The sequence below is a fragment of the Adiantum capillus-veneris genome, chromosome 1, assembly GCF_014529385.1.
Source record: "Adiantum capillus-veneris isolate H3 chromosome 1, ASM1452938v2, whole genome shotgun sequence".
NCBI lineage: Eukaryota > Viridiplantae > Streptophyta > Polypodiopsida > Polypodiales > Pteridaceae > Adiantum > Adiantum capillus-veneris.
This window is the reverse complement of record NC_140931.1, coordinates 150,571,707-150,715,885: the sequence shown is the minus strand read 5'-3', so window position 1 is coordinate 150,715,885 and position 144,179 is coordinate 150,571,707. Positions and strand designations below refer to the sequence as shown.

At 42.6% G+C, this 144,179-nt stretch overlaps 1 protein-coding gene across 5 annotated transcripts; it reads right to left on the bottom strand.

The window, feature by feature from the left end:
* Positions 1–57,345: 57,345 nt before the first annotated feature.
* Positions 57,346–140,112, bottom strand: LOC147465797 (protein ENHANCED DISEASE RESISTANCE 2-like). 5 transcript variants are annotated; one of them, XM_086521999.1, is made up of 22 exons: positions 139,346–140,112; positions 139,134–139,208; positions 127,998–128,051; positions 127,831–127,896; positions 127,631–127,737; positions 86,066–86,124; positions 85,826–85,942; positions 85,715–85,752; positions 67,377–67,471; positions 67,198–67,293; positions 67,064–67,128; positions 66,911–66,982; positions 65,889–66,044; positions 65,267–65,463; positions 65,144–65,183; positions 64,790–64,953; positions 64,607–64,708; positions 58,872–58,916; positions 58,643–58,786; positions 58,466–58,561; positions 58,270–58,371; positions 57,346–58,056 (listed from the first exon to the last, which is right to left on the bottom strand). In XM_086521999.1, the coding sequence occupies exons 1-22, from the start codon at positions 139,589–139,591 to the stop codon at positions 57,946–57,948; spliced, it is 2,247 nt and encodes a 748-aa protein (XP_086378125.1). In that variant the 5' UTR covers positions 139,592–140,112; the 3' UTR covers positions 57,346–57,945. The 5 variants fall into 5 exon arrangements, with proteins under 5 accessions (XP_086378125.1, XP_086378111.1, XP_086378104.1 ...); XM_086521985.1 differs by lacking the exons at positions 57,346–58,056; positions 58,270–58,371; positions 58,466–58,561 and having other exon boundaries at positions 58,780–58,916; positions 139,134–139,211; positions 139,346–139,697; positions 139,769–140,109; XM_086521978.1 differs by lacking the exons at positions 57,346–58,056; positions 58,270–58,371; positions 58,466–58,561 and having other exon boundaries at positions 58,780–58,916; positions 139,134–139,211; positions 139,346–139,694; positions 139,769–140,109.
* Positions 140,113–144,179: the final 4,067 nt, after the last annotated feature.

Here is a 144,179-nt window from a genome sequence, read left to right as displayed (position 1 = left end):
TTAATCTAATAGAGATGCTAATGAATAGCACACAAATGCATAACAAAAAACCTAGGTATCACACCATAGCTCTGAGACCACTTGATGGGAATAGGATCGTGCTAGCTAGGGTGGATGAAAGATAAACATCGTGCACAAAAGTGAGTATTTGTTGGCTAGATTATCACTCAAGCAAATTAGGTTCCATCAATTAACTTGGACACATACACACGATCTTGAGTATTTGCTAATCCATCACAAGCTCACCATAAACAAGGGAGATGTAAGGCAAAATAGACTTGGTTTGCTCATTCATGAAATGAGCTTTAAGCAGATCTACATCCTTGCACCACTGCATGTGAGATAATTCCACCTTCCCCTCCTTGATTCATACTCTAGGACACTAGGACAAAGCTCACACTTTACATTGCCAAAATATGAATCTTCTAATGCTCTTGAATGAGATGCCTTGTGTCATGATTTTCTTAGGAGGCTGCTTTCATATCACAATCCCTAGCACCACGGCTCAACATAGTAGAACTCTATGGGATTCACACCATGGCTAGTTGCAAATTGACTACGTAGGTTTCAATTGTTTTACATCAAATTTGCGGGTTTATCAACCGAGAAAAGTTGTATGGGATGGCTATGATGCGGTATGGCAGGTTTGCGATATTCCACCTACAAAAAAAAGACAGTGATGAAAAGTGAGAAGAGCTGATTAGCGCCATGATTTTTACTCATCTGCAATGTTGATGACGATGGCACCAGCCTCATTCATAGGCAAACCAAGAATCAACGCAGTGCTGGTGCATGCAACTTCAGAGGAATTTATATCTTCAATTGACGATGTTGCAGCTAGCATGAGCTTCATAACATGCAAGTCAAGCTTGGGGATGGAGACGGAGTGCGATAGATGGAACTAGACGAGACTTGAGAAAACCAAGCATCAGTGCAGTCTGCATGAATTGTGTGCATGCAGGCTAAGAGGTGGCAGACACATTCAGTTAAAGCTTCTAGTGTGTTCTTTCCAACAGGGTTGGAACTTTCAACAAGGAAGATAGAAAAGGGTACTACAGCCTTGATGTCTACCTCAAACAAGAGTTCAAGGTGGACATACCAATGTTTGTGAAGGAAGGCTACACGGTGGCACGCCTCCTTGAAAAAATCTATATGTAGCTCTTGTTCATCGATGGTACCCTCTATGGAAGACAATGCGACTTCCTTTGCTACAGGAGCGGCCAATAGTGGTGCACACCACTATATCCAAGGCGGAGATCACTAAAAAAGAAGCACACCATAGCCAAGGCGATGAATTGCCTCTTGATTACACCATAGCCAAGGTGGTGACTATCTCTTGATCGCTCCTTTATTACTTGTTAGTTCGATGAGCGTAGCTTTTAAATTTTGCACTAGCCATGCAATAATGGTAGTAATCAAACATCAGGCAGGCTCTACGTGGATGAGTGTACTGCCTTATTTCAAAGAGAGGACCTTTGGCTCACCATGTAAAAACTGAATCAAACTTCATAAAACTTGACAAGTGACCTTTTTATAGTCTGAACATCCAAAGAAAGTCAAAAAATTAGGAAAATCCCTTCATCTTGACCTGAGAGAAATAAGAGCGCTTACTATCTCCTAGCCTGATAATTCAACTTTTTGAAGATTTCTCAAAGAGTATTAGATCTAGGGCAGTAATAGAGTGCATGTGTGAAATTTCAAGTGATTTGTAAGGAGTCCATCTTGTTTTTAGATGGACTCATGGTCTAAACAAGACAAGGAGAGAGAAGACTTAGTATACATGTATACCAAAATTGAGTCTATGCTCTTTATTCATCAAAATTTGATTTTTATGATTTCTAACAACATTATTGATGCTTTGGAGCTAACTCTCTAAATACTCTTTTAACTCTCATGATTCAATTTTCCCTTGGACCTCCCACATGACAACGTGGTCTATAGTTATCTTCTATCTTTTCTTTTCCTATGATAGATGCAAGCAGTGCTTCAAACTTTTTGGCAACCTCAACAATCTTGATCATTTGTGAATGCATTGCCAAGAAGCTGTACATATCCTCTAGGTCTAGCCACATCCAAAGTTGAAGTAGTATGAGATTGGAAAATCAATCCCTCATACTATCATCAATATAGATAAATAATTGGCAAAAAGGCTCTTGATGACAAGTGCGGTAATTATGGTTAACACTCTTCCAACAATTCGTGGTTCTTGGTATTGCAAATACTTTGGTCCCAATCTCTAGATAAAAGAGTTCCCTTGCATCCGTCGATAACCGTGTCACCATATTGTTGAATACTATGGCCAAAACCTTGTTCCCCTTGCTAAAGCATTCAGATGTCACCTTAGGAGCCATTCGTTACTACAAAACAAACTTTCAAAGAAATTGTTAATACAGTTCTAGAACACTTCAATCACCTCATCATAACTCAATACCACATAATCCCATACAAGAAGATAAGTCAAGCAGGTATCATCAATCAATGTCACTCATAGTAGATGCATTGTGAATACAGTATTCTTTCTCAAGCATGCATGAATGCGTGTATGATACATAACTAACCCGACTAGTATCAGGCTTCAGTCTATCCCCATAACCTTAGGCTCTGATACCAGATGAGAGATACCCCTCCCCAGGGGTCTATGCACAAAATACACAATTTACACTTTTATACAATTTCAATATACATCAAATTTGCGGAAGCATTTGCATAGGGGAGGATTTCTCAGCACTCAACCTAGCATGGAGTTTAGGCCATGAGCCAACTACATCCACAGGCACCTAGTGACGACTAGTGCTACCTCTAAATGGATGATTTGAATGAAAGACACACAAGAAAAATAACACTGTGGAGGATGAACATATGTGTACATTGCATTGCGGAAAGAAAGAAAGAGAGAGAGAGAGAGTAGTGGAGGGTGAGATAAAATGTGTGGAGACACAGGAGAATGAAAAAAGAGAATCTTTTAATATCCCATCTAAATGAAACGGGCAACCTATACTAATGCAAATAACAAAATCTGGGTGTACCATAATTTTAAAAATCTAAAATGACTAGCAAAGAACCGGACCCTGTGTAGAGATCTACCAGTCCACCCATCCACTTTTACTCTACTACAGAAAGAGAAAATTTCACTTCGTTGGGAGCGAGCCTAAACACCTCCAACCTACCTGAGCCTCCCTCTATGAACTTGAGCTCTAAAAGGATCTCAAATACCATCAGATAGTAGGGTATCAAAAGAAACCATACCAGTTTAGGTGCCATGCCTCTTCAGTGCCCAACATCAAGTGTTTAGGCAAGCCAAGGCAAGATCCATAAACTGTTAGCCATGTAGGTCATTCAACCCTCGACGCACTAACCATGTAGATGAGCCTAGCACAAAAGAAGACATAGGAAACACCCTCGATCCACCAAATCCCTAGGTCATTGACCATTTTGTCTAAGGCCAAGCAATGTAGGTGATCCTAGTCTTGTAGGGACACTGCCCTAAGAAACATAACACATGAGTCCAATCACAATAGCATCTCACATGAGTCAAATCTTTTCTAAGCAGTCAGACTGTACAGGGTCTCTACCTTTACACATCCACTATAAACCATCAAAACCACTTCGTGTTCCATTCCAAACCATAAACCATCATCCAATCATATCACATGGTGATCACTCGACCCAACTCAGGGTGATGCACATCTAATCCTGCAAAGCCACTTTAGCACATAACATGGCTGCAAAAATTTCGGCAGCATTGTGGCAGCACAACCATATCCCAAAAAAGGATCCAAGAGCCACACTGGCTTCTACAAACAAAATTACAACCATAATCCATGAGAAGCCCTTGACCATAAACCAGATTCCATATTGAATTGACTCCAACACTTGGATTTTGACATATCCATTGTAATCAAACTGAGCCCATTTATATGGTCCTTAAGACATGAACTTTTTATGCATAAAATAAGTCCAACCAACAATTAATAATGATGCCAACTCCAATTTTGACAATATCCAATCATGCATAAATGATGCACTAAGACCACACTTCACCCCCTTAGTACATAGAGGTAGTTTTGACCTAGAAGGGTGGAAAGCAACATACACATGTACATGATGTATCCACATCCATCCGTGAGGTTCCATACATCATATGACATCATTACATCAACATAAACATGGTGCAAAACAACTCCATCACTTTGATCAATCATAAACCATAACATCACAGACATGTGAAAAACAACTTTTTTCCATTTTTGGGTGCATGCATAACACGCAAATGAAAGTATTTGACTCCAAACCAATACATAAATCTCAGCCCCATAATATATACTAACACCTTATCACATCACTTTGCCCATATGAGACTCATGCAACAAACAATAACACGAAAGAAAGCCGTTTTAGTCATATCTTCCCGTACGGTTCGGATTGGCTAACCATATACCTCCATATCATTTTTTGGACATCAAACACTTGAAATCAACTGTTAGCAGCAAGCTAACACGGATACCATGAATAGCATTTTTTGGAGCTCTCATTGTAAAACACTTATTATTTTTTATAAATCGAGAATATTGTAACTCCTATTTTTTGAATAAACCTTGTAATTGATGAGCCGGGGCGACACGCTTCTAGATTGTATCAACCTGTCATTTCCTATCTTTAGTATTAATTTTGACCACCAAAAACCTTGGCTAAGATATAAAAGCCAATTTTTGTAAGTTATTTGTAAGTTTTGGATAATGAAATACACAGCGTGAGATAACGGTGCTTACTTCTCTCCTTCTTGCGCTTTCTACTTTCTCCCCGGTTGTCACATTGCATTGCAACCGCAGGTAAGAGCTCTATGCATTGACGTAAACACATCACAGTATTTCGTAGCTTTTTGCGTCGCCGACTCGCGGCCTAATTTCATCATAAGTAAGAATTTACACTTCAAAATTAGAAACTAAGCATAGACGGGTATTGGGGCATCATTGCTAAGCATTTAGGTGCATTTTGGGTCAAAAACGACTAAGTCAAAAATCCACTGCTGTTAATAATCGTGATTTTGGCACTTGACCTAAAGTGCAGTTTGAGACTATAAGAATGTGTGCTTAGGTCTTATAAACTTGACCTAGAAGTTTCATTACGTTTGGATGTCATGTGATGCTGTAACGGATGTGATTTGTTTGTCGATGAGCAATTGGCTTTTGGTGATTTCAGCCACTTGAGTGTAGCTTGAGTTAGATGAGAGTTGTTCATTATTTTCCAAGAGATTGACAACCTCTTGTAGCCTCTATGCACTAGTCAAGTCATCTTCATCCCATGGATTGACAATTTAATCGTGATTCTCGCTAATTCCTTTAGGATCTCTTAGAGTAAAAACTTTCTTTTAGAAAACGCATAGCTTAAGATTGTCACCTTTTGCTGTGTAGAGGTAGCTTGGAAGTAATCGTACTTATCGAGTGCCTTTAGGATTGTAGGATTGTAGAATTAGATTAGGATTTTGAGAATGATTGATAGACGAGACAAGTCTTAAGATCAATGCTTAGGAAACTATAAAAAACAAAAAAACTAGTGTTTATGGACACTTTCCACAACCCTATTGCATGAGAACCTAGGAGTAGGGTAAGTAGGATCCGAGGTGGATTTCAAGACATTGCTCTCTCCAAAAGAATCATTGTGAGTTGTATTTGAAGTTACAGAATTTCAGGTCTATGGCTAGAAATAGCACGAAAAGACTCAAACCACTCAATCCAATTGGAGAGTATGCTCTACAGTTGTATGCAGCAGTGGGTAAGTTTAAGGACACTTTGAGGTAAAAATTTTAAGAGTTTGCAAAAACTCGGATTATTTACTTTTTCTTGATATTTTAGGCCAAATTAAGTTTTGACTTGATTCATAGGCATAAAACAACTCATGAAAAAACTGTCCATGAAGAAAGTGCAAAAAATTGTTCATTTTGGGCATAAAGTAAATAATCGTGATTATTCACTTTCAGCTCAAATTTGACTAAGGTTGATACCAGTGACTCATTGCATGTGTATAAAGAGCTTTCGTAAAGGCACAAAAGATTTGGATCACCAAAATGGAAAAAAACTGGATAAAAACTAAAGTTTTGTCTGACTTTCTAAAACTTGAGTGTAAATTGGAAAAAAATAGTCCAAACTTGATGAAATTTGAGTCATAGGCTTGTATTGATGTGATAGACATGTGTACATGCTCAGTTGACCAAAAAGATGTAAAAATTTGGTAATTTTAAATAATCAAAATTATTTACATCTGCCCTATTTTTCAACTTTTTTGACCAAATTAGTATACCACTGGTTTTACCATGTTTTAATAAGCCCACAAACCAAATTTGGTAAGATTTGGATCATCGGATTGAAAATTGTGACAAAATTTGCAAAGTCAGTTGGCGGACAGAAAACTGATGACCATTTGACCAAAAATAGTCCAAACTTGATGAAACTTGGCTAGAGACGTTAAGTTGAAGTGCTTAACAGATTTCTCGATATTGGGACAAAAACTTGCAAAAAAATAGCAAGAGTAAATAATCGTGATTATTTACATCTGCTTCAGAAATTGGTATTCTTACACATTTGTGCATACCACAAGGTCAAACATATCAAGTAGACCACACAAATCAATTTTGGTGAAATTTGGATCACAAAAGTGAGACTTAAGCCAGATTCTTGAAATCAGAGTCTGCGGACACGAAACAGTTTGATAAACTTGAACAGGTTTTGTTCAAACTTGTTGGAACTTGTCCAAGGACCTAAACAGGTTGTACACTTGGCAAATCAAGCCAAAAAGAGAAAAAAACAGACAAAAGTAAATAATCACAATTATTTACTACTACTAAACAGAACCACCACTTTTGACTTTTGAACTTATACAGTGTTAGACCAGCATAATACAAGGCCACCAGAAAAGTTTGGGTTCAATCAGATCCAAATTGGTACATGTTCACTCAGTTTTCGAGTTGCAGATTAGTCCTTTGATTTTTGGCAAAGTCGAGTTTGAAAATTACAACGGTTAACTCAACTAGCTCGATTTGCAGTGATACACATAGACCAATCACAACAGCTAGCAAAAACTATATTGTCTTTATAGAAGAATAGCTAACTTGATCAAATTTGTATAGGAATCAGGTTGCAGACAAGGAATCAGTAGCTTGACAGAAAGTGCAATCTAGTCAAGTGGAAGAAATTGACAACAAGTTAATCCAAAGATAAGTACTCTATCCAGGGCTTCACAAGTCTATATGAACCTTAGATTTAGTCATGTACTAGGAAATAAGGGCATACTTGGAGAAACCTCCAATAGAGTATCCACTGAAGAAAGCATGAATCAAGGCAATTCCTTGCACACTATCCCTGAAGAAGTCTCAGACACTTTTTCTGATTCAACGTTTGAAATGTCTTCCTATTCAACTCACTTGGAAACCGGAACGACAATGCGCTATAAGCATATACTCTCTTTTTCTAAGACTAATCGCCATGGAGCTCAGGTTTACCTGGATCCTAACAAAGAGTATGCAATTACAATTGATGACCATGGTATTGAGTTCAGAGATTAGGGCAAACAAACAAGGAAAAATGTACATGGATCAAAACGAAACAAAAGTATTTACAAGTCGAAGACCCTGACATGATAGAAAAATGGGGTTTAGAAGTACATACCGTAATTCCAAATATGGTTGCAAAAGAAGGACCACCAACTTTAGAATTTGAGGGATATGATCAAGTTGATTTGAAGCCCTTGAAACGGCTTAGTACTGATAAGCCTAGGATCGGAGTCTATTATTGGGAGGATAGAAATGTCAAAGATCTCTTGTGGACTTCGCATGCCAAATCAAGACAACTAATGGCCATGAAGATCATCTATATCTTCAAGATCAAACATAAGGGATCAACAGACCTACCAACCTACCTGTTTAGGGATTGTTATAACAACAACTTTGTTATGATGACTCCTAAGGAGGTAGAACAAACCAAATACCAAGGGTATTCAATAAGGGATTGGATATTGGGACAAGGACTAGAAATAATTCCAAGAGATGAACACCGTGAGAGATCATCTGAGAGTAACGTTAAGAAACGAGAAACCATCTCATCTAAGAGTAACGTGAACTCAAAGAAACAACCATAAAATGTGGAGGATCAATTTTGGTTGATAAATTTTTTGAGCCTATTAATGCAGCCTTGAAAGCCTACCAAGCGGTATTTTTAAAGCAGGCCAAAACATAGAAAACAAATGGAAAAACTATCCTTCTCAGACATGGAAGAAGCTAAGCTTGGAGCTTATCAAAATTTGGTAAGAATCACACAGGAGTTGCTGAAAAAATAGAAATCCAAGCTTGAAAGTATGGCAAAACCTAAGGAGTTTGTGGTAAGAGACAATCAAGAAAAATCCAAAATGGTGGTAGAACCCCACTTGAAACCAAAAGAGATAGAACTTATAGTGCCGGACAGCCAAGATGCCTTAGACGGGATTCCATTCGTAGAGGAAGACTAGCCAGGACACTTATGGGAAAAAGTTTGAGAGATCAATGATGGGCGCCTAACTCTAAAGTCAGCTCCTATAGAGGAAGTTTGGTTAGACAACCTACCTTCTGATATGGACATGGATGTACAATCCCTGTGCGGGGATTGCGGATCTGAAGCTTCAGAAATGTCTAAACCATTGACCTTGAAAACATTACCCTCTTACTTGGGAGATAACAAAGATGAATACATAGTGTGTAAAACCACTCCAGTAAAAAGAGCGGAACGGACCCTAGAAGTAGATAATATTCATTTAATCATGTCTATACCCATCCAATACACTCTTACTTTGGGAAAATTGTTAAAAATTAGACCATATTTATGGAATGATCTACAGAAAACCCTAGAGCAAGTGGGGATAACGGGGCTAATCTCAAAAAAATTGGGAAAATTGAAACACAAAATGGACAACAGAGAGATTCGATCTGTTCCAATGAACAAAGTTGGAGAACATTACAAAGAGGAAGAAGGAAACACCACCCTTCCAGTGAAATATAATGACATTGAAACCATGGCAATATTGGATAGTGGAGCGAGCATAGCCATAGCCACAAAAACAATATGGGAATCCTGGGGACAACCAGCCATTAGACAAACTCAAATGAAATTGCAATTGGCTGACGGACACATTGAAAGACCATTAGGGCTGTTTGAAAAAGTGATAGTCAATTCCTGTGGGATTGAATATCAACACACTTTTGTCATAGTAGACTTTGGGAAAAAAACTCAATTACGAAATCATATTGGGAAGACCTTTCATGCGACAAGTACAGCTTATCCAAGATTGGGGAAACAACTATCTGTACTTGAAGCAAGTGGGATCTATAACAAGGGTTTATGTAAAACATCACACTTATAGAGATGTCATGAAAACGCCCATACAAGAGTTTGATTCAGTCTCTTTGGCTAAAACTAAGCTTCCATCTTGGTTAAACAAAGACACTCCTATTTGGATGTGCGGAGCTTTAGAAAATGGAAGTTTAAAAAGAGAAGAATGTATTTTAGAAAGGGATTGCACAGACGAAGCCTATGTACCTAAACCCTTTCCAGAGCATTCGTTTGAGCCATTTGAGTGGACTCAAATTTTAGCGACAATGGATGTATGTGTGAATACCTCTATGAATAATCAATTTTGCAATGAGGATGGCTATGACATAATTTCCATCCAAATGATTTCAACCCTCCACATTCAAGATGAAATTGAAGAACCCAAGGACTTGATGAAAGCTCAACAAGTCTTTTCAGACCTCTACTACGATGCAATAGATAAGTTAGAAGAACACTCAGCTACCTCAAAGGATTCGGGGTCAGAAAAAGAACATGTAAGAGCTAAGCTACTCCTGAAAGGAGAGGAGAAAAAGAATTTTGACTTTCCTAACCAGAAATTGAGAAGACAAAAATGGTATAGACAAAAAAGAGACACCAGAAACGTGAAAACAAGACCTATGCCATCAGTCTCCAATAGAACACAGTTCCTTATGCACATGATTGTGTCAAGGACAAAATCATTGGCAGATATCCTTCAATCAAAAACCCAGAAATGTCAAAAACATCGAGAAAAACGAGGAAGGATAATCAAGCAAAACCAAAAAAACAGGAAAAGGAGTCAATCATGACATGAGTTGAGCGGAAAAAGAAGTATCAAGAGTTGAAAAAAGCTCTAAAGGAGATATATACAACCAAAATGGAAACCACAGAAGAGGAAGGTAGAGATGTAATGAATGTTCCATCCCATTACAAAAAGTAAACTCTCCAAGATCAAAAAATTATTGTTGAACAACTTGTTAGAGAACTACGAAAACAAGGCGAGTCCTACGAAGGACCTAAAAACGCAAAAAAGATAGATTTGGATGAACCAGGAGAAGAGCCTTGGCTTGCCTACATTGCAAATGACCTAACAGAAGAAGAAGAAGAGCTTTTACTAAGCTTGCTAAAATAATATCGAGATATCTTTGCTTGGTCTAGGATCACAAGGGTGTTCATCCAGGAATCTGTCAACATACCATACCCATGAGAGATTATGTGAAACCAAGTAGACAAAGGCCATACACATATAATGAGATATTTTCCAGGAAGAGATTGAGAAACTAAAGGAATCCAAATTCATTTATGAAATTAAACACGTTGATTGGGTGTCTCCAATTGTGGTAGTACCCAAGAAGAATGGAAAATTACAAGTGTGTGTCAACCTCAAAAAAGTGAATGCAACTACCATTAGAGACAACTTTCCTCTTCCAATCACTGAGCATGTGTTAGAACGAGTTGCAGGAAAAGAATCTTAGAGCTTCTTAGATGGATTTTTGGGATACAATCAACTTTTGGTTGACCCAAAAGATCAGCAAAAACTGCTTTTGCAACGGAATGGGGTATTTTTGCCTATCGGGTTATGCTCCTGCCACCTTTCAAAGGTTGATGAGTCATGCTTTTAAAGAATATCTTAGGAAATTCTTGGAAGTATATATGGATGATCTATGCCTACGTTCATCAATTCGAGCTGATCATTTTGAACATCTCAAAAAGGTGTTCGAAAAATGTAGACTTTATAGGATTTTCCTAAATCTTGAAAAGTGCACATTCATGGGTAGACAAGGAAAAAGTCTTGGACATATAGTGTCTAAAAATGGCATAGCTACTGATATGGATAAAATTCATGTTATTGCTGATCTGCCTAAACCAACAACAGTCAAGGGAGTTCAAGCCTTCATGGGGCATTGTGGATATTACAAATGGTTCATTTACATGTACGCTATAATTGTGAAACCCATGTATAGATTGATTACACACTTTGAGTGGACTGAGGCATGTGAAGAATCCTTCATGAAGCTTAAGCAAGCTCTCACCTCAGCTCCAATATTGAAAGCACCATATTGGAATAAGATATTCCATATACATGTAGATGCTTCCAATTTTGCCATAAAGTGTATACTAGCTCAACCAGGAGACGGAAAAATTGATTTTCCTATTTCTTATGGTAGCCGATGGTTGAACATGGCAGGAAGAATTATACCACCACTGAAAGGGAAGTATTAGGAATGATCTATGCCATAAAAAATTATAGACATTACCTATTAGCCAACAAATTTGTGTTCTTCGTGGACCACCAAGCTTTATTGTACCTGGTCAACAAGCCATGCAGCACAGGAATAATAGTGAGATGGTTCATCATTCTTCTGGAATTTTATTTCACTGTGGTTGTAAAAAAGGGCACTACTCATTAAAGAGGATATCATTTATCAAGGATTGTTTCAGGAGAATCACCTAAAGGGGTAGATGATGATCTACTAGATGCCTATTTGTTCTCCATGGAAAATTGCCAAAAAAACGCAAAGAAGTTTTTGCAAGCCAAATTTCGAGTTATGAGCCATATTTTTTTATCCAAATCACCTCATATCACATATACAGGGTCTATACAATGCCTAGAACCAATTTGTACCAAAAAAATGTTCATTTTGATTAAAAAAAAAGTTAATAACCGTGATTATTTACTTTTTGGTCAAAATGTGAGAAATTTGCTATTTTGCCATCATACATCCAAGGTTCATGATGCCCTAAGGCCACTAGCCAAGTTTGAACAAATTTGGAGCTCAGAATCTCAAAATTTGTTTACATCTATTGTTTTAGAGACCTAAAGCCTAAATCTAGCACCATTTTCACCCTATGCATCCAATTGAGCCCATGTTTCATTCAGAGTATCTATTTGGTATATGCTTCAAGCATGTAATGCCAAGTTTGCAAAAAGTTGAAGAAATTACTCAGCTATAAATAATTGTGATTATTTACTTTTGTTACAAATTTTTTTATTGACTTTATGAATTTGATCTTTACATGTTTTTATGCATCTATGCATGTTCAAAAATTGATTTGAAGCAAATTGGACCAAATTGTAAGCATTTCATCCTGAAGGACTTTTCAAAGAAAGTCTGCCAAATTTACTAACTTTGACACTCTATTCACTCAACAGGAGCCATTCAAGCAGCAGAGAAGGCCAAAAAGAAGCTCAACCAAAAAGAAAAGCTACAAGAGCTACCGCGATACCAACTAGACCCCGATTCAGTCAAGAATGCCAAAGCGAACTATCTCTCAAAGGAACAGCTAAAGAGCACAACACCACAGTCATCGGCAGATTCAAGAGCGAGGAAGGACATCAAGTAGAACTGCAACTTCTACCCAAAGAAGTATATGATGTCGCTGCAAAGCCCCAGACCAAAGAAGCAAACAAGAGGCTTGGTCTCAGAGAATTTTATGAACAAGAGCCGTAGCTTATGAGCTTTTGTCCACAATCAAAGAAGAGAACCGCTTAGATCTCTGACTCACAAGGGAATAAAGTTGAAGTGGTGATTACCAAGGATATAGTGGCAGAGCCACTCAAACTGCCAACAGAAGGAATGACAATGAGGGCAAGAGATACAAAGACGGCCGGAACTTTCACAAAGGAAACCACCACGGCCACATTTGCAGACCTCATTCACAAACAGGTGGAAGAGCCTGCAAGGTTGTACCATCAGCATTTCCATTTCCTTGCCAAAAGACCGCCAAGGTATACAACACCAAATCATGCAATTGCCACAACCTTTACACAAGTCCTCAAATCAACCACTAGGCAACCAATTGACCATGCACAGTATGTTTTTTTCGCATTGAAAGGGACAAAGAAAGAAGGGAAAATCACATATTTGGGTGCAACAGAGGTTCTGACCAGGATTGCGTACCATGCTATCAGCATGGCCGACAACTTGCTGCCTGTCCCAGATCAAAACAATTGGATAGTGTCAGCACAACCTTCTCCTCGAGCTACAAGATCTGCCAAGAGATCATATAAGTCTGATGAAGAGTCGGCTGAGAGCTCGCCAGAACGGCACAACAATGAAAGCTCAGATAACGAGGAAAAAAGAGCACAAAGGAAAGAAATGAAGAGAAAATCCGTGGTAGCACACCACGAGGAACCTGTACAAAAGCAATCCAGATTTGAAAGAGAGAAGAAATCTTACGAACGCAGCCGCCAAGCACAAGGCAAGGACCCGGCAAAGTGGGTACCCATTGAGCTAAAAGGACTAAGAACCAAGCATCATACCAGGAAGCAGGTTAAAGATCACACGGAATCCTTGGAAAAGATGTATCAAGAAGTAGAAGCCTGAAGCTGAAGGAAGCCCAAGAAGTGGCAAGAAAAGTGAAAGAGGCGGCAGAACAGAAAAAGCAAGCAGAGGAAGCAACTGAACAAGGAGCAGCACAACATGATCAGGGTGAGGTGTCTCCCTACCCTTCTTCACCCATTTTTGAACAGCATGATCACCCCATGCCGAGTCCACCACCTTCATCAACAAGCAAAGCCACAAAAGTTGAACACACAAAAGAGGCATGGCTTGAACAAAGAGAAGTAGCTAAACTGGCACAACAGGCAGTTGAATCTACACAAGAGCAACACAAAGAGCAAGAGCCAAAGCCCAAAAGGACAGCAAGTCCTGAACCAGAGGACAACAAAAAGTTTGAGGAACCAAGAAAACAGAAGATTAAAGAAACACCCTCCACCTCAACACAGCAAGAGAAGGCCGAGGCATCCACAAAGCCTCAGGATGACAAAATGACAGAAGATCAGCCACAGCCACAAGGGAAACAGCAACCAGCAACCATGACGCCGCCAAAGGACACACAAGAATCTGTAGAAACATCAAGTCAGCTAGCACAAAATGAGGATTGGCAATCAAACGATGAAGTGATCTTGCAAGTTAATGAGTATGCTAAGCAAATGCAGGACATGACTAAACGACTTTGCTCACAGCACTTAGCCATAGCACAAGGGCAAAAGAATTAGAATCGGTGATTGACGCATTCCAAGGGGAGTTAGATGGCTGACTAAACTTCATCATCGATCTACAAAGGCAAGTGCACGAGTTGAAAGTGTTAGAAAATAAGACGTAGCTAAATAGATTTTTGAGTAGATTACTTAATGGAGAGAGATAGATTTCACACACAAGAGATTATAGAGTAGAGAGAGAGAGAGAGTACACACGATATACGTGGTTCACCCAATGTGGGCTACGTCCACGGGAAAGCAACCACTCAATGGCTTTAGCACTTCAAAAGAAGAAGTAGTTTACAAAGGGATTAAACCCTTGATAGATCTCCCGCCTTGCTTCACTCTCACCACCTCACACTCACCTTGTTGCATCAACTTTACACTATGAAATGTGTGTAGAAATGGCCTCCTTTTATAGGCCAAAAGGGCTGCCCTCTCTTATGAGAGACAGCCATGTGTAGCCGCCCTTGTGCGAATAAGTCCAAATCGGACCCTCCAATCCGCCCATGTGTGGCCACCCTTGAGAAGACAAGTCCGCTTTTGAATTCGGCCACTGGCCACCGGCCATTGACTTCCGACCACCGGCCATCGACCATTGACTACCGGCCAACCGACCGGGTGTTTTTCAACCACTTTTCGGCCGCCGGCCGGCCATAATATTCCGGCGAAAAGGATTACTCTGGCGAAAAAAAAAATTCTCGTGGGCCTCTGTCCCCGAGACCTCTAAAGTTGCCCCTGATTCTTGTCCGTGAAAATTTTGGTTTCCGGTGAGTGATTTTCCTTCACGCACGATAGCTTCTCCTCATAGTGGGGGCCTTACAAATGTGCGCTTTTACCATAGAAAATTACAAGGGTAAATCAGGCTCCATACTTAACAATCTCCCACTTGGAGACTGATCTCCAAACCAAACCTCTGATTGTTTCCATTCTGGCTTCTTATCCTTGAATGTCGATTGAAGATGAGCAAAAGCTCAACTTCTCCTTGTTGACCACCTTTGTAAACATGTCTGCACGATTTTCACTTGTATGCACCTTTCCTAGCTTTAGCTGACCCTCTTCCAAAAGAGTGCGTATGAAGTGATATCTCACCTCAATGTGCTTTATCCTTGAATGAAAGGTTGAGTTCTTCGCAAGATGGATAGCGCTTTGGCTATCAATGTACAAGACACAATTGTCTTGTTTGAATCCAAGCTCTTCTAAGAATCTGTGAAGCCACAGAATTTCTTTGCTTTCCTCCGTCATTGCTACATACTCTGCTTCCGTGGTAGAAAGTGAAACCACTTTCTGCAGCTTTGAAGCCCAGCTTACTGTTGTGCCTCCAACCGTGAACACATAGCCAGTAGTGCTCCTTCGAGTATCTTTGTCACCTGCCATATCTGCATCAGCATACCCTTCTAGAAAAATATCAGTTCCTCCAAAATACAAAGCATTTGTTGTTGTCCCTTTTAGATACCTAAGTATCCACTTCACAGCTTTCCAATGCTCTTTACCTGGGTTGTCCATGAACCTACTCACAACTCCCACTGCATGTGCAATGTCTGGCCTTGTCCAGACCATAGCATACATTAGAGAACCTACTGATGTAGTATATGGAACTTTAGACATATAGGCTATCTCCTCTTGTGTCTTTGGACACATATCCTTCGTTAGTTTAAAATGACCAGCCAAAGGTGTAGAAGCTGGTTTTGCATTTTGCATTGCAAACCTTTCTAGTACCTTCTTGATGTAATCTTCTTGAGATAGGTTTATTGTCTTCTTCATCCTGTCCCTTGATATTTTCATACCAAGTATCCTCTTTGGAGCACCTAAATCTTTCATTGAAAAATATTTGGACAGCTCCTCTTTTAGGTCTTTGATGTCCTGCATGTTAGCACTTGCAATCAACATGTCATCAACACACAACATTAGGATGATGAATTTCCCATCTCCCAAATTCTTTGTGTAGACGCACTGATCCGAGTTGCATCTTGTGAATCCATGATCCAACATCCATCGATCAAACTTCAAGTACCATTGTCTTGATGCTTGCTTTAAACCATACAAGCTCTTCTTTAATCTGCAAACCATTTTCTCCTTACCTTTTACTTCATACCCCTTTGGTTGAAGCATGTAGATTTCCTCCTCTAAGTCACCGTGAGGGAATGCCATATTTACATCCATTTGCTCGAGATTTAGATCATGAGCAGCCACAAGGCTTAAGACAAGCCTAATTGAGTTCATTTTTACAACAGGAGAAAATATTTCATTGAAGTCAATACCTTTCTTTTGAGAAAAACCTTTTACCACAAGCCTAGACTTGTACCTTTTTATCCCACCTTCTTCTTCCTTCAGCTTGTACACCCATTTGTTTTGAAGTGCCCGCTTACCTTTAGGCAACTCAACCAACTCCCATGTTTGGTTGCGATGTAGTGAGTCCATCTCCACTTGCATGCTCTTCGTCCATTCTTCTTTGGATTCATGTTGCATAGCTTCTTCGTATGATTCCGGCTCTCCAGAATCTGATATCAAGAGATGGTTGAAGGAAGGAACAAACCTTTTTGGAGGTCTACTTGCTCTTGTAGATCTTCGGGGAATAGGTTGAGGCTCCTCATTTGGTTGATGTTGTTGCACATTGTCACCGTTTGCAGTCCTTGAGTCTTCACCGTCCTCAAGCTCCATGTACTCATCACCTGTTTCTTTTGTTTGTTTTCTTTCCAAGTAATCTTTGTACATATTTTTTTCGTTAAAAATTACATCCCTACTCCTTAAGATTTTACCATCTTCACGATTCCATAGGCGATACCCAAAGTCTCCTTCTCTATAGCCAATGAAGAAACACTTTTTGGACTTTGCATCTAGCTTTGATCTTAGGCTTCTATCTATGTGCATGAAAGTCTCACACCCAAACACTTTGAGAAATGCATATTTCACCGGTTTAGCTGTCCATGCCTCTTCTAGAACTCCCCCATCCAATGCCGTTGAGGGTGACCGATTGATTAAGTACACAGACATACTTACAGCTTCCGCCCAAAGCTCAAGCAATAGGCCTGCATGTAGCCGCATGCTTCGTGCTCGTTCCATGATTGTCCTGTTCATCCTTTCCAAAATCCCATTTTGTTGAGGTGTCCTTGGGGTTGTCCTTTGCCTCCGAATGCCATTGCTAGCACAAAAGCTTTCAAAAGCTTGGCTGCAATATTCGCCTCCATTGTCGGATCTGAGGCATTTAACCTTGGTACCTGTTTCATTTTCCACAAAGGCTTTCCACCTTTGAAATATGGAAAATACATCGGATTTATTCTTCATGACATAAACCCATGTTTTTCTAGTCACATCGTCTATGAATGTTACATAGTACAATGAGCCACCAAGTGATGGTGTACTTGCAGGACCCCAAACATCAGAATGAACCAACTCAAGTTTTTTATTTTTTCTTTCATTTTCTGATTTTTGATATTTTACCTTCTTTTGTTTACCATAAACACAATCTTCACAGAACTCTAAGTCCACTTCTTTCAAACCTGGTAGAAGCTTCTTTGTTTGAAGGATTTGCATTCCTTTGGCACTCATATGCCCAAGTCGGTAGTGCCACACCGCACTGTCAACTTTTGTAGTTGCTGCACAAGCTGAAGGTTGTGTGCTAACAGTACACAAGTAAAGTGTACCGACTTTTTCTCCCTTGGCAACCACCAAAGATCCCTTTGAGATCTTCCACCGTTTGTTTCCGAATGCAATGTTGTGACCTTCATCATCCAATTGTCCTGTAGAGATCAAATTTTTGCGAAGAGAAGGAACATGCCTAACATCTTTAAGCTTCCATTCATTTCCATTAGCAGTTTTGACAGAAACTGTACCTTTGTCGACAATCTCACAAGCTTCATCATCTCCCAAGTATACATACCCAAAATTACCTTTGGTGTAGTCTTGGAAATGTTGCTTGTGTGGTGTCGCATGGAATGAAGCCCGGGAATCTACTATCCAGGAATTAGACACATTGTCTATTGAGAGAATTAGAGCATCTTGCTCTACTTTACCTGCCACATTGGCCTCCACTGTTGTCTTGTTGTCTTGAGACTCTGTCTCCTTCTTCTTCTTGGACCAGTAATCCTTCTTGACGTGGCCCTTCTTGCCGCAGTTCCAACATTCAAGAACTGACTTTGTGCGTGACTTGATCCGCCTTGAGCCATCACGACCCTTTTGGTTTTTGAACCTCTCCTTAGGCCTTCTTCTTGTTTCCACTGATAGTGCAGCACTTGATGATTCTCCTGTGCTTCTCCTTCGCATTTCCTCGCTTAGGAGAACACCCACAACATCATCAAACTTAAGAGTATTTGTGCCAGAGATAGAATTACTTACAGCCATCACAAGGCTGTCCCAACTATCTATCTGGTAGAGATGATAGTATAAGGAGAGCTCGCACTTCGTCATCGAAAGTGATTTTCACTTATCGAAGTTTACTTATGTTTGTGTTAAAGTAATTTAGGTGTTCTGCAACTGAACCATTCTCTGCCATCTTTAGATTGAACAAGCGCTTCATAAGAAATACCTTATTGGATGCCAATGGTTTCTCGTAGAAGTCGTCAAGTGACTTCATCAAGTCCTCCGTGGTCTTCGTCTCCAAAACATTGAAGGCCACCGCTGACGCCAAGCTTAACCAGATTGTTCCCAGTGCCTTTCGATCAAGTACAATCCATGCTTCATCTGCCATTGTTGCGGGCTTCTTCGCAAGACCGCCTAGTGGCAAATAGAGGTCCTTCTGGTAGAGATAGTCTTCAATCTGCATCTTCCAATGTTGGTAGTTTTTTCCGTTGAACTTCTCAATCTTGAGGTTCCCTTCCTCCGCCATAACTCCCACTCAATTCAAGGAATCCTTTCCTTGAGATAATTTAGCTACGAGCAAACCTTGCTCTGATACCAGTTTTTAGAAAATAAGACGTAGCTAAATAGATTTTTGAGCAGATCACTTAATGGAGAGAGATAGATTTCACACACAAGAGATTATAGAGTAGAGAGAGAGAGAGAGAGTACACACGATATACGTGGTTCACCCAATGTGGGCTACGTCCATGGGAAAGCAGCCACTCAATGGCTTTAGCACTTCAAAAGAAGAAGTAGTTTACAAAGGGATTAATCCCTTGATAGAGCTCCCGCCTTGCTTCACTCTCACCACCTCACACTCACCTTGTTGCATCAACTTCACACTATAAAATGTGTGTAGAAATGGCCTCCTTTTATAGGCCAAAAGGGCTGCCCTCTCTTATGAGAGACAGCCATGTGTAGCCGCCCTTGTGCGAATAAGTCCAAATCGGACCCTCCAATCCGCCCATGTGTGGCCGCCCTTGAGAAGACAAGTCCGCTTTTGAATTCGGCCACCGGACACCGGCCATTGACTTCCGACCACCAGCCAACCGACTGGTTGTTTCCCGACCACTTTCCGGCCGCCGTCCGGCCATAATTTTCCGGCGAAAAAAAAAGTCTCGGGGGCCTCCGCCCTCGAGGCCTCTATAGTTGCCCCTGATTCTTGTCCATGAAAATTTTGGTTTCCGGTGAGTGATTTTCCTTTATGCACGTTGGTATTTCTCATAATGGGGGCCTTACAAATGTGCACTTTTACCACAGAAAATTACAAGGGTAAATCAGGCTCCATACTTAACAGAAAGTGAAAGCTAAACAACCTCAGCTCGCAAGGGATAAGCAACACAAAGAAATGGAAGAGCTTGGTGGTTTTCTTACAAAATTGTCAGATGCATGCAAAGCAAAAGATGAATAGCTGTTAGAAGTCACAAACGAACTTCTAACTACAACCCTGTCAGTTTAGAAGATTCAGGTTCAATTAGATGTAGCAAATGCTTCCCTATAGTACTCAGAACATAGAATAAATGATCAGGCAATTTTCTTGCAGCAAATATACGTGAGAATCCAGTCGTAGTGTCGATCAAAGGCACGGATGAGGTCTACAAGGCATTAGAGAAGAAGAATAAAGACCTCAAGCTGGAGCTTAAATTAGATCAGTCTCAGTGCAGAGACCTGGCTTTGATGTGGGTTCAAAGAGAAGACGAGCTGCTGAAAGAAATAGCAGAACTTTAAAGAGTCAACCAGCTATTGAGAGAGGGACAGCCAGAAACCCAAGAGGTGGTAGGCACTTCCGAGCAACCACAGATAGAGATACCCTCAGTTACTTTCACTGAGATGAAGACATAGCCAGCTGTAGAGCCAAGTGGCAAGGAGGAGTTTCAAGTACACATTACCAAAACAGACATAGTGCCAATGGTCAAGCTCTCAAAGGCTGAGGAAGATGCACTGAAGGACAAAATTACACAAGAGGTAGATGAGCAGTGGAAGGCAGCAATGGATTGGGAGTTGAGAGTTCTTCACTTCGTCAACATTACAAAACTCACTCCCAATCAAATCAATGTGTAATGGCACCAACAATCCTTACCCTATCCTCTGATTAAAGTGGAGCTACTACAAGTTAAAGAAAGGCTTTACACTGACATGCAAGTTGAGGGTACAGATCAAGACCACCCGAGGTGGAGGCTGAGAGCTGGTTGAATAAGAATCCAAGGTACTTGATTCTGTTCACAAGAGCACCTGCAGCCCTGCAGCAGTAGGATCCTATTTTTGATTCTGTACAAAGAGTAAGGACTTGGCAAGCACACAAGGCACTAGTAAAGAAGCAGTCAACTTGGCTAAATTACCCCAAATCACCTGCTCCAACAAATGGACCGCCAACGGAAGAGTACATGGTGAAAACCCTAACGTGTGCCATGTCCTCTTGAGAAGTCTGCCAAATTTATCATGTGCAATGTTATACAAAATCTGTTGAATGCTGCTCACCTGCATCGAAGTATTCCATGAGCCAGAGCAAGTAGGCACCCCGTGGATGTCATTCCTTGAGGGTAACAAAGGATTATGCTACGACCTTAGTGGTCAACCTTTCGAAGAATTCCTCTATGGCTTCTACGCCAGATGCATGTTTTTACCTTCTCACAATATGCTGGCGTTCGAGGAAGCCTTCTTGACATGGTTCTTCACTTGGCGAACAAAAATATTTGGGCCAGTTTGATCAGCAACGTGGCATCACGCTTTGTAGGCTACTTAGCAGTGGAGCTGAAAAACAAAGTCACCATGTAGTTCTTGCAAGTGCCAAATAAAGAGAGGAAGATCAGATACCAAAAGGCACTAAATGTGCTTAAAGACCGCCTCTCGTCGTCAACCTAAAAGACTACTTCAGCCCATAAAGCTGTTTCAAGGAACGACACAGACAACGAGGGGGAAAATGTTAGCAGGAAGCGTAGACAAATACCACGAATACCAATTTTTGGAGCTATCATTGTAAAACACTTATTATTTTTATAACTCGATAATATTGTAACTCCTATTTTTCGGATAAACCTTGTAATTGATGAGACGGGCTATAAGCTTTCAGATTGTATCAACCTAGCATTGCCTATCTCTAGTTAGAGCTCTTAGATTATTAGTTTTGACCACCAAAAACCTTGGCTAAGGTATAAAAGCTAATTTTTGTAACAATGAAATACACAGCGTGAGCGAACCCGCTCACTTCTCTCCTTCTTGCACTTCCTACTCCCTCCCCGGTTATCACATTGCAGTCGCGTTTGTTGCATTGCAGCCGCAGGTAAGAGCTCTACGCATTGACATAAACACATCACAGTATTTTGTAGCTTTTGGCGTCGCCGACCCGTGGCCTAATTTCATCATAAGTAGGAACTTACACTCCAAAATAAAAAACAAAGCATAGGTGGGGTATTGGGGAATCTTTGATAAGCATTTAGATGCATTCTGGGTCGAAAACAACTAGGTCAAAAATCCACTACTATTAATAATCATGATTTTGGCACTTGACCTACAGTGGGGTTTGAGACCATAAGCATGTGTGCTTAGGTCTGATAAACTTGACCTAGAAGTTTTGTTACGTTTGGATGTCATTTGATGTTGTAACGGATGTGATTTGTTTGCCGATGAGCGATTGGTTTTTGGTGATTTCAGTCACTTGAGTGTAGCTTGAGTTCGATGCAAGTTGTTGGTTGTTTTCCGAGAGATTGACAAACTTGATTTGTTTGCCGATGAGCGATTGGCTTTTGGTGATTTCAATCACTTGAGTGTAGCTTGAGTTAGATGCGAGTTGTTAGTTGTTTTCCGAGAGATTGACAACCTCTTGTAGCCTCTACGCACTAGTCGAGTCAGCTTCGTCCCATGGATTGACAATTTGATCAAAGTTCTCGCTAAAACTGCAATAAGATAGGATAGTGAGGTTCGACACATGTCCCACATCAACTCACCAAAAACACCATAATTCATATATGAACAGCTCCTCCAACTCATTACGTCGTATGGTACTCCCCCTTGGTAGCACCCCTACACGTGTAGGTAAACCCGTACATGGAACTGTTAATAACTCACACTCACAAAGTGATGTCAGAGACCTAAATACATTTATCAGCACTCTTAATCAAGTTTTTGATTTGGCAAAGTGGGCTCGCTCATCCGATGAGTCTATATAGTGGTTCTCCAAGGAGCCTAGGGTCCAAAATTTTGATTGTGTAGTGTACACCAAGCTATTTTTTGACCATAACTCTTAGGTCGTGCATAATTTTCACATGACACCCATGAGAGAAATGTTCTTAATGATGTGTTTAATCTCTGGTTTAAAGGGTTCGACGTGATTCATAGCAGTTTGTGACATATGACCAAAACAGTGTTCCTACCGCCTACATGACGTGAAACGAAAAGTGCTTTTTATGTACACTTGTGACCATAAACACATGGTGTGCATAAATCAATGTTCTTAACACGATAAAACAATCATGGAGCAATGTCATACACACCCCGCAAGTCCATACATGCCCTCGTATACGAAAAAGAAACCACTGAGAGGGTAGCTACTCAAAACATGAAGTAGAGAGAAAGAGATGATGGTTATGGAGTTTAGAGCTTTTTACATGCTTTAGAATTGCTAATGGGCTACTGAGAGGATTCTTGATTTGCCGCAAGAGAGTGGTGATGAGAGCTATATATAGAGGTTTTCACCACAAAGCCATTGAAGAGCGCGCACACCATGAAAAGAGAAGATAAGATAGTAAGCAAGTAGAGAGAGAATGTTCTTTTTATTCTTCTTTTAGAGAATGAGAGAGAAGATCTTACAAAGACGGTGATGGAGAGCTTGCACCACTCCGGATAATAGATATGTATTGTCGTGCGGTAGTAGACGCAATTGTCGGCACTCAAAATTGAGCACTCTAGGAAAATTTATAGGCACTCTGTCAGGCTAGAGTGTGTCCCACGCTGAGACAGGGCGCCCCCTCTTCTGTCAAGATTAGCTGCAAGCTTTTGGAAAAAGACTCTAGTCTTTTCTAAAACCATGGCTTTGCTTTTGGTGGTCAACTCCTATTCCTTTCCCTTCAATTTTTGCATTAAAATTGATTAATAGGAACGGTATCCCACAAACTAATGAGACTATGACTAAACTATGATGCAATGTGATGTCCTACCATAATTATGACTTTCCCGTGCTACCCCGGCGTATTTACGGTATTACTTTTTATAAAAATAATTCTCATAAAAATCTTGTTTAATCCCGTTATTTCTTTGAGTGGTCGTTTTTAAACCCGACGTGACCAAAAATAATATTTTTATATTTAGGTCATCCTAAAAAGCACGTTGCTTTTCAAAAACGTTGAAAAGCGCAAAAAAAGGTAAAGATAGCATAAAAACAAAAATAATTTAAAATTGAACCACGGGTTCTTATTGTTTGTCGACTGGAATAAGAAAGTAGGCTCGCTTTTCACTAAAAAGCACTAAAAATCACAAAAAGCTAAAAATAGCATGAAAAGGTTTGAAAAGCAAATCTTTAAAAACTTCAACCATAGCTTCCTCGAGACTCATAGATTAAGGATCCGACCCGGCTTTTTGTAAAAAAAATACTGAAAAGCACAAAAAACATGAAAAGCTATTAAAAAAAATGATTTTTTCAAAACTGAATCAAACGTCCGTCTAACCTACCAAAACATGAAAATGACCTTATTTTTCACCAAACAAGCATTCTAGACCAAAATTTCACAAAGCAAATATTAGAATCTATTTTTCTTATTTTTAGAAGAGACCCAAAAATCAAGGATCTTACAAATAGCATACATTTCTAGCTTTGAACCAAAATAAGAAGAGCCTGTAAGGGAATATGTAAGTAGAATGAGAAATTACATTGATAGATGTCCAGAGTTGGAAATTCCAACCAAGGAGAGGCTTGTCTCATTGTTCCTTGAAGGCTTACTCAACAAGGATTTATGTGCTATACTGTATAGAAAGAATCATACTACCCCAGAAGCATGCATATTGGATGTTATCGAATTGTGCAAATTTCTTGGTCAGTAAGTGGTGATTTTCTTGTTGAGTTGTTATGTTGGCTTGTTGGGTTCACTTCTTGAAGACATACAATCTGAAAGAGTCTTCGTACCCCATCTGAGTCACTTTCCCGAGTATTAACATTATGTTAGTATCAGATAGCTATGCTACAGACGTCCAATCGTGATGACCTGCTAACATTCACACCTTGCAGAGAAACGATCCTTAGATGGTGAGTGACGTAGTGTGTATTTAGAACATTCTTTTTCTAGAGATTTGTCTTTCCATTACATTTACACTAGCAGTAAAGCGGCTAGACACGACGTTTAGTGCTTGGTATCGAGGCTAGAAGTCGAGGACTTTCTAGATCTATTATCGAGGGGTAAAGAGAGTCATGAGTGAGATAGCCAAAAGCATTTCATTCTTCAAAATTTTTATTACTTTTAGAGTGTTATACCATTTTTCATTACGAATTTTATTTTCATTGTTTTGTTCATTTTTGTTCCTAGTTTCTTTTTAGTACAAACCAACACCATTAAATTGGGCTACAAAGATCAGGGCAAAAAGGATTGAAACCCATATTTTGGCCAAAACGACCATAAGTCTGAAATTCTAAAAATTTAATGGTAGAGACCTGAAAGCTAATCCAAAACCAAAAATTTAGTGATCAAGGGTTTTAGAATACTCATCAGATTCACACTAATAAGTTTAAGCAGATTTTGTGGAAAAACAGGGATCGCAATCCATATACCTCAAAGGCCTTTTTTGCAAGAAAAATGTTAGTGGAAAATGTGCATCAAAGGAACATTGCTCTAAGAATGTCGGTAAGAAAAATTCAAAAATCACATCAAAATTGGCTAATAGGGCAAAACAAGCAGAAACAGGGGTTTCAAACACAAAATAGGGGAAATCTTGAGATTTTTTTATCCAAATCCAAAAAAGTTTGGGGATATAGCTTCAAAATAGCAAGGACTACAAGCTGACCAAGTTTCATGTCAAAAAAGGAGGTCAAACATGGATTACGATCCATGTACCTCATCATGATTTTTGGTTGAGATTCGAGTAGCAGGTAGATGAGACTTAGACAAAAAAATTTCCAAAAGACACATTGGCAAAAGGTTGAAAAGGGAAAACGAATGATGAAATACGAGAGTTAGATACTCTTAAACAAAAGCCAAGGAAACTGAAAATGTGAGATATGGGACCGTTTGTGATTCATTTTATATCACTAACTTGCTACATTGGATGGAGACTAGATGCCCAATTGGATTAGTGTTTATAGACTAAAAAAGTATCACTTGACATTAACTCAAAAATTTCTTGAAACGGCACATATAGCTAAGAACAAGAGCGACAAGCATGACAAAGTTATTCAACAAGCACAGCAACAAGCCAAAGAATGAGAAACTAAGAGGAAGCAAATGTTGGAGGACTTGAAAAAGAAAAAGTCTATTTGGATTTACCAACTAACGAGCATCAAGGAGGAAAAAGATGGTCTAGATCCTTACATCTCAACAAAGGAGGAAATTCACACACCGAGCAAAAAAAATCGAGCCTGTCATTTTTTTCGAGCGAAAGTAAAGAAAATTGTAACACAAATGGCTTTTTTTTATTAACCCTCACCATAATGTCACGTGCAAGCAGTCCAACAAAATGGTCATAGAGGATTGAAAACTCCAGCGCATGAAATGTTGGAATTAGGGTTTCAGAGAAACACACACAGCTTGGAGAAGACGAAGGAAGCTCAAGGCACACAATAGCGAGTGTGTTACTTAGTGTGCAATGAAAAGATAGATAGCCCTAGAGTGATAAGAGGGAAAAAATGCCCCAATGGTCCTAGTGTGTTCACACACTAGGATGTGTTCACACACATCACTACCACATGTATATGGTAAGAAATCCCCCCTGGAGTGCTGTGGTGAACAAGAGCTGGCACATGAGTAAAGGGAAGAGCCATGCCCTGAGGACATGATCATTCCACAAAGGGGAGTAAGCACAAAGCTTTTCGGAAAGCTTCAAGCTTCTCACAAGACAATGCCTTTGTGAAAAGATCTGCAAGGTTGTCCTGTGTTGGCATATAAGCCAAGCTGATCTCTCCTGCTGAGAGCCTCTCCCTGACATAGTGGTAATGCACCTAAATGTGCTTTGTGCGAGCATGAAAAACTGGGTTCCTCGCAACTGCCAATGTGCACTGACTGTCAGTGTAGATAGTGTTGGCACTGTCCTTTCCAACACCCAAATCAACCATAAGGCGTATGAGCCATACACACTCAACCGTAGCTATGAAGGTTGCCCTGTACTCAGCCTCACAACTTGAAGTGGCCACAGTAGGTTGCTTCTTGCTCAACCATGATATACATGAACTGCCAAGCATGAAACAAAAACCACTTGTGAACACTCGCATGTCAAAACAACCAGCCCAATCTGAGTCCGAAAAATCATGTAAGTCTGGCAGCAATGATCCCCCCTTGGGATAAAACAAGCCAACATGTAAACTACCACTAAGGTAGCGGAAAATCCTCTTGATAGCCCGCCAATGCTTAGACCCTGGGCTATGCATAAATCTGCTGACTTGTGAGACTGCAAACTAAATATCTAGCCTCATGTTGCATACATAAATGAGGGAGCCAACAACAGTTTGATAAAGAGTGACATCAGCAGGATCGCCAGCATCATGTAGACTCAACTTCAAGCCTGTTTCCATGGGAGTGGCAATAGGTTTGCAATCCTCAAGTCCAAACTTACATAGCAATGTCTCTATGTAGCTTTTGTGACACAAGGCAATACCACCATCACACTGCTTAAACTGTATACCCAAGTAATGATGCAACAGCCCAAATCTTTCATCTTGAAAGTAGCATTCAAATCAGCCTTAAATTCAGCAATATGTCTCTCATTTGGTCCAGTGATCAACAAATCATCGACATAAAGAACCACAATGAGAAGTACATCAACCTCATGCTTTATATACAATGTGCTTTCTGTTGGACTGTTATGAAAGCCTCGTTTGACCAAATGAGTGTCATCTTTCTCATACCAAGCACGAGGAGATTGCTTCAGCCCATACGAAGCCTTTTTACATCTGCACACTTTGTCCTCTTGTCCTTTTATGACAAAATCGCGAGGCTACGTTACATAAACTTCCTCAAATATGTCACCATTCAAGAAACCAGTAACAATGTCTGATTGATGTACATCCCAACCAAAATGAGCTACCAATGCACATAGGAAATTCACAATAGTCATACGACAAGTGGGAGCAAAGGTCTCTTCATAATCTATGCCTTTCTGTTGTGCATAACCCTTTGCAACAAGTCGAGCCTTATGGCGATCGATCTCACCATCCGGCTTGCGTTTCAACTTGTAAACCCACTTTGTACCAATGGCCTTGTTTCCAGGAGGCAAATCACATGAAGTCCATGTGTCATTTTCTATAAGTGCATCATATTCTGATTGCATGGTAGCCATCCAATTTTCTGAACTCTGTGCTTCATCAAAAGACAGAGGCTCCTTAACATCATGTAAGCTAGACACATCCAAAGCATAACAATTTGATGCATAAGATGCATGACGAGACCCTGAACAAGTATGACTAGACAAAGGTGCATCCAATTTACTATCACGCAAAGTGTGCACCAGCCATTTTGGCATACCTCTAGGCTACTCATTTTCAGTCCTTTCCTCATCAAGTACATCATGTACATCTGCATCAGTAATAGGCTGATCTGTAACATTTTCAAAAACCCCCATAGGCTGTACATTTGCCTCATTGGAACTTACATTTGTATTTCCACCACCAAAAAGAGGCAACAAAGTGTCATAAATGTCCTGTGAGCTTACATTACTGTCTCTAGTACATGACAGCAAGGGCTGAACAAAATCTTCCACAAACACTACATCCCTTGAAACCAGAATATGTTCTATGTGCGGATGATACAACCTGTAACCTTTTCTTTCAGCACTGTAACCAACAAAAATACATCTGACAGCCTTATCATCCAATTTTCTGTGCTGTGTTTGTGGCATGAAAGCATATGCCAAACAGCCAAAAACACGCATGTGCTCAATAGAAGTCTTTATATCATGCCATGCTTCATATGGAGTAATAGACTGCAAAGCGTTTGTAGGTCACCTGTTTAGTACATAAGTGGCACACATGATGGCCTCAAGCCAAAAAGACTGTGGCAAAGCTTGACTTTTGACCATACATCATGCCATTTCTGTAAGTGACCTGTTTTTCCTCTCAGCAACACCATTTTGCTAAGGTGTATAAGACATTGTACATTGGTGTTTTATCCCACGACTAGCCAGAAATGCATTGAATTCATGAGACATATACTCCCCCCCTCGATCGCAACGGAGGGTGCCCATAGTACATTTCGAGAAATTTTCAGCCATTGCCAAAATTATTTGAATCACATAAAAACTTCGGACTTCGCTTTAACCGGAAATACCCATGCATGCCTGGAGTAATCATCAATGAAAGCTACGAAGTAAAGGTAATTGCCCAAGGACAGAGTTTGCATGGGCCCACAAACATCACTATGCACAAGCTACAATCTGCATGTGGCCCAAATTGAACCATCCTTTGGAAACTTAGAACACATCTTACCAAAAATACCGCCTTCACAAACATGTTTGACAGGTGCTCCAAGAGGTGGCAAAGAAGAAACCATATTAGATTTTTGTAAACGCAGCAAACTCGCAAAATTCAAATGATTAAAATGGGCATGCCAAAGTTTTGCATCTGAAATAGCCCTTGAATCTGCAACAGCATTTCCAAAAAAATTTCCACACTTGTCATACAAAGTGAGCTTATACAGCCGACGGCACAAAAAGCCAGATGCAACAATTTCATCACCAAAACTGAGATCATGAACTGTACATCTGTCATCCACAAATATGACTACAAGTCCAAGTCTAGCAAGTGCAGACACAGACAAAAGATTATTTTTTATCCCAGGTACATAAAGTGCATCAACAAGTGTGAAAGAACTACCATTAGCAGCAGTAAGCACAATCTTTCCAACTCCCTGAACTGGATAAGAGGCATTGTTGGCACAAGTGACAGAATTCCCATGAGGGACAGACTCGAGAGACTCGTGAACAATTCACGATGTGAGGTAATGTGCTTTGTAGCACCACTATCGAAATACCACACATGTGAATATGCAGCAACTGACAAGCATGCATCATGGACAGCAGGATTTTAAGTGCACTCTGCGCTAAAAGCCCATTCTACATCGACATCAGCATCACAGTCTCCTTTCACAAAAGACTCAACAATGGCTGCTTTTGTAGTGGAACCATCATTTGCAGTGGAACCACCCTCTTTCTTCTTAGCCTCTTTGGTCTTCAACTTAGGACACTACTTGATCAAGTGATCATTAGCTTTACAATAATGGCAACGCATCTTCTTTTTTCTCTTATCAAAAATTTCCAGACGAAGTGCTGCCAGCATAAGCATTTGGAACAGAAGTTTTCCCACTCGCAGCAGAACCATAAAAAGTGGTTGCATTGTTGTTACCACCCTTTCTTTGAGAAGCAATAAAAACATGTTCAATTGCACGCTGCCTAGTCTTGTTTTTTCTAGAAAGTGACTCTCTTGCAATAGCAATGTGCATAATGCATCAAACTTGACAACTTCAGGATTTCCTTGGGTCATAAGTCTCCAAGTACTAGCAAAATTTTGGTAAGAATCTGGTAAGGCATCAAGAACAGTCTGCACAAGGGAACTGTCTGAAATGACTTCACCTACAAAAATAAGTTGCTCATTGATATCCTTGACACTAGCAAGGAAAGTGTCCATATCATCTTGCTCATGCATAATCTTCGACTCCAGCTCTTTACGCAGCAAAGCAATTTTAGCCTTATTGCAACTTGCATAAAGACCATCCAAAATATCCCAAGCCTATTTTGCTGATTTTGCTGAACGGATGTGAGGAACAATGGTGCACTTCACAGACAACGCAATCAATGCATGAGCCTGCGCACCCTTCACATCCCAATGAGATTGTTCTGCCGTAGACAAAACAACTCTAATAGCAGCAATCCTTGCAGCAAGACCTGCAACATCCTTAACATTGCCTACATCATCAGAACCAGGACGTACATCAATGCCCTACACAATATTCCAGATGCCCTTTGACACAATAACGTGTTGCATCATATAAGCCCACATAGGATAATTGTCCCCATCCAACCTGTCCTCAGCAGCAAACATCTTGAAGACATCTGTGTTGTTGTCAGCCATGGTAAATGTTACACTTGATGTGGAAACTGCCCGAAAATAGCAAAAATGGAGCGAGAACAACACGTGCTATATAGCACAATTCGTAGAAGACTATAAGGCACCTGTTATGCAAAAATCGGCATTGACAAAAATTCTGCACAAAATGACAAAATTGCCTGTGCAGACCTGCCTGTAGTGGAAACGGAGGCCGAAATGAGCCCGAATCAAAAATATTTGTCGACCTGCAAACGCTCACCAAACCTCACTATAATCGGAGAAAGTGAGCATACGTGTGCTGGAGCAGCTGACGACTAAGCCCGGGAGGACATAACCTGCTCTGATACCAATTGTTGGAATTAGGGTTGCAGAGAAACGCACACAACTTGGAGAAGAAAAAGGAAGCTCAAGGCACACAATAGAGAGTGTGTGACTTAGTGTGCAATGGAAAGATAGATAGCCCTAGAGTGATGGGCGTATATACAATGCTCAGGGAAAAAAACCTCCTAAAGAGGGAAAAAATGCCCCGGCAGTCCTAGTGTGTTCACACACATCACTACCACATGTATATGGTAACATGAAGGTGATCACTGCTACAATATAAATTTGTATTTGATTAAGTAACATCATTTATCAAAATTCTAGGCACCTCTCTTGCAATGGCAATTGTATGGAATCCAAGAAAGATGGCCAATCCAAAGAGGACTGTAAACCTTAGCTCGTAAAGCCAATTCTATGTTGAAACTCTCACCTCACCCGGTCCCTGGAATAGCTCAATTTTGTTAGATAGCCTAATGCACACTATCATGAGCTATAGAGTCCAACCCAAGGAAACAAAAACACAGAAGCTCATACGTTTGCAAGGCATGCTCCTGAGGTGCTGGTTGTCTCTTTTTTGGAAATCCTCACAAGTACATCATGGGAATTTTGCAATGGTCACAGCATATGTCACCCCTTTTGAAGTCCTAACATGAAAAAAATGCAACACATTAGGCACCCATATAACCTCTCTCACTAGTTGTGCCTGCATGCTTCAACCCAATGCTATCCTCCCATTCAAGTCTTTGGTTAATTTTGAACTCCATCTGACATGCTTTACATCTTTAAATTTAGCACAAAAAGAACTAGGTTGCCCTCCATTTCCTAGTCATTGTTGAGCTATGTTGTTGATTTATCGCCTTGTAGCACAAATCCATTTTTTTGTAGCATCTCAGCCTCCCATGAAAGCACGTAGGCAGCTAGGTTCCCTCTTCCACAACCCATATCCTCGGGGCTAGCCAAGGAATTCAATAATCATATCATCAATATTTGAAGCATGAGTGTTACTATCATTGCAAAACCATAAGAACCCCTCCACAATTCCTCATGGCTTGGCAACCACAGCTGGATATTTTCTCCTTTCCCAAAAGCATGGTGTAGGAACACATTTTGCACACTATCTCAATTGTTGTTTATGAACCTACCACAATGTACTTTCTCTCTAGTAAGAACAATAAAACATGTCATTTTTTTCCCAAGCTTTGTGTGTCTAATTGCCCAAACTATTCAAGGCACCTTCTTCTCCGTCCAGAGACTCAGAGAGGTGAAAGCATTGTGCTTGCTATGTGGTGCAGTGTAAACAAGTGTAGTGATAGTAACAAACTCTGGTCTGTGACAACAAAACCTTTGGCAATCGACACTTTTATTTAATGGGCCCATATTTCTTGTCGATATTAGAGAATTGAATTTGTGGCTTACAACTTCCAAGATAAGCAGTTCTTTGTGTCATGCCAACTACAGAGGCAATTCTTGTACTTACAAGAGTAATGATAGAGAACCTTGGTTGCCCCTAGCTATAACGCCAGTACCTGCCCCTAACTAGTATCGCATCAGCGCGGAAGGTAGGGTAGAAAACTAAATCTCTTATGTTTATCAAATTAATAGTGTGTAATAAACAATTTACTAATAGCATTGAAGGCTTGGGAAAATGTAACCTTCATGCCACTCCTGGTTCTTTAATAGTAAACATCCACACAACACCGATCCAACATTCAAATTTAAAACAGAAGTGTACAGTTTAATGAAAGTGAATTTCACTCATGAAGTCATCAATTAAACAAACAAAATTCGCAGTGCATTCAGAGCAGAGAAGCAAATTAAGCATCAAGTGTGACTTGGGTATATTCAGTACTGTGTCGATGCGAGAGGGGTAAGGGTGAAAAATATGCAATTTGTTGAGCTTGCAAAGCAAACTTAGCATCACATGGGACATGCCTCAATCAGCACCGCGTCCACACAAGAGAGTGAAGTGCAAAAAACTGTCTATCTACAAAATTTTAAATCAAACAAAAGATATACGTAATTGTTTTGGGACATGGCTCTAGTCCATACCGCATCGGCACGGGTTAGGTAAGTTCAATATCCCAATATGTTAATGACCTCTTGAATTTCTTGACCTTTACTACATTTTGTGGTCTTGTTTACATTTCAAGAGCCATAAAGTTTTGAGAGTAAGGATCCATTTTTGGGATGGGACATTTCCGTAAATGCTTCCGTGCTCATGTAGTATGTTAAAGGGGGATGTCTTGGTGCAGCTCGATGTAATGTACATCGCATGCTTAAGAGTTTTTCTCAATGGACATCCTCATCAGCCAAATCAAAATGTGCCACTCCTCATAATTATGTGGACATGAAAATGGGAGAATAATTCGTTAAGGAAGGGGCATCGGGAAGGTTAATAGGCAGATATGTGAAAATGAAGAGCTTGTGTCTTAGCCTAAGATATACAAATCATGTTATGGCTATGCATTCATTAATTATATAACCATCATAGGACTATCCTTTCTATCATTGGATTGATATGCATTAATTAATTATATAACCATCATAGGCGTATCCTTCCTATCATCACCTTATTCCAAGGCCTTCCGAGACACTACCCTAAAGTGTCCCGCGTCGATGCGGAACTGTTTAGGGAAATGTCAAGGTGGGTAGCAAGATTGAACCACAATGTTGGAATGATTGGATATAAAGGAGATATTGACATTGCCATTTTTAAAGATGAATAAAATTCCATGCATCAATGTTTTATTCCAATAAACAAAAGTAGAGAACATTATTAGGTGAATTGTATATATTTAGTTTAAAGTTTTTTGATTATTGCTCTTTAAATTTTTTATTTGATGTTATATATTGATTCATTTTTCTTGATGTTTGAATGTAGTCCATCTTCTTCTAGTGCAGGTCCTAGAAGACGCGACATGAGTGGATCCACTCCAAAACCTATTTGTAGTGATCAGGTAAGCTCAGTTGTTGAAACAGAGTTGTCAAACTATAGTGATAGTCATGACATTGCTTTAGGCTCTTTGCATGATGTAGATCAAGAGATAGCTACAGTTGAAGCTGCTATGCAGACAGTACCATTTAGAATGAGACATGATGTACCAATTTGCAGGCTTATACCACATGATAGAGTACATGGTTTGAGGTCAAATGTTAGTGGCTTAAATCTTGCATTTTCTAGAAAAGGATATATCAAGGAGAAAGGTGCATTTATAGTGTCATTTTACTCTACATCTCAAAGGGAATAGCATGTATCCATCCACTATGCATCATCAATTACAATGGGAGCTAGATCATTGTCCTTGGTGGATAGACATGTATCATAACTATATGCTTGTTTGTGAGAGAGAGATCAAAAGCGCAAAGAGGACATAAGATCCCTCCATTGCTCCTGCCACCTCAAGTGGGGAGGTACAAAGGGAGATTGATGTGATAGAAAATCCGATCATATGTGTGAGTGTCATTTCAGTGATTTTTCTTATGAATATAGATACAGCACAAAAAAATTTGAATTCTGTACATTGCTCTACTGAACATTCAATTGTAATTTTTAAGCATCTTTGCTCCCCATTTTGGGTCACTTTCCATGCAATTCTGCAATGATGTCTGTTATTTGCTATTTTTGGTAGTTCTCATCCACATTGATCTTTGTAGGAAAAATGAGTGTGCCACCATGAAACACTTGGAATATGTACATCATAAAACCAAAATAGGCATCTTATCAAGTGTTAAAACACACAACGATGCCACATGTAGGGCCATGACTCCTCGAATACGTATGTACATGACATATACATACTATAGTAGACGCTTCAGCATATATCACAATATGTACATTATTGTTTTTATTCCCATGCATTGAGGAGTGTCAAAATTGAGGTAAATGTTTTTGTCACGATAGCTTCACTGCCCAAATATTTAGGGGAAGCAACATGAGATACACGAGGAGCCTGGCATGATAGGTGTGTCCATAGAAAATATGGTTTACTAAACTCAAATAGGTCTACTAACCTCACTGTGCTTTTTATATAGACTATGATAGGAATCTATAATACTAATTTCCATGTTGTTTCTAGCGGATATACGCTATTGGCACATGGAGCTTACTTCGTTCAGTACGATTTGTTTTCCCTAGAGAGCAGTCTATTCTGTAGGCACCAAGAAATAAGAGATGCTTAGCTATCTCAAGGGATTACATTGCCACTGCATGTTATTTTTTTATTGAGTATGCAGTCACTAATATGGATGCCTCTACAAGAGCATATGGTCAGAATTTGGACTACATCCCCATTATATGTGAGTTTTGATCGACTATGCAATCACCAATATAGATGCCTCTACACAAACATATGGTCAGAGTTTGGACAATGGTAGATACAAGAGGGATGGTAGGCTCATTTTATCCGCTATCAATTTGGTTTTTGTGGATTTTCCTTTTGGAGGTTCCTCTTCTTCATCCCTAGTCTAGAGGGCAAGATAGGTAGGAGGCCTTGACTTTTGCAGATGTGGTGCATGAAGAGAATAAACCTCCCGTTGGGAATTGTTCGATTACTTGAGCATTCCATTTCTTTTGGTCATGGACATGCTACTTTTTGAGTGTCTTCCCCTACTTACATTTTTTTTTCAAGCTATGTATGTTAATTGCAGTATTGAAAACCCTAAAGTCGCCAACTCATGTGATTTTCACTGATTTTGGAAAACCTTTGTTTGCATTGTTAAGGTCTATTGATTTACTTTGATGTGTTTATCTTTTCTTCATTGAAGTGCATTGCCAATGTACATTGAGGTGGAGGAAAAAAGCATGGCTCATGATCCATGATACAATGTTTAGACAAACAACAATCCACATCATGCATTCATACACCCAACAAGTGTGATTCATGATAAAGTATCATGTTTTGTACTTGATAAACCAAATGTGAGAATTACTTTGTTGTTAAGAAATCATGATATTTAGTGTTCACTAAAGTGTTGCTCTTGACTTGGATATGGCAACAAATAATTTCTTCTCCTATATTCTCTCTCTCTCTCTCTCTCTCTCTCTCTCTCTCTCTCTCTCTCTCTCTCTCTCTCAAGTAAAAGACAAGCTTTCATCAGTGTGACAAGTGTGATTCGTGGTAAAGTATCATGTATTGTACTTGATGAAATGAAATGTAAACTTTGTTGCTAATAAATGATGCTAGTTAGTGTTCACAAAAGTGTTCAAGAAAACATAAAAAACAAAACTTGGATATGGCAACAAATAATTCCTTCTTCTATGCTCTCTCTCTCTCTCTCTCTCTCTCTCTCTCTCTCTCTCTCTCTCCCCTCCCCCTTTTTTTCAAGTAAAAGACAAGCTTTCATCAGTGTGACAAGTGTGATTCGTGGTAAAGTATCATGTATTGTACTTGATGAAATGAATTGTAAACTTTGTTGCTAAGAAATGATGCTAGTTTGTGTTCACAAAAGTGTTCAAGAAAACATCAAAAACAAAACTTGGATATGGCAACAAATAATTCCTTCTTCTATGCTCTCTCTCTCTCTCTCTCTCTCTCTCTCTCTCTCTCTCTCTCTCTCTCTCTCTCTCTCTCTCTCTCTCTCTCTCTCTCTCTCTCGCTCGTTCTCTCTCGTTTTGCCTAGATTTTTCTCAGTTTTAGTATTTGCTCGGTGTTTGGTAAGACTCTCAACAAAGCTAGGAGACAACATGTTACCTATTCATGCCTAGTCGATTCTGGTGCACATTTGGATACAATTAGTTGGGATATGTATCAAAAAATACCACATTTGGTCCTACATTCATTGGAATGGAAGTTCAAGGATTGAATGGGACTGTTAGTACTACCCCAGGATATGTGGAGCTCATGCTACACATCAAAGGATTACCATGTCCTCATAAATTTTTATTCCAGACTCACCTAATAATAAGCTCATTTTGGGTACACCATGGCAACGCAAATACAAAGCGTATATACATTGGTCAAAAAACCAAGTGTATTTTACAGCAGCACATCAAGTACGACAAATCACATTTTCTTCTAGGAAAGATGCCATGTATCTCTTCAAAGATGGTGACAAAGAAAAGAAGGAGTTAGATTATTTCTTCAACGCAACAAAAGCACAACAAAACATTACAATTGTCATGCTATAAACGACACCTACAAAATCTACATAGATTCATAATGATGCATTTGTAGTTGATTCACTTCCTTCAGTACAAGTCTTTGAGACAAAGCTACATGTTCCACATTCCATGTCAGTAATTGAAGACTCAAGAACATTGAAACATACCACTCAAGTCAATCATCCTAAAAGAAATTGGGTACCAAAGAAGATACTCGCCAAGATCACACCAACACAGCACCAAACACCCTTGAGCCTCGACAAATATGGATACCAAAGGATGCACCAACAATTATTGCAAGCTACATTTGGGTGCCAAAAGCCGAATTGCCAAGGTTTTTTGAGCAAGCACAAAGTCAACCACAGTATTCATCCAAGATACAAGGGAAAGACAAGAAATTAAGTGTGATCCACCACCAGTCATCCATACTCCAAAGTTCAAGAGAACACAAGTAGTCAAATACAAACAGGTATGGGTACCTATGAAGCTGGTTACCGCTAAGAAATCAATACATAGGTTGTGATTTCAGAACAACAAATTCATATTTATCCCATGGCAACCACACTTCCTAGAACTGCTTCAAAGACACCACAATGCTTGTCAAAGTCAAAACCCACTATAATGGTGTGGCGTCCTAAACTTTCCACACAAATTTAAGCCACGAAGTAGTTTCAATATAGGCTTATATTGACAACAATACGAAAAAGGTGTCACCCACTCATTGAATGATTCAACGATCCTTGAAAATGGTCACCTTTTCATTAAATGTGACTGTCTTTTTCATGAGGTAGGCATCGCTCATTCAATAAGGATTTTTTCATCATTGAAATGAAAAAAATGTCATAAAATCTAATATCTAACTAACCCAAATGATTTTTTGATATGAAATTGATCATTTAATGTAGGAGAATAAACAAGAACAAGAGTTAGAATATAGACATGTGCACGGGACCAAAGTCAATGGGTCCAAATGAGAGATGGTTTGTCGAAGAGCAATGCTAGCTAATGGAGCTTGAAAGACCTTAGGGTTACCTTCATCAAAGACCTCCAAGGTTAGTGTTAGAAGTCCTTAGACCAAGGACCTTAAGCAAGCTAGGGCTTAGCTTGACGTGGGAACACGGACGAAGCTTGAGGTGCTTGTTGTGATTTTTGACTAAGGTGCTTGTCGTGGTTGTCATGCTTGATGGTTAAGGTGCTTGAGGTGCTTGTCATGTTTTATGACTAAGGTGTGAGGGGCTTCATTACTAAGGTGATCAAGGGGGTGAGGTGTTCCAAAGTCAACATGATCCTTACAAGAAGGGGGGCAAGCCCTAAATCTAGGGGCATGAGAGAGACAACACACACACTCACTTAAGGCAAGGCCAAGACCTAAGAGGCAACAAGGACACATATCAAGCACCTACACATGCTACCCTCATGTAGTGCCTAAAGCGTATTGGTTGACCTCTAAAGGGGTCCAATGAGAATTTACTTTGTTTAATCAATTGTTTAAGCATTTTTCAAGCCCTCTCTCTTAAAGGGGAAAGGAGGACACTTGTACAAATGCTACCATGGTTGCTTGAAATGTCTAATGCATGTTATTGGCTAGTCTAGAGAAGGTACAATCAACTTCAAGCTTGAGCTAGGAAGAGGGGTCGATCCAAGCAAGGAGGGAAGTAGCTTGACCATATACTCTCTCTCACTCACTCACTCACACACACTCATTTTCTCATGGTGTGTTGATCAAGAACTCCATCTCCCTTCTCCAAGCTTGAAAATTTGAGAGCCTACACCAGCAACTCTTGGCTATGGAATGCAAATCCAACCAAGAGCCATGCTCCAAAGTGCAAGCTTTCCATCTTCTTCATCTCCATTACTAAGCTACTATGCTATGCTAAGCTACAAGAGTAATACAAGTGAGGAGAGTATTTCTTTCTCGTAAGTTACTTCTTCTTCCTCTTCCCTACCCTCATTCCCTTCTAGCTCTCTCCACCTTTGAAGGTGTTTGAGGTCTTGGGACTGAGGTTGGAGACAAGTTAACACTAGTTCTGTAATCGGACACTCAAATCTCCTGAGACACTAAAGTGTCCTGTTTTTCTAGCAACTTTTCATAATTATTTGGTGAATCTAGAAAAAAAATTCATAGGTCACATTCAGATAGGTCAGCTATGAGATGAAGAACATAGACAAATTTTACTTTTGCCAAAATTAATACCAAATTAAGATTATAATGATAAGTTTTAAGATGAAAAATCATAGTAATTTAGTGCAGTTTTAACAAAATTTCATAAATTGAATGTAACTTCTCATCAAAATAATATTTTGCATAGATTTCAAGGTGTATGGATAGGAAAAAAACTTATTATAGCAAGAAATTGAGCTTCATAACCTAGTTATGGAGCTAGATTTTTGTTATAATCAAAAGAACAAAATCTTGAAAATGCTGACAAAGAGGAAAATTTTGGTCTTTCAAGGCCTCTTTCGTTAACATGATGAGTTTATGGGATAGAACCTAAGGTCTATAATGTATCTATAGGTCAATACCATCAACTAAGCATTTTTCAAGGGTTCAAACTCATAGGCATCTTGTAATTTAAACTCATTTTAAAAAATTTGTAGTGCATAATTTTTTGCAAAAAAAACATTGTTATGAAAAACTAATGAAAGTGTGTATATAAATCTCCCAATTGTGTCCATATGAGGTATTTGTATACAAATAAGTGAGATAAATGCAAAATCCAAAAGTGGACTTTATTTTAAGACTTATGTTTGATAAATAAAAAATCATAATTACAACATGCGCAATTTTTTGGATATGCCATAAATCACCAAATGTTGCTTGCATAATCATTAAAAATTATCACCTTATGTCATGGAGTCATAGATCTAGTATATATGCATCATAAGACATTGTATATTTAGATGAACTAAATGTTTTTTGTGATCGTTAATTGAATTTGTGAACGTTGCATATTTGACCCACAAGACTTTCTATATTTAATTCTAGTCACAAAGGATTTTTTTCTCACATGACAATTGCAAAAATATCAAACACATATATAAGTAGTTACCACAGATTATTGCATGCAACCTGATCATTTTTTTCTTAGGCTAGAGTATGAGTTTTAATGAAACATTGAATGTTGTTTTGCGTAGGTTCTTTTCATGAATCTAGTTACTATTGAAGTTATGATCAAAAGTGAGAGATTATAATTTCTATGAGTACTTTGGATAACATTTTATAAGTTTGCAAAAGCATTTCTTGAGATGTGTTCTAGATTTCATGTACCATTTTACTTAGATTCGCAAAAAAAGGACACTAAAGTGTCCTTTTTGGTACCATACTAGTGTTAATGCTTTCATTTAGCTAAGTTACGAGCATAATTGTGGTGCATGAAGCTCTCTATCTTCATTGCATCATCAAGGTCTCAAGGAACACAAAGCTTGTATTGTACCAAGTCTCTCTTTATGGGGGAAGCTATAATACAAAAGCCTTTTGGAGGGGGGACCGGCTCCATATAAATCCGGTCCTCAAATGTTGTCAAGTCTATAATTATCTCCCTTGCAAAGTATTGTTCATGCCAAGTTAATTAAGTATAATGGTTATTTTGATACCTCTAATCAAGTTCACCCTCTATTATCTCCAAGTATTCTCATAAAAATGCTCAGTAAAGTTTTCTTAATTCCGCTATTCTCAATGTTCATAGTCCATTTTCATTACAAAAAAAAATCACAAAACTATTAGATAGTATAAGAATTTGAAGTTTTTGACACCACCAATACATCCAAGTGCCCAAAAACTTAATAAACAAATATCTGCTTGCCCTGTTCTCACACTCTGATTTTGTCGAATGGCGTGCCATGGGACAATTTTTGCATCACGGCTTGCAGAGGCCATTTCAATTATTTTTGGAATATCCCCCCGTGCATCGTTCAGCAAAAAATCCTATAAGGGTTTTTTTTTTCCTTTTCTCCCTCTCCAGGTGTTAGAATAGGGGGTAAGTAGACATTTGTTGTTTAGGTTTTTGGGCATTTCAAATGCGTTGACGGTGTCAAAAACTTTAAATTCTAACACTAGTTAATATTTTTGTGATTTTTTTTCATTTCAGTGATGACAAAAACCCTATTGAATGAGCGGCGCCTACCTCATGAAAAAGATACTCACATTTAATGAAAAGCTGACCATTTTCAAATATTGTTGAAAAGTTAGGTTCACTTTTTAGAGTATACAGTTGTCCTCTTAAATGTACTCAATAAGGCAAGTGCATTTTCAGAAAATTTTCTAAAGAGAGGAATAGAATTTCTTAGAAGGCCCTCCAAATGATCAACCCAGGGATACTATGACAAAAATGATCAAATATGGGTACCTAAATGTAAATCCCCACAAATGTACAAAAGAATCCATACCTCCCATTGAAATTTATTATTTGATGAAACACTTCAAATTCATTCATGGGAGCCCGCCCTTGCAACTCGATGAGGCACCTGAGGTGGTGAAAAACTATTGGATAAAGTCCTCACCTACTAACAATTGGAATAACTGGTTTCAAAGGGTGATGATATCCTTTTAAAAGGTATGATTTACCCAAGGAAGTGTGGAATGCAACTTAGCATCATGTATCTTCCTATGAATTCCCTCTCGATCTTCCTTCACTGACCTTTTAACCTCAAAATCTTAGGATATTTTATATATATATATATATATATATATATATATATATATATATATAGAGAGAGAGAGAGAGAGAGAGAGAGAGTAACAAAAAATAAAAAATGACAATAATCAAATAGAATTAAAAAAGAACTTAAAGAGCGAGATCCATTCCAGCAATGAGAGTGAGACGTACTATCACGAGAGTGCAACAAAAGGAGTTTTTAAATTTAACTTTTTCTAACATTTTCACATACAAAAGGGTACCGTAAAATGGAATTGGGAAAAAAATTTACAAATTGAATAGGAAAAGGTTACATTTTATTTCTCAAAAATTCACAGATAATGAGTTTTAAAAATAGTCCTTCAACGCACGTGATATACATAATTATACATAGTGACACCCCCCCCCCCCCTCCCCGAGGAAACGTCACAAATCCACAAAACTCACAAAGTCACATCATACACATTGAACGACCCTAGAATTATAAGAAACTTAATCAAAATCTATTTGTATTCATAGATATGGCTAGTTCACCAGAGTCATCCAATTCTACACTTGGTGAGAGATATCCTCTTGACTTTCTCAAGTATGTCAAATGTGTTTTCCTCTTCTATTCATTGAGTGGGATATTGCTAACAACCTAGAGTGAGAGAAGAATTATGAAGATTTAGAATGGTTGCTGCATTAAGTGACCATGAGTGATCCCTACGTAGTAGAAGATACTGTCCGACTCGCACATGCCTACCCTCCGCAAAAATATATACCTACTATGCATAGTAACACTGTTGATTACCATATATGCACAAGAAGATGAATAAGAATCAATAGATGATAATGAGATAGGATTGCTAGGCAATCTATACAATATTCTCTTGTTTTGGTGCTATAGTGTGGTGCAAATAGAAAGATTAAGGTTCTATATTTTGTTTAAAATGATGCCTTTTTCCACTGATATGTCTCTTGGAGGTATATTGTATTGTTTGCTAATGTGTACAAGAAGACATTGCAATAGCTCGACTTTTCAGCATCATGAGGTCCTTGTCATGTTCACACCAAAATGCATCAAGGAATTGTTGCCATCACAAAACATGTGTTTCTTGTCCGTTCTTGTTGTTTTGTCTTCCCAAGCTCAAAAAAATAAAAATTATTTCAAAACATAATAAGTGCATAAGTGAAGGGTGAGTTTAAGAAATGGAAAGACATACAAAAGTTAAAGTCAAAAGACATATGAAGGTGGAAAGTCATGTCATAAAATCTAATATCTAACCAACCCAAATGAGTTTCTCATATTAAACTGATCATTTAATGTGGGAGAATAAACGAGAACAAGGGTTAGAATATAGACATGCGCTTATAGATCTGTCTCAACACAAGGCAGAGGTTAAAGGGGTCCAAGTGAGAGATGGTCTGTTTAAGAGCAATGCTACCTAATGGAGCTTAAATACCTTAAGGTTATCTTCATTAAAGACCTCTCAAAGTTAGTGTTAAAAAGTTCTTTGATCTTAGGCAAGATAAGGCTGAGCTTGAGGTGGGAATCCTACCCAAGCATGAGGTGCTTGTCTGCATGCCAAGTGTTAGTGGGAACCTTGTCCAAAAGCTTGAGGCGCTTGTTACATGCTTAAATGGATAAGGTTCTTGAAGTGTTTAATTCAAAGATAAACTCTCAAGAGGCATCAACGTTTCCATGCTTGATTGACTAAGTGCTTGAAGTATTCAATTCAAACCAAATGACTTAATCTATACTAATAGATAAAGGGGGAGCGAATTCCGCCCCCCCCCCCCCCCCCCCCCCCCCCGCCACACGTCAACCTCGCCTGCATCCGGTGGGTGTCGCCTACAGCGTCCGGGAACACAGTGACGCAGAGAGAGAGAGAGAGAGAGAGAGAGAGAGAGAGAGAGAGAGAGAGAGAGAGAGAGAGGCGCCGGAGCCTCCGGCTGCACTAGTAAGAATAAAAGACACATGTTCGAATGATCCTCCACATGTGGCCCTCCAATAAGAATTTAGATACATAAAAATAAGTCTTTCTCTCAAAGAGGAAAAAGAGAACACATGTCCAAATGAAATAATTAATAATGAGAATGAGAGAGAGAGAGAGAGAGAGAGAGAGAGAGAGAGAGAGAGGTGTGGACCAAGCATGAGAGGGGGGGTATACTCTCCCACACACACACACACAAACATTCTCTCATTGTGTGGAGTGCAAAGTGTAAGATCTCCATATCCTTCTCCAAGCTTGTTAAGAAGTGGAAAGTCTACACCAACACTCTTGGCTATGGAATGCAAATTCAACCAAGAGCCATGCTTCAATGCTTAAAGCTTGCCATCTTCTTTATCTTCATTACTATGTTATTATGTGATGCTAAGCAATAAGAGTGATGATAAGTGAGGAACTATTTCTTTCTCCCATGGATGATTCTTCTTACTCTTCCCTACCCTCATTCCCCGCTAGTTCTCTCCACCTTCGAAGGTGTTTGAGGCCTCGGGACTGAGGCTTGGAATAGTTAATGCTTTTGCCAAAGTTTATGTTATGCTCGTGATGCATGAAGCTTTCCATCTTCATAGCATCACCAAGGTCACAAGGAAAACAAAGATTGTATTGTAACAAGTTTCTCTCTATGGGAGAATCTATAATACAAAAGCCTTTTGGAGGGGGGACCCCGGCTCCAAGTAAATCCGGTCCTCAACTATTGTCATGTTCTCTAATACTCTCTCTTGCAAAAGTATTGTTCATGCAAAGTTAATTAAGTACTATGTTCATGTTGCTACCATCAATTAAGTTCACCCTTTATGTTCTCAAAGTAATCTCACCAAAATGCTCACTCTAATTCTCTTTATTCCACTATTCTCAAAGTTCATAGGCCATTTCCATTATATTGGTATCAGAGCATTTGGTTTCTCTTTTCTTGCTTAAGAAGAGAGGTCCTTAAGTAGCCTATTAATGGTTCATTGTGTTAATTATATAAGGGTAAGTGGGACTGGGATCTATTATCAGTTTTGTTGAGCCCACTATGTGGGATATGGTGTACACCTCGGGAGCTTTGGTCTTAATAATAGGGTCTTTTTAGACTTGCCTACGGCTTTACCATTACTGATCCATAAGAATTCGGAAAGGAGCTATCCCTCGGCAATTTTGCTATGTTAGACCCACCCCATTACTCTCTATAATTAACCAATTCGATCCGTGGGTGTAGATACTTAAGTGCTTATTTTCAAAGGCTAAGAGGAGTAGCAACTAAGGTTTTGAATTGCCAAAAAAGACACTAAGTAAACACATAAGTATAATTAGCATGATTGACAATAACCAAGAGAGTAGAATGAACATTGAAAACTTTGATTTTGCACGTGAAGGTTCTATTGATGATGCCTCCATGTTTATCAATTATCTTGTTACTAGGTTGAATCAACCTCTCCAAGTGATTTTTCAAGCATTGAGGGAGAACAAGCTTTTTCTCAACGAAAAGAAAAGCAAATTTTGCCTTCAAGAGATTCAATACTTAGGTCATATTATCTCTCGAGATGGTATCCGTATGGATCTATCAAAGTTAGAGGTAATAAAAGCATAGCCTAATCCAAGGAATCTACATGAGCTAAGGAGTTTTATTGGTATGTGTGCATACTATAGACGCTTCATAGCAAAAATTTCTGAAATAGCAGGACCATTACATGGCTTAACAAAGAAGAACATTAAGTATTCATGGACTGCTAAGGAGCAAAAAGCTTTTGACAAGCTCAAAGAGACGCTTACCTCTCAACCAGTCCTCATGATTTTGGGTCTATCAAAGCCATTTGAGGTCCAATGTGATGCTTGTGGTGATTGCCTTGGAGTATACTTGCTTCAAGAAGGGCATGCCATAGCATATGAGAGCTGAAGGCTCAATACGGATGAATAGGTCTTGGGCATTTATGAGAAAGAACTTTTAGCTATTCTACATGCCCTAGACACATGGAAGCACTATTTATTAGGGACTCCATTCATTTTATGAACAGACCACCAAAGTCTCAAGTATTTCATGACGCAAACCAAGCGTTTTGACAAACAAATCAGGCGGGCAAATTTTCTTTCGCAATTTTAATTTCATGTTGCTCACATTACTGGTAAGCACAATCAAGTGGCCAATGCACTTTCACGACGACCAAAAGTCAATGAGGTGTCTATAGCAACTTATAATGATCTGTCTTCTATGATAGATGAGTATGCTACTGGCCCTGACTTTAAAGGTGTAATGTCATCCCTTGCTTTCGAAAAGAAAGAAGAACCATTCAGCTTGCAGGATGGGTATCTTCTCCATGGCAATAGGCTATGTATTACCCACTCCCTTCGTGAGAAACTCATGTATGAATCCCATGTTCCTCCCTATGCGGGGCATAGGGGCATTCAACCTAATCTTTGAGGAGTAGAGACGTACCTCTATTGGCCTACCATGAAAGTGGACATACAGGAGTATGTTTCAAAACGTGTGGTATGCCAAAAGACTAAGTATGATAGAGGGAGGAAACCTAAATTACTCCAGCCATTGCCCATCCCTAATTCACCATGGGAGAGTATATCCATGAATTTTATCTTTGGATTACCCAAGTCTATCCATGGGGATACAGGAATATGGACAATAATCGACAGGTTTAGCAAGCAAGCACACTTTATTCTTGTCAAAAAGACTATTAAGGCACACCAAATGGAAACCATCTTCATATCTTAGATTTTCAAACACCATGGATTACCAACATCCATCGTGTCATATAGAGATCCTAGAATGACCAGTAATGTTTAGAAAGGTCTCTTTGAAAATCTAGGTACAAGATTCAATTTCTCTTCGTCCTACCACCCACAAACGGATGGCCAAAGTAAGATAGCCAATCTTACAATACTCGATCTACTAAAGACTTATGTTAAAGAAGTAGATCAACGATCACAATGGGAGAAGTACTTACCCCTTGTAGAGTATACGTACAATAATATTGTCCATACTACAACAGAAAATTCACCTTTTGAGATCATAGAGGGAAGACCTAAAAGTCCCTTTCTACTTAAAGTACATGGGAAGATCTTCACTGCTGATGAGTATAGTTGTGACCTACAAGAATCTTTTCAAAAGGTTAAGGAGGCTATATCCATCTCTCAACAAAGGCAAAAAGCTACTGCTGACAAGCACAAAAGGACCTTAATGTTCAAAGGAAATTATTGGGTCTTACTTAAGTTTCCCAAGGCTCAATTGAGGCAAACGACGGGTAAAAAATCCTACGGGCCATCAAAGTATTATGATAAATTAGCAAAAAGATACTATGGTCCTTTTCAAATCTTGAAGCCAATCAATGACATAGCTTATCAACTCAAGTTTCCCAGCCATTGGCTCATACACAATGCTTTTCATGTGAGCCTACTTAAGCCCTACAAAGGAGAACCACCAATAGAAGCGATTATTGAAGACCCTCCAGAAATCAAAGACCAAGAAGAGGTGCTACAACCCGAAGCTATCCTTCGGCATGAAGACAAGGTACTACGGCATGGTAAGATTATCCGACGGTATATTATCAAGTTCAAAAATTATCCATTTGAAGATGCTAGATGGATGCAAGGAATACAGCTTAAGGATAGTATGAACCTTGTCAATGCATACAATGTTGCACTAGACTAAGTAAATGTAAATGCTTTCTAAATGAACAATGTTTTTGTCTTATAAGACTAATCCTCTTTTGTGCACAAATTTAAATAGTATGCATGCTTAGAACCATGTTTGTGATGACGACGTCACTCCAACACCAAATAGAATTTGTCACTCTATTTTGGGAGTATGATATGGACTAAAGAGCAGACATACTTGTGGCAACTATGTCTCCCAAGCACCAAATGGACTAGTCATCCATTCTGGAATGATGTTGCAAGGAGAAAAGGGATCCTCTACCTGCTAAGAAACGTAGACTAATGACTAAGTCTTTATCTCTTTTACCTCATAGTCGAGGAAAACTATGATTTCAAGAGAGAGGTAATGTCATAAAATCTAATATCTAGCCAACCCAAATGATTTTCTTATATTAAAGTGAATATTTAATGTGGGAGAATAAACAAGACCAAGGGTTAGAATATAGACATGTGCTTATAGATCTGTCTCAACATGGGGCCAAGGTTAAAGGGGTCCAAATGAGAGATGGTATGTTAAAGAGCAATGCTACCTAATGGAGTTTAAAGACCTTGGGTTATCTTCATTAAAGACCTCCAAAAGTTAGTATTAAAAAGTCATTTGATCTTAGGCAAGCTAGGGTTGACCTTGAGGTGGGAATCCTACCCAAGCATGAGCTACTTGTCGGCTTGCTAAGTGTTAGTGGGAACCTTGCACAAAAGCTTTAGGTGCTTCTCACATGCTTAAATGACTAAGGTTCTTGAAGTGTTCAATTCAAAGATAAACTCTCAAGAGGCATCAATGTTTCCATGTTTGATTGACTAAGTGCTTGAAGTATTCAATTCAAACCAAATGACTTAATGAGCATAAAAGACACATGTTCAAATGATCCTCCACATGTGGCCCTCATGATGTGCTTGAATGCTATTAGATAGGTTTTAAAGGGGTCCAATGAGAATTTAGATACATAAAAATAAATAATTAAGTCCTTTCTCTTAAAGAGGAAAAAGAGGGCACATGTCCAAATGAAATAATTAAATAATACGAGAAAGAGAGAGAGAGAGAGAGAGAGAGAGAGAGAGAGAGAGAGAGAGAGAGAGAGAGAGAGAAAGGTGTGGACCAAGCATGAGAGGGGGGGTATACTCTCCCACACACACACACACACACACACACACACACACACACATATTCTTTCATTGTGTGGAATGCAAAGTGCAAGAGCGCCATCTCCTTCTCCAAGCTTGTTGAGAAGTGGAGAGCCTACACCAACACTCTTGGCTATGGAATGCAAATCCAACCAAGAGCCATGATTCAATGCTTAAAGCTTGCCATCTCTTTCATCTTCATTACTATGCTATTATGTTATGTTAAGCAAGAAGAGTGATAATAAGTGAGTAACTATTTCTTTCTCCTATGGATGATTCTTCTTCCTCTTCCCTAACCTCATTCCCCGCTAGCTCGCTCCACCTTCAAAGATGTTTGAGGCCTTGGGACTGAGGCTTGGGATAGTTAATGCTTTTTGCAAAGTTTATTTTATGCTTGTGATGCATGAAGCTTTCCATGTTCATAGCATCACCAAGGTCACAAGGAATACAAAGATTGTATTGTAACAAGTCTCTCTTGATGGGAGAATCTATAATACAAATGCCTTTTGGAGGGGGGACCCCGGCTTCAAGTAAATCCGGTCCTCAACTATTGTCATGTTCTCTATTAATATCTCTCTTGCAAAAGTATTGTTCATGCCAAGTTAATTAACTACTATGTTCATGTTTCGACCATCAATTAAGTTCACCCTCTTTGTTCTCAAAGTAATTTCACAAAAATGCTCACTCTAATTCTCTTAATTCCTCTATTCTCAAATTTCATAGGCCATTTCCATTACATTGGTATCATAGTATTTGGTTTCTCTTTTCTTGCTTAAGAAGAGAGGTCTTTAAGTAGCCTATTAACGGTTGATTTTGTTAATTATATTAGGGTAAGTGGGACTAGAAACTATTATCGTTTTTGTCTACATTTGTCTACCACCCTGAGGTGGGTGACACATTGTCTACATCTGTTGAGCTTGTTGTCTATAGCAAGGTTATGTGCTTGTAGCCTTCGTGGTTCACACACGACGCATAGCGAGGCCCCTTGTAGTTAACATAAACTCACTACTTGTATAGGCCAAGCCATAATAGACATCCCTATGTTGACAACAGCTTGTTTTGACACCTTGTTAAAATTATGCTTGTTTTGGATAGGCTATCTTCAACAGTTTGATTTGGGCACTCGAAGCAATCTATAGCATCCTCCATCTACTCCTATGTTCAAATCTTGTTTTAGATGTGCTAATAGAATGCTAAGAGAAAAACAGAATGTAGATATCCACACTCAAATTTACACTATACCGCAAGAAACTTACGTAAATGGAAGACCTTTCACCTACGACATGTAGCTATGCTTCAAAATGCATTGCTACTTTGTACGAGAGAGATACAAACAAAAGACTTTTCACCTACAAACGTGTAGCTAGGCTCGAAACTGCAATGATACTCTGTATGAGAGAATACATAGGCAGTAGCAACAATAGTATGCTCCCTTTGTATTATCCAAAAACTTAGGTTATTTTTACAAAAGGTGGCTTTTTTACCTTATAGAAATGATGATTTTGACTCAAACTTGGGTTAAAGTGCGACGCTAAAGATCACATCGGAGCAATAAACACTTACAATGTTAAATCTCATGGCCCCAATACCAACTATACATTTCTTGTTAAGTATGGAGCATGATTTACCCCTTGTAATTTTTATTCTCAAAAATGCACATTTGTAAGATTCTCGTTATGACGAGAAGCAATCTTGCGTGAGAAAAATCACTCGTCGTCGGAATATTGTGACCAGTTGCGGTTGGAAAGTGAGTGGAAAATGGTCGATCTGTTGGCCGGTTTGCCGGCTGTCAATGGTCGGTGGATGAGTTTCAGGCAGACTTGGCTACGGCCACACATGGGCGAATGGCCAATTCCTAGGCGGACTTGTCTACTCAAGGGTGGCCACACATGGGCGCATGGGAGAGTTCAACTTGGATTTGTCTACATAAGGGCGTCTACACACGATTTTCTCTCATGAGAGAGGGCAGGCCTGTTGGCCTATAAAAGAAAGCCTCTTCTGTACACAAAACGTATTGTGATTGTGGATTGTGGAGTTGGTGGACCAAGGTATGTGTGAGGTGGATGGAGAAGCGGATTTTGGGTATCGCTTATGGAATCTTGAAGGTGCTAAAATCTTTAGGAGTGGGGATGTAATTTTCAACAAACACAATATGTACAAAGACTACTTTGAAAGAAAACAAACAAAAGGTACAGATAATGCGTACATGGATCTTGAGGATGGTGAAGACTCAAGGAGTGCAAGTGGTGACAACTTGCAACAACGTCAACCAGATGAGGAACCTCAACCTATGTCCCAAAGATCTATGAGAGTAAGTAGACCTCCAAAAAGTTTCGTTCCCTCTTTCAATCATCTCTTGGTCTCAAATTTTGGAGATCCAAATCCATACAAAGAATCTATACAACATGAATCCAAAGAAAAATAGATGAAGACCGTGCAAGCAGAGATGGACTCATTACATCGCCACCAAACATTGGATTTGGTTGAGTTGCCTAAAGGTAAGTGGACACTGCAAAACAAATGGGTATACAAGCTGAAGGAAGAAGAAGAAGAAGGGAAGAAAAGGTACAAGTCAAGGATTGTGGTTAAGGGGTTTTCTCAAAAGAAAGGTATTGACTTCAATGAAATATTTTACCTTGTTGTGAAAGTGAATTTGATTATGCTTTTCTTAAGCCTTACAACTGCTCATGACTTAAATCTTGAGCAAATGGATGTAAATACGTCATTCCCTCATGGTGACTTGGAGGAGGACATTTACACGCTTCAACCGAAGGGGTATGAATAAAAGGGTAAGGAGAAAATGTTTGCGGGTTGGTCTAAATCAAGCATAAAGACAATGGTACCTAAAGTTTGACTGATGGATGTCGAATCATGGACTCAAAAGATGCAACTCAGAACATTGTGTTTACACAAAGAATTTGGGAGATGAGAAGTTCATCATCCTAATGTTGTATGTTGATGACATGCTAATTGCAAGTGCTAACATGTAGGATGTCAAAGCTACAAAACAAGAGTTGTCTAAATCTTTTTAATGAAAAATTTAGGTGTTGCAAAGCGGATACTTGGTATGGAGATATTAAGGGACAGGGACAAGAAGACACTAAAGCTATCTCAACAGGATTACATCAAGAAGATACTACAAAGATTTGCAATGAAAGATGCAAAACCGGTTTCTACACTTTTGGCTAGTCACTTTAAACTAACCAAGGATATGTGTCCAAAGACACAAGAAGAGATAGCCTACATGTCTACAGTTTCATATGTTGTAGTGGTAGGTTCTCTAATGTATGCTATGGTTAGAACAAGGCCAGATATTTCACATGCAGTGGAGTCGTGAGTAGATTCATGGATAATCTAAGTAAAGAGCATTGGCAAGCTGTGAAGTGGATAATAAGATATCTTAAAGGGACAATGACAAATTCTTTTGTGTTTTGGAGGCACTAACCTTTTCTTGCAAGGGTATCCTAATGTGGATATAGAAGGTGACAAAGGCACTCGAAGGAGCACTACTGGCTACGTCTTTAGGTTGGAGGCACACCAGTTAGTTGGGCTTCAAAGTTGTAGAAAGTGGTCTTACTTTCTACTATAAAAGCGGAATATATAGCTCTTACAGAGGCCAGCAAAGAGATATATGGCTTCACGGATTCATAGAGGATCTTGGATACAAACAAGACAATTGTGCCTTGTATAGCGATAGTCAAAGCGTCATTCATCTTGTGAATAATTCAATCTTTCACTCAAGGATTAAGCTTATAGAGGTGAGATCAATTTATACGTTTTTTGGAAGAGGGACATCTAAAGCTTGGAAAGGTGTACACAAGCAAGAATCTTGTGGACATGTTAACAAAGGTTAACAAAGAGAAGTTGATCTTTTGCTCATCTTCAATCGGCATTCAAGGATAATAAGCCAGGATGGAAAGCAGTCACAGATTCGGTGTGGAGATCAGTTTCCAAGTAAGAGATTATTAAGTATGGAGCTAATTTATCCCTTGTAATTTTTATTCTCAAAAATGTAAATTTGTAAAGCACCCATTATGAGAAGAAGCCATCATGCATGAGAAAAATCACTCGTCGCTGGAATATTGTGGTGGGACGGCGGCCAGAAAGTGAGCAAAAAATGGCCGTTCAATTGCCCGGTAGCCAATGGCAGGCGGATGAGTTTCAAGCAAACTTGGCTATGGCCACACATGGACGAATGACTAATTTCTAAGCAGACTTGTCTACTCAAGGGTGACATAGCATGGGTGCATAGGACTTGTCACACAATGGCGGCCACATGGTTTTCTCTCATGAGAGAGGGCAGCCCATTTGGCCAATAAAAGGAGGTCTCTTCTATACACAATACATATTGTGATTGTGGATTGTGGAGTTGGTGAAGCAAGGTGTGTATGAGGTGGTGAGAGTGAAGCAAGGCGAGAGTTCCATTAAGGGTATAATCCCTTTGTAACCTACTTCTAGTTTGAAGTGCAAAGCTATTGAGTGGCTGCTTTCTCCTGGGCATAGCCCACATTGGGTGAACCACGTATATAGTACTCTCTCTCTCTCTCTCTCTCTCTCTCTCTCTCTCTCTCTCTCTCCATTAAGTAAACCACTCTAGTCTCTACTTAGCTACGCCTTTATTCTTAACATTTTTGAATGAATAAAAGAAAATAAAAGTTTAGAGCCCATGGGGTTTTCGTTCATGCATGAATATGAAATTACAAGTTTTGAGCTCAATATGATGGAAAATAGTAGCTATATTAGCTTGGCTGCTAACAACACATAAAAGAATTAAAGAGCAATAGCAATATTTTAAAAAACCATAAATATTGATTCATAATAAAAATTTAGGATTGAATGAGTAAAAATCAAATGGACATGAATTTTGTAGCCCAAAACCACCGACAACACACTCCCATACTACCAAATAAGTGATAGGGATTATGGCAAAAAATCTACAAAACCATTCATGGTTTGGTACCATTAGTGAGACTAGTTAAGAAGTTAGTACAAACTCAATGCACAAAGTAAATATGGTCATAAAGTAGTTTGATATTCATGCATAAAGTTGTGTACGCAAAGGTGGCTCTTTTGTAGAGCTAGTGAGTGTACTTTAAGTGTCACAACATTCCCAACACATAAAGTGGCACATTCTAAGAATTCCATCTCTTACTTTAAGTGTCACAACATTCCCAATGCATAAAGTGGCACATTCTAAGAATTCCATCTCTTATGGTTGGCTAGTCTTTCAACATCAGATTCCACATTATGCATATCCCATGGGTTATGCCCATGGTTTACACATAGGTGCATGACAGGGAGAGGGCTCACACACAAGATGCAATAAATCCCGTATCCCAACAATCCTCCCCTTATGGAATTTTTTGCACATAGAGCATGCACACAAACCTCCTCCCAAACCACACAAAGGATGAGGCACATAGAAGTCTCCCCTAACACAAATTTTGTTGACACATAAGCCTCCGCTTCAACACAACTAGGTGGAGAGAATCACAATCCTTCCAAATCAAGGTTGAGGAGCACACTCTTATTGGACACATGAAGAGGGTCGGTACACAAATTGTGTGCTTCATACACATGCACATGACTATTTTTGTTGGTTAATTGGAGGAAATTTTTCGCTTCCACAGAAATTTGCAATTTTTTGTTGTTTGTCACCATATTGTTGTTGTTGATTGTCTTGTTTTTTGCTTGGTTGATATTCATTGTTTGCTTTATCTTTTTCCATTGTTGTCTTTTGTTATATAATGGTTGCTTTTGATGTGTTTCAATTGATGCTTCTATTAGTCTTGTCATGCTAAAGCTTATGTAGGCCTAGCATACACATCATGGATAGCCTTTGAGGAAAGTATTATCATCCCTAGGATGGAAGTTTTTAGTCCTCTTACAATGGAGGGATAAGATGCAAAAGCATGGGTGTGTGCATACATTGCTCGAGAGTTTGTAAGGTCAAATTTTTTGGACTAGGGAAGCCTAATTAGTGTAGCATTCATAAATAAGCTTGATTATCAAAACAAATATCAAGAAATATGTTCAAGAGATGGCTACTTAAGTAAAAGTAGCAAGAATATCAAATAGATAGTACAAAGGTAGTACAAGTGCCTAAGGCTCGAAAGTACCCACAAAATCATACCTACAAAGAGGAGTTGACCAATTAATTATAAATCATTTGAAGCCATCTACACCACATCGTACTCAAAGGGAAGTCACATCATTATGTGCCACAGATGCTTTGACTAGACAAGAGAAGATGCACACCATGAGATAGTGCATAAGAGAAATATCATCCCAAAAAACCTCCCCTTGGGATTTGGACTAATGACCAGCTACATAGATACTACAATGCCATGAAGCTATGCCACACAAGCTAATAAAGTCACATAGACTATGCCATAGGACTAGTAAGTGGTCAATGCTAGAGATGGTGCTATCATGGTCAACACATTTGCATGTTGCTCTCTCTCTCTCTCATGTGCCAAACATGGAAAAATCGCTCACATGATAGTCCATGCCAAGACTGTGACATGCTTGAGAGGTCCTAGTCAAAGATCATAGCAGTCCTCATTCCTCTCAATACTGATAGAATGTCATTGAAGCCGATAACATTGTTGCACGAGGGTGCCACATCCTACAAAACAACCCAGCACTACAACGCCCCACATCGTGCAAGTTCCTAATGGCCACTTACACACACACACACACACACACACAAATTTGAATCACACAATGCATTGTACACAAATGTAAATCAACCTACACTCCCCCTATAAAACCACCACTAGAGGATGCAAAGGAGAGCTTGTTCGATCTATCTATCCTCCACAAAGCCTAGCCCTTGTGTGACATCCTCCTCAAGCACATTGTCATCCGCATCAAATCCATCAACATTTTCTGCCATGTTACTCACATGTCGATTGTAGCATGGCCATCCGTACCTATCGGCGCCCTCTTGAGTTAGTATACTCGCAAGTAGAGGCAACAACCACATGACCACGCAAAAAGATTTGTCAACATCAAAGGATGCAAAAGCATGCATTTTACAGTCAAGTATTTGTACACAATTGCTGACCATCTACAATTGTCTTCAACCAATTACATGGGTTCTAGGAGGCGCAAGAATATGCTACATACAAGACGTAAATGGAACTTTGAGGCCTCTAGCACCAAAGTGCCTAGATGTTTCACACGGCATGTTCTAACTTCTTATCACTATCCCAACGAGAACAAGGTACTCCAAGGCTAGTGTGAAGGTAGGTTGCAATGGGATATGGGTGAGAGGATGAGGAACTGTTTTGTTGTGGACGTGAACGTCGAACCAAAACTTGTTGCTCCACCAAATGATTTGATTGTACAAACACGCACCAATCTTACCACAGCCAAAGGAATCTCTGCTAAAAGGAGGATACACAGTGGAGTTGGCAATGAGGGGTGAGCATTGTCCCCCACCCCCTACATCTCCATACTCGATTCTGTTGGCAGCTCCACCGCAACCCCTAATGATGGTTCACATACATCATTAGAGATTTGGACAATAGAGCACATCTATGAAGAAATTCACATACATCAACATGCAACACCTTGGAGACAAAGAATCTAACCATTACTGGTTGTCCCTTTTGTTGAGAAGGGTATCTTCATTATTATTACAGTAAAGGACATGTAATTGAGAACCCACGAAGCAGTATGTAATAACACAACTCAGAGACTCTACTACCTTTGTAAGTCCTAGGGATATGAATCCATATCCGAGATCAGCATGAGGCCGGGAATCAATTCATTATTTCAACATGCAGGAGGCAGTCGTGCAGCAGTCAAAATCCATAATCAGAATGTTAAAATCTCTACAACAGATACATCATAGCAGACACTCTTTTTGGTTGATTGTATCTTATGACATCAACATGACACCATTACTTTGTAGATGATTTTCTCACGCTGTCGCCAGTTCGCTTTGGCCTCTACAAGACATCAAGAAAAACCACTCTTTCTCTCTCTCCTGATAGATGAACTTTCCCAACTTCATGTTTGCTTCAAACAAATTTATGAACACTAAACTGACAATACCCTCAATCAGGATACTGAACGAACATGTATTAAAGCACAACAACAAGGTAGATAGGTTTATTAGGTACAATGAGTTAGGTACGGGTGTGATATGCATAGTGTTTGTCACCCTCAGATAAGGTACATAAGGCATACAATATATTTAAACAAATACACAATATCATCTTATTACTACATTGTTGATCGAAGAATACACCGCATATATAGAAAAGACATCTCAAGTGAGGTACATAAGGTATACAATATATTGAAACAAAAACACAGTATCATCTTATTTCTACGTTGTTGATCGAAGAATACACCACATATATAGAAAAGACATCTCAAGTGAGGCTACAATGATGCTATTAAACATAAGAAATTGAAAGCGTCGAGTATAAATCAATAGCCCAATTTTAAAAAATGGAATGTGTGAGACAGACTGATTAAAAAAAAGTAAGGTCTGTATGGTACGTAGAATATGGAAACAAGGGGTTTGGTACACGTATGGATGCAACCATGCAAGACACACATATTTGGAGCTGCTATTACACAATTTAGTAAAACCCCGGTGAAGAAAACCATCTCAGATACTACACAAGGTAATCTGTAATGTTCAGGACTGGCTCTCCCATAATAATGTTTAGAAAGCCTCTTTGCCCACAAACACAAAATTTAATTTAAATGTAAATTACAACCCTTTTTGGAGGAGACCAACAAAGGGTCTTCCTAGTAATAGCTGATATAATCATGGCACTGCAGCCATAAGAGATCAATAAATGAATTGATCCAATACATTATTGTTCTGATTAATGTTGAATGGTGTACAAAATTTCGACCGTCCAGCTTTTTTACAGTTGTGATAAAGAGGATATGTGTTTCCGTGGACATGGGACAGTCATGTATTGAACTCTATACATGTGGGTAACTTTGTCTCATTTTACTGAATGCCATTTCTATCATCCAGCCACCATATACCTCTGCATGCCAAAGAGCTCTTAATTATGTGGGGACTTCTCCTTCTGCAAAGAGCCCTCAAACAATTTGCATGGAAGATGATGCTCAATAGTGGAACCTTTGATTACTGTAAAAATGTGATAAACAGTTTCTCTTGTATAGAAAGCTTCTCATGCAGTAACTTTGAGGGTTTTCAAAGCTGTATTTGATACTGCAAGTCATAGGCAAGCCTCTTCTGCTAAGTGGCTAGTCTGTTGTATCCTTTTCTGGATAAGGCGACACTGCTTTTGATAGCTCAAGCCGAGATATACGTACAGTACCAATGAGCTTCTCTGGCAATTCTTCCACAGTATTTCCCTACAAACAGTTGAGCAAAGCCGGGCATTGATGTCAAGCTCGGGACATGAAAAACTCATTGTAGTAAAGCAAACTCTCTCCCCCCCCCCCCCCCCCCTTCTCTCTCCTTTTCAGCTTTGTTACATTTACCCCTTCTCCGTTGCTATTTGTAAGCCCCTATGATTGGCACATGGCCTTAACCATATAAGGCCGATCACTAGCATTGCTAACTACCTGAACAAGAAAAGCCATGTCAACAACCAAGGTTGTCACCACACCAAAAACAAGTCCAAGAACTCCATTTGCAACAGTGGAAGAGCCTATGTCAACATCTACCTGTACAACAACAGGAAATAAGCACGCCGCCCGAAATATCAAAACTTTAAAGAGGGTAACATTAAAAAGAAAAACACTTGGAACCTTCGATTACCTCTAAATACTTCTTTGCTCGATAATAGGTGCAATCTACAGCCTTTCCAAGTATGCAAGGTGTACTCCCCACACTCTGTCTCACAATCCAAGATCCCTGTACATTTTGACACAAACCACCATCCAATATATAAAATGAAAACGAGGTAGTCATGGCTTAGAGATAAATGATTATTGCCTTGGGTACGGATGGAATGAGCTTCAGTCTGTTGTTTCTGAAGCCATCATCACCATCTATAAATTTCTGTAGCAATGATCCACCAGGAATGGCCCTTTTCGCCACAAAATACAATACCATGCTATAATGTGTGGATCCAGGTACCTGACCAATGAGAAGAAACGGGACAAATGAGAAAAACTCCTCAGACAGATCATGGTGCAGTTTCAAGAGTGTAAGGAGAAGTTGCCTGCAGATTGAACAGCACAGTAAATAGACCTTTTTCAGCAGCTACCTGCCCAATGTTGACATAAGGAATGTTTTAGCAGAACCAACAGCTAATTTATAGAGCAAATAATTTGAAAAACAAAAAATCCCTTGCCCGGGAAAACATCAGAAGGTGAAGATACAAAAGGACGACGCTTAAAATACTCGATCGACTTCATATAAAATAGACAGACTGTACAAAAGCGACCAAACAAGCAACAAAACTATACTCACTTAAACAGAACTTTAAAGTAGCTGCAACCCAACTTCACTCCCATATTTTCCAATTGACTAACATCCAATTCACTTCATACCTTTACCATCAATCCTGTAAATGCCTTATCCGCTATGTAAACAATCATGGCAAAACAGAGCACAAAACATAAGAGGCGATTACAAAAGAAACCCCAAAAAACACACCTATTGCCAATTATGACTACTCAAATTCATACATACCTGGTTGTAGCACCTTCATGCCTCTACCGCCAACCCCAACCAACCCCCCCCACAGACCCCCCTCCCATGCATGTAAAAAAGGAAAGAACCATCCCCCTCTCCTTCCACAGGCCCAATTACCCAATCCCACTCCTAGTCCCAGAACTGATGGATACTCCCATCAATTTTTTCTCTTATGTACTGCCACACAATGTGCCTCTCTTCTGGATGCACATTGATCCGAGTCACTTTTCAGAGGGAAGGTGATGACCCAGTTTCCATTCTAAATTGACATATAGACACAGGACGCTTGGTATGTTACCCAATGCTAATGATGAGTTCGAGCCACTGTCTACAGTTTTGCAAGATTGTTTTCTCTACCATTTACTTCATTACAGTGTGGTGGTGCAAGGCCCATTGCTTGCATGTCATGAGCAATGAGCCTTCTATTGTAGCAGGAATTGCAATGATGGAGAGGCAAAATGAGAGATGGCCACTCCACTCATTCACCATTCCCCCATCCCCAATGGATGCTGTCATACACTGTGACTCTCCTTGGCTGCTAGTTTTCATACACCATCTCCACAGCCACAGCATACTACTGTTCACGTTACACATGAGCTAGTCTCTCTACAGCTACCCTATTGCCACGGACTACACTGCACGGACCCCTCCACTCTATCTCGAGTCTCTACACAGACCATGCAGCACACCACATTACTGCACTCAGCTGTCATGGAGAGTTTTCCTCACACCACCTACACACCGGACTCTACCAACACTAGAACCATGTCTCAGGGGCCAGAACAGATGGTATCATGATGAGTGCATACAGCTATAAAGGCACCTGAGACTGCTGGGACACTTCACACCACCAAGGTAGGCAAGAGATGCGGTGCGTGCGTGCTTTTTCATTCCCCAATCCTACGGCAGATGAGCTCCTACTAGACGTAAGAGGCGAGCAAATGAGGAGGCACAACAATGAGATCATGCTTATGATAAGAGATGCAAATAAATCCGGAGGAGCCTTTGATCTCATTGAGGATCCTGCACTCTAGCATACTCATGCAGAGAGATGATATAGCAAACCAGATCACCTACCTATACCACACCTATACGCGCACACAGATATTATATAATACACCATACCACCCACCTATACCACAGCTATACTTTTTTTTTTGCGACACACCAGAGGGCCCACAGGGGGAGGTGCTCATCCCTTCCAAATATTAGCCATGTTAAATGGTCGAGCAAGGGCCGCGTACCATTGGGCAAGAGCCACTCGTAGGCATCACCATGGCCACCTAATTGATGCACCACATGCTGGAAACGAAGGAGAGAACTTGTAGCAACCAGCTAGGAACCTCCTCCTCGGGTGACCCACCCCATGAGGAGGATGCACTCGAGTGTCCAAGGGCAAGGCAAGAGCCCTAGCAATGTGAACACCAGGTGAGCACAAGGTGTCCCTCTAGAGTGTGACCCAACGGGGGATTTGAACTCGCAACCCGTAGATTGAGAGGCCAAAGCCTTACCGTTAGTCCAACGCTTTGGGGACAAACACAGCTATACTTGTGCAGAGAGATTATATAATATACTATATTGCCCACCTATACCTCACAGTGCATAGCCACAAGAGCCTCGCCCCCCCCCCCCTCCCCAAGTTCTTCTTAGAGGGGATGGTACAAGGGGTGATACAATGACTATAGCTTGGGAGAGCCTTTGAGGGGAGCACATTATATATGCAGCCAAGATGTGAAGTACCTACCTAAAAGTTAGCATTTTTTATTACAAATGACTAAAGGAAATTATGAATCTCAAGCATTATTTCACACAAAAATTTTCTTCTCTGGAATCGGACAAATCTAGACCCTTGGAAGCCAGATTTTTGCTGATCTTTGTAATCTCTAAGGGTTGAAAAGCATGCAATCCTATTAGCAACAATAGTTGAGATATCACATGGACATGGAGTCACCCGATGGCAGTGTTTCACTTCGATCAAGCAAGTAATCTACGGCAAGGCTTGAAAGTCCTAGAGCTTTGACCAAATGGGAAGTGTAGAAGTTGTACATGGCCTGCAGGCCCTCACTTGACTGGAATAGCATGCTAGGGCGAGTTCTTAAGCTAGGGGCTAGCTCCTGCACAGTAAGGGGACAGCTCCTAACAAGACCCTTGCTTGGAAAAACCAATAAAAAGGCCTAGAGACCTCACTCACACACACATGGTGTTCCATGTGTCGGGCATACTTTACTACACTCAAAGCGTTTACTTCTCTCAAGAGAAGAGCATCCAAAAACCACTTTAAGAATAATAATTCGAGTGGATTTATGGAATAATCAATCGTTTTTATGCTAAATTCTGCATTGAATAGTTGATTGTACATGATTAAACTTAATTAGATAATTAGGAATGATAATTATGATCTCGATATGTGTAATGCATCATTAATTTATCAATTAAGGAGTATATGTAATTACATTTTTGATGAGTACTCACGAGCTTAATTTTTATTAGTAAAAATCAAATAAACTATAGCTTAATTAGGGAAAGTAAAGTTGAAATTGTATTCTTTATTGCATGATTAAGAAGCATACATACATCATCAATTTTTGACAATTTTTCTCCACACCTAATTTTCGGGGTATTATAATAGAGAAAATTACTTTTGTGAGAATTTAAGTTTGAATTTAATTTTCCCAACCCTTTGGGTATTGAAAAGGTCATTGGTAAAGTTATGCTGTCCGATTTTATTTTTTATGTAATTTTTAATTAATTTTAGAATTCCTAAAAAATAAGTAATTACATTGATTATTCATACGACCATTAAAAATCAAACTCTTATAAACAAAGGTTTATTTTGACCTTGGGAAAAGGTTGTGAGTTTTGTAGAAATTTTTAAGCCTATTTCTATTTAATATAGCTGAAATAATACCAAAATTATGTTTTTTTTAAAATTAATAGCTTTAAAAATCACCAATAAATTACAGCTGATAATTCTTTGTTAGTATAACCAAAGATTTTAAGAGGAACTTTAACCCCTAATTTTGCTGGTTATTATTAGCAATATATATATATATATATATATATATATATATATATATATATATATATATATATATATATATATATATATAAGATAATTAAGAGAAACTTGAATCTATATATATTGCTAATAATAACCAGCAAGATTAGGGATTCTACTTAATTCATATGAATCTATCTATAGTATTTATTAAATAATTCATACAGATCTACCTGTAGTAATCATTAGAGATTCTACTTAACTCATACGGCTCCTATGGGAAATTAAAAGAGGCTAATAAAAGAATATAAGTGTAGTAGCTACCATCTACATACACTATGGCACCACGTAAAAGAGTTCCGACATCAAGCGGCGAACGACCATGAGGTCGGTCCCAACAACCTAACAGCACTAGTGGAGCATAAGAAAGCTATACCGATTATGCTTACCCCGGATGTTCTATAGGTTAGCAATATCATTTCATTATGAATACATTGCATACATGACCATAGAAAATCAATTACAACATGTGGTTATAAACTAGGAAAGAAATGTTTAGAACAGATTGGTTAACTACGAAAAAAAGATTGCCAAACCTTTTGGTATGAATTCTCTTAGACTCTCTACTTACAAGCATTGATATGAAGTATCAGATACCGTGGCATGAGATGACACCCAGTGTGCACCGTCGTTGTGACGGGAGTATGTCCAGGTTTGCTCAACGAAATACTGCGAACTTCTTGTTTTGTCGTGGCGTGAAACAACATCCTCGTTAGCACCATCGTTGTTATGGTAGAAGTACGCTCAGATTGGCTCAATGAGTTACTTGCCAAGCAGTATGGAACGCTCACAATGGCAAGGATTTTGGGATTATATATATATTTTTTTATTATTTTTTTTTCTAAGAGAAACCTATTCCAAGAGTGTCTTGGAGAAAGGTAATTTAACTACATTGTTTTCAAAAAAGTGTTTTTAATATTGTTTGAAAGTTGTTGAAACGAACAAGTGCCATAAATTAATAAAAGAACTTGAATGTTTTTCGCAATGTGACAATAAACAAGAAGTAAAGTGGTGTGAGTACGGTGTGGAAAGTGGAAGAATGATGCTATGACAACAACATTCTATGGACGGTGGGACTCCATAAGGCGAGTAGCTTTTCAAAGTTCTGTTTTTTTAGTCAGCCTAACAAGTGTTATATTTTAGAGACTACCGAAGCTTGACAGTTGTGCCTCTGAAAACTATGGGGTAAAAAGCGTCAAGGTTAGAGGCTCTTACAGTATGCACTTTCCAGGTTGACTTCTGTTTAGATGTGTAATGCCGTAGGATACGGTGAAGTTCGAGGGTCTATGCCTCTTGATTAGAGGATCCACGGGGTTGAGACTCAAGACCCTATAGTGTCTAGGTAGAGTAAAGAAAGTAGGAAGTGAGCTGTTGGGTTATGGTTTTCCCTTAGTTTCTACAATGCAAGATAAGACTAACCCTTCACTAGTGGTTCATGCCTAAACCTACAAGTGTAGCAAGGGCAATGTCAAATGGTTCTCTTAGTCTATGGGATTAGAAATGGAGACTTATCAAAGAAACCCCGTACTTCATATTTGTTGGGTGGAGACCTCACACAGCACCATTGCCCACATCTTTGATAGGGCTCTGACAGAGGGTCTTCCTTGTGCCTTGACACGGGCAAGGGACCACAGTGATCCTACTAACTACAGGACTATTACTGTCAACCAAGATGTATGAGCCGTACCGAAGTGCGAATTACGCATATATGCAGAGCATGACAGCATAAGAGCACCAAGTCAAGCAAGCTTCAAATGCAAGCTTAGAAAGTGGCATCAGACACACTTCCAGGTGCTAGTTCTTTGATATATGGTATCACCTGCACTTATATATGCGTCCCGATGGACACATGTCTAGCGGCACTATTATGGAGCAGATTTGAAAGACCTTCAGATCCCAGCACAGCTAACTCTCAGAGCCACATGAAACATTAAGACCAACTTTGATGTACCACCTATGGTAGTGGATGCCCTCTTCCAAACTATCTCTTTCCTCCACAGGGTCATGAATATGAGATCAGAAAGACTCCCAACGCAACTCTATGGGAGACTCGGCTGTACTAAAACCTAGTACCAGACATAGCATGGGATACAAAAAGAATGCAGACAACAAAACAGTAGATGAGAGGCACCTTCACTAATAGAATGATCCTACAAATATCAAATAGTCCTAGCAAAGAAGAAAAACTCACAATACGTTACCTGTGCAACACAGCCTTTTCGTCGAGCAAGATGGTCCATTCGTTCAGGATATTTGAACCAGTCAACAGAGACCAATTGCATTAAAGAGTCCCCCGCCAGAGTCTACAAGCCAACTAGACATTGAAATAGCAACAAAATATGAAATCTAATCAAAAAACAAAAAAATTCATTACTACCTTTTACCTTTGAGCGATCCAAAGGGAACTGCCTGCTACGAACACGGAAATTATTACCATGTGGAACACTCCAAGAATTTCGTGCATTGTCCCGATCATCTCGAGACACTGTACTAGGAAAAGTAGGCCATTCCAATGAATCAGCTGGGTCCACCTCTGAAGGGCTCGTTGCTGTAGTAGTGAAAAACAATCATTTGTTGCCCAATTTTCTTTCCCTTAACATTGAAAACCATGTTGTACTCTTCCTGGAAGTTTCTAAACCAGGCTGTATTGTTTAACACACAAAACCAAACAGCCATTCTGCCAGAGAAAACAGTTTAACTAGGAGAATTTTGCAGTCTGGTTTTATCAAGGAACTCACTTAAGGGACTGACTGCATTGTCCTTGAGTTCTTCTAGAACCTGCAAGAAGGCCTTGATTTTATTGAAGGCTTCGAAGGGAATGCCATAATAACTATTACAAGAGGATCATACATCCACACTACCATTTGTGCATCATCCTCATCCTCAGACTCATCATCATCTCCTTGTCCTTCAACTTCTTGTGGCTGAGGAAAAGATTGTATATCCTTAACGGACTTTCTTTTGTCTCTCTTTGTCAATGGTGGATCCAACGTCATGGTTCTGCTGAATTGAGGTATCAATTGAGCATTTTCACATTGAGCAAACCATTCTCGGAGACCTGTCATTTAATAATTCAATGCATAAATTCCTAGAGAGCATATGGGCAATGGCCAATACAACATATTCAAGCTTCAGTGTGTTTTCTTTTAATGCATCAAGAGTGAAAGGCCTAAGCTGAAGGAAACCACAGATAAGTTAAAACACCTACAACTAAGTTTTCCTCAAAAGCCCCAAGACTTAAATACAACAAAGCCTTAGACAACAGGCATGGGTAACAAAAGACCAGAAAGGTACAAGGACTGTTTAACATCATGAAATTTTCTACACTCACACACACAGCTAGTGCTTTGATTGGGAAAGCCTACAACCCTATATTGAATGAAGCACTAGAAAACAAGCATGCTATAAGAAAGCTCGGACGGGTAGAATAACTCTTAACACCAAGCACACACGCACCATGAAATTGTTATTGAAAGAATTTACCGGCAACGCTATTCAGCATTTGTACCAAACAATGATGTTGGACAAGCGGTAAATAATTGACTCCCCATCCCCGCAAGTCGATATGAATCTGATGCTCAACTCTAGCACGAGGACATCCTAGTCGAGGCTTAAGAGGTGAGATCCTAAAACCTCCACCTGTTGAAATCACACATTACGTACATTGGAACTGCTTTATCTGCAAAAAATCTGCCTACTCTGCACTGCTTGGGTAAAACATAAAGACTGCAAGGTCTCCAGTAGCCAAAAAAATTCTTTTGATTTTCTGCAACAGCAACTTGATGAATTTGAGCAAAATCTTACATATGCTAGCAGTTAGTGCACATGCACATAATTGTCAACCCATGATCATGAGAGTGAGATTTCTGATTGTGAAAACTGTTCTCATTATTTCATCCATATAGAGAAGTATTTGATAATATCAATGTCATCTCCTCATCTCGCATGAACTTTCCTTTGAAAGGATATTGCTTCAAGGGATTTTGAAAAGATTCGCAAAATAAGGTTCAGGTTCTTGAAAAATGTCATGAAGACAACAAAATACCTTTATTTGTTACGTGTAACTAAACTGTGCCACTAAAATGTGAACAAAACCTCAATGCTGTAGCAATGTAGATGCCTTGGGTATCTACAGAGATATTACATAGAACCTCCAATTTATGATACCTTCCACCGATTTTGGGCCCCTCTAGCTGATGTTGGTTGCAGCAACAAGGTATGATCATAAACTCCAAATGAAGTCTACTAAAATTTGACTTTACATGGGCAAACATGGGCACAATTTCAAGAATTGGTCAAAATTCCTTCACCTACAGGCTATCAGTTTCCTTAAAAAAGAAGAGGTAATGTAGCCGCCATTATGATGCACACTTACAAATGATGCTCAACCTGACCAAGATTATATAGCACTCAACAACAACATTTCATTTCAATAATGTCCTCAATAATTGACACACCATACCAATATAGTTTAATTCACAACATAATTGTAGAGATGTTCGTACTTTCAATGTGTGCACGCACACACCCTGGCTGAGGGGGGCAATTTGTATGCTCTGCTGAACGGAAAAGAACGACTGCAAGAGAATTCACAAGGCTTTCAGTTCAAGGAAGCAGACATGCAGTCACTACTGACCCAGAATGTTTTAACTTCTTACCATAGGTACCATTCTCAATTCGCCGCCATAACCGCATATAGCACAGGTCCCGAGGCCAAACTAACCTATAAGCCATCAAATTAGCAATGCGGCAATGCTACAGCTATTGAACAGTAAAAGGAATAAACTATTACCAGTTACACCAACCCAGTTGTAGACGGTGATACAAAATGGCCCTGTGACCATCAACCTCAGTAACCATAATGCCATGATGAAATGTACTGTCCCATCTGCAAGTTGCAAGCAAACAGTCAGTAATAGATTAGAACATCCTGCTGGAGCATTGACTCTTGAAACGAATCTGCAGGCCTACTCCTTCCGACTTTCGTCCATTCGCATGACCAGAGAAAAAATGTCTTCGCACTGTGCTTCTACCACACCAACTGCTTTCATTGCCCGAGTATGACCCTACAAAAGTAAGACATTTTTAATGCAGCTTTCTTGAAGAGAACAGAATTTCCCAAGCGGGAAGAAGAAAGGATGGAAATCACAAGCTTGGCAAACTCAGACCAGCAATTAGGGATTATGACTCATATCCATAAATCAGCAAGAATGGGCTAGCCTTAGAGCAGAATGCTCGTAATTATCAATGAAAGCTATAATCGCAGAAAGTAGCTCTCTCAATCGGTCTACCTATGAGAGACATTACTCTCAAAAGTGCTTTTGTAGATACACAACTGAACCAACTTAATAGGAAAGAGCACTGTATATCTTAATTTAAAAAGTGTTACACCATAGGCACTTTAGATAGGCACTGGGTAGAGGACAGTTGACTACACATGTTTGGGGGCAGCCTCTGCCAACCTCTGTCTTCTGTAAACAAGGATAGGCTATGCCCTATACCTGTCTACTTGCCAGTCTCTATCTCTGTATTTGTGTCTGCTCAACATTGTGCTATTGTTGAGCACTCTACTGCTCCTGACTGCACGGGGTCTTGCTGCTGTGCACAATTCTGTTGTGGCTGTGAGTTGTTTCCTCCTCCAACGAATCTGTCTCTGCTGTCACCCTCTAGGGCAATCCCTCACCAAGTGCCCCCCATGTCATGACATCTAAGGCATTGGTTCAATCTACTCATAACCACAATCCTCTGCTAGTGCAACACTCCTTTCCACTCAAAAGTGATGGAATCTGGAAAGACTATGGAAGGGGTGGTTGCCATGGTCCACCTTAATAGATGGCAGAGATGTTTGAAGCTGCACTGTGTGTATAAAAAGGTATGCCGAAGATAGAACCCATCTGCCTCAGCATTCCTAGCAACCACAACTGTGCAAGCAGACCTCGAAAAGCTATTTTTACTGGAAACTTCAAAACCTGACAGCTGTCTTCAAAAGCAGGTAGTGAAAAATCCTCGTATCACGGATGCAAAAAAACCAATCTATCCCTGAAGCTGAGAGGAGTGCGACTGATGACCCTAGAGGCAAGTTCCTTTGATGAAAAAATAGCAATGAAAGTCTCTCCCGAGCAATATGATATCTGAACCAGCTAGAGTGCATGATAGTCACTCCCAGATGTTGACACGAGCGTAGGAACACCACCAAGCGGCTGACAACCCCTCTTTGAAAGAGAGTCTCATTACGATCACCAATCTTGCGTTGTAGATCTTCTGAAATCACCGTAGAAGATGCCATAGTACTTGAAAGTTGAGAGAGGGCTAATGAACATGAAATCCCAACTGCAAACCCAAGAGAGGCGGTAGGTTGTGCACAGAGTGCAAGAAAGGGTGGAACGACCAGGAACATGTGCATGTGTGTGTGTGTGTGTGTGTGTGTGTGTGTGTGTGTGTGTGTGTGTGTGTGTGTGTGTGTGCGTGCGTGTGCACGTGTGCCCGCGCGCGTGCGTGCATGCGTGTGAGAGGCTGCTAAGAACTGGCTGAGGCAGGAGGGAGCAGGGGTAAGCGAGCAGAAGCGGGCTAAATGGCCAAGAGGGTGGGCACGGGTAGCAAGGGCTGGCACGGCTAAGCAGAGGCTGGCGCGGGTGCGTAGAGCAAAGTCAGGCAGGTCTAGGCAGGGCTAGCACGGGCAAGAAGGTAGCAGCGAACAAGGACTGGCCTCGGTAGGAGGGCAGCAGCAGGCAACAGTGGGCGACAACGTGCAAATCCAGCAGCTTTGAAAACGGTGGCAATGGTGAACGCCGACCTACACATCATAGGCAAGCGCGTGCTCACATCAAGGCAAGGGGTTCGGGATGGGAGACGGGGTGCAGTGCGGAGGGTTAGGGTGTCGCAGGGATTGAGGTTTCCCAATTCACTGCTCCTCTCTCTCTCTCTCTCTCTGGTGGAAAGATCATCTCAATAACTCTCGAGTACAAAAGAGCCCTGGAGATGCTAAAAAAGCCTATCTCGTAGGATGTAGAGGGCTGAAAAAAACCAAAGGTGGATATGGAAGAATCCACCAAAGGCAGCTCCTCAAGGTGGGGTATGGCAGGAGTGCAGGAGGAGCCACTGTGGTGGGGAGTAATGCCACTCAACGTGACCTTTGACAGAACTAAAGAGCATATGGGAGTGAGCCCATCGTCTGATTAAAACGAGCATGCGCTCCTCCGCTGCCCGTGAGGAGCCCGCTGCTAAATCTCATTGGCTACATAGAGTGTGGATAATGTCCACCCAAATGTCTGGGAGAATGTCCCTAGTAGAGGACGGTGGATCACTCAAAACGTGGTGGCAACGAGCTCGCCAAACATTCCATAGTGTAATGGCAACTAGTATGCAAAACACCTCATCTTTGAAACCAATGAGATTCGGGGACGCTTTCTCAGAGATGGTTTTGACTAGTTAGATAGAGTCATGAGATATCAGGATCAGAGATGTCTCAGATTATTTCTACTTGAGATACAGAGACATAGAGACTCTCTATTGAGAGTGCATAGACAGAGACAGTCCCAGAGACGCATCTCAGATTTCTTCAGTCCGAGTACCACAGAGGCAGAGGAGCCAGCACCACCACAGAGCTCGGTTCCCACCCATACACACACCAGTGGTACTCTGCCCCCTCTCAGTCGCGTGAACCGCCTGAACCTGTTGCAGCCCTTGTTCACAGTGCTAGTTAAGCAACGTGTGGAGGCAGTTTTGCGGACGCGTGTGGGTGTATGTGTATGGGTGTGAGTGCATGAGTGTGTGTGTGTGTGTGTGTGTGTGTGTGTGTGTGTGTGTGTGTGTGAGAGAGAGTGAGAGAGGGCGGTGCCCTGTGCCTGCGCGAGCAGATTGCTGCGAGCTCCCTCCCTTTGCTGCCGCGAAGGCTGCTGCCTTCCTCTGTCAGCGCGTGCGCCCTCTCCTTCGGTGGCTGTCTTCTGTTCCTACAGTCGCCCTCATCAGTATCAACAACTCACGGTAGCCTTTGTCAGCCCAGCCCTCAGGTGTGTGTCTGTGTGTGTGCTGTACTGCACCCCCTGCTGCAAGATCGCTGGTATGCCCTGCACCCTCTGCTGCGAGCAGCCTTCCTCCTGCGCCAGACAGTTTTCAGCGCCCCTGGTCTTTTTCGATTTCTGTGCAAGCTGAGGTTCAGGCCTGCCTCGACAGTCAGCCTCCTACGCAAACTCAGTAAATTTGTCGGGTTATGCTATCAGGGTGAAGGATAGTGTTCAGTTGATGTACTGCTGTTGTGGCTTGGGATGTATTTTGCTGTGAATTCTGTACAGAGTTTGGTTTTTTAGACAGTCAGTTTTGTTTGGCGAGGAGTTTTGATTTATGTTCGACTCTTTGTGCATCTTCAAGCGTCGGAAAGCAATGGAACCCACGTCGGAGGCCGCTTCCGAGATCAAAGCATACCTATATGAGGACTTTGAGGAGGCTCGACAGGCATGGAATGGTCAGGCGCCCGCTCTTGAGGTGCGCATTCCGGTGCAAGACCTCATGGACCCAGTTGCTCAATACGCTATGAATGCAGTTATTCTCTTTTTCCCAGGGAAAATGCCTACTGCGCAGGATGTCGGGCAATGGGTTGATTTTCTCCTTAAAAGACAAGCAGTTCGTGGTGTCTATTTCGGGGCACGTGGATTTTATGAAGTTTTGCTTGCAGATATGGAAGCTAGGAATCTTTTTCTTGAAATGTCTCCCCTCTTCTTTAATACACAAATGACGCATGTTCTCCCGTGGGCACTCACTAAAGACTACCAGAGTCTTATTCGTCACAAAAGCCCGGTGTGGGTGGAAATTGTTGATTTCCCTCGCACGTAAAGACATTTCTGCCTTTGTTGGCCGCGCAGCTTGGTAAAGTCATTTGTCCCCCAAAATTGGATGCGAATACAAACAGGTTTTGCTTTCTCTGGGACACTGACAAGAGTACCCCTGAAGGAATTATGGTCGATTCAGGAGATCCATGGGTAGGCAAGCGCCCATTTAAACTTAAATGGGGAAAAAAAGCGAATTCATGCTTTCGATGCAGCAAATTTGGCCATATGCAATCTGAATGTCCGGAGCCAGTCTTGCAACTCCCTCCTTCTGTTGTTCCTTCGTCCACCTCTATCCCTGCAGGAAAACCCACAGGCGAAGTCAAGCAGAGTGGAGCCTCTACTGTTAAGGTTGCTTTGAATGTAGACAAAGGGAAAGGCAAGGCATAGCAATTCATGGATCCTGGGAATGGAGCTGCTGCAAAAGGCAAAAATGTTGGACCTGTTGAGGTCAATTCATGGGTGGTGCCAAAAGAATCAGTGAAGATTCGTACACCACTTTCTTTTCGTAATTACGTTCCTTCTGTTAATGCCAACAAGAATGCATCGTTTAAGCAACTTCCATGTAATGACAATCGCACATTGATTGATGCATGGGACAAAGCGATGCACTCTTACAAAGATGTACTTCTCGGTGAGACTTCCTCCTCACCTGTGAACCCTGTGGACACGTTTCCTGCTTTGTCTCCGAGGCCGGGTCCTCGTATGGATGTAGTGGATGGAGATGTGCCAATGGGCACCTGCACTTGATCACCATGTTTCTTGCCTCTTGTACAAAGGTTTTTGAATGCAAAGTCAAATTAAATGCATCTCATACAATGTGCGGGATTTATGTAACCTGGACAAATGGCGTCTGACCTGGCACTATGTACATACATCTAGAGCAGACTTGGTTGTATTGCAAGAGCATAATCAACACGAGTTCACTGGTCAATGTTCCTATTTTGCCGGTTATTGGATTGCCTATGCAAGTTTGCATGATTTCTCGGGTTCATTGATGCTGGTTCGCCATGAGCTTCAGTCTGTTCTGCTATACAATGATCCGCATGGCAGGTGGATGGTTGTACAATGTTTGTTGAATGGTCGAGTTCATGAATTTGCAGGTACTTATGCATACACGGCCTCTGGGCAAAGAGCAGCTTTATGGAGAGACATTTCATCTCACCCTTGGACTTCTAATGCATTTCTTTGTGGAGATTTCAATAAAACCCCTGATTTAAATGACAGCACCACAGGAAATTCGCATACGTTGCTTGTGGAGAAGCGTGAATGGGATCTTCTTTTTGCCTCTGCACAAATGATTGATATATGGTGTTGTTTGCATCCTGATGCTTCTGTTTTCACCTTCCAGCATGCCGCTCATTCATCTTATAGAGCACGATTGGATCGCTGGTACTTGCTTAATGGACAACAGTATGAAGAATTTGTATGTGCTACGAGGATAGATTATGCCCTGCCGCTATCAGACATTATCCTCTTCTGCTGTCTTTTGTCTTTTGGACAGTGTCTTTGTGATCGGCCTCTTTATAGTAAACGCGTGTTGCATGTTAACAATGCCTACCTTACATGAAGCTTTCCGACACATGATTGCGTTATAATTCCCCCATTGTTGGCCCATATGCATATTGACTTGGATGCTGCCTGGTATCGTTTTATCATGAGAGTACAAAGTGTCATTTGTGACTATGGTACGCAGTATATGTAGCTCATTCGGGGGAAAGTCCTTGATGCGAAACGGGTTAGTCAATGCCTACAACAGTTAGCTGATTCTCGGCCCTTGTCTGACTCTGAAATGATGGAGCTATGTGAAGCTAATCTATGTATTCAGTAAAATCATAAGCGGAAAATTGCTAAATGGCAGACGCGTGTACGTCAATAGGCTTTTATGGACAAAGGCTGTGCTTTGAAGAAATTTTTTAAGCATCTGCATCATTCAAGGGTCTCGCAATCAATTAAGCGGGTTATGCTCCCCTCAGGGGCTTGAACCTCTTTGAAGCGGGAACTTGCAAAGGTTATGGTTTCACACTATCGTCAGGTGTTTGCAGCCCCACCTCAGCCATCTTCAGCAGCTTGTCGAGCCCGTCAATTGTTGCTTTCTTATGTTCGTCCGATCATGTCTTCGCGGGAGGCACAATGCCTTGAGAATCCTTTCTCTGCTTCAGAATTGCATGGTGCCCTACTTGCATTGGGCCGTTGGAGATATCCCAATTGGGATAGACTTACTGTGAAATTTTTCCTCTCTTTTTGGGATGCTCTTAAACAGCCCCTACTTTTCATAGTAAATGCGGCATGGGAAAAACAGGATTGGCCGGTATCATGGAAAGAGGGTTTACTTAAATTATTGCCCAAGCAAGCACTCTGCGAGAAATTCTCTCATCGACGGCCCATAACTTTGATGCCGGTGGTTTACAAGTTATTGGCTAAAATGCTGGTCCATCGCATTAAGGACTGCTTGTTTACGGGACTTCATTAGGCTCAGTATGGTTTTATTCCTCGTCGTCAAATCGTTGACAATTTGGCAAATGTTTTGATTGGTATGGAGTATGCTAAGTACACGCAACAGGATGTGCTGGTCATGCAAGTTGACATTGAAAAGACCTTTGACACTGTGCAATGGGATTTTATTGCTGCCACAATGAGGTGTCTCGGGTTTGGTCCTAAATTGGCCAATGTGGTTTATTTCTTGTATGCTTGCAGCACGTCTTCATGAATCCTGGAAGGGGAATTGACCGAATCGTGGCCGCTTGGTTGTTCGGTTAGGCAAGGTTGCCCCCTTAGCGCTTTGTTGTATGCTATTGCCACTCATCCTATGTTGATGTACCTTGATCACTTGACATCTGCGCGGCGTCTTCATGGTTTGCAGTTGCCATCAGGTCATTCATTTATTGGACAGGCTTATGCGGATGACTCGTTGTTTATGCTCCGCAATCAACAGAGCGATGTTCAAGTGATTATGGAAGCTTTGGAATTGTTTGCGATTGAGGCTGGTCTTAAAGTCAACTTCCGTAAATCCAAGCTTTTACCACTCCGTTCTTGTGATTGGCATGCTCTGTTGTGGCCAAGAGAGATTGTTCCTCCAAATGTGATCACCAGGCATTTGGGTTATCCAATTGGATGGAACGTCACTCACACGCAAAAAGTAGACTGGGTTATGCAACGCTTGAATGTTAAACTACATTACTGGAAGCTTTCTACTTGGCCACTGCATGTTCGCCTGAGAATCATTCAAAGTATCCTCATGGCATATGTTCAGTTCTTTTTGCCACTATTGCATTGGCCTCGTCACTGTCTTGACTCTCTCATGTCGGCCATATTGTCTCATTTGTGGCGAACTCATGCACACAAAAAAGGCATGCGTCTGATGTCAATGACAAAACTTTGTACACCAAAGCGCTTTGGTGGTTTGAATATTTTGGACCTGCGTAGGCATGTCCTAGCTAGAAGGCTATGCTATTGCCTACACTTACGCAACAATTTCAGCCTTGGACTCTTATGTTTGCGCACTTGAGTCAGAATGTGGTTACGTCCTCGTTTGGTCATTGGCAACCATCTATTTGGGAGGTGGTATTTGGTAAGATGGATGGCCATATTCCTAGATGCCTGCTTGCTTCAACCTTGCTCTCTGCCTGGAAACAGGTTACGAATCATCCATCGTGGATGCTCGAGTGGAATGCTCGAACGCAAGGAAACTCCCTTCGCTTGGAGAGTCTTCATTGGAGCCGGGCTTTTTCTCTTACCTTGGTTGACCGCTCGCCTCGCCAAGCGTATTTCCTCTCCTGCCGTGGCATTCGAGTGGTTGAGGATGTGGTGGATGCAGCTGGTTTCACTTTGGAGTTTCCATTTGCCGCTCGCCGTTTTGGATTGGGCATGCATTATCGCCAATTCTAGAGAGAATTGCAACGAATGTTGGTTGGTTTTTTGCCCATTTTCACCCTTGGCTGATGGTGATCGCATGTCTGACTGGAGGTTTCCCACAGATAAATCAAATTGATTTACAAAATAAAAGTGTGTGGGTGGGTGGGTGTGTGTGGGGGTGTATGAGTGTGTGTGTGTGTGCGTGCGTGGGGGATTTGGGTGTGTGGTAAATACTTCGGCCACTCGTCTGTCGCGCAACTCTGTTCTGCACAACATCTACCCTATGTAGGCCCTTCACAACATGCCGGTGGTTGAAGTTTGATTTCGCCTGCACGAAGTCCTCCTGCCGTTTTGTGTGAGAGAGAGAGGTGTGAGTATTTCTGTACAGCCAGCCTCGTGTGTGTCTGTCTGTGTCAATAGCAGTCAAATATCAAAAACCCCAAAAAAAAGAGTGCATGTGTGTGTGTGACCTTCACATGGATTCGACTGATCAGTGTATATACAAACGTCGGAAAGCCATGGAATCTTCGGATATGGATGCTTTAAGCCTTATCAAATAATGTTTGCATGAGGACTTCGAGGATGCACGTTAAGCCTGGGAAGGATCAGCTCCCGTCATGGAAGTGCGCATCCCTATACAGGAGCTTATGAATCTTGTTGCTCAATATGCTCTTAACACGGTGATTCTTTTTTTCCCGGGTAGAATGCCTGCAGCTCAGGATGTAGGCCAATGGGTTGATTTCCTACTCAAACGACAAGTAATCTGAGGGGTTTACTTTGGCGCGCGAGGGTTCTATGAAATCTTGTTGGCCGACATGGATGCTCGGGATGCTCTACTTGAAATGTCTCCTCTTTTTTTTTTAAAACCCATATGACTCATGTACTGCCTTGGGCTCTCACCAAGGACTATCAGAGTCTCATTCGTCACAAGTGTCCCATCTGGGTTGAGGTGGTCAACTTTCCTCGCAATTGGCGTCACTTTCTTCCCTTGTTGGCTGCTAAACTAGGCAAATTCATTTGCCCTCCTAAGCTGGACGCAAACACTAACCATTTTCGTATTCTGTGGGACACAGATATAACCACACCAGCAGGTATTTCGATCGATTCTGGGGATGCAGTGGTTGGAAAGCCTCCATTCAAGCTTAAATGGGACAAGTTTGCAAATTCTTGCTTCCGCTGTGGCAAATTTGGTCATATGCAGTCTGAATGTCCGAAACCAAATCTGCAACCACCTCCTTCGGCTGTCCCTACTCCTCAACCTCGCTCCCCTCCGAAATCTTCTCAGGTTCAAACCAAAGGTGCTTCAACCTCCTCCCCGACAGCTAGGGTGTATAAAGGCAAAGGGAAACAATTACAATTGTCTGCACTGTCTGCTTCTCCAAATAATAAAGACAAGGGAAAAGAACAGATTTCGACCTCTCAAACTTGGTTGGTGCCCAAGAAACCCGCTAAAGCTGCTACAACCCGTATTCCGACATCTTTCTTGATTATGTGCCCCCTTTGAAGAATGTTGTTCAGAAAATCCTCCCTTGTAATGACAACACTTCTTTGGCTGAAACTTGGGACAAAGTGGTTCGCTCTTACAAGGAAGTTGTTACAGGAGAAGCCTCTTCATCGCAAGGTGCCTTTATTTTTAATCATCTGGATCCAGGTCTGAACCCACCTCCTCAGGTACCTATAGCTGGGGAGGATGTGTCGATGGGCATTGGTACTTGAGTTTTCTCCCCCTTTTTATCGTTTCCTCACTCACTGTATATACCATATAGAATGCATAGTTCTTTGCATTGCATCTCCTATAATGTGCGTGGGTTATGCAATCACGACAAGTGGCGGCTTACCTGGCACTATGTACATACATGTAAAGTGGACATTGTGGTTCTTCAAGAGCATAACCAACATCAATTTGCAGGACAGACTTCTTACTTTGCGGGCTACTGGATAGCTTATGCAAGATCAGTTGGCTATCCCGGAGTGCTTATACTTGTTCGACATGAACTCTTCCCGACCTTGGTTTTCAATGACTGGATTGGGAGATGGATGGTCATCCAATGTATTGTTAATGGGAAAGTTTTCGAGTTTGGAGGATTATATGCATACACAGCTTGTGCAGATAGGGCACGGTTGTGGAGTGTTGTTTCCTCTTATTCTTGGCGTTCCAATGCCTTTCTCTGCGGGGATTTTAATAATGCACCAAACCTTGCGGATAATACTACAGGCCATTCTCACATGCTTCATATGGAACGGCAAACATGGGACCTATTTATGTCGACCTGTAATGGGCTTGATTTGTGGTCCTTTTTGCATTCGATTGATCCAGGATTCACTTTTCAACATAATGCTCAATCTATGTATCGTGCTCGGCTAGATCGCTGGTATCTTTTTCACATGCAACAGTATGATGACTTTATATGTGAGATGAGGATTGATTATGCTATGTGTCTCTCGGGTCATTTTCCCGTATGCTTGAAACTTAGTTTTGGCTCTTTTGATGTCAACGACCGCTGACCCAAGAAGAGACTTTGCATATCAATAATGCTTATCTCAAGCATGAACCTTTTCGCGCTATGATTGTGGATGTCATTCCGCCTTTGATCTCCCAGATGTATGTTGATATGGACATAGCCTGGTTCCGCTTTGTTATGCGTGTTCAATGTGTTATCCAGGATTAAGGCAAGGATTATTTGTCACGATTAAGGGAACAAGTTAATCAGGCAAAGGATGCTTGTAGCACATTAATGCACTTGGCTAATCATTCTTCTCTTACTACCACTCAAATGATTGAGTTGCTTTCTGCTCGCGTTATGTTACGGCACAATGATGAGAGGAAATTGGCCAAATGGTAGACTCGAGCTCGTCAACAGGCTTTTGCAGATAAAGGATGTGCTTCTAAACAATTCTTCCAACATTTGCATCACTCCAGGCAGTCTCAAGCTATACGGAGAGTTAAATTACCGTCGGGGGAGTGGACCTCCACTTTTCGAGAGCTGGCACTAGCCCTACACTCTCATTATGGCAAGATTTTTGAGGCCCCTTCTTCGCCCACGAGAGAAGCTCGCCAAGCGCGTCACATGTTTCTATCGCATGTTGCTCCCATTCTTTCAATGCGACAGGCTCAAGACTTGGAAGTTGTTTTCACTAAGTCGGAATTATATGCCAGCTTGCTTGATTTGGGTCGATGGAGAGCTCCTGGTTGGGATGGTCTCTCTGTGGAAATTTTTCTTGTCTTTCTAGGATTATTTGAAGCTGCCTCTGTTGTTCATGATGAATACAGCTTGGGAATAGCAGGAATTGCTCTCCTCTGAAGGGTTGCTCAAGCTGATAGCTAAGCATGCATTGTGTGAAGAATTCTCTCATTGGCGGCCTATTACACTCATGCCTGTGGTATATAAATTAATGGCAAAAATGCTTGCTGGCCGACTCAAGTGCTTTCTGCATGAAGGCTTCCATCAATCTCAATACGGCTTCATTCCACGACGTCAAATTACTGATAACCTCGCGAATGTCATCATTGGAATGGAATATGCAAAATATACTCGACAAAATGTCTTGGTCGTGCAGGTCGACATTGAAAAGGCATTTGATACTGTTCTTTGGGATTATAGTGCGGATACCATGCAACACTTGGGCTTTGGGCCTAGGCTATCCCATGTCATGCTTTTCTTGTATGCTCACAGCACTTCTGCAGGCTTGCTGGATGGATCTCTCACAAAATCTTGGCCTTTGGGACGATCAGTAAGGCAAGGCTGCCCTCTGAGTGCTTTGCTTTATGCGATTGCTACTCATCCCTTGTTTATGTATTTGGATTCCTTGACTTCCACTAGTAGGCTACATGGCCTGAATTTACCTTCTAGATGACAGTTTGCTGGTCAGGCTTATGCGGATGACTCTTTGTTCATGCCTCGCAATAACTATGATGATGTACAACAAATTATGCATACTCTTCACTTGTTTGGATTGGCAGCATGTCTCAAAGTTAACTTTTGCAAATCCAAGCTACTGCCTCTGACAGAGTGTGACTGGCAAAGGATATTGTGGCCTGGGGACATTGTTCCTCCACATGTTCTGGTTCGCCATTTGGGTTATCCGTTGGGTTGGAATGTATCGGCTATGCAAAAACTGGATTGGGTGCTCCAACGTCTGCATTCCAAGTTGAATTATTGGAAACTGTCCACGTGGCCACTTCATGTGCGTCTCAGGATTGTCCAATGCATCCTTGTGGCTTATGTGCAGTTTTACTTGCCTTTGTTATCCTGGCCTCGATTGCGTTTGCAGTCCCTCATGTCCAATATTTTAGAGCATTTTTGGCGGACCTCCTCTAGCAAGAAGGGTCTTCGGTTTCTATCTATGGACAAGCTGTGTTCTCCCAAGCGGCTTGGAGAGTTAAATATTTTGGACTTGCGACATCATCTTTTGGCTCACAAAACTATGTTGTTGTCAGTTTTGGTGGAGCAACAGCAACCCTGGGCTCTCATGGTAACACATTTGTGTACGCACATTGTCACCCCATCTTTTGGTCATTGGAAACCGACTTATTGGGATGTTGTTTTTGGGAAGCTTGAAGGACACATTCCTGGATTAGAGAGTCTGCATTGGAGCAGGGCTTTCCGCTGCATTTTGCCTATGACGCTGGAGACATCACTCCTGATACCTACAGGATTTACTTTGACTGTTCCTAGCCTTCGAAACCTCATAGTGCTCCGCTTTTTGTATCCCTTTCTTTTTGTGGGTTTTCCTCGCTTTGAGGTTTTCCACTTGTAATTAATCCAAGCAGATTTACCAAAAAAGTGTGTGTGGGTGTGTTGGTTCTCAAAGAAAGTGTGTATAACAAAGCTTTTCCAAAAAAGTTTGTACAGCAGGAGCAGGGTTTCATGTTTTTTCAATATCAGTTCCCTTAAATTATGAAAAAGAGTGGGTGTATGTGTGTGTGTGTGAGTGTGTGGTTTCTAGTGCGGACGGATTTGGGCCATCAGTGTATCTACAAGCGCTAGAAAGCTTCGGAGAATCCGGCTATGGATATGCTTTATCTCTTATCAAAGATCGTCTTCATGAGGATTTGGAGGATGCACGCCGAGCATGGGAAGGGCCTCCTCCTATCATGGAAGTGTGTATTCCCATCCAGGAGCTCATGGATCCTGTTGCTCAATATGCCCTTAATGCGGTGATTCTCTTCTTCCCAGGCAAAATACCTACTGCTCGGGATGTAGGCATAGTGGGTTGATTCTCTCAAGAGGCAAGCAGTCCGAGGAGTTTACTTAGGTGAGAGAGGTTTTATGAGGTGCTACTCACAAACATGGATGCTCGAGATGCATTGCTTGAAATGTCTCCTCTCTTCTTCAATACGCAAATGACTCATGTTTTGTCTTGGGCTCTCACCAAAGACTATCAGAGTCTTATTCGTCATAAGTGCCCCGTTTGGGTTGAGGTGGTGGATTTTCCCCGCACTTGGCGTCACTTTCTTCCCTTGTTGCCTGCTCAGCTGGGCAAGGTCATTTGTCCTCCTAAGTTGAAGGCGAACACCAATCGTTTCTGCATCTTGTGGGACACCGATAACCCCACTCCAGAAGGCATTGCAGTGGATTCTGGGGAATCGCTGGTAGGAAAGCGCCCTTTCAAGCTTAAATGGAGTAAATTTGCAAATTCTTGTTTTCGTTGCAACAAATTTGGTCATATGCAATCTGAATGTCCGGAACAAAATTTGCAGCCACCTCCTTCAGTTGTCCCTTCCCTCGACCTCCTTTGCCTCTAAAATCCTCTCCTGAGGTTCATCCCCAAGGTGCTTCACCTTCTACTTCGACAGCTGAGGCAAATAAAAGCAAAGCAAAGCAATCCCAATCGAACACACTTCTTGCTTCTCTGAATGCAAAAGAGGCAGACAAGGAACAGGCTTCATCCTCTCAAGCTTGGATGGTGCCTAAGAAATCTGTCAAAGCCCGCCCCTTGGCATCTTCTCGCAATTATGTGCCCCCCTTGAAAACTGTTGTTCAAAATAAGCTTCCTTGCAATGAAAACACTCCTTTGGCTGAGGCATGGGATAAGGTTGTCCGCTCCTACAAGGAAGTGGTGACAGGGGGAGGCCCTGCATCGCAGGGCGTTACTCTCTTGAATCCTCCTACACCTGGTTGTGTTACGTCTTCTTATGTACCCACTGCAGATGAGGATGTGCCTTTCAGCACTTCTACCTATGTCTCCTTTTCCTTGGCTCATCGCTCACTGTATATACTATACAGGATGCATAGTTCTTTGCATTGCATTTCCTATAATGTGCATGGGTTATGCAATCACGATAAGTGGAGGCTTACCTAGCACTATGTACATACATGCAAGGCAAACATTGTTGTTCTTCAAGACCATAACCAGCATCATTTTGCCGGTCAAACTTCTTACTTTGCGGGTTATTGGATTGCCTACACAAGATCTACAGATTTTTCTGGAGTGCTTATGCTTGTTAGACATGAGCTACTCCCGATTTTGGTTTTCAATGACCCAGATGGGAGATGGACGATTGTTCAATGTATTGTTAATGGGGAAGTCTTTGAATTTGGCGGTCTATAGGGCATGGTTGTGGAGTGCTCTTTCCTCATATTGTTGGCATTCCAATGCATTTCTTCGTGGGGATTTTGATAATGCACCAAATCTTGCGGATAACACTACTGGCCACTCTCACATGCTTCATGTGGAACTACAATCATGGGACCATTTTATGCTCGATTGTCAAGCATTGGATTTGTGGCCTCTGTTGCATGCATTTCAACATAATGCTCCATCTATGTATCGTGCTCAACTAGACCGCTGGTATCTTTTCAATATGCAGCAGTATGATGACTTTGTATGTGACATGAGGATTGATATACTCTTTGTCTTTCAGATCATGCTCTTGTACGCTTGAAGCCACATTTTGGCTCCTTTGCTGCCAATGTCCCTACGCAAGAACCGACTTTTGCATGTGAACAATGCTTATCTTAAGCATGATCAGTTTCGCACTATGATTGAGGACGTCATTCCTCCTTTGTCATCCTAGATGCTCCTTGATATGGACACACCTTGGTTTCGATTTGTCATGCGGGTTCAATGTGTCATCCAAGACTATGGTCGGAAATGAGGAGGAAAGTTATGCAGGCAAAGGATACCTGTCATAGATTGATGCAATTCGCCAACACCTTCCTCTCTTGATGAGACTCAGGTGGTTGAGTTGTTATCTGCTCACACTTTGTTACGGTATAATGATGAGAGGAAATTGGCTAAATGGCAGACTTGAACTCGCCAACACGGTCTTACACAAAGGTTGTGCTTCTAAGCAATTCTTCTAGCATTTGCATCATTCTAGGCAATCTCAAGCTATTAAGAGAATCAAACTTCCACCGGGGGAGTGGACCTCCTCCCTACTGGAGTTGGCTTAGGTTCTGCAATCCCATTATGGCAAGATCTTTGAGGCTCCTTTATCTCCCACACAGGAAGCTTTCCAAGCACGTCGCTTGTTTCTTTCGCATGTTACTCCCATTCTTTCGATACAGCAAGCTCAAGCCTTGGAGGTTGTTTTTACTGAGTCGGAATTGAATGCCAGCCTGTTTAATTTGGGTCGTTGGAAAGCTCCCAGTTGGGATGGTCTGACTGTGGAATTTTTCTTGTCATTCTGGAATGACTTGAAGTTGCCACTATTGATAATGATGAATATCGCCTGGGAGCAACAGCAATTGCCCTCCTCTTGGAAAGGCCTCCTCAAGTTGATACCTAAGCAAGCACTATGTGAAGAGTTCTCTCATTGGAGACCAATTACACTCATGTTTGTGGTATATAAATTGATGGCTAAAATGATTGTTAATCGTCTCAAGAGCTTTCTGCATAAAGGCCTACATCAATCTCAATATGGCTTCATTCCACGCCGTCAAATTACTTATAACCTGGCCAATATCATTATAAGCATGGAATATGTGAAATATACTCAACAGGATGCATTGATCATGCAGGTTGACATTGAAAAGGTTTTTGATACTGTTCTTTGGGAGTACATTGCAGATGTTATGAAACAATTGGGCTTTGGACCCAAGCTTTCCTGTGTGGTCTTTTTCTTGTATGCACATAGTTCTTTTGCGGGCTTGTTGGATGGTTTTCTCACAAACCCTTGGCCTCTGGGACGATCAGTAACGCAAGGTCGTCCTCTCTATGCTTTGCTCTATGCAATCGCTACTCACCCCCTGCTTGTGTATCTGGATTTCTTGACTTCTTCTGTTCTATTGCATGGTCTTGCGCTTCCATCTGGGAACCGTTTTGTTAGTCAGGCCTATGCGGATGACTCTTTGTTTATGCCTTGCAATCACTATGATGTGTGGAACTGATTATGCATACTCTTCACTTGTTTGGATTGGCGACGGGCCTCGAAGTCAATTTTCGCAAATCCAAGTTATTGCCTTTGAATGAGTATGATTAGCATAAGCTATTATGGCCGGGGAGATTGTTCCTCTGCATGTCACAGTTCGCCACCTAGGTTATCCGTTGGCCTGAAATGTATCGGTTGTGCATAAATTGGATTGGGTACTTCACCGTCTACATTCTAAGTTGAATTATTGAAATTGTCCACTTGGCCACTACATGTACGTCTCAGGATTGTCTAGTGCATTCTCATGGCCTATGTGCAATTTTTCTTACCCTTGTTATCTTGGTCTCAGTTGCACTTGCAGTCCCTTATGTCTACTTTTTTGGAGCACTTCTGGCGCACTTCATTTCACAAAAAAGGTCTCCGACTTTTGTCTCTGGACAAATTGTGTTCTCCCAAGAGCCTTAGCGGGTTGAATATTTTGGATTTGCGCACTCATGTTCTGGCTCGGAAAGCTATGTTGTTACCAATCTTGGTGCAACAGCAACAGCCTTGGACACTTATGGTGTCACATATGTGTGAGCATATTGTTACACCATCCTTTGGTAATTGGCAGCCAACATATTAGGAGGTTATTTTTGGGCAGTTTGAAGCACACATTCCAAGATGCCCCTTTACTTCTTATCTCATTGTGGACTAGAAGGTTGTCATCTCACATATGCAATGGCATGGTCACCAACACCTTCTTGGCAATTCCCTTTCATTGGAGAGCTTGCATTGGAGCAAGGCTTTCTCCTCAACTTTGGCTGAGCAGTCTCCTCGTCAGGCCTATTTTCTTTTGCAAGAAGGAATATGTCAAGTGCATCAGGTGGTTGATCATACTCGACATCTTCTTTCATATCCTGATGCGGCATCTCGCTTTCGCGTGGGGCACCATTACTCTTCTCTCTGGCGGGAAATTCCGAGGATGCTTGCTGATTTTTCCCCTATTCGTCCTTTGAATGGGGACTCACGTTTCCTCATTGGAAGCTTGTTGGCTTGAGGCTGGACTGCATTTCTGTTGCCATAGTTTATGCTCTATTACAATCTGATGTATGGATTGTGCGGCATGGTAATCAGCTGTGGTCCCTCTCCATATCAGCCTTGTGGTGGAAGCGAACCTTGGCTAGTATCTAGCAGAATCATCTACCTTTGAAGGAATGTATTTTCTTGTGGCGTTGCTTGGTGGGAGTTTTACCTATTGGCAGCTTGTTGCGTGCTCGGCATATTGCGCCTTCTCATTGTCTCAAATGTCATGATGCTGAGGAGACATGATGTGGAGACTGTGCCGCACTTGGATTACCAGACGTCATGTCTCCTCAACTTCACAGTCTCCCCAAATGTCTCGTAACCTCTACTTGATGGTGATCGCATGTCTGATTGGAATCTTCGGGAAATGCCTTTTCGAGATATTTCTGCTGGTCGAATTTATGCTATTCTTCTGCCACAACCTTGGCTTGTTGATCATTGCAATGCCCTTTGGCACATGCACAAATCTGATCCCTGGTGGAGGAAGCTTCTCTCTGCCTTGTGTAAAAGCCGCTTACCTTTGAAGGAACAACTGTTTCTTTGGAGATCTTTGTTGGGAGTGCTCCTGGTCGGCACTTTTCTTGAGGCACGACACATCTGCCCTCTTCTTGTATCCGTTGCTCGATTGCGGAAGATAATGTTTGCCAGTTGCTGTGGGACTGCCACATCACTAGAGACTTCCTTCGCCGTGTGTCGGCTTGTATGCGACTCCGTTTTCCAAGGATGGTCTTACACAAAAGGTTTTGGGCGTTTGGCATTTTCTCGCCGACAATACAAAAATTTGCACTCTTCTTTATGTGTGTCGGATACTAGGCTTACTAGACCCTATGGCATCAGCGTAATGCTTAGATGTTCCATCACGCTCATGCAGATCCCTTCCCGTTCTTCAAGCTTTCTCTTAGGCAATCGTTACGCTTCGCCTTGGAAGTTGGTGATATCACCGCAGAGATACATCAGCTTTCCTATGAATGCTTCTAACCATATTGTACAGCCGAATAGTTCTGTGTTTTCCCCCTTGTATATGATCTTTTCGGTGGGTGGTTTTCCTCGCCTCGAGGTTTCCCACTAGTAAATTAATCAAACTGATTTACAACCAAAAAAAAAAAAAAAAAAGTGTGTGTGTATGTGTGTGTGTATGTGTGTGTGTGTGTGTGTGTGTGTGTGTGTGTGTGTGAGAGAGAGAGAGAGAGAGAGAGAGAGAGAATGGTTGTGTGTGTGAGAGAGAGAGAGAAAATGGCTGATCAAATGCTTACAGTAAAGTCTTCTATCGTTTCCTCAAAAATCCGCAATCCTGTTTAGGCATGAGACTAAGTGTCAATCACAGCTCAAACTTCAAAAATTTCTTGAGAAAATGTGTACTTCACCATTTTGGCATCGAACAATTTGCCAATTCTTTCCATCATTTGAGATGTCATATAACGTTGGATCTGAGAACTGTACGTCAGGTTCATGATTCAAGTCCACAAGGAAACCCGAACTGCCTGATACAAAGAAAAAATAGCCCAAATGGCACAATCAAACATGGAGAGCATGTTATTTTGTTGAATTGCTGCAAATAAACTCATTTGTAGATCAATCACGTAAAGGTACAGGCAGAATCATACCACCAAGCTTGGTATGAACAACGCTTGAAAATTTATCATCATCTGGCGGCATGAAACCCCTTCACACAGAAACATTCATCATCATCTCTCTCTCTCTCTCTCTCTCTCTCTCTCTCTCTCTCTCTCTCTCTCTCTCTCTCTCTCTCTCTCTCTGTGTGTGTGTGTGTGTGTGTGTGTGTGTGTGTGCGCGCGCGCGCGCTGTTTCGCGCTGGTCCACACCAGCCCCTGCTGATTCACACTGGTCCACACCAGTCCCCCTGCAGGTTTGCGCTGGGCTGTTCTGCTCCCCCCCCCCCCCCCCCCCCCCCCTCCTCTTTCGAGCTGACAGTCTCCCTGCTCCGACTGCACATGGGCCCGTCATAGCGTGGGCTGACCTGCTGTCTTAAGCAGATGCAACTAGCAGCCCCTACCAGGCCCGACCCTCTCTCTCTTGAGTCTTACCCCATTAATCTCCATGGCGTCCCCAACAATGCTGAAAGCAACATGTATGGTCACCAACAAGCGGTTAGCAAACATGGAGAAGGAGATGAAAGAGTACAAGGCGGAGATGGAAGAGTGGAAGAAGGAGAAGGCGATCTTTCTTGAATGTAAACTCAGCGAAGACAAGCTACGGGCTGAAGAGAAAATGGAGCTTTGGACTGAAAGGATCAGATTTCAGGCCTTAAGAAAGAGCTAGCCAAAGCAAGAGCAAATGGCGGACTTGAAGAAGGAGAACTCCAACCCTCAGGGACAGAAGAACTAAAGTTAGTCAAAGAGCAAATGCAAGCCACCAAGGAAGAGGAGAATAAGCAACAGGATAAAACGTCTTCATGGGAGGAGGTGATCACCAAAACCCAAAGTGGATGAGGCGGAGAAGTGGCTAGCGGTCTCCAAGACGGGCAAAGGCAAGGAGGTATCAACCGCCACTCCCACCATCACCAACATGACACTTGAAGAAGAACAACAAAGACGTACAAGGGCTTAACATGTGAGTCACCGGCCTCAAAGGCCGGGACCAAGTCGAGGAAGAAGTGAAGGAGCTCATGGTACTAATGGGGATAGATAAAACGACACATGCAAGAGCGTGGAGAGTGGAGGCACAGGGGAAACGTCGAAAGAGAGGGCTCTCGTTTTGCGCTTGCCGTCTATTGAGGCAAAGATGGGAGTTCTTGAAAAAGAGGCCCACTCTCAAGAAGACTCGCATCTTTATCGGCGACAACCTAACGCTTAAACAGCTTGCCAGGAAGTCATGCCAAAGATTAGGGCCGCAAGAGAAAAGGGGAAGATAGCCTTCTATAGATAAGGAAGGTGGTCATTGTAGAAAGTCGCCCTACATGACGGTGCGAGACCTATGGGACCAAACTCAAGATGGCAATATGGACATGCAATGGATCTATCAGACTAGATGTGGGTGCCTTTGAGGACAGTTTCAGAGATAGAGATATCGTCTTCTACTCAGAGACCCATCACGCCCCGGGTCAGTTGATGCCACAGGTGACTGGATACAAATGGGAGACACCTCATCGAGTGGAGACGAGATCTGAGCACAAGAGTAGATGATCCGGTGGTGTAGCAGTTCTTTTCAAAGAGGAGTTACAACCGCTCTTGCACAACATTCGAAGGGATGAGCAGGCCAGATATATGTGGGTGAGATTGAGGTCCGAGACAGGCAGATTCCTATACGTTGCCATATGCTACTTTGCCCCTAGTACATCAGCTTACGCAGCACCCAGAGGACAGTCTCCTTTTTCAATGTTGGATGATGACATTTGGAATTTGTCTAGGGATGGAGATATCATGCTTCTGGGGGACTTCAATGCCCGGGCAGGAAACCATCAGACAGTTTTCTATGATACCTCGGAGGAGATGTTGAGAGAGTTAGACCCTGTGGATATGGGACTAGACAGATGCTCACAAGATGTTAAGGTTACGGAGTATGGGAGATACCTGACAGATATGGGTATTGCACATGGGCTGGCCATACTTAATAAACTACATAGGTTTCTAGCAGCAACCGGTTTTACTTGTTTCCCACATAGGCACGGGGCCAGCACAGTGGATTATCTTATGGCTCAGTCGAGTTATATCTCCTGTATTGAGGACTTCAGAGTTGCGTCACGGCCCATTGGTGTAGCAGTGGATCACGCCCTTTTGACCATGACCATCTCCTTCCAATTCAGCGCAACACATGTGCCTCGGGTAGGAGCCCCTACTCGATATACTTTTACATCGGAGACAAACGCTGTGTACATAGATGCGATCTACAGACGTCTATCACAGAGGAACTGGGGCAGCCTTTAGAGGAGCTCACTCATATCTTTACAAAGACACTGCAGGATGCAACAGCAGAGGCATACCCACACATTGGGCCTGGGCAGAGACGACGTTCCCGGAGCATACCCCAGAACAGTTGGTATGATGAGGAGTGCAAAGAGGCGACAGCCCCCCGACTTCAGAGGGAGGTACTTATGGGAGTCATCACTTATAGGAAATCCCGGATTGCTTCTCGACGCTTAGTGCATCTCGGGGCAGCCACCTCTTCCAGACTCCCCAGAGCCATGCCCACTCACATGTGCTTTCTTTACCGCCGAGATGGTAAAGAAGGCCATTGATAGGATGAGGACCAGGAGAGCATATGATCATGATGGCTTAGTAGCAAAGAACTTTATACATGCCAGAGACTTGCTTGCACAGCTTCTAGTAGTGTTCAACCGCGCCATGTGTGAGGGCCTACCTGATTCTTGGAGTTTATCTACTATTGTACCTATCTTCTAGTCAAGGGACCCTATGGAGCCTGGGAACTACCGCACTATCATGATTGGACACACATTGGCACGGTTGTACACATCCATCCTTGAGCAACAATTGAGTAGATGGGCAAAGAGAGGACGTACGGGCAGCAGGACAGGCAGGTTTCAGGAGAGGTTTCCTACAACGTTAAAATACTCTTCTTCTTCTACTCTTGACCATATTCAGAGCCATTATTGAGGGGAGATCGCACGGGAGACGGCTCTATTGTAGCTTTGTGGATTTCCGCAAAGCCTTCGATACAGTGACCAGAGCTGGACTGATTGCAAGAGATGGGGGTACACACAGAGTTGACTTGGGGGATCATGGCTCTATACAGGTTATAAGTGGGGCATGTATGCACTCCGGAGGGGATTTCTCATTTGGTTCACTCCACTATCCGGGTGAAGCAAGGTTGCCCGGTATCTCATACACTATTTGGCATGTATGTGGATGAGGTTTCTGACTACATTGAGAGGGATGGTGATAGAGGAGCACACTTAGAAAACATGGATCCCACTATTGTTATATGCTGATGATATTGTGTTGATCTCTGACTCTCCGGAGGGGATGCATCATCAGTTAGATGCTTTGTACACATTTGCTCATGATAGTGGATTGTCTGTTAGCCTTGGAAAAACAGGTTGTGGTGTTTTAACACCACACCACAGTGGGTCAGGAGGTCAGCACCCACATTTACATATGATCAGGAGGCGGTGGAGTATACGTATACAGATGCATACACATATCTTGAGGTAGTCTTCAGTGGACCGGTGTTTTCATTGAGGAGAGCAGCAGAGACAAGACTGACAAGAGCTTATGCAGCCTAGGACTGGAGAGGATGTATTCGCACGTTCAGTTTCAAGAACCTCGAACAAAGCTCTAGCTTTTTGACACTCTAGTGGCTTCAGCTACGCTTTACGTAGTTCAGATATGGGCACCCTCAGTGGACCACCATGGTAGATCTGGTAGCACTGATGGATGGAGATGTATGAAGAGGCCTTTAGTCTCAATGATTTCTCATGTGATTCAGGCCAAGACCTCAATGCCACATGAGATCATTTGAGCCGAGGTAAACGCCCCCGCCCCCTCCCCCCCGTTGGTCGAGGCACTTACTAAATCAGTATCCTTTATGCACAGTTTATGGGACCTCCCCAAAAAAAAATACGCTTGGCTGGCCCTAGAGTCATCTCGATAGCTAGCACTGCAGGGTGATACAGCATGCTGGTATGGGCAGATGACATCATGGTTTTAGTTACATGGTTTCAACATGGATAGATTGCCTCTGTTCCAGTACTCCTTGGATGCACCCTCCGTATCCATGGAGATACAGCCAACACGAGTTGGGTACGAAGATGGCTTTCTATAGAGAGCATCTTCTCCAACTCACGAAGGACGGCTTTGTGACTAGGTCCAGATACATGGATACACACTTATCTCATGGCATACGGTGTGCTATTGGCCAGATTCGCCCATCCTTGCATCAGCTTCAGATCGAGATTGGCAGATTTTGAGGAGTACCAACAGAGGCCAGGATATGTCACTTATGTTGTATGGAGTCAGAGACAAAGCTACACTACATATGTCATTGCCCGGTGTATTGTAAGATATGAGGCCGCTTCCATCTCTCACTCCCGCCCCCCATTTTAGTTCTTTGTACTCTTTTTTTGTACTCTGACATTGTATCGGATTCAGCACTTTTAACTTTTTGGTCTCATAGGTCACTTTGGCCTTTTGAAGACGTTAATATAACATTTCATCTCTCTCTCTCTCTCTCTCTCTCTCTCTCTCTCTCTCTCTCTCTCTCCCCTCCTCTCTCTCTCTCTCTCTCTCTCTCTCTCTCTCTCTCTCTCTCTCTCTCTGTGTGTGTGTGTTGTGTGTGTGTGTAATGGCGGCTCCCTGCAGCACCAACCTCCTCCCTACTACCTGCGCGCCCTGCTGCCCTCGCGCGCCCTGCTGATGCCTGCACGCATTGTTGCACTCGCGCGCTCTGCTGCTGCCTGCGCGCTGTTACAAAACGCAGCCCCCTCAGCACCGCTCTAACCGCCTCGCACCCCCTGCCCTTGACACCCCGCACCCCCTACCTCGCGCACTGCCCCCCGCTCCCCCCTCTCTATCGCGATAGGCCCCCCGCCCCCCCCTCTCTCTATTGCGCTGCCCCACTCGTCTAAAACCTTTACCTTTTTTACATTTTTTTACATCTTAACTCTATCGCCCCCTTTTTAACTCTATCGCCTGAACCCTTTACTCTTGCATTTTCGGCATTATAACTCTATCACCTATCGCCCCCCCCCCCCCCCCCCCCCCCCCCCCCCCCTCCCTCTTAGTGCTGCTTCTCTCTCTCTCTCTCTCTCTCTCTCTCTCTCTCTCTCTCTCTCTCTCTCTCTCATTGGCTACCAGCACACCATGGCCACATGAATGACACTGTGAACCTGCGAATTTCCAAAAGCGGCCTCTCTGTCAGGTCCTCACCTACACGCACCATGGGACCCAAACCAATATAGCAAACAACCCCCCCGAAACCGGACATCATGGAAGGGAATACGCCACCATGCTCATTACGAGACATATGGGGACTCATCTCCTCGATGCACACCACCATCATGAAGCAGAGTGATGAAATCAAAGACCTACCTCTAAAAAACCAAGAATTGGAACACAAGCTCCAAATGCAAGACCTACGAGTCCGTCACCAAGTGGAGAAGATGCAGGAGCTCCAGGGTGCTCTTGATAAGCACACAACTACAATGCAAGACACGCTAGCCACTCACGATGAAAAGATCGCGCAAATGAATGTATCTGAAAATGTGGGCTCTTGGAAAGATGCACTGACAAACACATGGATGACAAAGAATACACCGAACAAGAGAAAAGAAAAATGAACATCGTGATACGGTATCCCCGAATCCGACAACGAGAAGGTCATCACCTTGAACACAAACATCACGAAATGATCTCCACTAACTTCGGAATGCACGATGTGGTGTAATGGTGCACATCGATAGGCAAGAAGAAACCAGAAGCAAATCAGGCAATCGTATGCACACTTTTGGATGCCCGCAAGAGGGCTATTATCCTCGAAAACGCCCGCATCTACTTAAAGGATAGCGCACTATACATCAGTGAAGATAGAACGCCGAACCAACAAAAGAGCAGACGTGAAGCATACGAAGCTCGCATGAACAAAAAAAACAGCCCAAGCGGACACGAAAGGGAAGCAAAAGAGGAAACAAAATGACAATGCGAGACCCATGGGTTCACGGAATTACACGTAACAAGTTGGAATTGCAGAGGCTTCCCGTGGCATAAAGGAGAAGGATTAACGGAAGTCCTACCACAAGCCGACATTCTCTTTTTATTGGAAACATGGGAACACGATGCATGTAGAATACCACACATTGAAGGATATGTCACACACTCCCTACGGATGCCATGTACAAAAATGAGGGGACAAGGAGGAGTCGCAGTGATATACCGAGAGGAACTCAGAAAAATGATCACAATTTGCAGGACAGATGCCCATAACCGGTACATATGGATCAAGTTTGACAAAAAACCTAAACCTATGTTCATTGCCGGGTGCTGCATCCCCCATAGAGAGTCACCATTCTATGGTGCCTTCAATGTAGAGAAGAATTACCCTTTCGAGGATCTGTATGCCGATATCCATGCCTATGCACAAGAAGGGATGATTATGCTTATTGGGGACATGAATGCTCGCATAGCACATGCGCAAATGCAATGGTGGATCTCATGACACCTCCAATGCTTGAACATAATGAGATACTAGATCCCACATGGGAGAGATGTTCGAAAGATCTCATTACAAACCCGCAAGGTATTGCATTGCTCAGTATGATGACATCCCTACAACTAATCGCCGTCAATGGAACAAGTAAGTTTGAAAAATCGGGAGAATGCACATGCTACACAACCAATAAAGGCATGAGTGTTATTGATTATGTATTGATTGCATATGAGGCATCCCATATTGTAAGTAATTTTACAATTGGGAAGAGGTCACCCAATTCGGACCACACCCCAATCCATGTAAGGCTACAAGTTCCCACTCAAAAAGCACAAAAACAGCCCCATGCCCGATCATGGACATACAAAATGCAAGTGGACAAGAAAAGAATGTATGCAGAACATCTAGACAATGCACTTGCTCATGTACCCATACCATCACACATCGCACAAACATGGCCAATTTTCAAACAAGCTCTCTGTGACGCCGTGGAACAAACAATGGGAAAAACGCATCGGCAAGGAAATCATGTTAAAGGGCTACCGCATAACCCATGGTTTGATGAAGAGTGCAAGTATGTCAAAAAACAATTGCGGGCACTGTCAAGGACGAACACGGAATGGGAAACTCTATCAAAAGACTACACAAATCTCAAGAGGCGGAAAAGAAGAAACTATGAGCTACGCACGGAGACACAAGCCATAGCCAACTTCAAGAAAAATCCCAAAAAAGAATGGTTGAAAATAAAAGGACGGAGACATGACATTATGGGGGACATAAGCTCAGATGACATGTACATGTATGTGGAACAACTATATGTGCATAATAATGCGGAAGAAATGCCACACATGCAAACCGATCTCCATGCCCAAGACCACTTTGATCCCGAAACGGTTAAAAAAGGCATACAGAAACTTGCAAATGGGAAAGCTCCGGACATACTACACTTGAACTCAGAAATGCTTAAATGGTCAGGTATGAGAGCCAGAGAGTGGATACATAGAATGCTAAAGCAAGCCATTGTTCAAGGGCTACCCGAGGATTGGCAAAAGAACTGGATCAAAGCACTTTACAAAAAAGGGGATGTAAATCAACCTACCAACTACCGTACCATTATGGTTGGATCTTGCATGGCAAAGCTTTTGGGAAGCATCTTAGAACAAAGCATAAGCACATGGGCAGAGACAAATGGAAAATGAGCAAAAGAACAAGCAGGTTTTCGACCAAAACATAGCACCATTGATCACCTTGTTTCACTCAGGGTATTAATGGAAGAGAGTCAGCTAAAGGGAAAAACATTATACTGTTGCTTTGTAGATTTCACCAAAGCCTTTGACACGGTCCCGAGAATGGGTATATGGAAAAGGATGGAATGCATAAAAGTACCGATGCATCTCAGGAGTGCGGTAGCACGTCTCTATGACAGAGTCCTATGTCAACTAAAAACGCACGAAGGGCTGTCCAAAGCTTTCTCCAGTAACATGGGGGTCAAACAAGGATGCCCTCTCTCCCCTACTCTTTTTGGATTGTGCATTGATCAAATAGAAAGCTTCCTCCCTCAACTAGAAGGGGATGAACCAGCCATCGGGATGTTTACACTTCTCATGCTCATCTATGCAGACGATGTGGCTCTTTTCGCCCATGACATTATAGCTCTACAGAAATTGGTCAATGCGTTACATGCTTTTTGTGAAAATGTGGGTCTATCAATCAATGTAGATAAAACAAAGTTCATGATTGTAAAGACTCGTAAGATGGATATCCACGCCCCCCTCATGTATCAAGGGAAACAAATTGAGAAAGTCGACAGTTTCAAGTACTTGGGAATTGACATCCCGTGCAACTATGCTTGGGGACAATGCGCACATAATAGAATTGACATCGGCCATGCCAAGTACTATCAATTTGAAAACATGTGCACACAAAGGAGCATAAAAAGATGGGAGATAAAAGCGACCATTTTTGAGACATGCGTAGTGCAAGCCATCCTCTACGGAGTGGAAATATGGGAAGCAAGCATTTCAGCCCACACATGGAATGAAATTGAAAAAATACAGAAAAAATTTCTATGTCAACACATGGGGGTCAAAAAGACGACACCATACTCCGTGCTACTCTTGGAGACAGGCAAGAGACCACTAGAAATGAAAGCATTGCAAAAAATGTACACGTATATCATGAAGGTCAAAGCGATGCCTACTACTCGAATCCCCCGCATTGCATGGGAAACGGGATGTGCGCCGCAAAAGACAAAAAAAAAAAGCAAATTTCTGTCATCGAGCCTCATACAGGACATTAAGAAATAGTTCGCTAAATGGAATGTAGAGGCATATGTGGACATGCTTATTGAGGAGGGCAAGGAGGGAGAACACATGCTGAATTTTGGAATTGCATTACTAAATAGCCTCCACACCAAGTGGAAGACAACGCAACACCGTTCGAAATTTGAATACTATTGCAAGCATGTCAACACAAAGTATTGGGAAGGCTATAGCACAAACCCAATGGAAGCTCAGGCCCACATACGAACACCCATGCCCCACATGGCATGAAGAGCCATCTCTTTGATGCGCACAAGGTCACATATGCTCAAAATAGAAACAGAGGGCTGGCTGAAAATTGATGCTTCTAAACGGATATGCACATCATGTACAATGCAAGCTCCCGAAGATGAAGCACATGTGACATTGGAATGCCCAGAATACGCTCACATCCGGGCTAACTTTCAACCACTTCTAAGCGTTTGCTCTACCTTTGCGGACCTATTATCCAAGACAGACCCCTCCCCTACAGCTCTCGGCACATACCTCACCCACATACTTGAGCATAAAAAGACACTCATAGGAACACAAAAAGAGAATAACACACACACACACACCACACCATACACCCCTATGAGGGGAGACTATGTATCACTTTGAGGTCCCATGGGTCATTTCTGGCCCCCCGCGGACGTTAATACCAAATCAAATCAAATCTCTCTCTCTCTCTCTCTCTCTCTCTCTCTCTCTCTCTCTCTCTCTCTCTCTCTCTCTCTCTCTCTCTCTCTCTCTCTCTCTCTCTCTCTATCTCTATATATATATATATATATATATATATATATATATATATATATATATATATATATATATATATATATATATATATATATATATATATATATATATCTCGGACGTTAATACCAAATCAAATCAAATCAAATCTCTCTCTCTCTCTCTCTCTCTCTCTCTCTCTCTCTCTCTCTCTCTCTCTCTCTCTATATATATATATATATATATATATATATATATATAAATATATATATATATATATATATATATATATATATATATATATATATATATTTATTTATTTATTATTTATTTATTATTTATTTATTTATTTATTTATTTATTTATTTTTATTTATTTATTTATTTATACACACACACACACACATATATATGTACGTATATATATACACATATACATACATACATATACATACACACACACTATATATATATATATATATATGTGTGTGTGTGTGTGTGTGTACCAAGGTATCAAGCCGCAAAAGATTAAATGGATGGGAGATTTTACACATGAGTGGATGTGTGATATAATCAGCCTTTCACTTCAACATAGTATGCCTTATGATTGGAGTACTAATTGGGTGAAGCCTTTGCATAAAGGAGGAGATGTTAAGAATGTAAATTACTACAGGACTACAATGATTGGGTCTCTTATGGCAACGTTGTTTGGGTGTATAATGGAGATAAAATTGAGTGATTGAGCTGAAGAGAATGGCAAGCGTGAAAAAGGACAAGCGGGTTTTCGTCGACACCATAGCACCATTGATCATCTTGTCACTCTTCGTGTTCTCATGAAGGAAATTCGGTTGAGAGGCAAGCGATGGTATTGTTGCTTTGTGGACTTTAAGAAAGCCTCTGATATGATTTCACGTAACAATTTGTGGGGAAGGATGGAAGAACTCCAAGTGCCAAGTGAGTTTATGCTTGCGGTTTCTCAAATCTATGAGAAGGTGATGTGTCAATTGCGCATGGGAAGAGGAGTTTCAAAAATATTTGCAAGCACTATTGGGGTTAAACAAGGATGTCCGTTGTCACCAACACTCTTTGGTCTATGCATTGATCAATTGGAACAAATGGTACTCGACTTTATGCAAGAAGAAGGCATTGAAGAGGTCACTGTTTGCAATGCGGTAATCATGCTTTTGTTGTATGCGGATGATGTAGTGGTTCTAGCACACACTTTAGAGGATACACAAAAGCTTATGGTTGTCCTTGAGAACTTTTGCTTGCATAGTGGGCTGATTGTGAATGAATCCAAAACAAAGGTTATGCTTGTGAAAACCAACCATAAGGAGAGGCCATGCATTGTGTACAACAATGAGACACTTGAAGTTGTTGACAGCTTTAAGTACCTTGGACTTGAGGTTCCGTCCAATCACAAGTGGCATGAATGTGCTATGCGTCGTTTGGAGGCAGGAAAGAGAGCATATTATGCATTTGAGAACATGTGTAATGCGGGAAACATCAAGTCTTGGGTTCTCAAGAAGTACCTTTTTGACACATTGGTGGCATCGGTTCTTGTTGGCAAGAGCATCTCAAAGTCTACTTGGAAAGAGTTTGAGAATGTCCAAAAGCGTTTTCTTAAAAACTTTCTCCGAGTTAAGACACAAACACCATATATGCTCCTACTTCTTGAGTCGGGATCTCTTCCAATTAAGGTTATGGGCATGGAAAGGGTTGTGGAGTACATGATAAAGATGCATCAAAACCCCTCACCTCGACTTCCTACAATTGCATGGAAAGCAAGCAAAAAAGTTCAAAAGACGTATAAAAGCAAGATCTTGAGCACGGGATGGATGCAAGACATAAAGAAGTGGTTTGGGAGATGGGATGCATTACCTTGCTACATGATGCCTCAATTGACTCCCAAGTGAATGAAGCTTTTCTACAACGCCAATGTATTACAGCTTGGAAGGAATCCGGTGGGTCACGCTTCATGCATTACATCACCCATATTGCCCCCAACTACAAAACCATGTTCTTCGCCGAAAGGGGAAACGTACTCACCCTTACATACCTGAGCCTATCCCCTTGTCAACGATACGCACTATTGCAGCCATTCGGCTTAGCTCCCACTCCCTTTGATGCGAGAAAGGACGTTGGGCAATGGAGAAGAGTCATATCAACTGTGCACATTATGCTCACTACAAGTTCGAGAGTCTGAGTATCACACATTACTAGAGCGCTCAGCTTTTGGTCACATCCGAACTTCCTTCCCTCACATTTTTAGCCACCATGACTTAGACCTACACTTTCCTCTCCCAGCCACAATGTGGACTCTCCATTGCGACTCATCACCACAATTTTGGAGCATCAAGAATCACTCATCAGCCACACACATACTCCATCACATGTAACTTTGGTCCCATAGGTCATATTTGACCTTCGAGAACGATAATAAAATCTCTCTCTCTCTCTCTCTCTCTCTCTCTCTCTCTCTCTCTCTCTCTCTCTCTCTCTCTCTCTCTCTCTCACACACACACACACACACACACACACACCACGATTCATTTCACACATGAGTTAGCCCCCTTACACTCAGCAAAGGTCGAGAAGGGACCCCTATTACTCCGTCCCTCTACGCCACTACCCATGCTCACCTCCCACATCACATCTGTCCTTCAAACATAGGCTATTAGCTCATTCCCGCACACCACCCACACAGGCCACACTCCCCCCCATACGCCACTACCCATGCTCACCTCCCGCATCACATTTGTCCTTCAGACATCGACTATTAGCTCTTTCCCGCACACCACCCACACAGGCCACACTCCCCCCAAGGGACTATGTCACAAAACAATTCGTATGATGATGAGTGAAGACCTTTATCGCCGATGCGTGCGCAACGGACCCTTGGGGAGATCACTGATCGAGAGGCCAGACGCCAAATGAAGATACACGCCGAAAGCGGCGAGCCTTCGAGGAGGCACAGGAGCTAGAGCTATACCGCTTATTCATGAGCATGGACAATGCCACAACATTGCGCACCCTTCGAGAGCCACGACCAACTACTCCTATTGAGGATCCAAAGGGGCACAATTATGCAAAGAAATTCTATGAGATACCAAACCAGCCTCTGATTCCACAACCACACGGGCCTCGACCCACGAGCTCTTCTTTCTTCACGGCAGAGATGGTCAAGAAGGCCATCCACCGCCTACATCACCGCCACGCTTCAGATCATACAGGATTACAGAGTGAGCACCTCGTTTATGCAGATGCCACTATAGACCCGTTGATTGCACATGTATTCAATCGGGCTATAGGGGAGGGCTTCCCAGAGGGGTGGACTCCGCACACCATTGTGCCAATCCACAAATCTGGAGACACCTTGGACATGCAGGACTATCATGATTGGCCATATAATGGCTAAACTATATGGGGTAGTACTTGAAGCTTAGCTAAGTTCATATGGAGAAATTCAAGGTCTACGAGCTCCTGGCCAGGCAGGGTTTAGGTGGACCTTCTCCACCATCGACCACATTTTCCTTCTGCGTTGCCTCATTGATGGGGCAAAGGTGCAGAAGAAAAAGCTTTATAGCTGCTTTGTGGATTTCCGCAAAGCGTTTGACACAATCCCACGGGAGAGGCTCTTTCGGCGACTTCAAAGTTTGGGGATACCATCAGAGATTATATGGGCCATCTACGCTCTCTATGAGAGAGTAACTGGGAGAGTTCGTTGTCAGGGCGGCTTGTCAGAGTCTCTTGCTAGCACAATTGATGTTAAGCAAGGATGCCCCCTCTGCCCGACCCTCTTTGGATTCTACATCGGCGAGATCTCCGACTACACCTATGAGCGAAAGGGGGAGGAGATGACCTAGCAAGTACTCCAATCCACAGTACGCTATATGCTAATAACATTGTTTTGATTTCAGAGTCACCAAAGGGTTTACAAAGCCATTTGGGCGCCTTGAATGAGTTTTGTACACATAGAGGACTGATCTTCCACACCTCCAAATTAGTCCGACGAGCAGCCACTTTTACAGCAGCAGGAGGTCCCGTCGAGGTTGTCACCTCCTACGTCTATCTGGGAGTCACCTTCACTAGCAGACAGGGACCCTTCTCCATGGCACAAGCTGCCACTGACAGACTCACCCGAGGATATGCAATGTTGGCCATGTTAGAGCAGAGATGTCATCAGGCACACTTTAAGGAGCCCTGCACAAAGGGCTGGCTATTTGATACATTAGTCACCCCAATCTTGATGTACACAACAGCAGTGTGGGCACCCGGGTTGACAGATAGCTAGTGGGCACGGATTGAGAGACCACAGGTATATATGATCTCCCGCTTGTTTCGAGGCAAGTACACAGTGCCACCGGACATCATTAGGGCAAAGCTTGCTACACCTCCCTCCCCCCCCCCCCCCCCCCCCCCCCCCTCGAGTAGTGGAGGCACTCTTTCATACGGTCTGCTTTATCCAGAGAGTGAGAGAGCTCCCGGTGGACACACTCACACGACGAGCATTTGAGTCAGCCATACAGATAGCAAAGTCTAGATATGACAGAGCTGGGTACACACAGGGTAGAGCATGGTTTGGAGCACATGGCCTTGATCTTGAGAGCTTGTGTAACGGGACAAGCACCACATCCCGGTGGACACACTCACACGACGAGCATTTGAGTCAGCCATACAGATAGCAAAGTCTAGATATGACAGAGCTGGGTACACACAGGGTAGAGCATGGTTTGGAGCACATGGCCTTGATCTTGAGAGCTTGTGTAACGGGACAAGCACCACATGCCGACGGAAAAGAACAAACTGGACAACTTTTAACACTTCAAATAACACTGAACTAAAAGAGATGAACGACACACGAGACACTGAGTGGCGAATTCCACCCCAAGAAAGCATTGGCCCCAAACGTTGGCGCCCCTTTCAGTATTTCTTTATATTGCTTCATCAAAGTACAAGTCCCATGGCTCTGCTCTACATCTCCAACGAGTAGACTACCAGAGTGAGAGCCCATGGGTCATATTTAAAGGCCTTGGCCTGAAAAGCAGTTACATGAAAAGCAACAAGTTCTAAATATATCTAATCTCAAAAGCTGACGCCAAAAGCTACCAACACGTTTCACAAAAATCCGTACAGCTGCCACGTCATCAACGTAAAACACGGAATTCCATACACCTGCAACGCGATTCGCAGGCGTCCATACAGCTATCACGTCATCATCTTTTACGCTAATCCTTTGTGTGTGTGCTCCTACTTTATTTTAATATTATTTGTGTCACTTGGGCCCCATCTGACCGGGTCCCATAAGTTGGTAGGAACTCTTTTAATAAATTGCCCCCACTCGACAAGGGTCTGTTAGTTGGTGAGAACTTCTGCTGCTTCTAGGATTTAGGCCCCTCGACCGGGATCTACAAGTCGGCTCGAGTCTTTAGTGGCTTGACACGTTAGCAGTTTGTGATATCCCCCCTTCTTGAAAGAAGGGTAATCGTCCGCAATTACAATATATCTGCAGAACAACTCAAGTAAGCTCAAAAATTTCCAAGGGACATTCCAAGGGACAATCAATTTTCTCATTCCATATCGAAGCTCTTAGTTTCTTAAGTCATTGGCTTCCCAAAAAATCTCATCCAATAAGGAGTATATTCCCATTCCATATCAGAACTCTTGATATTCTTGCGTAACAAATTTAGCCATCACACCCGGACTGCGTTGATCTTGAACGGGTGTCTCGATGCACTAAAATTACATACCCATGCAATCTAACCCAGTTAGGAATATGTTTAGTGGTTGGCACATCACAATGCAACACAAATGCTCACATATGCATGTTACAAGACATAGAGACATATAGCCGCCGATGAACACTCCCCCGCAATTTGCAAATAACCATCTTGATCCGGGTTATGAGCTTTTCAACAACTCCCTCATTACTCCTGCAGCAAATAACCTAAAAAGGTCTAGGCCATGAGATATAGAGGCCTTCTACCACCAAATGCCACCCAAATTGCAGCCTAGGTGCTGAGAGTGACCACTACTCAGACTTCTTACTACTCCCCTCATAAATAATCATCCCTGTCCGGGCCATGAGTAGCAACAACAATACTCCCCCCATAAATAAACACAACGGTCCGGAGCATGAGTCAAAACAGCACTTTTCAAAAATTCATTACTCCCCCAGCAAATAACCACAAGGGTCCGGGCCATGAGTATGTGCAAGCATTGTCAAACATCATTTCCCAGTACTCCACCCAGGAGTAAATCACAAGCATTGAAACCGGTGTTAAAACCAAAGTCAAACAATTCAAATCGGCACCAAGAAAGGTTTAAAACAAATACTATCCATTTCAAACAAATTCCAAACAAGATTACCAAACAATTTTTCAAACGAAATTTAGAAAACTGCTAAATCAATCTGAAAAAGCATTCCGACGTCAGTCAAACTCGAAAGACCACAGGCTTTCCATTCTGAGACATGCACCAAAATTAGGATTAGGTGTATTCCAGAAATTTGTCGCCAACCGCAGCATGGCCCATAAGCTCTTGAGTCGTCGAAACTGGCTTGGTCAGACAGTGTTCCTGTAGCAGTGATGGTATTCCAAAGACAGCAATCGCACTAGACCTTCAAGGTTATCAGCTAGAGAAGAGACACTTATTGAGAGATGTTCAAAAATTTCAAGTTGTAATCTGTAAGGGTTTCCGTGCAAGCATTTCAGGATACCCCACTCTACCAGAAGCTGCACTCCGCAGGAAGATGTCTGAAGGCATGTAACTTCAGGCAAAAATTTTCTTGGAAGCCTGCTAAGTCCCTAGAGTGTGCAGCTTGGTAGCTATAGACTTCCACCACTGCATGGCAATGCTTCTGAGAAAAACAATGGCTTATGCCCAGTAAGACAGAGCGATGAAGACGACAACGCGCCCGACGCACGATGGACATTGGACTAAGGGTGGGAGTGGCTACTAAGTCCAAGGTTAGGACACGAAGGTTCTTTGATAAAATTTCCTATAATTTTTTGAAGTGTCGTCTTGCTCTGTCTGCTCTTTGATAGGACCAGTATGCTTTCAGAAAAGCACATGCCTAAAGCTCTGATACCACTCTAACACGACGGGCACCACGTGCCAACGGAAAAGAACAGATTGAACAACTTTTAGCACTTCAAATAACGCTGAGCTGAAAGAGATGCACAATACATGAGACGCGGAGTGGCGGAGTTCCACCCCAAGAGAGCACTGGCCCCAAACCTTGGTGCCCCTTTTAATATTACTTTATATTGCTTCATCAAAGTACGACTCCCATGGCTCTGCTCTGCATCTCCCACGGGTAGACTGCCATAGTGAGAGCCCATGGGTCATATTTAAAGGCCCTTGGCCTGAAAAGCAGCTACATGAAAAGCAACAAGTTCTAAAAGCATCTGGTCCCAAAAGCTAACGCCAAGAGCTGCCAACGCGTTTCACAAAAATCCGTACTACTGCCACGTCATCAACGTAAAACGCGGAATTCCGTAAGCCTACCACATTAGCAGCCTGCAACGCGATTCACGGGTGTACGTACAGCTGCCACGTCATCATCTTTTACGCTAGTCCTTTGTGTGGGTGAACCTGCTTTATTTTAATATCCTTTGTGTCACTTGGGCCCCATCGGACGGGATCCCATAAGTTGATAGGAACTCTTTTAATAAATTGTCCCCACTCGACAAGGATCTGTAAGTTGGTGAGAACTTTTGCTATCCTATAAGTTGGTAGGAACACTTTTAATAACTTGTCCCCACTCAACAAGGATCTGTAAGTTGGTGGGAACTTTTGCTGCTTCTAGGGTTTAGGCCCCTTGGCCGGAATCTGCAAGTCGGCTCGGGTCTTTAGTGGCTTGACACCTCAGCAGTTTGTGACAGCTTGCCACCTTTCCAGTATGACCCCAACTCACCTCAAGTTCATCTCTCACGTAGTGAGAGAAACATAGTGCTCCGACAGGATCTCTGGCAGCTATATATCAAACAATATATTTATCTTCATAAGTTCAGAAAAGTCTGAACTCACGAATTATAAGAGGGAATAAAGCACTCATAGAACTATAAAAGCAAGGGACACAAGAAAAGAAAACAAAAACAAAAACAAACAAGCAAACTAACTAAATTACTTTGTTTGCTACGAAACAAAACTAAATAAAACAAAACATTATTAACTTAAAAACAAACAAACTCGGATCACATCTCCCCTTCAGCGGAATATGTCACACTATAGAGATCACTTTCTTACCATACTCGAGGACGGGTTCATAGAGCGACCACGCTATATGGACACCTACATGCCAAACAACTCATGGGTGGCCATTGGTAAGCTCAGAGTATCATCACATAGACTAGATATAGAGGTGGCGCGAGCTCATGACATTCCCAGGGAGGAGAGAGAGTCTGTCAAGTATGCAGAGAGGACGTGGAGAGTGAGGAGCATTTTGTTTCCAGATAAAGAGCTTATGATGATATTAGAGACGGATACGAGTTACTATTCAAAGAGCAGCCTACCCTCCGCGAGATAATGCACTCTCGAGATCAAAGACAGTTGAGGCGCTACCTACTAGAGATACAGAGGCACAGAAATACACTTTTGCAGCCACCTACAGAGACAGGTGGGGGGGAGACAGTCACACCCCCTCCACTCGCAGATCCACCGAGGGAAGTGATTCTCCAGCACGCTGAGATGAGCCAAGCCAAACGACGTCCGCATGTTACAGAATGCCGGCCCCACAACTCCACCGCAGGCAGATCGAGGAGATCCAGACCTAAGAGCGTCGAGTTGCTCAGGAGAGTAGAGCCCACCCAGCTGCATTCATCCAAGAACCCCTTGCTCCCCATCCTCCCATGTACCACATTTTACACCCCCCTATTAGCACAGGATGGAGCAAGCTAGCTTGATGCATCTGCATGCTTGTACTACACTGAGCACATATCCCTAGACTCTAGTACATTGGTAAGCTCAGAGTATCATCACATAGACGTTAAAAAATCTCTCTCTCTCTCTCTCTCTCTCTCTCTCTCTCTCTCTCTCTCTCTCTCTCTCTCTCTCTCTCTCTCTCTCTCTCTCTCTCTCTCTCTCTCTCTAGCAAGAAAGTGGAGCTTGACCCTCTGCATTACATAAAATCGACCATAGGTCCATACACAAGAAATATTAAAAAAACCGTGACGAATGTACAATGAGATTATGGGGGAAAATCCCATAACAAACCACAAGATACATCAGATGATAAAGATACTCTAATCAGGTGGTGAAGTGTAGCTATCTGGATAGTGATCAAGTCTACATGAATCTACCCAAAGCTCTGTCTACCTTAGGCAATGTAGCAAAAACCAAAAAGTCTAGTGATGTTTATCTCACTGATATAAAGCATCCTCTGTAAAAACCTCTTCTAGTAGCTCACAAAAGCCAAGGGACTATGAAACCCCCTAGGCCATGCCTCCAAAATCATCCGCATCCTCTCTAACATTTCCCGATGATGAACCCCAAAAAAGGAAGCGGATCTGCGGCACCAACCAAACTGTAAGAGAGGCAGGGGAGACCCACTCACTGTTCACCTCAAAAGCCAAGGGAAGGTACCAAGATGCACATCTCTCTGACCAAACCAACTTTCCAACGGCCTCTCTAAACTGACTCTCAAACAGATCTGCAAACTGTCTGATCTCCATAAAGTAATTGGCCTCAACCATTATTCGTTCTTGTATGGTGTCATAGACACAATGTAACAGGGAACGGATGGAACGCGGCCCAAACGTTCCGAAATGGCGTTCCGGAGGAGTCTCGTTCCTGAAACGGAGTCGGGAACGAAACACCGTTCCGGAATGGGGTGTAACCGGAAGGGTGTTCCGGAACGAGGGGGAACGGAGCGGAACGTGAGGTGGAACTGCGGAACGCGGGACAGAACACACAAAAGCAAGCATTTGCGAGTAAAAACGTAGGCATTTGGGGCTGTTTGGGAGACATATTTGGGGCAATTTGAGGGCAGGTTTGGGACAGACTTGGGGACAGTTTTGGGGTTGTTAAGGAGTTGATTTGGGACTAAGTTGAATGGAGGTACTTCAAGCCTTACTATAGTCGACCATTCCGGCCCCATTCCCGTTCCGCCCCCCCCCCCTCCTCCTCCCCCCCGTTCCCGTCCCGTTCCAGACCCTCCCGTTCCCGTTCCGAGTAACTATAGACAGCCTCCCTCGTCCAAAAGGAGTCACCATGTAAAACTTGCACTCTGAAACTAATTATGGGAGCTCCCTCTGGACCAAGGAGAATGTGGCGTGTTCCTAACATCCTCTCTCTCTCTCTCTCTCTCTCTCTCTCTCTCTCTCTCTCTCTCTCTCTCTCTCTCTCTCTCTCTCTCCTCTCTCTCTCCTCCTCTCTCTCTCTCTCTTCTCTCTCTCTCTCTCTCTCTCTCTTCTCTCTCTCTCTCTCTCTCTCTCTCTCTCTCTCTCTCTCTCTCTCTCTCTCTCTCTCTCTCTCTCTCTCTCTCTCTCTCTCTCTCTCTCTCTCTCTCTCTCTCTCTCTCTCTCTCTCTCTCTCTCTCTCTCTCTCTCTCTCTCTCTCTCTCTCTCTCTCTCTCTCTCTCTCTCTCTCTCTCTCTCTCTTCTCTCTCTCTCTCTCTCTCTCTCTCTCTCTCTCTCTCTCTCTCCTCTCTCTCTCTCTCTCTCTCTCTCTCCTCTCTCTCTTCTCTCTCTCTCTCTCTCTCTCTCTCTCTCTCTCTCTCTCTCTCTCTCTTCTCTCTCTCTCTCTCTCTTTAATCTTAGTTTCCCAAGAGGGGATGCAACAACACTTGGATGCATTTGCTAGTAATAGCAACTTGTCGGTGAACGTTGGCAAGACCAAAGTTACGGTGTTCACCACCACAGCACAGTGGGTCAGGTGATCTACACCAACCTTCACATATGGTCAGCAGACGGTTGAGTATACAGATGCATACACTTACCTGGGAGTCGTCTTCAATGGTCTAAAGTTCTCCTTGAGGAGAGCAGCACAGACCAGTCTGCGAGAGCATATGCTTTGGGGAGCATGGAGAGGATGTGTTCGCAAATTCGGTGTCAGGAACCTCAAACAAAGCTCTGGCTATTTGACACAATGGTTACTTTAGCTATGCTCTACGGGGTGCAGATATGGGACCATCAGTAGACCACCATAGCCGACCTGGCAGTACTAATGGATGGAGATGTATGGAGATGCCATTGAGCTTGAAAGAGCTAGATGCCCACGTCTACAAGGGCCACCACAACATCGACAGAGGCTCCATCAAAGGATCGGGACTATTCTAGCACATCATGGAAGACATCCAACGCAAGATATAGTGAAGAGGGGGCGATCAGCCCCCCATGACTACCATGAGCAGAAGACCCAATACAATCAGATGTGTGAACTCTGTGAGATGTGGAAGTGGGCACCCCCCTGGCTCCATAAATAGGTGCCCCAGGGGAGGTAGGGCAAGGCCTGATAAAAATCCCCACGACCCAATAGAAAAATGATATATGGAAATATATGTGGGCACCCGGACAAAAGTGGGCGGCCGGCCCCAAACTCGAGCGGCCAGACCAGGTAGCTGTACAAGTATGCCCTAGACCTGTGAAGCGGCAGAGTGGTGTAAATCTAACACCCCCTCTCAGCACCAGATGCTGAATAAACCGCATGAAACCGAAGATGTGAGGGCAAATGATGAAGATGTCTGCTGCAATGTCCACTGAAAGACAATACTCCATGAGTTTAGCAGCAGTCTGGGGTGTCCCGACCACCAAGAAATCTCGGTGGTAAAGTACTGTCACAAGCACTGTAACAAACTGTTGTACTCCGCCAATACAGTGTGAAGGTACTACGTGAAGGTCCCGAACTGAGTGTGAAAACAACTCCTTGTCATGAAAGAAGTGTCAATAGACCTGCAAGTGTCCTGCCCAATAGGATGTGTGGTGTTTGTAGTCAAACCGTCTGGAGAAAATGGAGAAGCCCAGGAACCATCGTGAGAATGCACGGAAGCAAGGTCACCACGAGATGGTCGGGCTTGTCGGCACTAAAATCCAAGCAGTAAAAGGTTGGCTAGGCTCAGTTCAAAGTCATTTAGGCCCCTCGACAAGACTTTATAAGTTGGTGGGTACTAGGAAATTAAACCAAGGAGTCAAATGGACACTTTGCCACTAGGAAAGCTGCATGCAGGCCAACACACACTTTCTAGAAGCCTCATCCAAGAGGGGGCGCCCATTTTTTAGTGGGGGCTGATTTTTGGACTTCATAAGTGTGCTACACAGTGTCACGTGTGAGTAGTGGGTGTAGGTGATCACAGCTTTAATGGAAAGCTTGCCTTCTCCCTCGCTCTATGTAGCACTTGGGCGTCTCTCTCTCCCCTTTGCACATATGGTAATGCCCCTCTAGTTGGGCTTCTCAGATGACCGTGTCCAGTTCTGGGGGTTTTATGCGCGTTTGCCAAGGCAAGAGCCTTCTTATACAGGAACCGGATTAGCTAATTGCTAATCTCCTACAAGTATGCACAGTTCCATCGCGAAGAAATGTGAAAACGGAGGGTTTTCTCGCGTGAAAACTCGTCCAATTCACAAAGGAATTGTCCCATTGCGTGTGGGAGCTCTTGAGACACGCGTGGACGTGTTTGCTCCGCTCAAAATGATGCAAGACAGAAAATTACAGCCTGCTGTGTTTTTCTGCAGGTTTGGTTTCGCACCTAAATTGCAAGTTATCGCCAGGGGAGCCTCGGGAAAGCCGTGGGTGCTTAAACAGGACAATTTAGAGAGATTTTGAAACCGGCCCATGGGGCGGTAGTTTCACTCGAATTCTTTACTTTACTTTAGACTAAAGAGGAACTTCACGAATAAGCATGTGACTGAAATCCAACACTTCAAGACAAACCACGGCCTGGAAGCTAGAGCGCTACCAAGCAGACGACACCCTGTTGGCCCCAAAGACTGGCGCCCCTTTCGGTATTTCTTTATTCTTATTATACTTGAGACACCTGTAAACTTCTCTACAAGCTGTCCCACTTTTATCGGGCTGAAATTCCTCTACTCCACAACCCGATTTCGGCAACATAACCACAATAGAAGTCTCCAAGGACAAAATCCCAAGCAAACATTGACTTTCCACGCACTTTAGAGCTCTTTGCAAAACCTGGCAAGAAATTACAGCTCGCTGAATTCTCTGTTTTGAGCTCCGATCCGCGTGCCAATCACTTTTCTGGGTAGCCCTCAAGCTCTCGCACCCGTAGGGTCACTTGCCCCTTGAATTAGATAAGATTCCTCGCGGGAAATCTCTCTAAATTGTCCTCTACAAGCACCCAATGCTTTCCCGAGGCTCCCCTAGCAAATAAACGATCCGAACGCTTTCACCTAACCCTCACCAAGCTGTCCAAACCTTTCTAGTGAGCTGCAGGTCAATTTCAGCATGCTGTAATTTTCTGTTTTGCCACTGTTAGGTGCCGACTGCCCTGTACACGCATCCCAAGGCCTTTCCGAGGCTCCCCTGGCGATTCCCTGCAATTTAGGTGCAAAACCCTTAACCTGCGAAAAAACACAGCATGCTGTAATTCTCTGTTTTGGACCGTTTCGAGCGGAGCGAGCACGCCTACGCGTGTCTCAGATGCTCCCGCACGCAATGGGACAGTTCCCTTTCTAATCGGACGAGTTTTCCCGTGAGATTTCGCATTCCTTCGCGATGGAACTGTGCATACCTGAAGGGGATTAGCAATTAGCTAATCCGGTACCTGTACAGAAGGCTCTTGCCTTGGCAAACGTGCATAAAACCCCCATAACTGTACATGGTCATCTAAGAAGCCCAACTAGAGGGGCATTACCATATGTGCAAAGGGGAGAGAGAGATGCGTGAGAGCAAATCGTCGCGCTACATAGAGAAAGGGAGAAGGAAAGCTTTCCATTAAAGCTGTGATCACCTACACCCACTACTCACACACACTGTAGCACACTTATGGGCTGAAATCAGTCCCCCCTCTCTTGAAATGGGTGCCCCCTCTTGCTGATGCTTCTGGCAATTGCATATGGAGCCGCCATGTGTCCAGTTTGCCTCTTTTGAGTTAATTCCCTAGTACGCATCAACTTATAAGTGTCGCGAGGGGCCTAAATGACTTTGAACTGAGCTTAGACACCCTTTTACTGCTCGGATTCCCCAACGCCAACAGACCCGACCATCTCGTGGCGACCTGCCTTTCCCTACTGCGGGTGAAACTCTCGGCCATTGGCCATTTCACATTGGCCACGCAATGTCCGGTCATTTGCAACTTCAAAAAGAGGGTCCCAAAAATTAAACAAAAATCATCGAAAAGAAACCAACAACTCAAGTTAGCAATTGCCACGTCCTCATGACATACTGCCCTCTTCAAATCGCAAACGTCCTCGATTGCGTGCCATATATACATGCCATAGATGATTTAGTGTGGTGAGCACCCTTTTATCATCGCATGTATCCGCAAGAAAGACTGTCAAAACATGTGTACAAATGACTTAATGAGACCTTCATACTTTTGTAAAACAATAATGTACACTGCTATTGCACTGAATCCATGAGTACATTTGGTGTGCTAGTTCTTTCATTACCCCTCCTTTGCAAACGTTGGGTTGGGGTATACGTAGGCTATAACCCAAAGGCCTCAAGGTAAAGCTGCAATACATTTGGTGACTCCGACAGTTCATGCTCTTCCATCCACTTTGTATCCATAGGTGGATAGTTCTTGAACTTCACCAAATAGTATCTTGCAGCTTGTCCCTTAACTTTTACCTGTGACGTACCACCCACAACCAAGTAAGCTCAAATTTCAAGATGCTTTACCAATGCGTCATAGAATCCAAGCAATCGCCTCAGAGAATCAACGAGCCTAGACCACATCACTCCCGCAGGAAATCTAGTGGCCAATCGACCACCATGAGACCTCTCCCTACCTCATCTTGGTTCATACTTGCAAACCCTTAAAACGCAGCAGAAAATCAGTCCTACTTTGACAACTTTTTGGCAGGGCCAGCATGCTGTAATTTTCTGTTTTGCCACTGTTAGGTGCCTACTGCCCTGTACATGCATCCCAAGGCCTTTCCGAGGCTCCCTTGGCGATTCCCTGCAGTTTAGGTGCAAAACCCTAAACCTGCACAGCAGGCTGTAATTCTCTGTTTTGGACCGTTTCAAGCGGAGTGAGCACGCCTATGCGTGTCTCAGGTGCTCCCGCACGCAATGGGACACTTTCCTTTCTAATCGAACGAGTTTTCATGCGAGAAAACTCTCCGATTTCGCATTCCTTCGCGATTGAATTGTGGGTACCTGAAGGGGATTAGCAATTAGCTAATCCGGCTTCTGTAAAGAAGGCACTTGCCTTGGCAAACACGCATAAAACCCCCATAACTGTACATGGTCATCTGAGAAGCCCAACTAGAGGGGCATTACCATATGTGCAAAGGGGAGAGAGAGATGCGCGAGAGCAAATCGCCGCGCTACATAGAGCAAGGGAGAAGGCAAGCTTTCCATTAAAGTTGTGATACACACACTCTAGCACACTTATGGGCTGAAATCAGCCCCCCCCTCTTGAAATGGGCGCCCCCTCTTGCTGATGCTTCTGGCAATTGCATCTGGAGCCACCATGTGTCCAGTTTGCCTCTTTTGAGTTAATTCCCTAGTACGCACCAACTTATAAGTGTCGCGAGGGGCCTAAATGACTTTGAATTGAGCCTAGACACCCTTTTACTGCTCGAATTCCAATGCTAACGGGCCCGACCATCTCGTGGCGACCTACCCTTCCCGACTGTGGGTGAAACTCTCGACTGTTGGCCGTTTCACACTGGCCACGCAATGTCCAGTCATTTGCAACTTCAAAAAGAGGGTCCCAAAAATTAAACAAAAATCATTAGAAAGAAACCAACAAATCAAGTTAGCAATTGCCACGTCCTCGTGACAGATTTCCCACAAGGAATCTAGACTAATTCAAAGAACAAGTGACCCTGCGGGTGCGGGAGCTCGAAGGCTACCCACATGAGTGATCCACATGTGAATTGGAGCGCAAAACAGAAAATTACAGCTTGCTGTAATTTTTTGCAGGTTTAGGGTTTTGGCCAGTTTTGATGCCCACAAGTCCCAAGAGCTTCGGGGAAGCTAGGGAACCACCAAACAGGTGTTTTGGCGCAAATTGGAAGCCAAAAACAGAGATTTCTGCGTACTATAATTTCTCGCCAGGTTTTGCAAAGTGCGTGAAAAGTCACTGATTACTTGGGATTTTGTTCATGGAGAGTTCTGTGGTTATGCTGCCGAAATCGGGTTAGAGTAGAGGAATTTCAGCCCGATAAAACTGGGACAGCTTGTAGAAGTTTACAGGTTTTTCTCAAGTGTAATAAGAATAAAGAAATATCGAAAGGGGCGCCAGTCTTTGAGGCCAACAAGGTGTCGCTATCTGCTTGGGAGCGCTACAAAGTCATGAAGTGTCTTGAAGTGTTGAATTCCAGCCACAGGTCCTCTCTGTCGTAAAGTTTAAAAGAGGAAAGATTCGGGTGAAAGGTAAAGTATTCCACCCTACGGACAGAGACCACTTTATTTTTTGCATTTCAAAGCCTTGCCAGGCATAAATTTGTTAAGTTTTGGCAAGGAAATGGTATCAAGAGGGAGCTAACAGCCCCTTATAGTCCTTCGTCTAATGGTGTGGCTGAGAAATTTAACAAGACGTTGTGTGAGAGGGTTCGATGCATGTTGTCCACCGCTAATCTCCCTCTAGGTTTTTGGGGAGACACTTAAACTTGCAATTCATAGTTGCAAGCGTTCACCCCACACTGCATCAAAAGCTGGCATCTCTAAAGAGGTTTGGTCTTGTCACGAGGACGTGGCAGTTATTAACCATGTCACAGAGATGTGGCAACTGCTAACCTTGGTTGTTGGTTTCTTTCCAATGGGGTTTATTTTATTTGTTTAAGACCCTCTTCTTGAAGTAGCAAACGGTCGGACATTGTATGGCCAATGTGAACGGTAGATTCACCCGCAGACGGGAAGTGGTCGGCACTGGAATTCGTATGGTAAGAGGATGTCTAGGCTCAGAGCAAGATCATATAGGTCCCCCCGTCGCACTTAGCAAGTTGGTGGATACTAGGAAGTGAACTCAATTAAGGCGTAAAGTCAAGGTGGGACTACCAACCAAAAGTATCCGACAGTTGGGCCACATTGCATTTTTGGATGCGGTCCCAATGAGGATAGATGGTCAGAAGACCAGTGGGAGCCCAACGGAAGCATCTCCTAAAATTTAGGGAACTGCTATTTTGGGCCACGAAATGTGTTCGCGTCATTACCTTCGGTATGACTAGGGGAACACTTTACAACTCTGCCGCGAAGTCAACTGACGCACCAGTTGAGATATTTTTAGCAAGGAAAGCCCAAACTCGGAAACTGGGCGACGTGTCAGCTTGTGAGCGATTCTGCCACTCTGGGAGGCAAAAACGAGCTGCAAATCATCAAAGGGGGCGCCATTTTCAGCCACAGGCGGATTGCAACAGGTACAGAAGCTATGGAATGCTTACCTTGCCCTCTATGCACAGTATGGTGACGGGAGTGATGCCCCGCACGCTACATACTGCTCTCTTTCTCCCCTACGTACAGTTATGTGATGCCCCACAAGAGGGCTACTCATTTGACTGATGTACAGTTGTGTGGGTTCATGCTTTTGTGCTGAGGCAAGAGCCTCCTTGAGCAGGAACAAGGGTAGCTAATTGCTGCTCCAAAGCAGGCACTGGTGAGGGTCATAACCTCACCGTACAGGTGCAAAATCAGCGCTGTGTATGCGCTGTAATTTGACTGTTTTTCAGCCATACGGACGCCAGGATCATTGGGAATCGTGTCCCACTGGCAAAGGACAGTTAGGGGACTGTTTGGGGCTGAAAACAGGGCAAAAACCAGTAAATACAGCGTGCTGAATTTACTGTTTTTGGACAGGAATCAGAGGGTATACGTCAGTGCAAGCGAGTTCCAGCAGGGGAATTGGTTTCGCGCAAGTTTTGGGGCTGTTATGCTGCCGAAATTTGGCCAAATCAAATGGTATCTAGGTGGATACACGTGAAGGATTCCCAGGACCTTACCTTGTAATTTACCCTCCTAAAGAATAAAGAAATACCGAAAGGGGCGCCAATTTTGGGGCCTACAGGTTGTCGGCGTCTGCTCGGAGCATTCTAACTTCCGAGCTGTGTGTGTGATTAAGTGTTAATTCCCATTACAAGTTCTCTTTGCAAAGTGCCCTGTGTGTGTGTATAAAGTAAAGAATTTCGGGTGAAAGCCAACGCCTACCGCCCTACGGGCCGGTTTCATGGTTCCATTGCCGGGATATCAATCACTTTTTCCTCAAAGAGTGAGCCTGGATTGTTCAAGGTAAAGACACACAGTGCAAGAACGCGGGGATTACACTATGACCGACAAGGGGAAGGGAATTATGGAAGAGGGTTCCTCTCCAAAGGACAGGCAGGAGATTCCTATGGTTTTTGAGATTGGCGAGAGCTCACGGCCACGTCAGTCTGTACCTCCTGTCAACGTGAATGTCCCTCCAGTAGTACAGGGCTTTATGACAGGGCAACTCGAGGATGATGCGTTTAAGACTCAGTTAGTTGCCGCGGTGAATGTCTTTTCGCAGCTGGTGCAGAATCCGAGGTTTATGGAATTCTTGCAAGCGCCACCAGTGCAACAGCAAAATAGGCAACCTACGCCGCGTACGGAGCTTGTTGAAGCTCAAGCCCAGGCACTTCATGAGGCGCAGGAGGAAAGGGAACACTCGCATGTTGCGGAGTCGGGGGCTCCAAAGCAGGTTCCTCCCGTGCTTGAACAGGTGGCTAGAACGCCTATTCCACAGGTTATGCCAGTTCAGCCCGCCACCTTTCAGAGCCAGCATGCTGTCTTGAATGGACAGGGAGCTGGATACCAGGCTATGCACTCAGTTTTTCCACCACCCACGGTACATCCTGGGTATTTCGGGGGTGGATCAGTGTTCCAAAGCATGGCTGGTTATGCGTCTGGAAGTCAGCCATACATGCCAGGAACAGTGTTCGGGGGTATGCAAGGCATCATGCCAAACCCAATGTATGGTACTATCGGCATGCAACAAGGTTTCCACGGCAACCAGGGCCAGTTTGGGGTGCCACAGGGTCATTTTGGCATGGCTGGTTTTTCTGGACAGCAGCCAGATATCGCACCTCTGACGCAAAATGTGAATGGCCAACACGTGCCGATCATGCCTAGTACAGTGCCCATGTTACAGACCATTCCGTATGACAATTTGGGGACACTAGAGAAGCCGAAGGCTTACAAAGAGGGTGGTGCAGCAGTAAAGTTCAGTACCTTCAGTGGTTTCGAGGACAAGACAAAGGCACTCACTTTCCTCCAGCAGTTTGATACAGCTTATGCGGGAGGGAATTTTACAGAGGCCTCGAAGGTCAGGAAAGCTGCCACTTTCTTAAAGGACAATGCGCTTACATGGTGGACGACATTGTTAATGCAAGGACAGGCACCCGCCACTTGGGTTTACTTCAAGCAAATGTTTGCATCTGCTTGGCTATCAAATGAATTTGAAGCCGATGTCTTGACAGATTGGCACCAGCTTACGGCAGCTTCGTGCAAGAGCTTGCTGGAGTACAATAGGAGGTTTTGTAAAGCATTACTCTCAGTGACCTCCTACAGATTTGTACCATTGACAGAGCAGATAGAGAAGTATTGTTGTGGGCTGCCTAAAGGGCTTCGCGATTACTGTACAAAGAATAGAGTGGCTACCCTTACTCAGCTTATGGAAGTTGCGAACACTGGTCTTGCCCTGTTGAAAGGAGAGGACAGTGGATTTCCGAGCAGTGATAAAGGAGGGCAGCAAAAGAAAAATTCAGCGAAGAAGCCCTTTGTGAAAACGGCTCCTGATGCGTCACAGGGGTCAGAACAGGCCACCAAAGACAAGGATTCAGCTGGGACTTCTGGAGCGCAGGCAAAGAAACAGAAAAGGAAGCCTTTTGTGCGCAAGTCGCTCGAGGAAAAGAAGGTCCTAATGGCTGAGAACAAATGCTTTATATGCGAGCAGCCTGGTCACTTTTCTATCAATTGTCCACAAAGGAAAAGGCCAGCTGACTCAGAGGATAAAGAAGACCAGAAAGGCAAGAAGCCTAAACCCACGGCAGGTTTAGTGCCAGACATGGTGGGTGACAGGCCCAGCACAGATGCCAGTGAGTTATGCAGGGCATGGGGTAAAGTTAGGGATCAGACGGCACTCATCTTCTTTGATCCAGGTGCCAAAGCCAACTTTATCTCACCAGAGTTAGCTATGAAGCTCGGCATCAAAGCTGAAGAGATGGGGTACACCGCAGAGGCAGGGTTGGCATGTCCTGGCCACTCAGAGTGTGTTACTCCCATCATTGGAAAACTACGTCTGCATATTCAGTCGTATGTGGACACTGAAGAGTTCTACATCATGCCGCTGGAAGGTTGTGACGCCTTGTTGGGGATCCCGTGGATGTTCCGAGTGCATGGAGTCTTGGATGCCTACAACAAAAAGATCACTGTACAGCATAGGGGCAAAACTCACATCTTGGATGTAAAGCTTAAAGGAGAGTCAGTCCCTATTGTATTTGCTTCTGCTATCACTTCTGTAATAAAGAATCATCTTTCTGTGTACTTGATTTTTGCACGTGATGTCTCAGATAGGGATCAGTCAAATTTATCTGTGTTAGATAAAGAAAGGTCAGCATTTTTGCAAAACTTTAGTGACTGTTTTTCTGATTCATTACTGTCGCAATTACCGCCAGAGAGACCTGAGGATCATCGGATAGATTTGGTGCCAGGGTGTAGCCCACCAAATAGACCTCCCTACAGGGTTAGTGCGGCGCAGCAGAAAGAGATTATGGGCCAGGTTGAGGAGTTATTAGAGAAGGGGCTGATTCAGCCTAGTTCTTCACCCTTTTGCTCCCCAGTGCTCCTAGTGCAGAAGAAGGACGGCTCATGGCGCATGTGTATTGATTACCGTGCGTTGAATAAGAATACCATCAAGAATAGGTTTCCTATTCCTCGCATTGATGATATTCTCGATCGTTTAGAGGGTGCTGCAATTTTCAGCAGGATAGACCTGAAGAGTGGGTACCATCAGATTCGTATAAGCCCAGAGGATGTGCACAAGACTGCGTTTAGAACGACATTTGGTCTTTATGAGTTTCTAGTGATGCCGTTTGGGCTAACAAATGCTCCAGCCACGTTCAACAGAATGATAGACCGGATTTTCCGCTCGCATCAACAGTTTGTTGGAACATTCTTCGATGACATGATTGTGTATTCGAAGAATGAAGAGGAGCATAGGCGCACTTGACCATTGTGTTCGAAGAGCTGCGCAGTCACAGGTTACTTGTCAATCCTAAGAAAAGTGAATTCTTCCTCGAAGAGATCCACTTTCTGGGCCACATAGTCTCAAAGGATGGTGTAAGAATGGATCCCGCAAAGGTCGAAGCTATCAAGACATGGCCAGACTTGAAGACTGTGCACGATGTCAAAAGCTTCTTGGGATTGTGTTCCTACTATAGAAGGTTTATCAGAAATTTTGCAGAGATAGCATCGCCTCTTCACGCATTGCAAAAGAAAGAGGTCACTTTTAGATGGACCCAAAAAGAGATTTCAGCTTTTAGTCTCTTAAAGGAAAAGTTGACTTCAGATCCAGTTATTGTTTTGCCAGATCTCAGGAAGTCATTTGTGGTCCAATGTGACGCGTGTGGCAGTAGCATCGGAGCAGTGCTAATGCAAGATGGACGGGTAGTAGCCTATGACAGCCGAATTTTGCAAGGGCCAGAGAGGACTATGCAAGTCTATGAGAAAGAACTCTTGGCCGTTATTCATGCACTTTCTAGCTGGAAGCACTACCTCTTAGGTGCTGATTTTGTTGTCCAAACAGATTATCAGACCTTGCGATACTTCTTGACACAGTCAAAGTTATCCGAAAAGCATATGCGATGGGCAAACATTCTTTCCATGTTCCACTTCCAGATTATGCATGTGGAAGGCAAGAAGAATGTTGTGGCTGATGCGTTATCAAGAAAGCCACAAATTTCAGCTGTGTCAATTCCTTATCATCATGAGTTAGATGACATGCAGGAACAGTATACTGCTGATGAAGATTTTGCAAGGATCTTTGAACAGTTACAAGAGGGGCAACATCACGAGCACTACCTCCTCAGAGACGGTTTTATGATGATGCATGGCAGACTTTGTGTCACTAGGCCACTGCGACATAAGGTCATGGAAGAGAGTCATGTCCCACCGTATGCAGGGCATCGTGGCATTGATGCAACAGTTAAAGCGGTAGAGACGTTCTTCTATTGGCCTACCTTGAGGAGAGATGTGGATGCCTTTGTGCGAGCATGCATAGTTTGCCAAAAGGTCAAGTTTGACAGGCAAAAGGCACCAGGGTTGTTACAACCACTGCCGATTCCGGATAAGCCATGGGAAAGCATTGCTATGGACTTTATCTTTGATCTTCCAAGGACGCCAACAGGGAATGATGGTATATGGACCATTATCTGCAGGTTCAGCAAGCAGGCCCATTTTATCCCTGTCAGGAAGAAGATAAAATCTGATCAGATGGCACGCTTGTTCATGTACAATGTGTTTAAGTACCATGGTATGCCACAATCGATTATCAGTGATCGTGATCCTCGCATGACCAGTTTGTTCTGGAGAGGATTGTTTGAGAACATGGGTACTACGCTCAAGTTCTCGTCTTCGTTTCATCCACAAACTGATGGACACTCAGAAGAGGCCAATTCTACTGTCTTAGATCTGCTAAAATGCTATGTGTCAGATAATAAGGGCAAGTGGGAGCAGTATTTGCCTATGCTTGAGTATGCGTACAATAATACGGTGCATTCGTCTACTGGCAAAGCACCTTTTGAAATTGTTGAAGGCGGCAAAAAGGTTCCTCCCATTTTGCACACAAAGGACAAGATCTTTGAGGCAGATCGATATGTTGAGAACATGGATGAGATGTATAAGAAGATTAAAGTTGCCTTGGAGAAGACTCAGGCAAAACAGAAAAAGGCTGCTGATCGTCACCGTCGTGAATTGTTACTATCACCTGGTGATTGGGTTCTCTTAAAGTTCGAAAAGGCAAGGTTAAAGAAGATGAAGGGCAAGGAACGACTGTTTCCTAAGCTCAGCATGCGTTACTATGGGCCTTTTCAAGTGCTTGACAAGATCAACGATGTGGCTTACAGGCTGAAATTGCCTGATGCATGGAAGATTCATAATGCGTTTCACGTGAGTCTTCTAAGACCCTTCGTGGGTGATGTGCCAGAAGATATGCCAGTTGAGGATCAGCCAGAAGTTGAGGAACTTGATGAGATCCTGGTACCTGAGCAAGTTTTGGCACATAAGGACAGAAAAGTTAAAGGACAAGTTGCAAGACGCTATTTGGTGAAGTTCAAGAACTATCCGCCTATGGATGCAAAGTGGATGGAAGAGCATGAACTGTCAGAGTCACCAAATGTATTGCAGCTTTACCTTGAAGCCTTTGGGTTACAGCCTACTTATGCCCCAACCCAACGTGTGCAAAGGAGGGGTAATGATAGAGCTAGTACATCAAATGTACATATGAATTCAGTGCCATAGATGGAAATGGCAAAAGTATGAAGGCCTCATTAAGTCATTTGTATCTATGTATGTTACGACCTTTCTTGCGGATACATGCGATGATAAAAGAGTGTTAATAGCACAAGATCATCAGTGGCGTGTATTTATGGTATGCAATCGAGGACGTTTGCGATTTCAAGAGGGGGGTATGTCACGAGGACGTGGCAGTTATTAACCATGTCACAGAGATGTGGCAACTGCTAACCTTGGTTGTTGGTTTCTTTCCAATGGGGTTTATTTTATTTGTTTAAGACCCTCTTCTTGAAGTAGCAAACGGTCGGACATTGTATGGCCAATGTGAACGGTAGATTCACCCGCAGACGGGAAGTGGTCGGCACTGGAATTCGTATGGTAAGAGGATGTCTAGGCTCAGAGCAAGATCATATAGGTCCCCCCGTCGCACTTAGCAAGTTGGTGGATACTAGGAAGTGAACTCAATTAAGGCGTAAAGTCAAGGTGGGACTACCAACCAAAAGTATCCGACAGTTGGGCCACATTGCATTTTTGGATGCGGTCCCAATGAGGATAGATGGTCAGAAGACCAGTGGGAGCCCAACGGAAGCATCTCCTAAAATTTAGGGAACTGCTATTTTGGGCCACGAAATGTGTTCGCGTCATTACCTTCGGTATGACTAGGGGAACACTTTACAACTCTGCCGCGAAGTCAACTGACGCACCAGTTGAGATATTTTTAGCAGGGAAAGCCCAAACTCGGAAACTGGGCGACGTGTCAGCTTGTGAGCGATTCTGCCACTCTGGGAGGCAAAAACGAGCTGCAAATCATCAAAGGGGGCGCCATTTTCAGCCACAGGCGGATTGCAACAGGTACAGAAGCTATGGAATGCTTACCTTGCCCTCTATGCACAGTATGGTGACGGGAGTGATGCCCCGCACGCTACATACTGCTCTCTTTCTCCCCTACGTACAGTTATGTGATGCCCCACAAGAGGGCTACTCATTTGACTGATGTACAGTTGTGTGGGTTCATGCTTTTGTGCTGAGGCAAGAGCCTCCTTGAGCAGGAACAAGGGTAGCTAACTGCTGCTCCAAAGCAGGCACTGGTGAGGGTCATAACCTCACCGTACAGGTGCAAAATCAGCGCTGTGTATGCGCTGTAATTTGACTGTTTTTCAGCCATACGGACGCCAGGATCATTGGGAATCGTGCCCCACTGGCAAAGGACAGTTAGGGGACTGTTTGGGGCTGAAAACAGGGCAAAAACCAGTAAATACAGCGTGCTGAATTTACTGTTTTTGGACAGGAATCAGAGGGTATACGTCAGTGCAAGCGAGTTCCAGCAGGGGAATTGGTTTCGCGCAAGTTTTGGGGCTGTTATGCTGCCGAAATTTGGCCAAATCAAATGGTATCTAGGTGGATACACGTGAAGGATTCCCAGGACCTTACCTTGTAATTTACCCTCCTAAAGAATAAAGAAATACCGAAAGGGGCGCCAATTTTGGGGCCTACAGGTTGTCGGCGTCTGCTCGGAGCATTCTAACTTCCGAGCTGTGTGTGTGATTAAGTGTTAATTCCCATTACAGGTTCTCTTTGCAAAGTGCTCTGTGTGTGTGTATAAAGTAAAGAATTTCGGGTGAAAGCCAACGCCTACCGCCCTACGGGCCGGTTTCAGGTCTAGCAAACCCGCTTCATATGACCGCTTATGCATTTTCGGTTGTGAGGCATTTGTGCATGTAAGGCCTGAGTTGAGAAGCAAGCTTGATGCTAAGTCCATGAAAGGAATCTTCATGGGATATGGAGATGAAGGAGAAATGGGCTTATAGAGTATGGCTACCTCAACTTCAAAGGGTTATACGCAACCCAGATGTTGTATTTAATGAGACAACGCTGCTTAAAAACAATGTTGCCTCTAATGTTGACTCTAAAAAGTTCAAATTTCAGCATGTACAGCCACCTGTTAGTTCTGAAATTGAGCCTCAGGATACACCACAAAGGCCCGAAAATCTCAATGAGCCAGTGATTATTGAGCCAAAAGATGTTGGACAGCCATTGCATGCACTTGAAGGCGATTTGCAGCCAAGAGAACATGCTGAAAATAGGGCTGAAAATTATGTATAGAAAGAAGCCCATAAATGATGATGTTGTCATCCCTCCTGATCTAGAACGTATGCCAGATAATGTAGATCATTGGGTGCAGAGATCTAGCAAGATGAAGAGACCGATTTAGAGATTTGACCCCTCTTTGCAATACATTATGTTGATAGATGAGGGAGAGCCTCTTACGTATAAAGAGGCCATGTCATGTGATTCTAAGAGCAAGTGGGAGCTAGCTATGCAGGAAGAAATCAAAGCATTGCATGCCAATGATACTTGGGATTTGGTTAAGTTACCCAAGGGTAGGAAAGCCATTTCTAACAAGTGGGTGTACAAAATCAAAATTGTCAATGGGAAACCCAAGTACAAAGCTAGGCTTGTTGCCAAAGGATACAAGCAAAAGGCACGCATTGAATTTTAGGAGGTGTTTCTCTCGTTGTGAAAATAACTACCCTTCATATTCTTTTTGCTAGTCGCTGCTATCTTGGATTTGGAGATGGATCAGATGAATGTAAAGAGAGCATTCTTGCATGGTGATCTTAAAGAAGAGTTGTACACGATGCAACCAGAAGGATTTGTCATACCTGGCATGGAAGACCTTGTATGTATGTTGAAAGGAAGTTTGAATGGGCTGAAACAAGCTTCTAGGCAATGGAACAAAAAGTTTGACACTTTCATGCTGAAACATGGGTTCAAATGTAACCATGCAGATCACTGCTTGTACATCAAAAGAGATGTAGATAGCAGCCCAGTGATTCTTGTATTGCAAAGGCTTAGCATCAGCCATATTAAACCTGTCAACAATGTACTTTTCTTGAGACAAATACAACAGTTTCTGTTGCCCATCTCTCGTTATGCGCATGCCCAAAATATGTTCAGCTAAACCCAAATCTTTCATTGCAAAAGCTGAATTCAGCTGGTTTTTAAGAGTGTCAAGAGTGCTCTTAGTCTTCCCGACTAACAACATGTCATCCACATAATTGCAGCCACATGTAAAGTTGAGTGCAAGTGATTGCCCGAAAACTGTTGATGCAACCAATACTATGAGGAGAGTACCTTATGCTTCAGCTTGTGGCTCTCTCATGTATGCTATGGTTGCCACTAGACCTGACATTGCTTATTCAGTGAGAGTAGTGAGCAGGTTTATGCCTAATCCTGGAAGCACACATTGGGATGCTGTAAAGTCCATAATGATGTGTTATGGAAAGGGTCCATTAAAACTGCAGGGATATTGTGATTCTGACATGGCAGGTGATGTTGATACTCGCTAGTCAACTAGTGGGTACATTTACACCCTGGCAGGTGGTGCTATTTCATGGTGCTCTTGACTTCAGAGGATAGTTGCACTCTCTACTACTGAGGCTCAATATATTTCAGTCATTGAGGATTCTAAAGAAGCCATATGGTTAGCCCGCCTGGTCAGTGAGCTTGGATTGCATGATGACACGCCTGTCCTTGGTTGTGATAGCAAGAGTGCAGTCTGTTTGGCTAAAAATGACCTTTTTCATGCGCGTACCAAACACATTAATATGCGGTACCATTTTATCAATGATGATGGTTTGGTCTCATTGATCAAAATCAACACGCGTGAAAACCCTGCAAATGCTCTTACCAAAAATTTATCTAAGGCACAACATGAGCATTGCCTACAGATGGTGGGAGTTACATAGCTTAAAAGCGACTCTCTGGACCTTTAAGTGGAAGGTTTTTGGGGCATGTACAAGCATTATACTTCATTTATTGGCCTTTGGACCACTTGGACTATTTTAAAGGTTTCACATTGTCCAAGTGGCCAAATGGCACATTTTAATAAAAGAGTCCCAAAAACCTCATAACTTGAGTTTTTGGACTTCTAAAAACTTACGTAGCCTCTTCTCCTGCAACCACCGTTTTCTCTTTCTCTCTCTCTTCACACCACCTGCGCACGCACGCTCCGTCGCCCAAACTCACCCAACTTGGATTCGTGAACGTCCTCTTTCACTAACTACCTCCTAAAAACCCAAAAAAATTTGCAATGACTTTGGAGTGCAAGTCAAGGATGGGACATGCTAGGCATCTGTACCGGAAACTGCAAAAAGGAATCTCTCCCATGCATCTCTCTCACATGGAATGGCAGAGAAAGCGGTTGACCTCCGCGCCAATCCTCAAAAGTCTCTACCTTGTTGAAATCGCCTCCAACGATCCACACATATACAGCAAGCAATACGTCCACAATTTGTTGTCAAAACTCAGCAATGGGGGCATAGATACACATCACACCTACCAAAGATTCATCAATCTCTAGAGTAATCCATATCACCCTACCATGTAACATCTAGTATGGTCACAGACACGTCGTCGTCAACGGGGTCCCACAGAAATGCATACACCACTACTAGAATACTGTTGTGTATCGTAGGTTCCCAAAACGTATGAGAATCCCCAAGTAACAACTTGCCACATATACACTAATTGTCCATACATAGCTTGTGCTCCTACGCAAGAAGTATATCAATCTGCATGAGAGCATAAATCTCTGCCAAGCAAATTCTGTCTTGGACCACTCATGCTAGTGTGATGCAATGCATTGACATTCCAAGTAACAATATGCAACTCCATGTGACACACAATGATGAACCTAAAACCTCAAAGGCATGCAACAACCATGTCAACATCTAAAAGACTGAAAATCAATGTCGAGCCCTCTTGATCCGTGGTTGAAGCCATGGAACAAGAGCTAATGGAAGAGCATCCTTATCATGTGGAAGAGGTCGGAGGAGTTGTCCTAGAACAAAGGAGCAAGCAGCTATAAACCAAGAGCCGAAGTAGTGTGAAGAGCATCGCAGAGTGCTAAGAATTGTGCACACCGACCATACTCGCATGGTGTGAGGGGTCGGGGTACTAAGGTCCACAAACAAAACCAACGGTAAACAGTAATTGTCCTCTCTATGAAGCCACTGTGCCCCATACACTGTGCAAGGTTGTCAGTAGCAATGCATGAAGGAATGCAACCTACCCAAGTTGGGATAGCCTGCAAAGTATGGCGAAGAACAAAATCCATGACAAAAGTCTCTGTCCAAGTCTCCATGCCACCAAACAGCAAGGAGGAGGACAGCATGGGACTCTACCTACTACCTAGTAGAGAGCGCACCTTCTCCACACATTGCAAAATGTACAAGCATGCCAATAAAGGATTTATGCCATCACCAATGTGCTCAGCTCAGAAGAACTGCCAAGCTGCTGGACCACTAGCTATGAAGGATCGAGGAACATGAGGAGGAGGTGGGGCACATGAGGGGGCAACGTGTGTGGAGGAGGTTGGGTTGGGGTTGGTGGCAAAGGATGGTGGTGCAGGAGCATGAGTAGGTGAAGGCGGAAGGGGAGGGGGTGCTGGTGAGGATGGCGAAGGTGGAAAATTAGTCTCCATGGCTGAGTGTGAGGCAACAATTGTGGTGATGGGCGGAGATGCCTGTGGAGCCCTGGGTGGATGCCGGGAAGTAGAGGGTACGTCCTACAATGGCTGATCCAGCAAGTAGCTAAAACCTGAGAAACTGCCAGAGACACAAGCTGTCGAGGTGGTACCGATGGTTCTGCAAGAGGCATTGTCCGCTTAAAAGTATGACGGCAAGTAGTCCTTTGCCAACCTCCACGACACCCTAAGGTGGGGGGGGGGGGGGGGGGGGGGGGGGGGGGGGGGGGGTGTTGTGGCTCAAGCCGACGAGGAGGGTGAGTAGGGAAATCGCTCACCATGTGCCCAAAAGCATGGCACTTGAGGCGCTGATCCGAGCGACCAGTAACCACCAAACACTGTAGAGGAAACCGCTCCGTGGTAGGATCTCGAAGTCGAACTGTGTTTGGAAAATGTTTATCACTACAGGCACAAACCTGTATCCGTGGTGAACCAATCTTCGTAGCCAGTGAACCTAGTATAAGCACACCCCACCTAGCAGCTACGCAAGTAAGAATCTAAAAGATGGACAAGGAGTGATAGAAAAGAAAAGAGTGACTGGAAACCGGGAGATCCGCTGCTGGCAATCAAACTTCTCAATGTCGAGGTATGGTGTCCGACTCTCTAAAACCAATATCCGCGTCCAAGCCACAATAGGAGAGCGACTATAAAGAGACTCACAACAGCACTCGTCTGAAAGCTACACCAGAAAGATGCAATGGCCCAACATGAATTCTTTGGCTGAAAATTGTAAATTCTTGTATGAGTCTTGATTGGAACGTTTTTTCGGATGAGTTTATGTGTATGTTTGGGAGGCTTTGGAGCCCGATCTTGTATGTAAGGGCTGTTGAGATGGTCTGAAGCTTGCGACTTTTACGCTCAAAAGTCCAAAGGTTTTCTATAATTTTTCTCCAAAGCTTAGTGGCTTTTTACTTCCTTGAGTCAAGTGTAATCGGGGTTGTGTGTATGCAAAGAGAGCAACTGTAGAGAGACTCACAACAGCACTCGTCTGAAAGCTACACCAGAAAGATGCGATGGCCCAGCATGAATTCTTTGGCTGAAAATTGAAAATTCTTGTATGAGTCTTGATTGGAACGTTTTTTCGGATGAGTTTATGTGTATGTTTGGGAGGCTTTGGAGCCCGATCTTGTATGTAAGGGCTGTTGAGATGGTCTGAAGCTTGCGACTTTTACGCTCAAAAGTCCAAAGGTTTTCTATAATTTTTCTCCAAAACTTAGTGGCTTTTTACTTCCTTGAGTCAAGTGTAATCGGGGTTGTGTGTATGCAAGGGTGAGCAAATTTGTGAGTGGAGACTGGTCCATATCTTCTCGTGAAAGCTACTTTCTAAAGACCCCCCCCAAATCCTTCACAACATGTACAAACATTTTCTGTAAGAGGATTCCGCTATATGCACACACATAGTTTTAAAGTACTGTGAAGCGCAAATCTCACAACCTATTAATACATTTGACTTGGGAACTAGATTGACATGGTGCAATTATCCTAGGCTGCTGGTGTGGCTGGATGCCCATCGAAGTGGTAACAACACCCGTCATACATATGTACATAGCATTTATGCAAGAAGGTTCCCGACTGACAGATCTTAATTTAATGGACTTGCCAGGCATGCAAGCCCTACAACAGGCTAACAAAATTGCCAAACTAAATCCCCTAGGATCTATAGACATGGTTTGGCTCTGGAAGTAGGTTTGGCGTGTCCACGTGGCACACAGAGCCAGTGTGCACGTGCCAATAATATTGCCAGGTCACCTTTAGTTAGCGTCATCATATACAGTATCTGCAGAAACAGCAAAGCGATTGAGTGCACTTTGGCGAACATTGTATGCTCTGAAATTTTAACAAGACAAGATTGGAGACATGCATGTTAATAGTCCTAGGCTACATGCTGATACTGCCAATTGCCCACTACAGCACATTGACACCTAACTATGTATTGTATGATCCTTCATGAAAGATGGCTATCCAACAGTCCTCACTACTCTAATGTATCTGTCCATGCAGGCAAGCCTGCAAGCAGGCTCCCAAAGGTGCCAAGCAATGATCCCCTATGCTTCTACCGGTCAAATAAAGGTCATTGTGTAGCATGTCAACATGGCACATAGAGTAACATCAAAAAAACTGAGGGTAAGGCACGAAATTTAACCCCTACCCCACCCACTACTATTATCAATGACACACTAGAAGGGGAACGAAGGAAAAAGGTGCAAGCATCTGATGTGAGAGAGGTCAGCCTGAAAGCAAGTAGCAAAGAGGATACACAAGGGACACCTTTCGTGGCAAAGCCATCTTTTACAAAACATTATAGCTTGCCACTATAGAATAAAGAAACTCCGATGGGCAGAAACACCTGTGGCAACCCGATTGTGGGGGAGCACACTAGCTCCTCCTGTTAACCATATCAATATTGTATTATTTTGCCTCTTTAGGTTGCAAACTTTAATTAGGTTTATCCTGCACATCTTGTAATGCATTGTCTTTGCCACCTTCCAGAAACAAACTCAGCTTGGTATGTATAGTTTATCCTTGAATCAAGGAGCCTGGAAGTTTTTGTTTCACGTATCGTACACCACTACCTTCTCCACCCTCTACAGACCGAGACCTACCTTTGTATGTGCAGCTTATCCATAACACACAGACCCTTGGACACCTGGAATGACTAACTTTGTCTCATAGGCCTTTTTTGACCTCCACTAGTACCCACTCTCTCCTTTTCTCGGAGAACAATCAACAAAGTCCTTCATGAAAAAAAATGTCCCATAATTTTTTAAACGATTGTACCAATACAGAACGGATTGCCATAAAGGGGAATAGAGCTTACAGATTAAGGCTGTAAAGCTGCTTCTCCTATAAAGACTAAGAAACAGAGTATGAACTCTACAGAGTATGAACCCTAGCACTTACTTTAATTCACTATCAGACGATGATGCTGTTCTTTCATGAGTAGCACTTCCTCTTGTTTCTGACCGAAAAACCTGATTGATTCCATTTATTGATTGGGGAAGTGGAGACTGTGAATCATATATGTACATAACAGAAGTGAGAAAGACCACCAAATAAAACCTAAGACTAAACTTAATCATGTCTTATCCAGCCATTCTTACTTGCTCAATCACACGCTCAATGTCTTCTTTCCAAGATATAGCCTCCTGTAACTGTATGGATGCCATCTATAATACCATACACCACAGCAACGTGATCAAAACGACTACAATAATTTTAAATGCAAACAAGAAATCGATAGCAAAATTTCCAATAGTTGACTACGCACCACGATAGAATTTGACCGGTCTGTTGTGTTGTAAATAGAAATAGCATAAACAACCTGCAAAGCATATGAAATGTTTGTGTTCATATAAATGGTGCCCAACAACGAGGTCAAATATAAAACACTAGGTTGTCATAAAGAGAGCCTCGGATCTTCAAAGACCCTCAAGAGATCTGTCAAGCCAGGCTTCAGTGCTGTGCTCAACGAGATGGACCATAAGGAGAATTGCACCAAAAAAAATATTACGACAGGCCAAACAAAGGAAAGACATGGGTCACTAAACACAATATTGGCATGAAAAACTTCATTGAAAATGGAAGGATGACATGTACTCCATGCATATAAACAACACATCTGAGAAGACGTTCTACAATAATAAATTCCAAGGTGGTTCAGAACGTACTGTACGTTGTTCCATAAGAAAAAAAATTACATACCTTTACGTACTCTTGTAAAAAAACCTCAATTTATCAAACTTTCTGGACATTTCCAATTAAAAACAAGAATACATGCATTAGCTTTTAGAGACAACCTACGAGGGAGGGGTTGGGTAAGAACCCGAGCTAATCCCGTTACATGATCTTATGGATCCTGTTATGCAATATGCTTTGAACATTGTCATAAATTCTTTCCAAGAAAAATTGTTACCGCATTGTAATCACCTTCCTCCTGCTTGCACTAGACCTTACTTGTGGGTTGGCCATATATACACCTGCCAAATAGAGATTCCATGCACATTTGGGGACTTTTCCCATTTCAAGTATGGTTTGATAATTTTGTAAGGAATCTAGTTACTAATCCTTAATTAAGTACTTAAACTCATGATTAAGACTTAAGAAACTTGAACTTGACTCTGAGATAAGGTTGTTTAGTGATAGGTGCATGTTGGCTTAAGTTTGCAACGCTTCAAGAGGAGGGTCCTCCTTCCTTACCTTAGAAGACTTAGAAGACTCTGTGTTTGATTCATCCATTGAAATGTCTTACAAACGCGTTCTTATATAGAAACTGAAGAGACGCGATGAAGAGACATGACCATAGGTCAAAAGACATGACTCTAGACCAATAGTTGTGTCCCTCTACTGTAGAGCCGTGACCCTTCAGTGTAAAGGTGCAACTATTCGCTAAAGAGGCATGGCTATTCGCCGAACAGGTGCGACTTGTTACCATATACATGTGGTAGTGATGTGTGTGAACACACTAGGACCGCCGGGGCATTTTTTCCCTCTTTAGGAGGTTTTTTCCCCTTGCATTGTATATACGCCCATCACTCTAGGGCTATCTATCTTTTCATTGCACACTAAGTAATACACTCTCAGTTGTGTGCCTTGAGCTTCCTTCGTCTTCTCCAAGCTGTGTGCGTTTCTCTGCAACCCTAATTCCAACAATTGTTATAAGAGCAGGTTGTGTCCTCCCGGGCTTAGTCTCCAGCAGCTCCAGCATACACCTGCTCACTTTCTCCGATTTCTGTGAGCTTTGGCGAGCGTTCGCAAGTCGACAAAAATTTTGGGTAAGCTCATAGAGCTTAGTCTGCTCAGATTATTTATTATGGCTCATTCCGACCTCCGTTTCCACTACAAGCAGGTCTGCACAGGCAATTTCGTCATTTTGTGCAGAATTTCTGTCAACGCCAATTACTGCATAATAGGTCCCATAGAGTCTGCTGCGGGTTGTGTTGTGCTATATAGCACGTGCTAGTCTCACTCAGTTTCTCCTCATTTTGGGCAGTTTTCACATTAAGTGCAGGCATTTTTCATAGCTGACAACAACACAGATGTGTTCGAGATGTTTGCTGCTGAGGATAGATTGGATAGGGACAATTACCCTATGTGGGCTTACATGATGCAACATGTTCTTGTATGAAAGGGCGTCTGGAATATTGTGCAGATATTGATGTACGTCCTGGTTCTAAGGATGTAGGCGATGTTGAGGATGTTGCAGGTCTTGCTGCAAGGATTGCTGCTATTAGAGTTGTTTTGCTTACGGCAGAACAAGCTCGTTGGGATATAAAGGATGCGCAGGCTCATGCGTTGATTGCGTTGTCTCTGAAGCGCACCATTACTCCCCACATTCGCTCAGTGAAACCTACAAAACAGACTTGGGATATTCTAGCAGGTCTTTATGCAAGCTGCAATGAGTGTAGACAAAATTTTGCAAATGCAGTTGCAGATTCAAGGGCTGTTTCAGATGCAAAATTGTGGCATGCACGTTTTGGGCATCTGAATTTTGCCAGTATGCTGCGTTGGCAGAAATCTGATATGGTTGCTTCTTTGCCGCCTCTTGAAGCACCTGTCAAACATGTTTGTGAAGGCTGTATTTTGGGTAAAATGCAGCGTTCTAAGTTTCCAAAGGATGGTTCAGTTAGGGCCTCATGCAGGTTGCAGCTTGTGCATAGTGATGTTTGTGGACCCATGCAAACTCCGTCCTTGGGAAATTACCTGTACTTCGTGACTTTCATTGATGATTGCTCCAGGCATGCATGGGTATTTCCGCTTAAAGAAGTCCGAAGTTTTTATGTGCTTCAAACAATTTCTGGCTATGGCTGAAAATGTCTCAAAATGTACTATGGGTACCCTTTGTTTCGATCGAGGAGGGAAGTATATGTCTCATGAATTTAATGCATTTCTGGCTAGTCGTGGGATAAAACATCAATGTACGGTGCCTTATACGCCTCAGCGAAATGGTGTTGCTGAAAGGAAAAACAGGTCACGTGCCAAAATGGCACAATGTATGGTCAAAAGTCAAGCTTTTTGCCGCATTCTTTTTGGCTTGAGGCCATCATGTGTGCCACTTATGTACTAAACAGGTGTCCTACGAAAGCTTTACAGTCTATTAATCCATATGAAGCATGGCATGATAAAAAGCCTTCTACTGAGCACATGCGTGTGTTTTGCTGTTTTGCATATGCTTTGGTGCCACAAACACAACACAGAAAATTGGACGATAAGGCTATCAAATGTATTTTTGTTGGTTATAGTTCTAACTAGGTATTATACTTTTTTTTGCTCTCTCCACCCAAGCACTCTTGTTATTCTCATTAGGAAGCTATTCTAATGAAATGCTCACTATGTTCATGCTATTTTCCGCTACACACAAGTTACTAGACCATTAAACTATGCTGAAAGCAAAGGTTATAGGTTGTATCATCCGCAAACAAAGCGTATTCTGGTTTCACAAGATGTATTTGTGGAAGATTTTGTTCAGTCCTTGCTGTCATGTACTAGAGACAATAATGTAAGCTCACGGGACATTTATGACACTTTGTTGCATCTTTTCAGTGGTGGAAGTTCGAATGTAAATTCCAATGAGGCAAATGTACAGCCTATGGGGTTTTACGAAAATGTTACAGATCAGCCTATTACTGAAGAGATGTACATGATGTACTTGATGAGGAAAGGGCTGAAAATAAACAGGCTAGAGGTATGCCAAAATGGGTGGTGCATACATTGCGTGACAGTAAATTGGATGCACCTTTGTCTAGTCGTACTCGTTCAGGCTCTGGCCATGCATCTTATGCATCAGATTGTTATGCTTTGGTTGTGTCTAGCTTACATGATATTGAGGAACCTCTGTCTTTTGATGAAGCACAAAATTCAGAAAATTGGATGGCTGCCATGCAATCAGAATATGATGCACTTATAGAAAATGACACATGGACTTTATATGACTTGCCTCCTGGCAAAAAGGCCATTGGTACAAAGTGGGTTTACAAGTTGAAACGCAAGCCGGATGGTGAGATCGAACTGCTGTTGGCTGCCTCATTTATGTATGCAACACGAGGCCGGATATTCAGTTTGCAGTCTCACAAGTCAGCAGATTTATGCATAGCCAAGGGTCTAAGCATTGGCAGGCTGTCAAGAGGATTTTCCGCTACCTTAGTGGCACTTTACATCTTGGCTTGTTTTATCCCAAGGGGGGATCATTGCCGCCAGACTTACATGCTTTTTCAGACTCAAATTGGGCTGGTTGTTTTGACACGCGAGTGTCCACAAGTGGTTTTTGTTTCATACTTGGCAGTTCATTTCCATGTATATCATGGTTGAGCAAGAAGCAACCTACTGTGGCTACTTCGAGTTGTGAGGCCAAGTACAGGATAGTCTTCGCAACTACGGTTGAGTGTGTATGGCTCAGACGCCTTATGGCTAATTTGGGTGTTGGACAGGACATTGCCAACACTATCTACACTCACAGTCAGAGCGCATTGGCAGTTGCGAGGAACCTAGTTTTTCATGCTCTCACAAAGCACATTGAGGTGCATTACCACTATGTCAAGGAGAGGATCTCAGCAGGAGAGATCAGCTTGGCTTATGTGCCAACACAGGACAACCTTGCAGATCTTTTCACAAAGGCATTGTCTCGTGAGAAGCTCTAAGCTTTCCGCAAAGCTTTGGGCTTACTCCCCTTTGTGGATTGATCATGTCCTCAGGGCATGGCAGTGCCATAGTTACCCGGAACGGGATTTCAGAACAGGGAACGGGGAACAGCAACGGGCATGAAACGCCATTCCATGTTACGAACACTCATGCTTGAAACACGGAACGGGGATTCGGAACAGGAAGTTGGAATGGGAACGGGGAACAGAGACCTGAAAATGACCATTCCCTCTTACTATGCATGGCACTTCCCTTTACTCATGTGCCAGCTCTCGTTCACCGCATCACTCCAGGGGGATTTGTTACCATATACATGTGGTAGTGATGTGTGTGAACACACTAGGACCGTCGGGGCATTTTTTCCCTCTTTATGAGGTTTTTTCCCCGTGCATTGTATATACACCCATCACTTTAGGGCTATCTATCTTTCCATTGCACGCTAAGTAATACACTCTCAGTTGTGTGCCAGCTTCCTTCGTCTTCTCCAAGCTGTGTGCATTTCTCTGCAACCCTGATTCCAACACGACTCTTGGGCAAAGAGACGCATCCTTCAGAGAATCAGGGTCTCAGATCTGGTGCATCTTTGTATCTGCAAAAGAATCGAGTGAAGAAGGTAATACAAGACAAAGAATACGTCACAATCGTGACATTCCCTCCCATTTAAAATAGAACCTAGGGGTAGTTGTAGAAACTCTGAGAGAAGGAAAATATATTTCTGCTTGCTTCTGCATCCAAAGCTCTTTCTTTCAAGTCCCACGTCATGGCACTATTATTGACCATACCTATTTTGCCAAACTGAAAATTGATCATAATTGCAACTTGTCCCATCTTTGTCGAAGTCATTTGTAGCTTTGAGCTTTTTCCAAGAAAAGATTGAATATTTATCTGCTTCGAGTGAAACTATTGGTAAACTGACTCCAGTTATCTGTTGAGTGATAACCATTGGTTGGAAATCTGCAAGGTATTCCATTGGTTTATCTGGAACAGTAAAATCCTCCCGAAGGCATGTCGTAGACTGAGACAAAGTAGTGTTTGGTATATCCATCTGTGAAGGTTTATCAATAGAACAAGTTGTGTCCAAAGATTCAATTGTAGCGAGTAAAGTCGCGTTGCAAGAGTCTGCATTTGATTTATCCTTTGCACCGTTGAAGGCAAGGAATGGAGTCTTCAAGTTTGAAGAATTATCATTCACCACTGCATTTGGTATCTGTTTAGAGACAAAGACTTAATTTTGCAAGGGCGGTGATGAGGCGAATTTTTCTGCCTGAATCACGGCCAAAGAAGGGTCATGTGCTTCTTGGTTGTCACACAAGAACCAAAATCTTCTCAATCTTCACCTGTTTCAGCAGGTATTAAGGCATCTCGTTGAGAAGAGAGAGGTTGAGGGACTTAGACCTCTTAAGAATCCTCTTGCACAAGGAAAGGATCAATAAATCTTCAACTTTACCACCATCAAACAAGAAAGACTTAAATGTAGGGCATGGCTCACGAGGGGAAACTTGTCTAGTATCGCAGAATTCACGACCAAGTACTTGACTAGGGTCTGATATATGTGCCACTAAGTAAGCCCATCTTGATATTGTTGATTTCTTTATAAAATGAGATCCTTTGTAAGCTTCAACTTGCTGCTTTTGTTGCTGATAATTCGAATAAGAAGTAGGTTGCTTAGAACTATAACATTTCCAGGAATATTCATGTTGAGACTTTTACTGCTCGCACGAAGGTACTTTGTGTCTAGTTGTCTTTGAGAAACCATGTTTTGGGTGAGAAAATTTGAGTTCCGAAGCCTTTGGTTTGAGTGGTTCTTTCTGGTCGATCACTAAAGCTTCAAAAGAAGATGGCGGAGAAGTAGCATTTGTAGTCCAAGAAGTACTAGTATGACTCCAGGAAGAGGTTTGCGTCTGCATCTACTCCAAGCGAGTGTGAAGTGATGCAAGGCTCGTGGAAAGTGCTGCCATCTGCTCCTTGATAAGAGCGAGGGCGTCTTCTGATTGTCCTCCTTCCTGTGATGTCGGCATGGTTACTCCTCAAAGGGAATAACGAGGGGAGGCTGACGACATGTGTGGTACATTGTCGAGCAAAGCGAATACCTACTCGTCTCCAGGTGCTGCCAAGAAATATGATCCAAGGTCGGAATCAGAAATGTCCTTGACCTCGTCGATACGATGTACTCGAAGTGCGGCAAATGGAGTGGCTCGCATGTCAAGTAAATATGCAACACCACCCACGTCTGGAACTCAGAGAAATGGTAGTGTGTAACATAGACCGGGTAATTCTAAGGCAAAAGTTTTGCTTGTGGCAAAGGAACTAGAGCAGGTGCAGGAGCCGGTTCTAGAACTGGTTTGGTTTGGAGTCGAGAAATCGGGAATTATAATAACCTCCGGCTCGGGCTCAGGCTCTGAAGTGTCTGGAATCACAATGACCTCCGGGGTAGGGAAAGGATATGCCGGTAAGTATTCCTTGGGAACTTCATCTATGTACGAAATATACGGAAGAGGTTCGTAGGCCATGGCTGCGAAATGTACCGCACACACGAGATGCACACAAGGCCAGCGCTAGGTGATGGGGTAGGAGCAGCTTGCAGCAATTCAAATCGCTGGCTGGCTGTCATAGTGTTTAGTTATGTAAGCGTTACTTATTGAAGAGGTGCACTTAGAAGTGTGTTCACATTATAAGTAGTAATTGAAACCTTTGGCTGAGGTTTTAAAAATGCTGCGCTGCAGATTGTTTACGTAAAAACAGCCGGCGAAAGGATGCCAACGCAGAGGAAAATTCAGCCTAGCGATTCAATGTTTTGGGAAGGGTGCGATTCAGCCAACGCTTGACTCAGCCAGCGCTTCAGTGGTTGGGGAAATTGCACAAAACAACCAGTGCAAGTAAATTTCAGCGCCAGCGTCGAGAATTGCAACGCCGCGGGGTGTGTGGAAAGGGTGCGGAGAAGGGGTACACTCTATGTGCAACCCTTGGGGAAAGGGTGCCACCAAAGTGAAGGGGTGCCTTCTATGATGCCCTTTCGCGAAGAGGTGCCCCTTTTGATGTGCACTAGCAAACAAAGAGAATTCAGCCACCTCGCAAGTAAACTCTCCAAGAGATTCCAAAGCACTGAAGCCCCACTCCAGTTTGTAGATCCAAGCAATGAAATTGTTCAAGAAGAGATCCAAGATCCTCTACCTAAGCCCATGTAGATGCTCCTGTGTAAGCAAGTGTCTGACGTGACGAGGTCAAGTGGTAAGTGTCTGTCCACCCAAGATGGTGGTGTCCTCTCTAGGAAGGTCGGAATCCCATATTCCATGAGCATGGCCATATCTCGTGTGAACTCCTTTGATGAGTGCATAGGTGTGTCCATAGTAAACCAAAAGTCACCACCCCCTCTGGAGTGCGCAACCGCCAAATGATGGCTGGAATGAATGGATCTCCCAAGGATCGTACGCCCGTGTATGATCAAGCTGATGTCGAAGATATCGTGTACTGCAGCGGTCACTGAGAGATCGCACGAACCACCACTAGATGGTGTCTTGGCAGGAGGTAACTTCATCTTCTGTGAAAAACACAAGCCAAGAGGCTGCTGTCCACCCAAAAACGCAACTGCGAGGTGATGAAAACGTTGCTGTCCAACGATTTTCAGCGTGCTCGTACGCTCCTGGCAGGGTCCAGAACGATCCAGAGGGTGTAGGGAGGGTGGTGAATCAATGGCACAGCCCCAGATGGGCTGAAAACAGAGAAAACAGCAGGTGTTTATGGCTGAAAACAGTAGATCTGAAGAGGATTTTGGCCTTCAATGCATCGAATGCAAGGCCGTGTGTCGTAGGCAAGATGATCTGGTGGAGCAAAGCTGAGCACTGCCCCCTTTGCTGCAAAAACACAGCAGCTATCCAAAAACGCTAAAGGAAGGAGGAGGTTTTCCGCGACGAAATTGCCCAAAAACAGTAGCGCTCGCAGCCAGAAGCAAAAACGCCAGGTGTAAATGCAAAAACGCAGGTTGAGGAGGTTCCCCCGCGACAGAAAAACGCAGATTTCCATCCCTTGCCTGGTGCATGCCAAAACGCTGGCAGATCTATGCTCCTTTTTCAGAAACACTGGTTGTTGAAGCTTGGGGAGAGAACCTTTGCAGAAGCGCTGCTGCTGATACCATGTGAGTGTGCACGCGTGCAGAAGCGAGAGAGAGAGAGAGAGAGAGAGAGAGAGAGAGAGAGAGAGAGACCACAAATGCAAGATATGGTGAAGAGGGGGCAATCAGCCCCCTATGACTACCATAAGCAGAAGAGTCAAGACCCAATACAACAACCAGATAGATGTGGAAGTGGGTACCCCCTAGCCCCATAAGGTAAAACCTGAATATTGTGCTAGCCAGCATACTCTATAGGATCAGTAGGCATGCTAACTAGCATACTCATAATGCTAAACCCTTGAATATTGTGCAAACCAACATACTTCGTACAATTACTTGGCGTGCCTACTAGCATATGCATAATGCTAAACCGTGAATAGTGCTAGCCAGCATACTCTCTAAGATCACTAGGCATGCTAACTAGCATACTCATAATGATAAATCTTGAATATTGTGTTAATTGAGCATACTCTGTAAGATCACTAGGCATGCTAACTAGCATACTCATGTAATGCTAAACCCTGAATATTGTGCTAACCAGCATTATACTCTGTAAAATCACTAGGCAATCTAACTACCATACCATTAATGCTAAACCCTGAATATTGTGCTAAGTAGCATACTTTGTAAGATCACTAGGCATTTAGGTGCCCAAGGGGAGGTAGGGCAAGGCCTAATAAAAATCCCCACGACCCAACAGGAAAATGATATATGGAAATATATGTGGGCTCCCGAACAAAGGTAGGCGGCCGGCCCCAAACTTGGGCAGCCGGACTAGGTACAACCTAGACTATGGGTGGCAAGCCCGGAGACATACTAGCCCTACAAGTATGCCCTAGACCTGTGAAGCAGCAAAGTGGTGTAAGTCTAACAACGTTGAAGTTAGCTCCTGAAATCGAGAGTTGGAGAGGGTGTTCCAAGAAGACAGTGAAGGAACTCTCGAGGCCACCAGATGAGATCCTACTGTAGACAACCTAGTAGAGATGCGCTCCTAGAAGGTGCATGAGCCAAGATACTACATCCCATGTGACAAAGCTAAATTGTACACCTGCTCTACTCAAAAGAAGAGCAGTCGCTCTTAAAAGACATGTTAGGCAGGGCATATCTTTATGAAGTCAAATGAAGCTATTTGGCTTGTGATAAGCCTACACAAATTTGCCTAAATCTCCGTGTAGCAAACACCACAACGTCGAGTGCTAGGTATCTAACTGATATAAAGCTTCCACTGTAAAAACCTCTTGTAGCAGCTCGCATAAGCCAAGGGATTGTTGATCCCTTAGGCTGTCCTTTCCAACATGAACCGCATCCACTCTTAACGTTTCCTAATGTGATATCCCCAAAAAGGATGCACATCTACGGCACAGTCATACTATAAGAGAGGCAAGAGAGACCCAATTGTCGTCCAGCACAAAAGCAAAGGGAAGGTACCAAGATGCAGATCTCTCTAACCAAACCAACTTCCCTCTCTGACCAAACCAACTTCCCTAAGGCCTCACTAAACTAACTCTCAAACAACTTTGCAAACTGTCTGATATCCATAGAGTAATTAGCCTCAATCATTGTCTGCTCTGGTATGGTATCATAAACAACCACCCTCATCCAAAAGGAACCCTCATGTAAAACCTGCACTCTGAATCTGATCATGGGAGCTCTCTGGACCAAGGAAAATGTGACGTTCTCTTGACAACTACAGGAAAAACATGTCAACGCAAAGTGGCCCGCTCCTCAAAGAGACATCTCGAAATCTCCATGGACCAACCCCAAAGAACTGGGCAGGTAAAATCTCAGATACTCGGACATGCTGGTGATGCAAAACCTGCTAAATAGCCAAACTCCTCTCTCTCTCTCTCTCTCTCTCTCTCTCTCTCTCTCTCACACACACACACACACACACACACACAAAAAAAAAAAAAACGGAGCTAGTGATCTGGCAAAGGTTAGAGAAGCAAGGAAAGAAGGGAAGTGGGCAATTTAAAAGCAATCATCGGGGACTTCAAGAGCCCCATTCCCACAAAGTAGACATATTCTATTTCTTCTCAATTTTGGATGTAAACACATGGATTATTACCACTTTTGAAAATGAGCTTTTGTGAGTTTAAAAGCCACCGGAGCCATTGTAAAAGAAAGCTCACGACCATGGGTCTCTAAGCTACTAAATGTTTAGTTTTGTTTCTTTTCTGTTTCTTATGATGAAGTGGAAGACCACCCAAAGATGTATTTGCTTTGTCCCGTATGTCAAGTTCGGCCTCCCATGGACGTTAATATATCTTTCTTTCTCTCTTTTCCCGTGCCCTTGCATTTTATCTTTTTCTCCCTCTCCTCCTTACTTTTCCTCCATGTGTGCTTGCACACTACACCCTTCTTGACAAGCCTAGGCAAAGAATGATCAAATATTCAATACTGAAGAAACTATGGCACACTTAAAACCTAGCTAGATATTGCCTTCTGAAATAAAAAGACAGCTTTTTTCTAGAAGGTGATGTGTCTGCCCCTAAAGCGGCTACAACTTGTTTACATTACTATAATTTATACCATAGCACACTTCCAGGGAGCTATTCACCACCCCCATCAAATCAACATAAACTATTTTCTTTAAAACAAAATACACACAATAATGTTATTGGCTAATTCTAAGGTGACACCTTGAAACTAACTACTCACATTGTTGTGATGATGTCTCATTCCTCGGTCTTCGACTCTACAGTTCGCATTAAGAGAAAGTGATCTAATTGGTATCTGCTGGAGCAGAAAAGTGAAGGGCGTTAAATTGGCATTATTGGGGAAAAAAATCCACTCAGAAAAAATTATAAGGGATCAAGCCTTCATTGACCTTGCTAATACATGACAGTAACATAGGAGGAGGAAAGACTCACATCATTATCGAAAGGCCTTCTTTTGTAATAGGCAAGGAGACCAGGCTGTAGCACAAAAAATCGCTTGTGAAAAAAGGATCGGCCGTACTTCCTTCGACCAAAGCGCACCATGAAGCCCTCACGCACAGTTTTCGGCATCTTTCTGCGCGCTTTTACAGAAGAAGCTCGATTTGGAAGGGGCGGATCCTGCAAGGCCTCATGATTGACACTGCCGCTCTTACCAAGCTTTTCTGGCACATCAGCCATCAAAGCTCCCCTGCGCTTATGGGCTTTTAACAAAATGAGGAATCTTCAAGCTTGCCTGGCTCCAGCATTGCTTAATTCTATGCACAAAGCTGTGGGCGCCTTGCTGCTGATGCACATGAAATTTATATCGCAGCAAGTAACCTGTTAAAAAATCATATATAGGGTGTTGGCGATCACCTGTAGATGAAGAACTCGTCATTCACTTCAGCAGTTGCTTAAACGTAAGTCGAAACTGCGATCAAGAAAGCGCTGTTGAGTGGATGGGTGTGCGCGCGCGCGCGCGCGTGTGTGTGTGTGTGTGTCTGTGTGTGTGTGTGTGTGTGTGTGTGTGTGTGTGAGAGAGAGAGAGAGAGAGAGAGAGAGAGAGAGAGAGAGAAGACACAGGTGTGCGAGAGAGAGAGAGAGAGAGAGAGAGAGAGAGAGGAAACGACACAGGTGTGCGAATATGTGTGTGCTTGTATGTGTGTGACTTGTAAAGCCACCCGGGAGTAGCCTATAGAAGCTGGATCTCCTGCGTTGTCAACAGGCTTCTCAAAATCAAAGAATGCAGTCGCTTTTACTGTGGAATGAAGTGCGGCTTAGGAGGTGAAAAGAGTAGCAAGCTGACGGGGACGGTAGGTAGGGGAAGAAGAAAAAATTGGTCGTTCACGTAAAATGCAGAGAGTGTGGATAAATTTACCTCTATTCATACATGTAGACTCTCTTCCTTCCATACATTCACATACATACGAAGGCGGTCGTCATGCGACGCATAGTTACCTGTTACTTTTTGAAATAATTGAGCCTCATGCATGATCACACATGCACTGGTTATCTGCCTTATATGCAACTATGCAAGGCGTTTTGTGGCTATGCCTATTTTTGGCATAGTTGCATGCATCAGTAAGATGCTACTAATAATTGTACTTCGTGTGACCACATCCTTAGCACACTCAAATCATGCCGGAATACTCTCATGATACACTCAAATCCTCTATTATACTCTTCTGAGACACTAATATCCATACATACATACATGTATCTCTTAATACATATATACATGTACACTATCGGTACACTAATATCCATACATGTATCTCTTAATACATACATACATGTATACTCTATTGGTACACTAATATACATACATACATACATGTATCTCTTGATACATACATACATGCATACTCTCTTAATGCACTCAATTCGGTACATACTTACCTGCATTGAAATCCATACACATACCACAAATTTATACATACAGACATTTATCTCTACTCATACATGTAGGCTATCATAATACACACAAATCCATACATAACAGAGAAGCGCTTGCTTAGGGATGGTGAAAGAAGGCGTGCGTGTGCTCGTTGTCTCTTGCACAAAAGATGAGAGTAGAAGATGCGCCAAGATAAAGCAATTATGGCAAAATGTCAAGCTCCTCAAAGAGCGCTACGTGCACACTTTCCAACGGGAGGCCATTGTTCTTGATACCCAAACTTTATACATGTAGAGACGACACAATCAAATCCATACATACATTTATACTATTTTCATACATTCACATCCATCCATACATGTTTCCTCTTATGAACATACTTCATATGACACACATAGGTAAATATGTTTTTGTATTCTCTCTTATACACTCTCACCATGCGTACAAGCGTATAAACATAAGTTTGTTTGTTTTTTGTGTGCTCTCTTAAGACATTCACACGTACATGTGTTATTGTACACTCTTTTCATACAACACTCTTTCTCCTCATACACTAGTACTGCCGACGGCATTTGGCCGTCTCTCTCTCTCTCTCTCTCTCTCTCTCTGTGTGTGTGTGTGTGTGTGTGTGTGTGTGTGTGTGCGTTGAGCGCCTTGGGCTACAGAGCACACTGTCGAAGCTGGCCGGAGGGAGGAGGAGATGACACATGTCAAGGGAGGGGGGTCGGAATCCCTCCCCCTTTTATAATAGTATAGATAGATAACTTTTATGTGTACTCTCTTAATGAACTCCCATGTAACTATGTTTATACAACACACTCTTTCTCTTAAATACATGTATAGATGTGTTTTCTGTTTTCCAATGGGGGTTGAAGCTTCATAGTGAACCTTCAATACAATTTCACAATTCCCTCATCAGTATCAGATCTTGAGTTCAACTCGTCGAATAGATCTTTGAGGTATTTGGGGATTGTTCCTACAATATTAAAATTCCCTTTTCAATATCATTCCTCAGTTGCATGCCGTCAACCCCACCGCTCAAGCTTCATTAAAGAGCCCATGGTGCCATGCCAAAGAAGGTTGCAAAGCCCCGCAATGTCACTTTTGACTTTGAAGAGAAGTGTAATTACATTGTGTGTGTGTATACAGGTATGTCTTATGTATATTTATGTGCAGGATTGTTTTTGTGTGTATGTATATAGATGTCTAGGTTTATATATATTTGCATATTTCTTCTTTTTGTGTGCGTATGTGTGTGGAAAATATGGAGCACAAATATGTGTGTGTGTGTGTGAGAGAGAGAGAGAGAGAGAGTGTGTGTGTGTGTGTGAGAGAGAGAGAGAGAGAGAGAGAGAATAGATACATGGCCTCTAGGGGAAAAACAAAGGAGAGAGACATTTGACAAACGAACAAGCCTTTACCTTTTCCTTGACCATGCTGACTTCCACAACCAACAACTCAAGTTTTAAATGCATCCTCTTCATTTTAATTTTAGTGAGCCTCACTTTCCTTGTAACCAACCTTGAATCTTTCCCCATTGGCATCTATGTCAAATTAGTATATGCGCAAGTCTACGTAGGAGGTCTCTTGTGGCAGTGCATATTGAGACTATGCAATGGGAGCACATAAGAAAATAAAGGCCACAAGAGTGTTTCATTCCCCCACAAAAAACACAACAAAAAATATCAAAGATCGCTTGTGTGTGTGTGTGTGTGCATGCACGCATGCATAGTGTGTTTTCAAAAAAATGATATCTTCTTGAGTGCAAATGTCACAATCCAGGATGTTGATTCTACAAGTAAAACAAGCTGAAGTCTTCACGAGGACCTTCAAAAGGCAAAAAAAATTTGACTATTGAGGGATCATGAAAGTTCAAAGTATGTTTTAAAAAGGTGAAAACTCATAATAATCTACGAGGAGGGGGGGGGGGGGAGAGAGAGAGAGAGAGAGGGTAGTGTTTAACAGAAACTTTTTACTTAGCGCTTAATGTAAAGGGTACATTTACAGAATTTTTGCTATTAATTGCTTTTTATAATTGAACGTGTACAAACTTCAACCATAACAATTAAAGTACAATAAATAAAAATGGGTACTTATCATTTTTAATTGAAAAGTTAGTTACAAAGCTTAGAAATTCATATTTTAAAAAACTTTGAGCTAATTGTTTTTCTATGCATTCTTTTTTTTTTTTTTTTAGAACTCACGGGAGTGAGTGATGTTATATTAAGCAAATCAAACAATTACAAGATTGGTCCTCACAATCCGAGCCAGGCCATCCACAGGACCAGATAGATACAAGACTTCAAGTGACCCAGGCTATCCCTAGCTTACCAGCATCGCCCAATACCATTCACCAGGGTCCTTGCTTTTACAAAATGAAGCAATCAGTTCTTTACTTTCATGCACGATTTCCAAGAAGCAGGCGCACGATAGATCGTTCTTAAAGACCCGACAATCCTTGGCCTTCCATATTTGCTTAAAGTAGCAAATCTGACAATTTACGTGCAAATTAGTAGCACTTGGTTTTGCATCCCCCTACCACCTAGGATTAGGTCATTCTTGTAGAACCCAATCTTCTGGGTCTTTTGTATCCATTTACATGTCTTCCCTGTCGAGCCACTTATAGTCGAGCACTCCTTAAAGAGGTGCATCAGGTCCTCAATCGCCACTTTGCAGCCAGAACACCTATCGGAACCAATCCCTCTCGCTGAGATCTTCACTCCTATCGGCATAGGTCCCCCATACTCCCCCCATAGCACTTTCCATAGAAAAACCTTCATTGTCAGAGGCCATTGAGGGCTCCAAATGTTGTTAGTAACCACCATCCACCTTGCTTCGGGCTATTGCTTACCCATATTCTGTTAAGGGGATAGAGCCACTCTGGCGAGGCCAAGAGACAGTAATACATGTCTTTGGTCTTTAGTTTGCATATAGGTCTATTCTTGGGCCACCGCCAGGCTTTCCATTTGAACGCAGACTCGCCCACCGACATACAATACCTGTCCAACCCATCTAAGACTCTAATGACAAAAAGAAATCGGTCTTGTTTAGAAGAAATTGGGTAGCCTAGAGGTCGGCATCTTTTCTTGTTGTCCCACAGATGGCCCAAATAACCGAGCCCTTTATTGTTGACCTTCCTGGCTACCTCTCTCCAGAACGGGTTAAGCTGTATACCCGCCCACCTTTGAGATCCACAGGGACCAATGAGAGATGGAGTTGCGGAAGTATTTTGTGAGCTCTCCCCATTCCAGCGCCTCTGACACTCTGTTACATTTTCGAACTATCTCACATGTTGTGCCTCCCAATCTTAATCTAGACCATTGAGGGGCGAGCAATGCCTATGCATTCTTAAAGAACCTCATCAAAAGGGTTCTAAAAGCTTGTCTTCTT

Bases quoted from the DNA above. Each gene is read 5' to 3' on its own strand.
- LOC147465797 (XM_086521999.1), bottom strand. From the start codon at position 139,591: ATGGCTGATGTGCCAGAAAAGCTTGGTAAGAGCGGCAGTGTCAATCAT. The intron at 64,709-64,789 runs GTAAAAGGTAGT...GTTGGCTTGTAG, and splicing joins TCCCTTTGGATCGCTCAAAG to ACTCTGGCGGGGGACTCTTT. The intron at 58,917-64,606 runs GTAACGTATTGT...AACATTGGGCAG, and splicing joins GAAAAGGCTGTGTTGCACAG to GTAGCTGCTGAAAAAGGTCT.